Below are 121,896 nucleotides of genomic sequence, written 5' to 3' on the forward strand. Positions count from 1 at the left end.
ATAGTCAATAAAGCAGAAATAGATGTTTTTCTGGAACTCTCTTGCTTTTTCCATGATCCAGAGGATGTTGGCAATTTGATCTCTGGTTCCTCTGCCTTTTCCAAAACCAGCTTGAACATCAGGGAGTTCACGGCTCACGTATTGCTGAAGCCTGGCTTGGAGAATTTTGAGCATTACTTTACCAGCATGTGAGATGAGTGCAATTGTGCAGTAGTTTGAGCATTCTTTGGCATTGCCTTTCTTTGGGATTGGAATGAAAACTGACCTTTTCCAGTCCTGTGGCCACTGCTGAGTTTTCCAAATTTGCTTGCATATTGAGTGCAGCACTTTCACAGCATCATCTTTCAGGATTTGAAAGAGCTCAACTGGAATTCCATCACCTCCACTAGCTTTGTTCGTAGAGATGCTTTCTAAGGCCCACTTGACTTCATATTCCAAGATGTCTGGCTCTAGATGAGTGATCACACCATCGTGATTATCCGGGTCGTGAAGATCTTTTTTGTACAGTTCTTCCGTGTATTCTTGCCACCTCTTCTTAATATCTTCTGCTTCTGTTAGGTCCATACCATTTCTGTCCTTTATCGAGCCCATCTTTGCATGAAATGTTCCCTTGGTATCTCTAATTTTCTTAAAGAGATCTCTAGTCTTTCCCATTCTGTTGTTTTCCTCTATTTCTTTGCATTGATCGTTGAAGAAGGCTTTCTTATCTCTTCTTGCTATTCTTTGGAACTCTGCATTCAGATGCTTATATCTTTCCTTTTCTCCTTTGCTTTTCACTTCTCTTCTTTTCACAGCTATTTGTAAGGCCTCCCCAGACAGCCATTTTGCTTTTTTGCATTTCTTTTCCATGGGTTGGTCTTGACCCCTGTCTCCTGTACAATGTCACGAACCTCATTCCATAGTTCATCAGGCACTCTATCTATCAGATCTAGGCCCTTAAATCTATTTCTCACTTCCACTGTATAATCATAAGGGATTTGATTTAGGTCATACCTGAATGGTCTAGCGGTTTTCCCTACTTTCTTCAATTTAAGACTGAATTTGGTAATAAGGAGTTCATGATGTGAGTCACAGTCAGCTCCTGGTCTTGTTTTTGTTGACTGTATACAGCTTCTCCATCTTCGGCTGCAAAGAATATAATCAATCTGATTTCGGTGTTGACCATCTGGTGATGTCCATGTGTAGAGTCTTCTCTTATGTTGTTGGAAGAGGGTGTTTGCTATGACCAGTGCATTTTCTTGGCAAAACTCTATTAGTCTTTGCCCTGCTTCATTCCGCATTCCAAGGCCAAATTTGCCTGTTACTCCAGGTGTTTCTTGACTTCCTGCTTTTGCATTCCAGTCCCCTATAATGAAAAGGGCATCTTTTTTGGGTGTTCTAAAAGGTCTAAAAGGTCTAAAGTAAAAATAAAAATTAAAAAGAAAGAAAAAACATCAATTCTTCGGCGCTCAGCTTTCTTCACAGTCCAACTGTCACATCCATACATGACCACTGGAAAAACCATAGCCTTGACTAGACGGACCTTTGTTGGCAAAGCAATGTCTCTGCTTTTCAATATGCTATCTAGGTTGGTCATAACTTTTCTTCCAAGGAGTAAGCGTCTTTTTATTTCATGGCTGCGGTCACCATCTGCAGTGATTTTGGAGCCCCCAAAAATAAAGTCTGACACTGTTTCCACTGTTTACCCATCTATTTGCCATGAAGTGGTGGGACCAGGTACCATGATCTTAATTTTCTGAATGTTGAGCTTTAAGCCAACTTTTTCCCTCTCCTCTTTCACTTTCATCAAGAGGCTTTTTAGTTCCTCTTCACTTTCTGCCATAAGGGTGGTGTCATCTGCATATCTGAGGTTATTGATATTTCTCTTGGCAATCTTGATTCCAGCTTGTGCTTCTTCCAGCCCAGCGTTTCTCATGATGTGCTCTGCATATAAGTTAAATAAGCAGGGTGACAATATACAGCCTTGCCGTACTCCTTTTCCTATTTAGAACCAGTCTGTTTTTCCATGTCCAGTTTTAACTGCTGCGTCTTGACCTGCATACAGATTTCTCAGGAGGCAGGTCAGTAAATGTTTTTCTAGAACTCTCTTGCTTTTTCAATGATCCAGCGGATGTTGGCAATTTGATTTCTGGTTCCTCTGCCTTTTCTAAAACCAGCTTGAACATCTGGAAGTTCACACTTCATGTACTGTTGAAGCCTGGCTTGGAGAATTTTGAGCATTACTTTGCTAGCATGTGAGATGAGTGCAATTATGCGGTAGTTTGAGCATTCTTTGGCATTGCCTTTCTTAGGGATTGGAATGAAAACTGACCTTTTCCAGTCCTGTGGCCACTGCTGAGTTTTCCAAATTTGCTTGCATATTGAGTGCAGCACTTTCACAGCATCATCTTTTAGGATTTGAAACAGCTCAACTGGAATTCCATCACCTCCACTAGCTTTGTTCATAGTGATACTTCCTAAGGCCCACTTGACTTCGCATTCCAGGATGTCTGGCTCTAGGTGAGTGATCACACCATTGTGATTATCTGGGTCATGAAGATCTTTTTTTATAGTTCTGTGTATTCTTGCTACCTCTTCTTAATATCTTCTGCTTCTGTTAGGTCCATACCATTTCTGTCCTTATTTTATGCCCATCTTTGCATGAAGTGTTCCCTTGGTATCTCTAATTTTCTGGAAGAGATTTTTAGTCTTTCTCATTCTATTGTTTTCCTCTATTTCTTTGCATTGATCGCTGAGGATTCTTATCTCTCCTTGCTATTCTTTGGAACTCTGCATTCAATTGGAATGCAAACGGAACATAGAAGAGCTCCGCATACTTGTTCAAGGAAAGAAAGGAGGGAGGAAACTCACTAAAAATAATTTACATGTAACAATTTGCATATTTATACAATATTTTACATACTAAAACTACATACTAATATTTACATATGCTAGAAACGACATTAGCCATGAATTCCACTACCTGAAACTCCACTTAGAAGCTTTGTGGGACTCCTGGTGGTCCAATGGTTAAGTATCTGCCTGCCAATTCAGGGGACACAAGTTCAATCCCTGCTCCCAGAAGATCCCACATGCTTCGAGGCAACTAAGCCCGAGAGCCTCAGCTACTGAAGCCCACGCGCCTGGAGCCTGTCCTCTGCAAGAAAAGAAGCCCCCACAATGAGAAGCCCTAGAACCGCAACTATGAGATAGCCCCTGCTCACCACAACTAGAGAAAACCCACGCACAGCAACAAAGACCCAGCGCAGCCAAAAATAAATAAATAAACGAACAAACCTTTTTTTTTTTTTCAAATCTTAAAAAAAAAAAAAAAAGAAGCTGTGTGACCCTGAGGTTCAATGTTCTGTAATCAAGGAGAGGGATATTGTGAAAACAAACAAGAAATCAGTGCGTAGGTGGATGGTACAAAACAGAGCTGAAAGATGATGGCTGAAGCAGAGACTTTTGTTTCATATCTTAAAGGGGAGAACCACTGGGAGACTCAGCAATAATGCAGAATCTCAGCAATAATACAAAGCCCTCCCTTTTCTCAGAGAGCCTTGATTCACTCTCCCACTGGTTTTGCAGCCCAGCTCAGAGCATGCTGCCACCTGCTGGGGATACAGAGGAAGCGAACACCAAGGCATCCCTCAACATAAGGCCGCCCGGAGGAGAAACCTGGAGAAAGGGAAGCATGGGCTGCTGTCTCTTGGGTTGCACAGAGTTGGACACGACTGAAGCGACTTAGCAGCAGCAGCAGCAGGCATACAATTTCTTCTTAGATATGACTCTTATCCTTCAAGACAGGCAGGGCCCTTACCACTGGCCAGCAATCTATCAGAAAAAATAAGATACCTCTCGTTTAGTTTTTCTTTTTAAAAGTAGGATAAGATATTATTCAGCCTTAAGTGAAAGTGAAAGTCGCTCAGTCGTGTTTGACACTTTGCAACTCCAAAGACTGTAAAGTCCACGGAATTCTCCAGGCCAGAATACTGGAGTGGGTAGCCATCCCTTTCTCCAGGGGATTTTCCCGATCCAGGAATTGAACCAAGGTCACCTGCATTGCAGGCAGATTCTTTACCAACTGAAATATCAGGGAAGCCCTTAAGGAGGAAGAAAATTCCTACACATGCTACAGCATGGATGGATCTTGAGGACATTATACTACCTGGAATAAGCCATCACAAAAAAGACAAATATTGTATGATTCAAGTTACACGAGGTAACTATAGTCATCAAATTCATAGAGTCAGAAAGTGTTGATAGAATGGTGGTTGCCAGAAGCTGGTGGGGAGGGGAAATGGAGAGTTGTTTAGTGGGTATAAAGGACTTCCCTGGTGTCCAGTGATTGAGGTATCACACCGCCATGGCTGGGGGCATGGTTTGAAGCCCTGGTCGGGGAATTAAGATCCTGCATGTCTCGTGGCCCCCACAAAACAGGAGGGATGTGGAGTTTCAGTTCTCCAAGATGAAGAGCTCTGAAGACAGGTTGTACAACAATGTGAATATACACTGTTGAACAATACACTGTATACTATTGACCTATACACTTAGAAATGGCTAAAATGGTAACTTTCATGTTCTGTATATTTCACCACAATAAAAAAACCAGTGAGTGATAGGGATAATAAGCGCATGGTAGGTGCTTGGCTTTATGCACTAGAATCACAATAAATATTTGTTGAATGAAGATGGGAAGATGCTGATAGATGGTCTCAGACTGCAGGGTGAACATGAGGACTGACATCTCTCCCTTCCCAGGACAGCCTTCCAAGGGACTGCAGTTGGCCGTGGTGACCTTCTCCTTTGGGGTGATTTATCAATCAGTTATCCTTCCTCTTCTCATCCCTTCTGATACCAGTGTGGTTCCAAGTTCATCCTGAGCTGAAATGTTCTCCCTGAGGACTGTATCTCCTCGGTCGGGCCTTCGGTGGCAGCCACGTCTCCGTCGATGTCAAGGCTGCAAGTTCTCAGATCATAGACTTTCAAACATCAAGCGACTGCCTGGTGGTCCAGTGGGTAAGAATCCGAGCTCCCACTGCAGGGGGCCTGGGTCTGACCCCTGGTCAGGGAGCCAGATGCCACATGCCTCGACTAAGAGGCCACATGCTGCAATTAAAGATCCTACACACCACAACAAAGACCGAAGACATCCCGCATGCCACAGCTGAGACCTGGCCTAGGCCAAAGAAATGTTTTTAACGTTGTTGTTCAGTCACTAAGTCATGTCTGGCTCCTGGCAACCCCCTGGACTGCAGCATGCCAGGCTCTTCCGTACTCCACTATCTCCCAGAGTTTGCTCAAATTCATGTCCGTTGAGTAGGTGATGCTATCTAACCGTCTCATCCTCTGCCGCCCCCTTCTCCTGCTGCCTTCAATCTTTCCCAGCATCAGGGTCTTTTCCAATGAGTCAGTTCCTCACATCAGGAGGCCAAAGTATTGGAGCTCCAGCTTTAGCATCAGTCCCTTCCAATCAATATTCAGAACTGATTTCCTTTAGGATTGACTAGTTTGATCCCCTTACAGTCCAAGGGACTCAAGAGTCATCTCCAGCACAATTTAAAAGTATCTATTCTTTGGTGCTCAGCTTTCTTAATGGTCCAGCTCTCACATCTGTACATGACTTTTGGGAAAACCATAGCTTTGATCATATGGACATTTGTTGGCAAAGTGATGTCTCTGTTTTTCACTATGCTGTCTGGGTTGGCCATAGCTTTTCTTCCAAGGAACAAGTGTCCTTTAATTTCATGGCTGCAGCCTCCCTCTGCAGTGATTTTGGAGCCCAAGAAAATAAAGTCTGTCACTGCTTCCACTTTTTCCCCTGCTGTTTGGTATAAAGTGATGGGACTGGAAGCCATGGTCTTAGTTTCGTTGTTGTTTCAGTACCTACTTTTAACACAGAAAAAAACTCCAAGGGCTCTGAGCAGCCTCATGAGATTTGAGTTTTATCTCCTATCTAATAAAGATACATAAATGCAAAAAACATTTCAAATAATGACATCAAAAGCTCCAGAGCCAGTAAGCAGTGAGACAACATCCCCCACACCTACTCTGCTCCCACGCCCTGCATAGCAGCAGGCAGAGTGCTAGACAGGTTCCTTCCCCAGCACTTGTGACGAGGGCTGTGCTCTGTGAGAGGAAACGTTCTCCTTGTGTGTCACACCAAGACCCATCGGTCCTAATTATTGCCAGGCTAACAGAGCAGGTTGTCTGTTTATAATAGGACTCTCGGTCCAGAGGCAGGTATCAGATCCTCCAAGGCAAGCAAGGCAGAGAGTGTGAGCCCCAAATGGATGGAGCTGGCTCTGCAACTGCCGGACAGCTCCTGGAGCCCCCGTGGTCCAGCCCTGGCCTTTGGGCAGCCCTGATTCACTGCAACTTCCCTGCCTGATCATCAAGTATCACCCAGAGATAAAACCATAGGACACACAGAATGCTGGACTGCACCGAAATGTGGGTGGCAGTTGTAGGTAGAATTCACCACAAGGGGAGGGAGTTTATTACGACCTCCTACCTCCAGGATTTGGGGGCTAGGAGTACTTCCTGAACTTCGCCTGAACTTCTTTCACCCAGCAGGATGGAGAGGGAAGCTCCTTTCTGGGTCAGAGCAGTTGGTAGTGATGAGTGGAAGCCCAGGTCTAGGGAAGGGAAGGGGAGATGAGATAGGCAGAGAGTCAGGACAGCCAAACCTGCAGTGTTATACCACACCCATCCACACCCAGATGGACGTTTGAAGAACCAATTTCTCCTAGTTGCTTTGGATGTCTGGGAGTGGACCTGTTTCCAAGTGGCAAGAACAAAAGGATACCACTCTATCCTCTCCCAAAGCCTTGCAAAGGACACGCTTCACCTCTGTTCCACCTCTGTTCTGTAGGGTGGGAGAATTCAGCATCTTTCCCCCCAAAGTTAAAGCCATAGGATTTCTGAGCTTGGAGAGCCTTTGCTGCATCCCAGGGGTCTGAGAAGCTTTGTCCTGGCTTAATGCAGAAGCGCAAGGGTCTCCAGGGACTGCTGAGAGCTCCTTTGTTCAGTGGTATTAAATTTTTGTTTTAATTGGAGTACAGTTGCTTTACAATGTTGTGTTAGCTTCTGCTGTACAGCAAAGTGAGTCAGCTATGAAATGAAGTGTTAGTTTCTCAGTCGTGTCTGATTGTTTGTGACCCCCATGGACTGTAGCCCACCAGGCTCGTCTGTCCAGGGGATTTTCCAGGCAATTCCCTTCTCCAAGGGAACTATATGTATACATCAATTCAGTTCAGTTCAGTCACTCAGTCGTGTCAGACTCTTTGTGACCCCATGAATAGGAGCACGCCAGGCCTCCCTGTTCATCACCATCTCCCAGAGTTCACTCAGACTCACGTCCATCGAGTCCGTGATGCCATCCAGCCATCTCATCCTCGGTTGTCCCCTTCTCCTCCTGCCCCCAATCCCTCCCAGCATCAGAGTCTTTTCCAATGAGTCAACTCTTCTCATGAGGTGGCCGAAGTACTGGAGCTTCAGCTTTAGCATTATTCCTTCCAAAGAAATCCCAGAGTTGATCTCCTTCAGAATGGACTGGTTGGATCTCCTTGCAGTCCCAGGGACTCTCAGGAGTCTTCTCCAACACCACAGTTCAAAAGCATCAATTCTTCAGGTGCTCAGCCTTCTTCACAGTCCAACTCTCACATCCATACATGACCACAGGAAAAACCATAGCCTTGACTAGACGGACCTTAGTCAGCAAAGTAATGTCTCTGCTTTTCAATATACTATCTAGATTGGTCATAACTTTTCTTCCAAGGAGTAAGCGTCTTTTAATTTCATGGCTGCAGTCACCATCTGCAGTGATTTTGGAGCCCCCAAAAATAAAGTCTGACACTGTTTCCACTGTTTTCCCATCTATTTCCCATTAAATGATGGGACCGGATGCCATGATCTTTGTTTTCTGAATGTTGAGTTTTAAGCCAACTTTTTCGCTCTCCTCTTTCACTTTCATCAAGAGGCTTTTTAGCTCCTCTTCACTTTCTGCCATAAGGGTGGTGTCATCTGCATATCTGAGGTTATTGGTATTTCTCCCGGCTATCTTGATTCCAACTTGTGTTTCATCCAGCCCAGCGTTTCTCATGATGCACTCTGCATAGAAGTGAAATAAGCAGGGTGACAATATACAGCCTTGACGTACTCCTTTTTCTATTTGGAACCAGTCTGTTGTTCCATGTCCAGTTCTAACTGTTGCTTCCTGACCTGCATACAGATTTCTCAAGAGGCAGGTTAGGTGGTCTGGTATTCCCATCTCTTTCAGAATTTTCCACAGTTGATTGTGATCCACACAGTCAAAGGCTTTGGCATAGTCAATAAAGCAGAAATAGATGTTTTTCTGGAACTCTCTTGCTTTTTCCATAATCCAGCGGACATTGGCAATTTGATCTCTGGTTCCTCTGCCTTTTCTAAAACCAGCTTGAACATCAGGGAGTTCATGGTTCACGTATTGCTGAAGCCTGGCTTGGAGAATTTTGAGCATTACTTTACTAGCATGTGAGATGAGTGCAATTGTGCGGTAGTTTGAGCATTCTTTGGCATTGCCTTTCTTTGGGATTGGAATGAAAACTGACCTTTTCCAGTCCTGTGGCCACTGCTGAGTTTTCCAAATTTGCTGGCACATTTTCTTAACTACCTTCCAATTAGACCAAATCTGACACACCCTGGGCCTGAGCAAGTTTCTGTTTCACCATCACAATTCACTGTGGGCTCACTTGGATGCTACCTGAGCACCCACAGGCTGCCCAGATCATGCTGGGTTGGGCAAGATAGGATGTATGGGCCCAAGAATGACATCCATTCAGAGACAGTGGTATCTGTTCATTCTTACCACTTGGAAACAGGCCCACTCCCAGACATCTAAAGCCAACTAGGAGAAATTGGTTCTTCAAATGTCCACCTGGGTGTGCATGGGTGTGGTATAACACTGCAGGTTTGGCTGTCCTGACTCTCTGCCTATCTCATCTCCCCTTCCCTTCCCTAGACCTGGGCTTCCACTCATCACTACCAACTGCTCTGACCCAGAAAGGAGCTTCCCTCTCCATCCTGCTGGGTGAAAGAAGTTCAGACGAAGTTCAGGAAGCACTCCAAGCCCCCAAATCCTGGGCGTAGGAGGTCTTAATAAACTCCCTCCCCTTGTGGTGAATTCTACCTACAACTGCCACCCACATTTCGGTGCAGTCCAGCATTCTATGTGTCCTATGGTTTTATCTCCGGGTGACACTTGATGATCAGGCAGGGAAGTTGCAGTGAATCAGGGCTGCCCAAAGGCCAGGGCTGGACCACGGGGGCTCCAGGAGCTGTCAGTGATTCAGGCAGGGGGTACTTCCCAGAGGCTGGGTCAGAGCCCAGGTGTTTTAGAGATCTCTTGCCTCACCTATTAACATCTTCCTAGGGAAAAGCACTAAAGTCTAGGATGACCATGGCGTTACTGTCCAAACTGGAACACGTGTAACAGCAAAAGTGAAAGTGAAAGTCGCTCAGTCGTGTCCGACTGTTTGTGACCCCTTAGACTATACAGTCCATGGAATTCTCCAGGCCAGAATATTGGAGTGGGTAGCCTTTCCCTTCTCCAGGGGATCTTCCCAACCCAGGGATCGAACTCAGGTCTCCCACATTGCAGGCGGATTCTTTACCAGCTAAGCCACAAAGGAAGTCCAAGAATACTAGAGTAGGTAGCCTATGCCTTCTCCAGCAAATCTTCCCAACCCAGGAACTGAACTGGGGTCTCCTGCACTGCAGGCGGATTCTTTACTAACTGAGCTGTCAGGGAAGCCCACAACATTTGCTGTTCAAATGTTTGCTGGGGGTCATTAATAAATACGCTGGGAAACAGCACATAAAGGGCTATGATGGGGCTTCCCTGGTAGCTCGGTGGGGGGAGTCTGCTTGCCAGCGCAGGAGACATGGGTTTGATCCCTGATTTGCGAGGATCCCACATAGCACGGAACAGGCCCATGTGCGACTTCTGTTGGGTCTGTGATCTAGAGCCCAAGAATCACAACTATTGAGCCCACATGCTGTGATAACTGAAGCCCATGCACCCTAGAACCCACGCTCCACAACAAGAGAAGCCACTGAAATGAGAAATCTGTGCACCGCAGCTAGGAACCCTTGCTCTCAGCAACTAGAGAAAGTGCTCGCAGCAATGAAGACCCAGCACAGCCAAAACTACACAAATAAGTAAAATTACATTTCAAAAAGGGGTATGATGATAGCTCATCCATCCCTAGTGAGGGAATAAATCAAATAGGAGGAGAATCCAGTTATCACCATTTCTCATCCTCCCTTACATGGTGCAAAACAAAACCATAAACCTCTCCTCACCAGAGCAGGTAAAAGGGTCTGTTTCCAGTAGGGACACCAACATGAGCTAATTATCAAACTAGGTACCCTTCACCTGCCTGAGGCTGTTCCCACAGGAGCAGTCATCTCTGTCCCTTCTGTCCCTGCTCAAGTCAGAAGAAAACCTGGTCGACAGCCTGGATGGGAGTGGGGTTTTGGATACATGTATATGTATGGCTGAGTCCTTCGCTGTCCACCTGAAACTACCACCACATTGCTTATCAGCTATGGGCTGTGCTTAGTCACTCAGTTGTGCCCGACTCTCTGAGACCTCACAGACTGCAGCCCGCCAAGTTCTTCTGTCCATGGGGATTCTCCAGGCAAGATTACTGGAGTGGGTTGCCATGCCCTCCTCCAGGGGAATCTTCCTAACCCAGGGATCGAACCCAGGTCTCCCACCTTGCAGGTAGATTCTTTATCTTCTGAGCCATCAGGGAAGCCCATGAATACTGGAGTGGGTAACTACCAGGGAAGCCTGTTAATCAGCTATGCCCCGATACAAAATGTTTTTGGTGTTACAAAAAATAAAAATTAAGAAAAAAAGAAAAGAAAATCCGGCTGACAATCCTTGTTACATAGCGACGACCAGAACCTCATGAAGGGAACAAAGATTTTTGTTATTTATTAAGAAGCCACTCCCTGGAGGTGCAACCTTCCTCCTAAGTAGGACTGCTGCTGCTACTGCTAAGTTGCTTCAGTCATGCCCTTCTCTGTGCGACCCCATAGACGGCAGCCCACCAGGCTCTGACGTCCCTGGGATTCTCCAGGCAAGAACACTGGAGTGGGTTGCCATTTCTTCCTCCAATGCATGAAAGTGAAAAGTGAAAGTGAAGTCGCTCAGTTGTGTGCGACTTGTACCGACCCCATGGACTGCAGCCCACCAGGCTCCTCCGTCCATGGGATTTTCCAGGCAAGAGTACTGGAGTGGGGTGCCATGTCGGACACGTGCGTTTAAATGACCACAAGCAGGGGGTTCCGTAATTCCACATTCAGCCTGCAGGGGGCAACATCTCTTTAGCAATTACCACAATGCGAGTGACACTGCAGGAAACGCTTTTAATCGACCAACGAAACAGGGCTTCGTTTTTGTAAAAAAAATCAGATCAATATATTTCCAGTAATTTTTACCCCTACATATTTTCACATAGAGATGTTACTCTCTTTCTATTTACAGTGCTAGGTACAGAGTAAGTTTTTAACAAATAAATACGTGTGGATTGATCAGTTGTTTGAAGATAATCCAAACTTGCCTGAGGCATGGAAAGTACAGAGTGAGCTAGGAGGAAAAAAATTAGAGGTTGGTGAATATGCATGAAAAATCACTTTCCTCTCTGGTTAATAGTTTGCCCAGGCGGGGAAGTGCATTTGAAAAATCTCTCTCCAAGAGCAAACCATTATTAACTTGATTCTTTAAAAACAAAGAATAAAATAGTCATCTCGGTTGATAAACCATCCTCATTTCAAAGTCCATCTCGCATACATGATAGATCAATGGGTTCCAGGTTTATGCAGGTTCCTACATGTTTAAAGCTTTTACATGGAGACTCATGCCTTTCAGATGCATTGACTCTGAAACTCTTGCACCCCTGCTTCCACCTAGGCTTGGAAGAGACTGGTTGAAGCCCGCCTACCACGGAGAAGGGACCGTTAAGGTTTGTTTCTCCGGCAGCCCTGACAGCAGAGCAGGGCAGCACTCCTGGCCTTGACTGGGCTAGCAGTAGACACGCCCGTGTTTTGAGTCAGTAACGTTCCTTTCCCCACAGAGCAGGCCGCAGGCCCCTGCCCTGCAGCCATTTGTCCGCCTCTCCGACTCGGCTCCGTTTTCTGAGCAGCGGCGGATCAGCACCTTCAATGCCACCAGCATCCCTGAACAGCCTGACCCATGGGGACTCCTTTTGGGGAGAGGCTAACAGACTCAGGCAGTTTGGGACAGAAGGCCCTGCCAGAGAGGATGCCAGGCAGACGGTCTGTCCATGAATGAGGGACACGCAGTCCTCAGTGCCCCCTGGAGGGCAGTGTCTCCCACAAAAGCTGCAGACGGATGTTCCAGCTTCACCCCCGATGACACTGGGCCAACCAACAGCTGCAAGCCTTCTTACAGGCCCAAGCCCCCATCTTCCAGGGCTTGCGGTGGCAGTTGCATGGGGTAAAGCTTCTGCAGGGAGAAGGAGGCAAGGCGATCCGAGCGGGGGCAGCTGAGAGGGAGAGCTCCGGGACCCCGCTGACCAGCTGGGCCTCGGCGGCTGGCCGAGGGAGCCGCCTGCCCGCCTGACCGGGAGTGGATGTTGCAGGATCCTGGCCACCTGCCTCCGCTCCCTGACTTGCTACCTGTCCTCTGGGGTAGACTTCAGCACGGCTGTTGCTGCAGCTCCGGCCCAGGGCCCTCAAGACACATATGCGAGGGATTTGGGGGTCGGAGGGAGTCAAGACTTCCTCGAGGGTGCTGAGGCTGCAGGTGGGGGAGCTCACCTGAGGAGGGAGTGAGTGAGCAGCCTCACAGCCAGGGCCCCCAGGTAAGGGGCCCGTGGAGACTGGCGGGCTACCAGCCCAGAAGGGCGCCGGGCCTCTTTCTTCTCTCCCCCACAGTGTGGTCGACAGAAGGGGCCTTGACAGAGGGTGTCAAAAGCCAAAGGAGGGCTGGGAAACCCTGGGAAAGCCAGGGTCAAGGAGGGTGGCAGAGTCAGAGAAGGGTAGAGGGCGCTTTACCGGGGGCCATGGGCCCTGCCCACCCCACTCCCCTAGTCAGAAAAGTCTCTCCACACCATCAGCCCCTCCTTCACTTTACCAGGTGGCACCCAGCTTGAGCCTGCACAGGCCTGGCCTGGACACAAGGGTAGGATCTGGGGTGGGGGGACGGGGTGGCACCCCTGTCCTCTGAGGGTGAGGCTGGCTCCCCCAGGTGGAGCTCTGGCAGAGAGGAAGTGGGGGGAGTTAAGCCTCCCCCTCCCACCCCTCTGCCCCCAGTGAGGAAGGCCTTGGGGGGCCAGGGGAGGGGTGCCCATCACTTTCCACCCCGGGGAAGCGCGGAGGGCGCTCCAGGCTGCGTGGCCATGATGTGGTAGATGGACTCTCGGAAGCGCTGGTCCCTGCTGAGCCGCTTGGCCACCTCCTTCAGCTCCTCCATGTTGTCGGCTTCCAGCTGGGAGGTCATGAAGGACTGGGACGGCTTCACTGGGGAGATGGTGGCCCCAGGGGCCTGGCCGTGAACAGCCTTCCTGCCACTGGGACACAGCCCTGTCCCCAACCCCCAGCCCCGCCCCACCCCACCCCCCTGCTCCCCATCCTCCCCATGCTGGTCCATGGGCTCCCGTGACCCTGGGGGAAGCCCAAGGCTGGGGCCACAAGGGCTCAGGCCACACTGGCTGACTTCAGGGCTGGGTCAGCCTCCCCACCCTGCCTTCTTCTTGCCCATTGTCACTGACAGCCCATGAGCATCCCGTCCACTGGTGCCCAGGGGTTGCCACACCCACCGTCGTTCCAGGAGGTGCTGGACCGGCGCCGGTGGAAGCGGCAGCTCTTGATGCGGCGAGTGGCCGCCTTGTGGATGTACACCGAGTTCTTCATGATGACCGGCATCTTGGCCTCCAGTTCCGCATTCCGGATACACTCTTCAAAGAACCCTGCAGCCACATTTCCACTGCAACCTCCCCTCCCGGCCGCCCTCCCCTTCCCAGGATCCTGGTGGGCTCCAGAGGGAAATACCCCAACCCCATCCTTTGGAAGATCAGAGTCACCTGCTGAAGGGGGAAGAAACACAGGCTTTGCTACCCCCGCCCCAGATCCAAGAGCCAAAGGCAGCCACGCCGAGAGCATGCCTGAAGGCAGGGCATCTGGAGCAGAAACTCCATCCACACTGGCCTGGACGGCCGTGCAGAGCTCTGGGGCTGGGCTGGTACCGAGGGCAGGGCTTACTCTTCAGGTGGCTCACGTCAGCCCGCATCCTCTCCTCCTTCTCCTTGTTCCGCACCTTGGAGTTGAGCCCTTGCTCCAGGCTTCGCAAGGCCCCTTCTGCCTCCCGCAGACGCCTCTCCAGGTCCATGCGGACCTTCACCTCAGCCTAAGGGCAGAGGCGAGGAGAGGGAAGTGGGTCCTGGTGTGTGTGTGGGGGGGGCAGCTGCCAGTCCCCTGGGAACCTTCTCTGATCACCCCTGGCTCAAGTGGGCTTTCTTGCCTCCGGACTTGGATGGCAGCTATCGCGTTCTGCTTGGTGTCTTATGCCCTCCACCCGATGGCCTGGACTCAGCCCCTGCACTGGGCAGGTGTCTGTAACGATGCCACACAACGCAGGCAGGCTTCGTCTCAGGGCGGCTGCACTGCCCACGCCTAGCTGGTCAGATTGGCAGGCATAATTCAGGAAGTTGCCTGAAGAGGGCAGGGACGTGAGGCGGGCCCCCCCACCCCGAGCACCAAACACTCCCAGTGACCCAGCACCTTGAGCTCGCGCTCAGCCTGCTGCTTCTCCACCGTCAGCTCCTGCAGTGAGTTTTGCAGCGCCTGGGACTGGCTGGAGTAGAACTCCCGCTCCTCCTCCAGGGCCCTGGAGCGCTCCTCATTCTCCTTCATCCTGCCCACCCGGGGAGAGGCGCTCACTCAGGGCCCCACTTGCCAATGGGGCATCTGGTAAGAGGGTGGCTCCTGTGCAGGGAGCTGGCTAGAGAAACCCAGAGACCCTGCTTGGTGAGCCCCAGAGCTGGGCTGGGTCCTGTCCCCCCACCCCGATGGTAATGGGAGTGATGTGGTCAGTGCAAGGAGTCCTGGGTCCAGGTCTTGCTAGTTCTGTGAGCTCAGGAAGGTCCTCCAAGCCTCAGACTCCTCATCAGTCAAAAGCAGCTGGGAGGACCTGTCCAGCCTGTCTATTAGACGGCCCTAATGACTCACACCATTTCAAGTTAGCTTAGGATAGTGAAGGATTGCTTCCCACTTGCCTGGTGGGGAACCTGAGACCTAGGCAAAAGGAAGTGAGTGATCCATCAGATCAAGGCCAACCGGAACCCAAGGGCCCAGGTGTCCCGTTCAAGGAAAGCTGCCCGTGGGCCCAGGGCTTCAGGGCTCCCTCACCGCTTCTCCGCCAGGAGCTTCTCCTCCAAGAGCTGTTGCATCTTCTCCTCGATCTGCCTCAGGTTGCTATGGAGACCCCCGCTGGGAGGCGGCTGCTCGCTCTGATTGGCCAGCGTCTGCAGCTGGTTCTCATTCTCCTCCAGCATCTCCAGGGTTTTCTTCTTCTCTATGGAGAGCTCCTGGCATGAGGGAGGAAAGGAAGCGAAGCAGCCTAAGTCAGATTCTCTGCCTTCACCTGCCTTTCAGTTCTGGCCAGTGAGGCCCTCCTTACTTAATCCTCTGAGGGACACTTAAAATGTCTATTCATCCCTTGAGGTAAAAGGTCAACTAGGATCTCCCTCCTCCCACTGAGGCAAGGCTACTCCTCCATCGAGGGAGTCAGGGGAAAGCCCAGCATGGCTTCCAGGGGACGCAACACCTACTACAATGGGGACCCAAGGCCCAAGGGCGCCACAAGTTTCTGGGTGCTTGTTCCTCCAGGGACAAGTGAGGGAGTGTGTTGGGCTCATGTGAAAAACACCTAACAGGAACCAGCCCAAGAGCAGACTTAGACATTCTTCCCACTTATCAGACTGGGATCTTGTACTACTCAGAAATTCTGGAGTTGAAACTACCCATAAGAACCACCTCCTGTGATGTGGGACAGGGACAGATAAATGAAAGACGCCACTGACGAAGCCCCATCAGTCAAGGGAAAATAGAAGCCTTGCAGTCTACAAGTCTCGAATTTTGTAACCATCACGATCCCCCACAACATCCCAGGCTCACTCGAGGCACTGGACTTGGAGGGACCTTAAGACGCAATCTAGTGATGCCCACCTTTGGAAAACACAACCTCACCTGTTAGGTGCATTCAGAGATGCACTAAGTGCTGTGGGCCCAGAGCTCAGAGCAAATCCCTCCCCTAGAACAGTCAGGGAGGCTTGACTAAGGTGATACTCGGACTGAGTCTTAGAAGGATGAGAGCAACCTCCAGGCAGAGAAGAGGGTGGAGCTCAGTCTGGGCAGAAGGAACAGTGTGGGCAAGGATGGGGAGGATGAAAGACATGGCTTCCTGGGGGCACATGTGCTCAGTGGTCTGAAGCTGGGGTTGGGATATCATGGTGCTGGGAGGGGCAGCAGGGGAGAGGGGACAGGAGGGGAGCAGAGGCTGGGGCCGGAGCAGGCACTTGGCCGTGCTAAAGTGTTTGCACTCTATCCTTGGCACATGCCAACTCCTCCTCCCTCACAATTTCTGGGGAATCAAATGGATTTTCCCTCCTGCTCAATGTCACCCCGGAGCAGCTAAGTGAATGAGTCACAGGAAGGAAGCGGTGGGTCACCCTGCCCCCCTCCCTAATCAGTCCTCCATCTGGTGTAAAAATATAAGCCCTGAAGATGGTGGATTTCTTAAGGCCATAGTCACCATAAAGGCAAACTTGGATTTGCCCTTCTGGGTCCTGCTTTGGGCCTCATGTGTTGGCTGGAGTTCCCAATGGTCCACAGAGATGAGACCCTTTAGATCAGCGCCCCTTCAGGCTCTGTTTTCCTTGCAGATAACCCTCTAGAGAAACACTGTTGGAAAAAAACTGCATCGTGTGGCCCAACCAACCAGCCCGCCTCCTTCCAGGCAACCAGCCCGCCAGGGGCCCCTCACCTCCAGCGTCTTCTGTAAGGACTCTGTGAAGTGTCGCAGCTCCTTTTTCTCTTGCTCCACGCCCTTGAGGCATCTTGCAGTCAGCTCAAGCTCCCTGTGGGGACAGAAGGCAGGGTATGGCAGTGCCCACCCCTCCTAGCTCCGTTGCGGCTTCCACCACACCTCTCTGTATGGCTCAGAGGGCTCTCTGAAGGCCAGCTCCTCACATGGCTGGGTCCTGCCAGCAGCTGTAGGGGCCCTGGGCTGAATGAAGGGGATGCTGGCCAAGTGAGGCTGAAGTCACCTGCTCCAGATACACAGGAACCTGTCAGAGTAAATCCAAGGCCACTCCAAGGGCAGAGAGGACAGCTGGAGAAACAAAAGCCTCACTCCCTGTCTTCCCAGGACAACTCTTGCTAGAATCTACTCACCTTGACATGGGACATGGCTGAGGCCCTTCTCTGGGGTGACAAACTCCTTGCTGCTATTTTAATAAGCCTGGGTCCCCTTCCCCTTGCTTGAGATGTTTTTCCTTTCTGCCCAGTTTTCAAACTTCTACCACCCCTCAAGGCCCAGCTCAATCTAACCTGTTGAAGCCCACAGGGATCACACATATATCTTAATTCCTATAAAACAGGGAGTCTGTGCTACGCCTCTGAGCACCTGTTTGTACATTATGGGAAGTATTATTGATATTTCCTGGGTGTGAGTCTGGTTTTCCCAACCAGATCCTCAAGGGAGGAGACTTATCTTCCATTCCAGGATCTGGCAGAATTATGGAAGTATTACTTCCAGAATTAGCTGGCTATTAGCTGATGAGTTTCTCTGAGCTTCTTCTGCCCCAAAATACATGTCCAGTGACTTTCTTTTATAAGGGTGTTACAAGAAAAATATCCTTCTGGGTTATCACCGATAATCAGTAGTGGTTATGATGGTGACTACAACCAAAACCACCTACAGTACCCAGAGAAGTTATCTCCAAGTTCACGGGTCGACTGCATCAGAATGACCCGGAAAAGTTTTTAAAGTATAGAATTCTGGGTTCTACCTTCAGCAGATTCTATTAATCCTCTTGCGTGTGCTGTTTAGTTGCTCAGCTGTGTCTGACTCCTTGCGACCCCATGGACTTAGTCCACAAGGCTCCTCTGCCCTTGGGATCTTTTCAGGCAAGGATATTGGAGTGGGTTGCCATGTCCTCCTCCAGGGGATCTTCCCGACCCAGGGATCGAACCTGTGTCTCCTATGTCTCCTGCATTGCAGGCAGATTCTTTACCTGCCGAGCCATGGGGGAAGCTCTAATAATCCTCTTAGATGATTACAATGTGCAATTGGGTTTGCAAACCATACACAGACAAAAGAAAAAAGCCCAAGGGACAGGCATCATTAGCCAGAATGTGAAGAGACTGCGCAGAAAAGACAGGGAATGTTGGGGCGGGTCTTGGCCAGGGGTACCTCCAGACCAGCCTGTCCTGTCCGCCCTGGGGTAAGGGAGGTGTGACCCAGCAGGAAGGGCTCGCTGCTGGTGGGGATGTCTGGTTGCAACCTGCCCATGTCTCACACTCCCCCCGGGCAGAAGTGACCCCTTGGTGTGGGGTCTATGGCTTTTTTAGGCCCTCCAAGGCCTGGAGCTTTGGGAGGACGGGTCCAAACTAAGTCACTGGCCAGTGAGGATCTCCTGAGGGAGGCCTCACCAGCCTGGCGGGACACACAGGTCCTACACGTCCTAGCCTGGGCGCACCCTCCTCTCCCAACCCCCGCCCCACCAGGGCACCACAGCCACCTCTTGATCTGTTCCTGCTCCATCCTCAGCTCCTGCACCACCTCCTCAAATTGCTGCTTCTCGGCCTCCAGCACCTGGTTCAGGCGCTCAAGAGCCTGGAGAGATTCAGAGAGGAAGAAAAGAGTCAGCGACAGCAAAGTGGCCATGGGGTGAGGAACCCCCACTCTAACCCAGAGGACGCCCTGGGATTCAGCACAATCTGTACCAGACTTAGAATTAAGCCCTGAGGAGTCCTGATCCCACTCAGTGACACACAGTCTCAGTGAAACCAAGATCTGTGATGCGCTGGGCTCATTTACAACACCCTTGACAAAAGAATATATATACAGACATATAATTGAATCACTTTTGTTGTACGCCCAACACTAAAACAACATTGTAAATCAACTATGCTTCAATTAAAAAAACTTTAACAATAAACAAACAAAACGAAACAAAAACACACTTAGCATGCTGAGGGCAGGGTTTAGAAATTATCCCAACATTAGTTCTTATGACTGGAGTGCGTGCATCCTAGGTTGCTTCAGTCATGTCAGACTCTCTGCGACCCTATGTCAGACTGCTCTGTAACCTGCCAGGCTCCTCTGTTCCTGGGATTCTCCAGGCAAGAGTACTGGAGTGGGTTGCCATACCCTCCTCCAGGGAATCTTCCCCACCCAGGGATTGAACTGGTGTCTCTTAGCCTCCTGTATTGGCAGGTGGGTTCTTTACCACCAGCGCCATCTGGGAAGGCCTCTTATGACTGAATGTTTGGTAAAGAATCTGCTAATGCAGGAGATATAAGAGACATGGGTTCAATCCATGGGTTGGGAAGCTCCCCTGGAGAAGAAAATGGCAACCCATTCCAGTATTCTTGCCTGGAAAATCCCATGGACAGAGGAGCTTTGTGGGCTACAGTCCATGGGGTTGCAGAGTTGGACACACTGAGCATCTGAGCATTCTGCAACATACTGTGATAATTTTAGATGTGTGCTCTGCTGGGCAGCTCCAGTCACTCACACCCTAAGGTGTGTTGGCTGACCCCCAAGCCCTAGAGTGAAATGTGTGGGTGTACAATTCCATTCAAGATCTCTGGAGTGGCATTTGTTAGAAGTGACTAAGAAAAGCCATTCTCAACCCAAAGTCACAGAATAAAGACTTTTTCTCAAGGCATCCAGGAAACAATGAACTTTGGTGGCAGCTTCCCCTGGACTCACCCCCAAGGGAACAGGTGAGCCAGAAAGCCCAGGGCTAGCTGACCCAGGGAACCGGACCAGTTCCTTCAAGTCTGCTGGCAAGCACAAGTATTTTCTCAGCAAGCAGGTGCTCCCCCAGGGGACCTGTATTCCCAGGGTTCAGTAACAGGTAGTATTGGTGGGTACACATCAAGCCAAGGGTGGTTGGAAGCATTTTGTGACAATTGCTTCGTTCCTCCACATTTTATGCTGTGGGAGGATATTATTTCTAGATGCACATACTCTCTTATCTTCTAGTTCTGAATTACGCCCTCATTTTTCACCCAGACAGAGGTTTTGTTCTCAAGGATAATGCAAACCCCAACAGGCAGGTTGGTGGGAGTGGGGGCGCTGCCTATAGGGGGAAATTGCCCTTGGCTTTGAGGAGAATCAGAGAAGGAATAAAATCCAAGGAAAGGGAAGAGTCTGATTCCAAACCCTATGTCCTTCAACCCTCAGCTTCTTACCCAAAACGTTGCTATTTTTTCCCCTTCTAATTATTACTGGCATTTTGGGTGTGGCCCATAAGTGGTCATCCCTGGGGCTGTTCACAGGGCTCTGATGTCCTCGTGGAACACTGCATGGCCACAGTCCACCTGTGAAAGTTGGGGGGCCCCATGGGCCTGGCCGAGGCCAGTGGAACGTGAACAGAAGTGTGTCCCTCCAGGCAGACGCCTTTTACAGACAGGGCGTGACACGCTGTGTTCCCTTCCCTGCCACGTCAGCCAGTGCTGCCGCCAACAGTGGAGCTTCCAGGAGCCTGGGCTTCTCCAAGCGAGGAGGTGTGGAGCAGAGCCCCCCGCTGAGCCAAGCCGCTGAGTGAGAAATAGGCCTTTGCCGTTCAATACCACTATTTTGGGGTTGTGTGTGATGGCAGTAGACACAGCCACATGCAGACATAATATAAATTTATTTAAAATTTTATTCTTGTAGACCTCCCTCTTTTTAATCCAAGAAGAGTTCAGAGCTTCAAAAAGTTTGAAAGCCTCTATTTCCATACATTCTCAGTAGCTGGTATTGTGAATGACGATAAACTTTGATGTGGCCTCAGATTCGTATTTCCTCTCTCTCTCTGGTGGCCTCTACCTGCTGCGGCAGGGCTGTTACAGGCTGGACGCGTCCCTGGGCTTAGACCTGAGAAGTCACAAGGGCACTTGGCTCTGATGGGCACCTGGCTTTTGCTGCTTCAGAACAGATCAAATAGGACCTGACTGGAGGACACCCTCCCACGGTCTCAGCCTCTTGGCCTGGAGAGCCCCATTTTTCCAATACCCCAACTTGCAAATATTTCCCTTTACTTACTATTATTCTGTGATATCTTTTTACAATTGAAAATGAGAGAAAGTAAATTATTAAAACCCCATGGAAATGTCCATACACTGCTGGTGGGAGTGCCAATAGGTACATATTTTTAAAAAGCAGTTGGCCATATGCATCAGAAGGTCTAAAAGTTCTTGCCCTTTGAGTCAGTAATTCCACCTATAGGAATCTATCCTAGGGAAATAATTAGAAAAGTAGACCAAGATTTATATACAAAGATGTTCACTGTGGCGTAATTTATAATAGTGAAACCAGCCTAGATGTCCAAAGTAGAAGATTAATGAACATCACATATGATGAATCAGTGCTTGGTCATTAAAACTGATGCTTTCAAAAAATGTTGAATGATATGGAAAATTGCCAAAGGTATAGTGTTAATGAAGGTAAAATGAAAGATATCATGAAAAAGCCCATAAAACTGAGTATCTAACATGACCCTATTAGGTTTAAAATATATATAAGAATAATCTACAGGAATAAAGACAAAGGAAAAATGCTGAATTGACAGTAAATGTCTATGGAGTTGTAGGGTTAAAGGTAAAACTTGTTTTCTTCTTCACGTTTTCTACAAAGAGCATGATTTCTACCATTATGGGGGAAAGGTCTATATTAAAGAGCAAAAAGAAAGAGAATCTTCTTCCTGGATGCTCACTTCTTTCCCACCTTCCATTTCATCCAGATGATTCTTAAACGATGTCCAAGTGTAGCCCAAAAATGCTGACTGGAGTAATACACACAGTCTAGAAACCTGGAGCAGCTAGAAGCTCCTGTTCATGCAGCCCAAGATGGCACGAGTGAGGCCCCCCCTGCCACAGGCTGCAGTCAGCTGAGACCCACAGCAGCTGAAGTCTTCGTCCACCACATCATGCTCCTGTCAGTGACTGTTGGACTTATTTAAGTTGCCAAAGTATGAGGTTGGAAAGAAGTCGGTAGAAAGCAGTTTCATGGAAAGAAGAGCTTTCAAATAATGGAACAGTAATGCAAAGCTCACCTCTAAAGCTGCCCGTGGCAGAATCACAATCAACACCCATCAGGGAGGTCACCTGAGAGTCTCACCTGAAAGGGAGAGGTCCTTTCCAGCTCCAAGAGTCTGAGTTCTGACTGGGCGCACTCCACAGGCAAGCACCCTGCCTGAAGGGTCCTGGGCATTTCAGATTTCCCGTGTGCCTGCCCACGTGCAAGATTGAGCTCTTACAGTTCAATCAGAAGAGGGAAGGCAGGCCAGCTGCCCTCCCCCAGGGGATGAGAGTGATGGGACCATGCCCAACACAGCCAGGGACACCTGAGGGACCTGTGTCCAAGGAAGGGCATTGTCTTCCGCAGAAACGCAGAACATTGTTTTCTTTTGATTGTGTCTGCACCACGGGGCAGGCAGAACTTCACGGACCAGGGATTGAACCCACGCCCTTTGCAATGAAAGCACAGAACATTAACTACTGGACCACTGGGGCAGTCCTAGAGGCATTATCTTCTGATCTCAGGGCAGAAGAGCCCAGGACGGTGCCCTATGAACTCTCAGCTCATGCCCCTTGAGTTCCTGGCCCTTTCTACCATGCGGAGGATGTCAGAGCTGCACTATCACACAGCGCCAGTTGGCCCGGGCCTTACCGGTCCACAAAGTACCCCCTGCCCTCTGTTTCAGTGAGCCCCGCAGCAACCTGGGAGCCACCCAGGCACAGTCATCACTCTTACCGGAGCAACACAGAGGCAAACGTGCCCACGGTCACAGTCAGTGATAGATTGGTACCAGACCCTGCGTCTCCTTTTAAACCAAACTACCTCTTAAAGATCAGAGAATCTTCAACTTATCACTGCGCCAGGGTACCACATGCCTTCCTAAGTGGCCCAAGCAAGGCACTCCCAGAGCATCTCTGTGACCTGGATGCAGATGGGGAAGGAGAGGGGGGCAGGTGGATCCATAATACAGATGAACAAGGCAAAGAAAGGAAACCCTGGACAGCATGACTCAGTGAGCGATAGTCTCCATCTAGAGCACACAGCTGCCCCGGAAACGTGAACGTGAACACACTCCTCTCCCTCCTGCCAGCCCAGGGCAGCCTTCACCGGGGCACTACCTGGACTCAAGTGAGTCTCACTCACATTTTGTACCTAAACCCCAGGAAATTCACAGCTGGCGGGCCTCCCTCCTTCAGCGTGCTAGGGCTTTAAGCGAGGCCTGTGAGCAGTGGGTCTCTGCTGGCCTCATTTCCTGGCTAAAGACCTAGATAGAGTGTCTAAATTTTCCTCGGGCTGACTGCTGCCCCAGATTTAGCCTCTCTGATGGATAAGTCTGTCTCCCCCTGCCAGTGGCTGTATCTGTCACTCCATCCCATCCCCTGGCTTCCTAAATTACCTGCCTTTAAGTTGCTGACAATCTACCCCGTCTCACTTCTCAAAATGTACAGAACGGTCAAAAGAAAATGCCCACACTCTAATACAGGAGGGACCCATTTGAGAGCCTGATCCTGGGGGCCCACATGTGGCTGGGGGGAGAAGGCTCAATGCCGTCACCACGCCAATCCTCAAATCCGTGCGATCCTCACAAAAATCCTCAGCAGATTGCCTTCTCTGTTTGTTTGGTTGGTTGGGTTTTTGTAATTGACAAAATGACACTGAAGTCCAGCTGGAAGAAAAAATGGGTGAGAATATCTGATAACATTTTGGAAGAAGAAAAATGGGGGTACCATCCTACTGGTTAAAAATCAAGATGCAATGTAAAATTATAAGAATTAAAAATATTAAGTCATTCCACAGCATTACTGAGCGCCCATCCTAGGCCAGGTACTCTGAAAGGCCCCAGCAGTATTCAGGGTGCAACAGTGCCGTGGGGCTTCTTCTTTTTTTTCCCATGATATGCTTCTTGCCTGTCAGGTCTGTTCCCAAGCCCAGGGAGGGTGGTTGGGAAGGGTGAGAGGTTTGTGAGAATCAAGGCAGAGAAGCAGGCACTGAGCCCAGCCCTGAACTTGCCTGGGAGAGATAAGCAACAGGAACCAGGCAAAGAGAAATGGACTAAATCAGGCCCTCCCTCTGTGGGTGTGCCGGGGCATGCCACTCTGCGGCTTGGAGCTCAGGCAGTTCAGTTGTAGGATGGACTCACAGGTAACGATCGAAATACTAACAAACACATATGTTCATTAAGCATGTACTCTGTGCTAAGCACTTTACATATCACATCTCACTTAATCCTCAAAACATACCTGATAAGGTGGGTTCTATTATTATCCCCATTTTTCACATAGGGCTATTAATGTTCAGAGAGGCGGGGTAACTTGCCCAAGGTCACACAGTCAGAAGCAGTGAAGGTCCAATCCAGACACAGACAGCCTGGCTTCAAGTCAGCACTGATAACCACTACCCTACCCTGCCCTTCATGACTCCTCAGAACAGGCAAGGCCCAGGGCTTCATGGAGATCCCAAATAGCGTGGACTTCAGCAGCCCTGGCCTTCATACGAGGCAAGGGTCTCCTTCACGCCACAGACTGCCTCCGGCCAATGCTTGGCCTCCTTAAAACTTGTCTGTTAACATTTAGAGGATGAAGGAACCTCTGATATCTTCTAATCCAGTCACCTTTATCGGGCCAGGAGTCCCTCTGGATGAAAAAGGCCACCTCATCCTCCTGTGAATATCAGTAGTGACAAGAAGCTCGTTGCCTCCTGACACAGCTGATAAAATTTCTGAATGGCCCTTTATTATTTTCCTCCCCGGGGATTGGTAACGAGAAACACACTTCTTGCCAAAAAGCGACAGCAAGTCCCAAGCACTGTCATCCCAGTGGCTTCCCTGCTCTGCCTGTCTGATTTCCCAGCAGGTTGTCTGGGAACTCGTCTCCCCTACACCCTTCCCTAATGCTAGGAACATGGGTCAGTGCACAGCGGCTGTGAAAAGGCCCACAGAGCGGGAGGCGGTGGGGACTGGCCCCAATGTGCCCCTACCTCTCTCTGCTCCCTCTGAAGGCAGAGTTCTTCGGTCTCTTCCATCAGTTTGTCTGCCAAAGTAAGCATACACACTCTCACGAGATGCTCACTGCAGATCCAGTCCTGAGGGGTCACTGCCTCAGGGGTCACGCCTCCATTGCCCCCAGCTCCTTCCAAGGATGAGGTTGGTACTGTTGGCCCCAGGGCCAGCCGGGGGAGCCACTGAGGGGCCAGGAGGGGCCAGCTCCTGGGGCTGCAAACTCTGTGCTGGCCTGATCTGCTGCCCTCCTCTCCTGGCAATGACCTCGCATTGTACGTTCACAAAACAATGACAGCTCATTTTGGAAGCTCAAGTGGGTCTCTGCACCCCGGCGTGCGTGCTGTTAACCTTTGCACTGATGTCTGGCTAGTGAGGCAAGGCAGGTCCTGGGGGCAGAGGGTGTCTAGAGCAGGCAAAGGGGAGTCAATGCTCTGGTCCCCACATGTAAGGAGGCAGTAAGGGAGAGGGTCCCAGGCAAAGGACCAACCTCCCAGACTTACTGTCTTCTTTCTCAAACAGAGCATGCCTACCAGCTAACCTTGTTGGAAAAGACCCTGATGCTGGGAAGAATTGAGGGTAGGAAGAGAAGGGGGCAACAGAGGATGAGATGGTTGCATGGCATCACCTACTCAATGGACGTGAGTTTGAGCAAACTCTGGGAGACAGTCAAGTACAGGGAAGACTGGCGTGCTGCAGTCCATGGCATGCTGCTGTCCATGAGGCCTCAAAGTGTCAGACCCAACTTAACAGCTGAACAACAACAGCCACTAGCCAATCAGGGGCACATGGGCCTAGAGCCTTAAAGAGGGTTGAGGGTGAGAACTGGGGTCTGGGGGCAACATCCTCTCCATTTGTGGGGCCCTTGCTGCACACCTGACATAAGTGTTTCTAGGCATTTCTATCGCCTCTAAAAGTTGGGGGCTAGTTTTCTCTCCAGTTTAAGGGTGAGGAAACTGAGGCTTAAGATGAGCTGCCTAAAGATCCACACAGCTGATGGATAAATGACAAAGCTGCGTCCAGAGCTCAGGATCCTAACCACTAGGCTCTCCTGCCTCCTGTCATGCCGACCCAGAGGACTCGTATTATGCCATACAGCCCCCCGGGCTCCGGCGGGGGGGTGTCTCCAGCTCCTCGGAGCCTGCTAAACCCCTACCCAAGACATGCTCCCTCAGTCCTGCACCAAATCTTGGGCTGCAGCCCCTGGCCCTGAAATGCTATCACCAGAGAGCCTGTTTGCAGCCCATCCCTCAGCCAACCTAAATACTCCTGCTTCTCCTTGGCCAACTGCAGCCCCTGGGCCTCCAGGCTTTTGATCATGGCTTCTCCCAGCTGGGCATTCTTCCAAGTCCTGGGGAGGAAGGGCAGATGGAACAGGAGAGAAGAGGAAGACACACACAACTGTTAAAACAGAAGGCCGGAGGAGAAAGAGAAAGTGCATAGCGCACCCTCATCATCCTTTCTACCCAGAATCCCAGCCGCACCCACCCTGGTCCCTGGGACTCTGGGCATGCCACCAGCATCGATCCACTGCAGTCCCCGGAGGCTGGCCCAGGCTGCAAAGTGGGCCACCGGAGGCTGGGCCAATAGCACTTTGGGAGCAGGAAAGAGATTGCTTCCTGGGCTGCTTTCTAGACCACTGAACGCCCACCACTGCCACAAGGCCTGGCCCAGGGCACCACTCAGAATTATCTGTGGAACTGAAAGCACAGCCCACCACGAATAGGCAGAGGCCGAGACGGGGTCTGTGTGCAAATGGGCTGTGCCGGGCTGGAGGTTTCTGCACCTGGGCTGTCATCTGCAAACCACTGGTCTGTGCTACGATTAACTTAGGGCTTGGGGAGATGGGATGGGTGTCAGGAGGCTGCCAACTTCTCCTAGTGACACTGGATTTGCTCCCGAGAGTGGGAGACAAATGGTGTCCACATCTGCCCCCTGTAACTCTAAACAAGCAAAGCTCACTCTGCTCGAATCTCACTTAGAAGACTCCCCAAAGATGCTCTAAATCTGGTCTGTCTCCACTCCCCACACAAACCAGCTCCCCGCAGCCCTGTGCTCCCCACCCTGCCCTCTCCCAGGGTGTCTCTGTGCCCACCAGGATCCCAATCGAGAGGCAGGGAGGTCAGGGTTGGCTCAGCCCACACTCTTTCCCCTTCCAGACCCTCAGACTGCCCCCCTCCCTGCCCAGGTGCACTTACACCTTCCCAGACTCCTGCAGCATCTCCAGCCACTGGGTCTGCTCAAACTCCGACTCAGCGGCCAGCAAGATGGTCCCCTGCCAGGAAGAGAAGACACAGGTGTGTCTGAAAGGAGCCACCCCAGGCGCCACCACTCGGCCTCTGCAGGCCTGCTCTGCATTCTCACCCATGTCCCCGAGTTACTGACACTCTTCCCAGGCCAACCCACTGGAGGGGATGCCCCTGGGGAGCCTGGGGTCCCAGGGAATCTGCTCTGTCCCTGCGGAGCCCAGACCAAGCAGAGAGCCTTACTCACGTGGAAATCCTGGTGGGAGATTTTCATGGCATAGGGCATGCTGGGCTCTTCCTTGGCCTCCACCAGGCAGCCGCCCAGAGGGATGACACCCTGAGAAAGAACCAGGACAATGGCCCCCACCCCCCACCCAGCCCAGGTCACCGAAGGCCTCTGGGAGCCTTCAGCCAATATCCAGGTGTTGCTAAAGGCTTGAGGCTAGAAGCCAGACCAGAACTCTCCCAGAGGGACACAGCCTGGGAGGGGGCCAGGGTGGTTTGTGCAACCCCCACAAAGACTTGCTATGGGACCAGGGCAAGACAATGGAGAGCACCCTCCCCTCAGAGGATACCGTCCCCTGTTGCTCCTGCTGGGCCCTCCCGCACTGTGCCCTGGGGAGAGGCCCCTCACCTTGGGATGGATATTGAAGTATTTATTGCTTTCAAAGCTCTTTTTTTCGCTCTCAGAGTAGTAAAGAAGGAAGCTCTCTTTGATGATGAAAAACCTATAGTGGGTGGTGGGGAGGAGGGGCAAACAGGAGAGAAGGGGTGAGGTTTCTCGGGACAACAAGAGCACCCTTGGGGCATCTGTGCTTACGTGGGGAGCCCATGAGGACACTACGCAGACTCATCCTTGCCAACTCACGTGCCACATCCAGGCAACGTCCTCAGCTGGCCAGCCCCCCTCCAACAGGCAGCCCACCCTCATACCAGTGGACAAGTGGAAGTGGGAGGCCCACAGGCAGCCTCCACAGCTGGCTCCTTCAGCCGCCGAGCCGCCACCTTTGGCACAGGGGGGTATCTGTGGTCCTTCCCCTCAGGTACCTTCAGCCCTGTGAGTCTACCCCAGGAGGGGCAGAAGAAGGGCTGGAGGACACACAGTTCCAAAGTGGGTCTTTTGACAAGTGATCTTGAAGACTGGCAATCAAATGGCACGTGGGTACCAGGCTGGAGAGGCCAGGCCTGCAGCCTACATGTGACACCTGCATTGTCTTTGGTCTTAGATGTTCCAAGCCCTCCTTTCTGGGCCCTGGGGCTAACTTAGGGCTTCCCTGGTGACACAGACAGTAAGGAATCCACCTCCAATGCAGGAGATGTGGGTTCAATTCCTGGGTCGGGAAAATCTCCTGGGGAATGAAATGGCAACCCACTCCAGTATTCTCGCCTGGAGAATCCCATGGACAGAGGAGCCTGGCGGGCTACAGTCCATGGAGTCGCAAAGAGTCGGACACGACTGAGTGACTAACACTTTCACTTTGGGATCTCTAGGCCCTTGGTGCTTTCTGACTTTGATGCCCACAGGCCGAGCTCTTGCATCCACCCAGGGGACTCTCACAGGACTGATAACTAGATAAGACACCAGAAGATCCAGTTGGACCTGAGAGCCCAGAGTGGTAGCTCCATCCTCCTGGTGCAGCTGCTAATGCGACTGTTGGAGTCACGGGACTAGGGGGAGCTGGAAACACCGCTCAGATGGGCTCATGAGGGCCGACAACACAACTCTCCCCTGCTCCGAATCCAGTGACACCATACCGGTAGCTGATATCAGTCAGAGTGGGAATATTTACACCATGGAAATCATCAAATGCTACAAAACATCAAAGGCTCCACCCCACCCCACCCCCAAGAAAGCAGGTGGTTAAACATTCACCGGCACACCCTGGGTTGGACACACCCTCTTGGGAGGGACTCAAAAAGTGGCTGGTGAATCTCTGAAGGTGCCACCAGCCATGGGACACTCCCGAGGCCACAGCTACAGTGGGAAGGTCACTGTGATTGCCGACAACTGCTGTCTCACCTCCCCCAGGAAAGGAGCTCAGCTCTGTCCTTTGCTGTGCACCCCGCCCCAACCATGTTCTTTATTTGCATGGACCCTCTCAGCCCAGCCAGACACTGAGGACAGCTGTGGACCTCAGAGGTGACTTCCTGCTAAAGCTGATTCACCCCGCTGCCACCCCCCGCCCTCCAGTGGAGGAAGAACACACGAATACCACCATCTGCAGAACAGCGGACACGTTCTGGGCCCCCAGCACCTGACCCCTGCCCACCTTCTCAGCCTTCCTGCCACTTCTGCCCTTCAGCTCCTTGGCCCCATGAACACTAAGCTCACTGCCTCCCGGCTCACTCTGTCTTACATGATCCTACAAAAGAGACCGCACAGTTTTCCCAGGAATGCCCACCCTCTTTCTCTTCATCTGGTCACCGTTGGTGACCAGACCAGCTCCTGTACATGCTGACCGGCCTTGCACTTGGCACTTAGCACCACTGCCACACCCTGGCTGCTCACTCTTGTCTGGAGGGCCTGTCATGGTCCTTCAGCCCTGTGGGACAAGAGAGATGTCCCCTGACAGTTTCAAAGGAAATTCATAGAGTAGATAAGAACACAGACCTGTCATTTCTCAGCCTGGGGTGGGGGGAGGGGGAGGGGCTAGACCAAGTAAGCTTGCCTCTCTGAGCCTCAGTTTATTCACCTGTAGAATGGGAGTGATAACATGGACCTCATCCGGTTATTGTGAGGATCGTTTGAGACTGTGCTCATCACTCTGCCAATTTGAAGAAGAGCCAGGACTAGACTGTGGCACATTTCCACAGTCCTGTCACCCACAGGAAAATGGGAGACAGGGCACACAGGACCGCCTCTACCCTTCTCCTCCCCTTTCAGTGGTTACCAAATACTGCTATGGAATGAACTGTATTCCCCCAGATTTATAAACTGAAGCCCTAACCTCCAATGTGACTGTACCTGGAGATGGGGTCTTATATTTCTTTTAAGATTTTTCTTCCATGTGGACCATTTTTGAAGTTTCTATAGAATTTGTTACAATACTGCTTCTGTTTTATGTTTTGGTTTTTTGGTCCCAAGGCCTGTGGGATCCTAGCTCTCCAATCCCAACCAGGGATCAAACCTGCAGCCCCTGCACTGGCAGATGGACTCTTAGCTCAGGACTACCAAGGCAGTCCCTGGAAATAGGGTCTTTAGATAGTACTTAAGGTTACATGAGGTCCAGAAGTGGGTCCACAATCCAATCCTATTAAGATGAAGCATTTGCTCTCCCACTTGGCCCCTTGAGAACATAGTGAGAAGGCGGCCGTCGATAGTGAGAAGGCGGCCGTCGGCAGACCAGGAAGAGAGTCCTCCCCAGAAAGAACCTGCTTACATCAGCACCTGATCTCAGACTTTCAGCCTCCTAGGAAAATAAATTTCTGTTGTTGAGCAGAAGGGTTTAACAGTGTAACAGATTGTTTACTCAAGCTATGGTATTTGCCTGAGCTGACCAAGATAAATACTTTCTTGCCTTTGTGACACTTCTAGAGACCCCTCCTCACTCAGAGCAAAGCCCTGTGCCAGGGATTCGGTGAGGGTGGCAGACAGATGGTCACTGGACACATGGGCAGGGACAGAATGGGTCTCTGGAGGCAAACAATCCCTATCCCTCAAGCCACAGCCTCCAGCCGGCTCCCAGCCTTGCAGAGTCTTCCCTTCAAAGCTCCCCTACAAAATGAGGCCGCGAGTATCTGTCTCTTGGGGCTGCTATGAAGAAATGTTCATTGATTTAACAAATAATCGCTGCACTCCCACCAAGCAATGTTCTGAGTGTCGGGGACTGAGATGTGGACAAGAGAGACACAGATCCCTGTTCCCATAGAGCTTATACTTGAGTGTGTGTAGTGGGGAGGCAGACAGTAAATAAGAGAAAGTACCAGATGTTGATAAATGCTGTAGAGGAAAATAAAGCAGGGGGATCAATGGGGTGAGGGGTGGCTGGGGGAGGTTCTGATACTAAACAAAGTGGTCAAGGAGAGCCTGAAGGCATCATCTGTGGAAAGGTAAGTGTTCCAGGCAGAGGAGCCATAGGTGCAAAGGCCCTGGAATGGGAGGAACTGGTTCTGGAAGGAACTGCAGTGTGGCTGCAGCAAAGGGAACCAGGTAGAAAGCAGATTGTGTAAGGCCCTGTTGGCTACTATAATAGCATTAATGATAAAGTTAATGTTTATTTAGCACTTACCCCAAGCAATACATTATTGCAAATAGTTACACTCACTATTATCCGATAAGGGCTTCCCTGGTGGCTCAGATGGTAAGGAATCTGCCAGAAATGCGGGAGACTTGGGTTCAGTCCTTGGGTGGAGAAGATCCCCTGGAGAAGGAAATGGCAACCCACTCCAGCATTCTTGCCTGGAGAGTTCTGTGGACAGAGGAGCCTGGCAGGCTACAGTCCACAGGGTTGCAAAGAGTTGTTGATGACTGAGCAACTAACACTTTCATTATCCTGTGAGGCAGGTGTCTGCATTTTCTATGGGCAGAAATGAAGCAGAAAGGTGACATGACCTGCTGAAAGTCAGACTGCTAGTTGATAGAGGCAGATTTTTCCTCTGAGTAGGAGGGACAGGCACTGGAGGGTTCTGAGGGGAGTGACCCAATCCGATTCGTGCAGCAGAAGGCTCAGGCCGGCCGCCGGGCTGAGGACAGACCATTGCTGGAGGGCTAGGGGGTCAGGCATGCAATCCCTTTGGGGCTGGGGCCACAGGAGGGACAGGAAAGGACCCAGCGGATGAAGGCATGAAAAGTCCTCCACACTCGTCTGCCACGTAGGATGTCACGGCCCTCCTCTCTGTGCGCTGAGAGGCAGGGGAAGACGGATGTCCAGGGCATGCTTTATTCCAGACTTTGGCAGAGCTAGGGGCTCCCATGGCTACAGGGGTCATGAAGGGTCACGTGCCACGCATGCCAAGCCTGGTCTGGCTGCAGCTGCTCTGTTTGCTTTGGGTGGGGATGGGAATCAAGGGAAGGAAACTGGCATGGACCTGGAGGAGGAGGGTGACTCCCTGGCTGGCAAGGAGGAGGATCACCCAACAAAGGGTACATCTGGCAAGCTCACTTCAAGGACCCAAAGGGATGGCTTTGCTTGGAACCCTGTCTCAGTGCCTGCCCACTGCTCCAGCCGATGACTCTCAGCTTCTCTGCAGCAGGTGGGGGCCCAAGGTTAGAGTGTCCCTGCACAGAAGGATGCTTCCTCTTCCTGCCCCTTCCTCCAACATCCCCTTACTCCCGGGGTTCCATTCTGACCACAAGCCAGGGGCTGCCTCCTTCTGAGTCCTGCAGAGTTGGGCTCACTGAATAAGGGCTGGAGATAGTCAGTGGTTGCTTAGCTGTTCTCATGTGCTGCTTTCCATGCAAAGTGTGAAAGAAAAAGTGAAAGTGTTAGTTGCTCAGTCGTGTCCGACTCTTTGCGACCCCGTAGACTGTAGCCCACCAGGCTCCACTGTCCATGGAATTCTCCAGGCAAGAATACTGGAGTGTGTTATCATTACCTTCTCCAGGGGATATTCCTGGCCCAGATATCAAACCTGTTCTCTGGCATTGCGGGCAGATTCTTTACTGTCTGAGCCACCAGGGAAGCCCTAGGTATCAGTATTTGATCCATGTAATAATCCTGGAAGGTAGGGCTTTTTGTTCCCATTTTACAGATCAGGAAAGTAAGGCTAAGAGATGAAGCTACACATGCAAGGTCAAATAGCCAGGGTAGAGGTGGAGTTGGGACTGGAAACACAGACAACAGCCTCCATTCCTACTTCCATACCACACTGCCTCAGAAGCTGCTTTGGCCTTTGGGCCATCACCTGGGCAGGAAACAGATGGGCCAAAGGCAGTAGGTGTCAAGGCTGGGGTAGACAAGCGTCAGAACTCGGCCGCTAACCAGCAGTGTGACCAGGGCAAGTCCTCTGATCTCTCTAGGGCTCTGGTCCCCCAGGGGAACTTGAAAACACTAACAGTACCTATATCTCTTAGGGTTGTTGGGATAATGAAAAGAGTTGTTCACATAAAGTCTTTGAACATTGTGTGACACATGGTAAATATTCCTTAAACATTTACTTTTATTACTACTAATAATATTTATTATTATTAGGTTCACTGTCTGCCGCTGCCTCCCCTGACCTCCTTTCCCATTTGTGCTCAAAAAACTCCTACTGGCAAGAGCTCTTGGCTTCAGCCCAGCTGGCCAACTCGCTGTCCTCCAAATACACAGCCCTTTCCTGCACCTGCCCCTCCCTCCTGTCCAAAGCCCACCCTTCTACCCAGGCCAACTTCAGTCCTGGGCAAAGCTTCGTCTCCAGTCCGAGCCCCTGGGGTCTCCCTGTCTAGCCCTAAGCTTCAGTGAAGCCCAGAGTGTGTGCATGAGTAAAGGGTCTGTGTCTGCCCTGGCTGCCTCTTATCTCTGGTCTTAAAGAATTTCACCTCTAGATGAAGGAAAATTTACCAGGTACCAACACGCTCACTTTTCTAAGTGTTTTATTGACATTACCTGATTTGATCTCTCACGACAACTCTGAGAGTTGGGGCTGTATTTCCATTTCACTGGTGAGGGAACTGAGGCACAGAGAGATTCAGCAGCTAGTAAGGGGCAGACTGGGAACTCAGTTCGCCAGCTTGTTACCAGACCAGGTTCGTCTGCCCGACGTGCAGCAAGCCAAATGCTGAGACGCTGAGGTTTGCAGCAGAGAAGGAGCGTGTGTGTGGCAGCCAGTAGCTCATGTTATGTATATACTAACACCATGTTGGAAGTTAAAACCTACTGAGAAAAAATTATGCAACTTGGCTCCAACAAGTGTCACCCCAAGAACCTGGATTCTTAGGAGATATCTTCTCGTGGATCCCATCAGGAAATGGGTTTATATCTGAGGGATTACTTAAACTGTCTTTTTTTTTTTTTCTTTTTTTTAGATTTTCTTTCTTTATATGGAACCATTTTTAAAGTCTTTTATTTGCTACAATATTGCTTCTGTTTTTTTCATGTTTTGGTATTTTGGCCCCAAGGTTTGTGGGACCTAACTCCCCACCCGGGGTTTGAACCTGCACCCCCTACAGTGGCAGGCAAAGTCCTACACACTGGACGACTAGGGAAGTCCCCTAAACTGTCATTCTTTTGTGAGCTGGCTAGGATTTATATTCCTTCTTGTTAAAACTCTGTACTTGCTCTATGCCACGTATCCTTAAGCCCCAAACTCTAATTCATATGATGATTATTCAACATAAAGACTAAGCACCTGCCTTCAAAAGAGAAAAAAAAACCCAGATCCAAAACATGGTCCCATATTTGCAATCAAATGCAAAACAATTCCATTCCTCTAATTCTCCGTAGGCCTTCCACCCTTATCAGCAGAAGGTAGTCCTCTTCTGTCAAAGCCGAGGAACTGAATCAAGAGATAGGGGAGGACTGAAAGCATGCCCCATGGGCTGAAAAATCCATAACAGAAACTGGTGACTAACGCAAATTCTTGAGCTTGTCTTAACAGACCGGCAGATAAGGGAACAGCTTGTTTAAAAGCCCTCTGCTTGTAACACAACAAACTGGCTGAAACCAGGAGGACCCAACACATCTGATCAGAGTCTGCATAGAACAGACCTGCTCGCCCCACAGGTGATGTTTTGACGTCACAGCCCCAGGTTCCCTCCATTTCGGACTTCCCTGGAATTTGCACACGCCTTCCATAAAGAAGCATGTAACTCAGATGCGCCTGTGCAGAACACAGGCTCCTTCATCTCCTTCCTCCAGTCACCTCCCCCCATGCCTCAGACTCCCTTCTTGTTTAGACCATAAATACCCCAAGCTGCTTGCCTCTGGGGAGGCAGATTTGACCTTTTCTCTGCTCCAAAGCTGGGTGGCTCAGCATCTGGCTTGCTGTGTGTCAGGCAAGCCAAGTTGGCTGGGTGACACGCTGACAAAGTTCAGGTTCTCAGCCGCTCTGCTCTCTGATGCCCAGCCCCTCTCACCACTACTCTTGGCTCTCCTTACTGTTTCAGACCTGGCATCGTGATTTGTCTTCTTAGAGCTTCTCTCTGCAAGGTGACTGCAAGCCCCTGGCCAGCTCAGGTCAGACAGCATGAGCGAACCTCCTGGTACAGCCTGGGCTTGATGATTTCCTGTCCTCAGGGAGCTTATAGGCAAACACTGATTGTACAAATCAATAATTTAAAACCCAGCCAATGCTTACACAGCTCCTCCTTTGTGGCAGGCACTGTTTTAATAACATCAGAATGATTGTTAACCATTCACTCCTCACATGAGCCAGATGAAATGAGCGGAGAACAGAGGTTAAGTAGCATGCCCCAGGTTACACAGCTGGCAAGTGGGGAGCTGGGAACATTGTAAAGCACCAGGGTACCCTGCCGCTTTGTAAATTTGTATGAGAAACAGGAAGAGAACAGATGGGTGAGGAATGAATGGTTTGGGTGTCCAGCCCGGAATGTTCTCCGAGAGGGGGTGATAACTGCGCGGGGTTTGGAAGGATGAATAGGAGTGTCTAGGAAACTGAGGGGACGAGGGAAGTGGAGAAGCATCTCAGACAGAAGGCACAGCAGATGCAACAAACATTGTGTTTCAAGGCTATCAGAACACGCCTGGTATCGCTGGCAGCTAAGTGCCCAAGGGGTGAGCAGTGGTGTGGGGGAAGGGAGTGAGAGGTGAGTTCAAGTCAAAGACAGCAGTGGGGACCAGACACGGCTGGGGCTTGTGTTCCCTGTGAGAAGGTGGGGCCCCTTGTGGCAGATGACAGGAGCTGCCAGCGGGCTTCAGACAGGGCCCTTGTGGGGTCACCTTGCAGTTTTAGACGTGGAGAAGGTGACTCGGAGGGCTCCAGAGTTGGGCAGAGGGGCAGATTAGAGTTCTTGGTTGTTGCTGATAAAAGTCAGCAGAGCTTGCTGAACAGACAAAGGAGGGAGAGCAGAATCTGGGATGACACGAGGGCCAGGACACTAACTGCAGTGCCAGGCGGGCAAGGTGCCATCTGAGCTGAACCCGGGAGCCCAGGAAGGTTTTCCTCAGCTTTGCTTCCACCTTTACTCCCCTCCTCAGTGCCCTGAAGGCAACAAGGGCTCAAGCAGAGCTTGACGGTCAACATGGGCCTCACAGTAGATCCAGCTGGAAGCAAGCAAAAAAGGCTACTTAGACCCACAAGTACCTTCTAAACTGAATGGGTCCTGGCAAAGCAAGGCCCATCTACACTGCTCCTGAAGGTTTGGAAGTGCAAAGCCAAGTGTGAGTGTAGGAGCTGGGAAGGGCGTTGCATCACAGAGTGAGAGAAACTTGGAGTGGAGGGGAATCCTGGAGAGCAGAAGGGAGGTGGGGTGAGGGGAGAGGGCAGAGGAGAGAGGATGCAGGGAAGATCCAAGAGCCTGGGCCCTACAGAGTCAAGAGACAGCAGAGAACAATCCCAGCTCTGGTGGTAGTGAGATGCAGTATCTGGAAGGCTCAGGAAACCAGGGAACTGACCCAACTAGGTGCTTGTACCTCTGGGATTTAAATACCTCTCCACCCTGCTCTTTGACAAACCTTCTCTTCATGCTGAAGCAGGAAATGGCAACCCACTCCAGTATACTTGTCTAGAGAATCCCATGGACAGAGGAGCCTGGTGGGCTACAATCCATGGGGTCGCAAAGAGTTGAACATTTACTTTCCCTTCACACAGTCTACAAGGCCCCAGAAAGCTTGTGTGGAGGCTGGTGCATCAGTGTGGCGGTGGGGATGTGCGGCGAGACTGAGGAAGGAGCCAGGGTCCATATCTGCTAATGCAACAAGGAGCATCTACACTGGGCAGCCCGTTCATCCACAGATAAGGAAACAAGAACTTGGAGCCCCTGGGGATCAGCAGAAACCCTGGCCTGTGGAAGTGTGAAAGGCCATGGGTTACCCGCTCCAGGAAGGCAGGACACCCAGCCTGCCGGCCTCTTCTTCCTGGGGACACCAACATCCAGAACAGGAGCAGCACCCAGGCTTCCTCAGCCCTGAGCTCCTCGGGCACTGAGAAATGGGGTGTGGGGTGTGGAGTCAAGTAAATCCTAGAGCCAGGGAAGGACGGCTTATCAGAAGTGTCCCTTTCAGAAGTGGCAGAAATGACACAGCTCCCAGGGCATATCCCTTTTTGTTCTTTCTGGGCAGCCTGGCACACTCAGGGAATGCCTACCCTGGCCTCCGCTACTTGTCTGGCTCTAGGTCTGGGATGTCAGGACAGCAGAAATCCCGCCTGTGAAGTACATGGGTGATGACAAGTGAGGGTTTATGCAAAGATCACCAAGTACAAGGGGCTTCAAACAATGTTAGCAGAGGGGATATATGTATACCTATAGCTGACTCACACTGTTGTACAGCAGAAACTAACACAACATCATAAGCAATTGTGTGAATGCTCACTCAATCATGTCTGACTTTGTGACCCCATGGACTGTAGCCCACCAGGCTCCTCTGTCCATGGGATTTTTCAGGCAAGAATACTGGAGTGGGTTGTCATTTCCTCCTCCCAAGGATCTTCTCAACCCAGGGATCAAACCACATCTCTTGCGTCTCCTGCTTTGGCAGGTAGGTTCTTTACCACTGGAGCCACCTGGGAATTATATTCCAATTTTAAAAAATAAAGAACATCTTAGCAGAATTCTTTGAACAGCATAGGAAAGACAAGTTTACTATGCCAAGCAGGCAATAATGCAGAGGCACTGGGTGAAGTAGGAGGGGACCTTGGAACCCACCTTCTGCCCCCCACCTCCCTGTGGTAGAGTTAAGGCACCTTTACAATCACCAGGGAACAGAGTTTAAACGCCACAATTTGATCCATTTCCATTTGACGGATGAGACACTGCCAGCCAGTGAGATGTGAGGCAGCTATGCCTTGGCCTGGGTTACACAGCTGGTCACCCGCAGAGCTGGGACTGGAACTCAGGGCACCTGCCTCTGAGCCTGGGTTCACTTGCCACCAGGGCCACAACCGCTCTCGAAAGAAACTGCTTTATATTTCCAAGTCTTGGACGTAAGGCAGTTGAATTGCCTGAAAGTGTTCCACTTGAGTTCTGGCCCCTGTTTTTAAGCAGCCCATCAATACCCTCTAATGACAGCTCCTGGGGGTGGGGAGGGAGAAGTATGTCTTATTTGCATAAGCAACTCATTTAACTTCAGGCCAGGCAGATCGTCACGTGACCCCAGTGAAGCCTGACAGAATGGGTGCCATTTCATCTTACAGCTACACTATGATCTGGAGAGTGTACCCAGATCATACTTATGCTAAGGACTCAAAACAACCTTGATGCCACCATCTTAGACAGATCTGGGGAGAACCCTGAGCTGCCACCTAGCCACTGCCCACCACCAAACACTGTCATTCTGAAAGAAGTTGGGAGAGCACAAGTTGATTATAAAAAAAATAGAGAGGCCTGAAGACTGGGATAGAACAGGCAGAAATGCTGTAGCCGTGCTGGGGGGACACCTCCCAGTCAGCTGTGAGAAATGCTATGTGCGCCAGGAAGCGAGACCAAGTTTCAGTGTCACTGGAGTGAAGCTGAGCCTGAGTGGAGGTGACGGGCAAGCTCTCCCCCCGCAGCCCTTTGGGACAGTGTCACAGTGTTGCCTTTAGGAAGCGGTGCTCAGAGCCAAGGCTGAAACTCCCGGACCCAAATCTCTGTGGGAATAAAGTCTCCTCAAGTCTTTTTGGCGGGATGAACACCAGCTGCACAGAGCATCTTTCCACATCTTCGCAGGTTGTGGCCTGAGATTTGGGAAATGAGGCCCCCTTGTCTCCAGGGTTCCCCTGGCACTTAGCAGACACCGTGAGTCTCAGCTCCCTGAGGCAGGGCCCACCGATGCTCCACAAGAGTGAGCTGATACTCAGGGCCCACCAGTCACCTTATACCTGGGGAGGAGGAGGGACATGAGTGTAGACGTCCCAGATGCAGGAAGGAATCAGCTGGGCCCTCCTTATCAGAGGCTCCAGCCTTGGGAGATGTGGAGAGGGATTAGGGACTGGATTGGACTGAAAGGAGATCAAACCAGTCAATCCTAAAGGAAATCAACCCTGAACATTCATTGGAAGGACTGATGCTGAAGCTGATGCTCCAATATTTTGGCCACATGATGGGAAGAGCCGACTCATTGGAAAAGACCCCGATGCTTGGAAAGACTGAGGGCAACAGGAGAAGTGGGCAACAGAGGATGAGATGGTGGGATGGCATCATCCACTCAGTGGACACAGGTTTGAGCAAACTCTGGGAGACAGTGAAGGACAGGGAAGCCTGGCATGCTGTAGTCCATGGGGTAGCAGAATCGAACGTGACTTCGCGACTGAACAACAACTGGAATGCTGGGAAAAGAATGAAGCCCTGGGAGAGAGCGGGCCTGTCTGCTGGACCAGTGCTACTGCGCGGCTGACAATGGCCCAGGCAGAGAGGCTTCACTCCTGTCCTACTTGTCTCTGAGCACCTGCGTCTCCACTGCTCACAGGTGAGGGGGAGGAGTCACCCTCTAGACACCTCTCCCAGATCCTCTGATCCAACTGCTAAAAAAACGTTGTGGATTCCTTTCTCTTTTTGTTGTTCAAGGGGGAAAAAAGCAGGCCCTTCAGCTCAAGGGCATCTTCCCACCCCGGGATGGGAAGGGCTGCTCAGGCACTAGGAGCTGGCGGCACAGGCCCTGAGACAAGGCCTGAGCGGAAGAGGTTTTACAGAACCCAGCCGGCCGCAGCCGCTCCCATCCTGCCCATGAGTTATTTATGCGGCTCAGGAGCCTTTCCAGGCCCCCTCCTCTTAGCTGCTTCCCCCCTCAACCACGGCATCGATCGCTCTAATGGCAGGGCTCTGCGGCGGCAGGCCTGAGTGCCCCCTCCCCAGGCCTTCCTGTGGCTGCTAATTAGCTGGAGTCCAAAGAGGCCACAGATAGGTAACTGGGGCCCAAGGGGCCCTTCTGGGAAGTGAAGGGCCTAAGCTTAGCATCAGGCCTCCCCCCGCCCCATTCCAGACCCTCTCTGGCTGGCTGTTGCTGATCCAAGGCTAAATCACATGTGTGTGTGTGTTTATCTGTGAGCATGGACAGAGGCCTAGAGAGGTCAGGGGAATGTTAGCTCTTTCCTGAGTCCCAGGGAAGGAGGAATCTTTGCACAGTGGCAACTCCAGAATTCCCATGAAAGAACAAGAGTATGAAAATCTCCTTGGAAGAGGGCTGGAGGACTTGACTTTGCAGAGCGTGTACACTGTTCTGACTTGGGCTGGATGATTTTTTGAGTGGCTGTGGGAGCTACTGGTGGAGATTCTTGGGGCAGGGGTGCTACAGCTCTCCAAGGCCCTGGGCTCCATCACTGTGCTTTTAGCTGGGGAACTTCCACAATGCCTCCCAGCCCTGGAATCAACTGCAGATGCAGGGGCCAAGTCCCCACACCTGTGGGTGAGGGGCACTAGGGGACAGACCTGGGGGTTGCAGATCCCCTGCACTTACTAGGAATGCCAACAGGTGAAAATGCATGGAAAGGGATGTCTTGGAGGACAAGGCCCAAAGGTAATACCAAGGACAGCAGCTAGACCCAACAGAGGAGTGTTGTCTGCCTGGAGCAACTGAGGTAGAAGAGGGTGGTGGGGTGCATTCTGCTAATGGTTCTTGAATTTATAAGCAGCCTCCCCACACCCACTTGATGCCCTTGGTAGAGACAAGCCTGCTCCTGGTGCTTGAGAGCTGCCGCTCAGCCCTGGAAACCCCTCACAGCATGGCTTCTCTGCTGCCCCAGGCCTCCACTCAGGGGATCAGAGATAAGCTTAACTTTGGAGGAACTCAAGGAGCCGCCATCCCGTTAAACCCCAAAGAGAAGTCTAGCAGAAGCCAGGTGTGTAAAATGTGAAACAGCACCACAGCTCCATTTGTTCTGCAGACATATTAAATAATTCATCAAAGCAGAACGTCAAAACCACTATTACCATGTCCCTCTGGACTGTGTTCCTGCGCACATAGGAAGCCCCCCTGCTCAGGGGCAGACGCACAGGGTGGGATGGAAGGGGCATCTAGACCCCCTCCTAGTTTCCTGGCAGGGTCATGCCTCCAGGCAGGAGCCATCACACAGCAAACCTCAGAGCTGAGATTGTCCTGAAGGTGAGAACTTTCCAGAAGATGGCCCATTGCTCCTGAAACCAGCATTGGGAGATCCCTGCAAGTTCAGGGCTGTGAACTCCCCCTTCCTCCAATACCTTCCAGGCTGAGTTATGAGTGGCTACCGGCCTCTGGGGAGTGGCCTTGGAGCTGGGACCTGGAAGCTGATGCTGAAGACCCAGGCTGCTTTGACCTTCCCCGCCATGCCTTCCACAGGATCAGTCCTTCTGACAGGACCCATCCATCCTCAGTCCTGCCCCATCTCCCTTCCCCCAGCCCCCAAGAGTCCCTCCTTTCTGTTCCAGCTTCTCTGCCTGAAGCACTGGAGTCTCCCTTCTGTAGGCCCAGTTTAAAGACACACATGAGTGCATGTTCATGCTAAGTCGCTTCAGTCGTTTCCAACTCTGAGACCCCAAGGACTGTAGCCTACCAGGCTCCTCTATCCATGGGATTTCCCAGCCAAGAAAACTAGAGTGGGTTGCCATGCCCTCCTCCGGGAGATCTTCCCAACCCAGGGATCAAACTCTGTCTCTTACATCTCCTGGATTGGCAGGCAGGTTCTTTACAACTAAAGAAGCCCCAGCTTCCACCTGGGAAGCCCCAGTTCCCAGTAAGACTCCTCGGGGTGAGCACAGACTCTCCCAGGCCCTTCCTCTCTCCCCTAGCCAGTGCCTTTCGGAAGCTCCCTCCCTGCATGTACCCGGTTGTTGGAGTAGGTGGAAGTGAGCGGTGGACGGTAGGACACCCATGCCTCACCTCTAAGCCCACTTCTAGAAGCCTGGGGCAGAAGGATGTGAATATGATGGAATTGGGGGCGGGGGTCCCAGGGAGGCTGGCTGAAGACGGGGACGGGGGGTGGGGGGGGGGTTCTTTCTCCAAGGCAGAGTACGCCCCTATCTGACCCAGCTGGGCTCCAACCACCGCCAAGATCTCTTCCGCCCGCGCCCACTCTCCCCACCCCGATTTAGATCCATTCCACAGAGAACTCAGCGGCCCCACCCTAAGTCGACCAGCCTCGGGCAGGGGTGACCCGGTCCGAGGTTGGGATCTACATCTTCCAGGAGAAGCCAGCGAAGAGCGAAACGGGGCGAGGCCAAGGTCACAAGGAAGGCAGGCGCAGGACGGCAGTGAGGGGTTCGGTAGGGGGTCCTTAGGCCCTGATTCCCTCCCCAGGTGGTCCTCACTTGGCGCGGGAGGGGCACTCACCGCCGGGACCACTTGGCCGACGGCCTTCCGAAGGACCGCTTCCACAGCACACCGTAGAGCTGCACCTTGGTGCTGATGTCTAGCGCGTCCGAGTCAGCCTGCTCCAGAGACGGCGAGGGCGACACCGAGTTGGACTTGGACGTGAACATCCTGCCTCGGCGGGGCTGCCCGCGGCCGGGCCCACCCGCTCCCCGGGGCCGGCAGGGACGCGGGGCTCTGGGCGAGGGCGGGCTCGGCGCGAGGCTGCGGGGAGGCGACGTCGGCGGGCGCCGTCTGGGCGCGTCCCAGCCGGCGGAGTCGCGGAGCGGCGCGGCCCGGGAGCTGCGGCATTCAAGTGCGCGGGTCCCGGAGCGCGGCGGCTAGGGGCGAGGGGGCGCGCAGCCTGCGGCTCGGGCTCCGGGCTGCGGCGGGCCCGGCGGGGAGGGAGGCTCAGCCTCCAGTAACAGCATCACCCCCCTCTCCCTGCGACAGCCCCAATTCTGGTGGCCCCGATTGGCTGGGAGGGGCAGGTGAGCTGGCTGGAGGCCGGCCGCGAGCGCCAATCAGTGCGGGCGCCGGCGGGAGGGCCGGGCTCCGTGCGTCCGGAAGGTCCCGGCGGGTAGCCTGGCCCCGGGACGCAGCCCCAGCTCGCCATCCCCGCCCCGCGGGCCCATTTCTCCCCGGGCTCCTTCTCGCATGGGGCGCCTACATCGAAACCGGGGACACGTCTGCTTTGTGACGGGCTTGGAGTCACTCCTCCAGATCCTTAAACTCGTTTTGGATGCGAGAGAGCAGACGATTGGGCTTGGAGTCCCACCTCAGTCCTTACGAGGTTCGGGGAAGCGGCAGTGAACCTTAGTTTTCCCTCCTTTAGGGCGGAGACCCCTTACCTCCTCGGGCAGGGCAGGGAGCAGGTGAGACTTCGGCCGGTGCCCGAGCACCCGCCGGGAGAGGAGACTCCATCGCGGCTGGTAGCCCCTCCCCGCCCGACTCAGGTGGGTCTCACTTTGCACCACCGCTGCCCCCATCCGGATCAGATTTCCCTTCCCAGAACTTGGCTGCCGGCGTCGGAATTTGGCACTCAGTGCCTGTCCCGAACGGTCCGTGCCGCTGGTGTCCGTGATTTATCTGCGCGCCTGGCCCGTGCTCCCTGGGGCCTGGCGCTCCATCCACTTCCGCTCCTCTCGGCGGCTCTAGTTGATCGTCTCACTTTTAGGCGAGGGCGGACGCCTGTCCAAACCCTGGGGACCGCCTGCGGAGAGATTCTGTTAGCACCGCCGCCTGTGGGCACCACTCCCAACGCAGGGAAGCGAATCTGCGCGGTGAGACGCAGCCAACAGAACCAGGCTGCAGTCTCCCTACCCCTGGCCGGGGCGCCGCAGCCATTTCTGGGCAGGCAGGTTTCTTCTGAGCGCTTGGGAAAACCCTCCTTTCTCAGGGTTTCTAGATGCCTCTCTTGTAAGATAAATAAGTCCGATTGGAACAGAGGTTTGCAAATAGGTAGTTGTTCAGTCACTAAGTCGTGTGTCAGACTCTGAGACCCCATGGACTGCCATAGGCCAGGCTTCCCTGTCCATCAGCATCTCCTGGAGTTTGCTCAAACTCAGTCCATCCAGTTGGAGATGCCACCCAACCATCTCATCCTCTGTCTTCCCCTTCTCCTCTTGCCCTCAGCCTTTCCCAGCATCAGGGTCTTTTCCAGTGAGTCGGCTCTTCGAATCGGGTGGCCAAAGTATTGGAGCTTCATCTTCAGCATCAGTCTTTCCAGGATTTTCAGGATTGATTTCCTTTGATTTTCAGGATTGATTTCCTTTAGGATTGACTGGTTTGATCTCCTTGGTGTCCAAGAGACTCTCAAGAGTCTTCTCCAGCACTGCAAATAGGTAGCCTGACTGTCAAATCACTTTATAGATAAACTTTATTAATTTGCCAAAGTAAAAAGTAAAAAATTGAGGTATTAATTAAAGTATGACAAAACGTACCGATCTGAAGTATTTGTTTGATGAGGTTTATTTGATGAATGTAAACGGAGAGTCAGTGACTGAGCTGAACTGAACTGATACACAGAGTCACCACTACCCAAAGCAAGATGCAGTGCATTTCCATTACCCCAGAAGTTTCCCTCATGCTCATGCTTATTCAACGTCCCCTCCTCACTCCCTCCCAGGCAAGCCACTTTCTGACTCATCAACCTTTACAAGCCTTTGTAAAAGTTTATACTGTAATGCCTAAAATGGCATTCTCTACAGAGCAACTATCCCGTTGTCTTTCAACCTGCCTGCTTCTCTCACTGTTAACCTGCTTGACTTCTCCCTGTAGGCATTTGAATTTATGATCTTCACTCAGTGCTCCTCCAAGGCCTTCCCAGGTCTGCATAGTATGAGTCTAGTTAAGAAAAGTGAAAGTGAAGTCGCTCAGTCATGTCTGACTCTTTGCGACCCCATGGACTATAGCTTACCAGGTTCCTCCATCCATGGGATTTTCCAGTCAAGAGTACTGGAGTGGGTTGCCATTTCCTTCTCCAGGCGATCTTCCCAACCCAGGGATTGAACCCGGGTTTCCTGCATTGTGGGCGGACACTTTACCATCTGAGCCACCTAGTTAAGAAGGAGCTTAACAAAGGCCTTCTCCAGCCTGGCACCTTTCCCCTAACCAAGTCCTGGGGTCCTAAGCCCAGGCAACATCCCCTTGTTTCTCCCTGTCCAAAGGGGCAAATTTGAATTCCTCTCTTGGCTCATGTTGCTCTGCAGAACATCTTAGGCTCAGCTATAACACAGGGTCCAGGGCTCGAGTCATTCAGAAGGAAAGAGACAGGACTAGGAAGATGATGAGAGCCCTCAGAGGGGATACAAAGTAGACATTTCACGCATTGGGGGGTTAATTGGGGCACATGCTTTAATGCTTGGAAAATTTCCTACTTTAGGAGTTCTGTTTTTTCCAGATGGGAGCCTGAAAACTTGTGTTGGAAGCTTGTGGTGTGGAGTTCACTGGTCAGGGGATCAGGGCGGGACTCTGAGTGGCAGGTGACAAACATGAGGAGATAGCATGCACAGCCATCAGTTTTCCAAGAGCGAATACCAGAGGCATCTGTCTGGCTTTGGGCGATAGCTGGGGCTGCAGGGTTGTGTTCCCAGCTACAGCTCCTAGCAGCATTTGACTGGCTGCAGGAGCAGTCACAGGCGGGTGGGCTCCTGGGAGCATCCACATGGCAGCATCAACAGCCTGCCCATCCGGCTGCTTCTGCAGTTGTGGGAGAAAGGCAGGATGCCTGGAATCATCTTTGAGGAAGTCCTTCCCAAGAAGAAGGGCTGGGTGAGCCCAGATGTCTCCTGGGAAAGCACCGTCTTGTTCCATTTCTTCAGTGGAAGAAATTGAGCACAGGTTTCTTCAGTGGCAAAGAGAAAGCAATCTTTGCCTCTTCTCTCTGCATACAGGACATCTGTATAGACTTTAGCCAGAGGTCTATTGACATAGACCCCTGCTCTATAGCCAGAGATGTCTATAGACATCTGTATAGACATCCTAATAGACCTTAGCTAATGATAGTCAGGGAGAGGTGGAAAGACTGCCACGAGGCAAGCAGCGAGAGTGTGATGGTCCACTAGGTACTAAATGGCTCCTGCTTCCCTCAACTAACCGGTCCAGATTAAGACAAGCCAGGCTTGTTAGAAGCCGTTTCTACTTCCATCGTGTTCTCTGCTCCAGCTGGTGGGAGTGCAGGATGTCTGGCAGATAGTTTAGCAGAAGACACACCAAGCAGGGTGCCAGTCCACTGCCCCAGCCCGAGTTTGGGCCAGGGCTGTCCAATCTTATCATAAAGTAAGTCAGGGTGGAAACTCAGGGTCCTGGTGCACTGCAGACTCAAACACATAGCTGATGTTCTGAATATATGATTTACGTCATATTTATTTCATTTCATGTTGGAAACATCCCCAATGAGGTGTCTTACTTTTAGTTTTCCAGATGAGAAAAATGAAGTTCAAAACAGTTGTCTACCTAAGATCACCAAGCAATTCATTTCCTGGAACATGGTAGGCACTCAAATATGTGCCAAATAAAGGAAAGTGGCAGGATTTGGTTTGAATCCTAAGTCCATACTTCTCACACTGCAGCACACTGCTGCGTAAGGTGCCATCTGGAGAAATCTGGACCTTTCTTTCAGTCTTTCCCCTTTTTTCCCAGTAGCTTCTCTCAGTTGCCAACTGATTTAAAGTTCCAGGCTCCTACAGTACTGAAGATAAAACTCCACTTGCACTATGAAATTCCAGCCTTTCAGCTGTGTTCAGGATTAGATTCCTAATAATGAACACACATTTTCTTTTTCCTATTGTTTTTATTTTTTGCCAGCTTTCCTGAGATATGATTTACAAATGAAAATTGTATACCTTTAATACGTGTGTTCTAAGTCGCTTCAGTTGTGTCTGACTCTTTGCAACCCTATGGACTACAGCACACCAGGTTTCCCTGTTCTTCACTACCTCCCAGAGTTTGCTCAAACTTATGTCCATTGAGTCAGTGATGACATCCAACCTTCTCATCTTCTGTTGTCCCCTTTTCGCCCTACCCTCAGTCTTTCCCAGCATCAGGGTTTTTTCCAATGAGTTGGCTCTTCACATTAGGTGACCAAATTATTGGAGCTTCAGCTTTAGCATCAGTCATTCCAATGAATATTCAGGCTTGATCTCCCTTAGGATGGACTGGTTGGATCTCCTTGCAGTCCAAGGGACTCTCAAGAGTCTTCTCCGGCACCACAATTTGAAAGCGTCATTTCTTTGGAGCTCAGCCTTCTTCTTTATGGTCCAGCTCTCACATCCATACATGACTACTGGAAAAACTATAGCTTTGACTAGACAGGTCTTTGTCGGCAAAGTAATATCTCTGGTTTTTAATACACTATCTAGGTTTGTCATAGCTTTTCTTTCAAGGGGCAAGTGTCTTTTAATTTCATGGCTGCAGTCACCATTTACAGTAATTTTGGAGCCCAAGAAAATAAAGTCTGTCACTGTTTCCATTGTTTCCCCATCTATTTGCATTAAGTGATGGGACCAGATGCCATGATCTTAGTTTTTTCATGTTGTTTTAAGTCAGTTTTTTCACTCTCCTCTTTCACCTTCATCAAAAGGCTCTTTAGTTCCTCTTTGCTTTCTGACATTAGGGTGGTGTCATTTGCATATCTGAGGTTATTGATATTTCTCCTGGCAATCTTGATTCCACCTGTGCTTCATCCAGCCCAGCATTTTGCATGATATACTCTGCGCACGAGTGGAGCTACCCCGTGCCCAAGGGCAGGGGTGGTGGCCGAGGGGAGCTACCCCCACTTCCAAGGTAAGGAGCAGTGGCTGCGCTTTGCTGGAGAAGCTGTGAAGAGAGACCCCACGTCCAAGGTAAGAGAAACCCAAGTAAGACGGTAGGCACTGAGAGGGGATCAGAGGGCAGACAGAGTGAAACTACAATCACAGACAACTAGCCAGTCTGATCACATGGACCACAGCCCTGTCTAACTCAATGAAACTAAGCCATGCCATGTGGGGCCACCCAAGATGGCTGGGTCACAGTGGAGAGGTCTGACAGAATGCGGTCCACTGGAGAAGGGAATGGCAAACCACTTCAGTATTCTTGCCTTGAGAATCCCATGAACAGTATGAAAAGGCAAAAAGATAGGATACTGAAAGATGAACTCCCCAGGTCGGTAGGTGCCCAATATTCTACTGCAGATCAGTGGAGAAATAACTACAGAAAGAATGAAGGGATGGAGCCAGAGCAAAAACAATACCCAGTTGTGGATGTGACTGGTGATGGAAGCAGGGTTTAATGCTGTAAAAAGCAATATTGCTTAGGAACCTGGAATGTTAGGTCCATGAATCAAGGCAAACTGCAAGTGGTCAAACAGGAGATGACAAGAGTGAACGTCAACATTCTAAGAATCAGTGAACTAAGATGGACTGGAATGGGTGAATTTAACTCAGATGACAATTATACCTACTACTGTGGGCAGGAATCCCTTAAAAGAAATGGAGTAGCCATCATAGTCAACAAAAGAGTCCGAAATGCAGTACTTGGATGCAATCTCAAAAATGACAGAATGATCTCTGTTCATTTCCAAGGCAAACCATTCAATATCACGGTAATCTAAGTCTATGCCCCAACCAGTAACACTGAAGAAGCTGAAGTTGAACAATTCTATGAAGACCTACAAGACCTTCTAGAACTAACATCCAAAAAAGATGTCCTTTTCATTATAGGGGACTGGAACGCAAAAGTAGGAAGTCAAGAAACACCTGGAGTAACAGGCAATTTTGGCCTTGGAGTACAGAATGAAGCATGGCAAAGGCTGATAGGGTTCTGCCAAGAGAATGAACTGGTCATAGCAAACACCCTCTTCCAACAACACAAGAGACAACTCTATACATGGACATCACCAGAAGGTTGACACCGAAATCATACTAATTATATTCTTTGCAGCCAAAGATGGAGAAGCTCTATACAGTCAGCAACAACAAGACTGGGAGCTGACTGTGGCTCAGATCATAAACTCCTTATAACCAAATTCAGACTGAAATTGAAGAAAGTGGAGAAAACCACTAGACCATTCAGGTATGACCTAAATCAAATCCCTTATGACTATAGTGGAAGTGAGAAATAGATTTAAGAGACTAGATCTGATAGATAGAGTGCCTGATGAACTATGGATGGAGGCTCGTAACACTGTACAGGAGACAGGAATCAAGACCATCCCCAAGAAAAAGAAATGCAAAAAAGCAAAATGGCTGTCTGAGGAGGCCTTACAAATAGCTGAGAAAAGAAGGGAAGCAAAAAGCAAAGGAGAAAAGGAAAGATATACCCATTTGAATGCAGAATTCCAAAGAATAGCAAGGAGAGATAAGAAAGCCTTCCTCAGTGATCAATGCAAAGAAATAAAGGAAAACAATAGAATGGGAAAGACTAAAGATCTCTTCAAGAAAATTAGAGATACCAAGGGAACATTTCATGCAAAGATGCGCTTGATAAAGGACAGAAATAGTATGGACCTAACAGAAGCAGAAGATATTAAGAAGAGGTGGCAAGAATACACGGAAGAACTGTACAAAAAAGATCTTCACGACCCAGATAATCATGATGATGTGATCATTCACCTAGAGCCAGATATCGTGGAATGTGAAGTCAAGTGGGCCTTAAAAAGCATCACTATGAACAAAGCTAGTGGAGGTGATGGAATTCCAGTTAAGCTCTTTCAAATCCTGAAAGATGATGCTGTGAAAGTGCTGCACTCAATATGCCAGCAAATTTGGAAAACTCAGCAGTGGCCACAGGACTGGAAAAGGTCAGTTTTCATTCCAATCCCAAAGAAAGGCAATGCCAAAGAATGCTCAAACTACTGCACAATTGCACTCATCTCACATGCTGGTAAAGTAATGCTCAAAATTCTCCAAGCCAGGCTTCAGCAATACGTGAACCGTGAACTTCCTGATGTTCAAGCTGGTTTTAGAAAAGGCAGAGGAACCAGATATCAAATTGCCAATGTCCTCTGGATCATCAAAAAAGTAAGAGAGTTCCAGAAAAACATCCATTTCTGCTTTATTGATTATGCCAAAGCCTTTGACTGTGTGGATCACAATAGAGTGTGGAAAATTCTGAAAGAGATGGGAATACCAGACCACCTAACCTGCCTCTTGAGAAATCTGTATGCAGGTCAGGAAGCAACAGTTAGAACTGGACATGGAACAACAGATTGGTTCCAAATAGGAAAAGGGGTACGTCAAGGCTATATATTGTCAACCTGCTTATTTAACTTATATGCAGAGTACGTCATGAGAAACGCTGGGCTGGATGAAACACAAGCTGGAATCAAGATTGCCGGGAGAAATATCAATAACCTTAGATATGCAAATGACACCACCCTTATGGCAAAAAGTGAAGAAGCTAAAGAGCCTCTTGATGAAAGAGGAGAGTGAAAAAGTTGGTAAAGCTCAACATTCAGAAAACAAAGATCATGGCATACGGTCCCATCACTTCATGGGAAATAGATGGGGAAACAGTGGAAACAGTGTCAGACTTTATTTTTCTGGGCTCCAAAATCACTGCATATGGTGATTGCAGCCATGAAATTAAAAGACGCTTACTCCTTGGAAGAAAAGTTATGACCAACCTATACAGCATATTAAAAACCAGAGAGATTACTTTGCCAACAAAGGTCCGTCTAGTCAAGGCTATGGTTTTTCCAGTGGTCATGTATGGATGTGAGAGTTGGACTGCGAAGAAGGCTGAGCACCAAAGAATTGATGCTTTTGAACTGTGGTGTTGGAGAAGACTCTTGAGCATCCCTTGGACTGCAAGGAGTTCCAACCAGTCCATTCTAAAGGAGATCAGTCCTGGGTATTCATTGGAGGGACTGATGCTGAAGCTGAAACTCCAATACTTTGGCCACCTGATGTGAAGAGCTGACTCATTGGAAAAGACCCTGATGCTGGGAAAGATTGAGGGCAGAAGGAGAAGGGTACAACAGAGGATGAGATGGTTAGATCTCATCGGCATCACCGACTCGATGGACATGGGTTTGGGTGGAGTCCGGGAGTTGGTGATGGACAGAGAGGCCTGGCATGCTGCGGTTCATGGGGTCCCAAAGAGTTGGACACGGCTGAGTGACTGAACTGAACTGACTCTGCATATAAGTTAAATAAGCAGGGTGACGATATACAGCCTTGACGTACTCCTTTCCCAATTTGGAACCAGTCTATTCTTCCATGTCTGGTTCTAACTGTTGCTTCCTGACCTGCATACAGGTTTCTCAGGAGGCAGGTTAGGTGCTCTGGTATTCCCACCTCTTCAAGAATTTTCCATAGTTTGTTGCGCGCTACACAGTCAAAGGCTTTAGCGTAAAGAAGCAGAAATAGATGTTTTCAACTCCACAGATAAATGAAACATACAGCATTTCTCTTTCTGTGTCTGGTTTATTTCACTTAGTATAATGTCGTCCAGGTTGACCCACATTTGTTGCAATGACAGATTTTCTGGTGAAATAATATTCCAATGTGTGTGTGTGTGCATATGAAATGTTCTTTTTCCATTCAATCATCAGCGGACCCTTTCAGTTGTTTCCACGGTTGGCTATTGTGGATAATGCTGCAAAGAACATGAGAATGCAGATAGCCCTTTAACACACTGATTTCATTCTCTTTGGATATAGATATCAGACGTGGGGTTTCTGGATCATATGGTAGTTCTATTTTTAATTGTTTGAGGAACCCTCATAGTGTTTCCATAGTAGCTGTAGCAATTTACATTTCCACCAACAGTGCACAAGGGTTCCCTTTTCTCCACAACCTCACCAATATTTATCTCTTGTCTTAATGAGAATAGCTATCCTCATAGGTGTGACATGCTATCTCATTGTGGTTTTGATTTGCATTTCCCTGCTGATTAGTAATGCTGAACACCTTTTCATGTACCTGTTGGCCATTTGTATTTGTTCCTTGGAAATATGTCTACTCAGGTCCCTTGCCCATTTTTTCATCAGGTTGCTCCTTTGCTCTTAAGTTGATTGAGTTCCTTACATATTTTGGATGGTAACCTCTTATCAGATAAATGGTTGGTGAATATTTTCTCCCATTCCATAGATTATTTTCATTTTGTGGATTCCTTTACTGAAAATGAACAGACATTTTCATGATGTTGCTTTTACCTATCGTCTGCAGGTTCACGTGGTAGTCACCATTCTTCCATGAAGCAGGTATTAGCATGCCTGTTGTATATGCCCAGCCCACAGTAGTTAAATATGTGAGTGCCAACAGGGATCCGGCTCTCTGATCTTATGCTTCAGCCAGAGTGAGTCGGACACAGAGGCTTTCTTAACCCACTGTGGCCAGAGATGGGCAGGAAGACCTTCTCAGGCAGGAAACAGTGACGAGGGTCTCCCTGGACTGTCACAGCCTGATTGGGCCTCCAAAGCTCCCAGCAACCTGGGCAAAAGTGGCTCTTCCCATAGTGCCATCTCCGCAGCCCCTAGCCCTCCCTGGCCCTGGCCCCACCCTCAGGCAGGCGGCCAGTCTGGTGCTGAGCGAAGGACCCAGGGACACTCCTCCTCAGGTTCCCTGAGCTCTCCTGACTCCCGTGTCAGTCTGATGCCTGGGCCCAGCACAAGTGTCCTCAGAGGGCCAGGAACCAGAAGAAACAGGAAGATCTGGGCTCCAGGCCAGGCCCTGCTGTAGTACTGAATCTCTTCCATAGACGTCTTTTCCTCCTCCAGTCCTAATTCCATCATTCAGGCTCCTGTCCTGGTTTCCACAGGGTATGGCACTAATTCAGCTAAAATTGCACTCTCCTCTTGGTTGCAGTGAACGTTTGCCCATCCTTCCATCCTAGCACCTGTCTGTCTGCCTTGTTGGGAGTTTTTCTTTTCCCTTCCAGACTGTGAGCTCCTGGAAGCAGGGTCCAGGGCATGCAGTAGGTGCTCAGCAAATGCTTGCTGAACAGATTCTTCTTTACCTGGCCCCTGTTCTGGTGCTTCAGATTCTTGTTTCAATTTGCCAACTGAAAGGAGACTGACTTCTCAGGCCCTCCGCTGTCCCTCATCTATAAAACAGAATCTGTGGGGAGGCGTGAAAGCAATCTTTAGATGGATGGCAGACTTGTCAATGGCTTTTGGCGTTAGGAAGGGTTAATTCCAGGTTCTGCCATTAGGTGTGTGAACCAAGGACAAGCCCTGGACTTCTCTGGGCTTCTCAACTTGCACTGTGTAGTCAGTCATCTTCCACTTGGACTATGTAGTAGCCTTTTCAAATGACTCCCCACCTACAGCAGGGTCCCCCAAGGAATCCTGGCTTGCCACCATCACTCATGGGATCTTCTCAAGACTCAAAGGTTCATGTGAGCTTTGTGTTTAAAATCCTTGACTGGATCTCCATTCCTTCAGCCCCAGTTCCCCATTTCTGACCTTTGACTTAACATGCTCCTCAGTCTGGTCCTGACTTATTATCAAGGCTTAACCCCGTCACCTTATCACACCTTCTCTGCTTTGGTTACACTGATTCTAATATTTCAAGGAGCTACCACGCTCTTTCATATCTTTTTACTTGCCTGGAATTCTCTTAGTCTGGAATACTTTTTGTATCTTCCGCAAATTCTACTTCAAGATTCAGCTCAAATGACTCTTCTTTTGTGAAGTTGTATCTGATGGCATCCCTTCTGGGGATGAAAGCACTTCTTTTTATAGAATTGTATTCCATTTTGACTAATTTCTCATGACCAGCATAGGCCTCAGACTCTTATCCTAGTGGCAGGGCTTGACTGCCCGCAGGGGAACCCAAGAGGGAGGGGCTGGAGGGGCAGAGGAGACAAGAAGTGGAGGGTGGAGGCTTTCGGGAGACGGTGGTAGCAGAGGAAGATGGTGAGACATTTCCTGATCCCGGAAAACCAAGTGTAAGATCAACGCCTGCAGCTGAAAGACGAAGGGGGTGGGGAGAGCACATGTGGGTACAGACCCACTGCCCCGTCCCCAGGCAAGCCCCCATTCTAGATGTCTTGAGACAGGAAGTCCCTTGCATTATAGTTCAGTTCTCATTAGCAAGGTCACCCTCTGGTCAAGTAGGCTTCTGCCATCTCTACCCAACAACTGCTCACACCTGAGGTTGTCAGTGTGACGTATTTTGGGGGTGGCCAAGGACCTCCTAACCTGCCAGCCTTGTCACAGCACTGACGCAGGTTCTCAGCATCCAAAGGCATCACTGAGGACAGCACAACTGCTCAGAAAAACACCAGAGGTAAAAAGGACTTCCCCTGTGTGTGATGTGTGGGTTTAAATGTACACATTTAGCTTCTAAGAGCAAAGACAATACTTCACTAGGGGATGAGAGATGGACTCAGTCTGGCCAATAAGCCCACAGCCATTCACTGTCACAGTCTCACACGCTCTCCCATAAAGTCCGAGGGAGAGCTAGGGTGCTGCTTTCTCCTCTGGAACAGGGTTAACAATCCATGGGACCAGGCGCTTAGAGGCTTGGGTACCAGTGGTGGCTCCGTCCTTACTCCGTGAAAAGATCTTGGGAAAGTTACTTTGCAAAGCTTGTGGCTTTATATATAGAAAGGAGCCCTTCCAATTCAGCATCACGTTATCCTTGGACTATTTCTTTTAGATCCAGTAACATATTCTTTTCTGGTTTCTCAAAGTAAGAACAAGGGTGAAGGCAGAGAGAGAAGAGGAGAATGTAAGGCGGGTTCTATGAATTCTCACATTTCCACCACTACCGCACCCTCAGCCCCAGGGAAGACCCAATTCACACGGGGCTGGAGGCATGGAGGAAAGAGGTGGAGGGTAGAGGCTTTGGGGAGAAGGTGGTAGCAGAGGAAGATGGTGGGTGGGGCACTTCCAGGCCAGGTCTCTTAGGTAAATGAGAGTTGGGGAGGGAGAGCTGGGGGGTGGAAGAAAGATTGGGCACCCCTCCCAGGTGGGTCAGGTCCTCTGAATAAAACTGACACCCATGTTCAGAGGTTTAATGAGGGGAGTGCTTGGGCCCCAGCCAGGAATGGGGGAGGCAAGGAGTCACCAAACCCCACCTTGAGGTGCCAGGGGAGCCACTAGAACACAGAGATGGGGACACTGCGGACCCCCACCTGCTCAAGGCATCATGTGACAGGGGCTCAGAGCGAGGGCAGCCAGGACTGCACCTGGGAGGGGCCCTGGCGGCAGCGGAGGCAGGAATTACAAGGACCTTGGCTGGGCTCGGTTATCTGTAGGATTTTCAATCTGGAAGCTTTGGAGCCACGTAGGGAGCCAGCACACCAGCTCTCGCCTCCCCCCTCCTCCCTCCAGCCGTGGCACCTCTGAGGCAGGGTCCCTCTTCCTGTGCCCCAGAGCGTGGGTCTTCCCTATCCCACCTTTTCGAGGTCGTCCTGCCCAGCCTTTTGGCTCAGGGCAGCCGTCATCTCCCTCTGACGCTCTCCCCGAAGCCCACCCGGGGTTTCTTGCCCCCACGTGTTCTCTATGCCTTCCTGGCTCCCAATAATAATAATTGGCTTCATTGCCAGTTGTTTTATTTGAACCCCGCACTGAACAACAAGCTCATTAAGGACTGGAACAGACCCTTATTCCCTTCTGTACAGCTCTGGGAATTGCCTGGTCTGTAGGAAGGGCTGTTAACCCTGCTGGGTGAAGAGTGGGTTGGTGGAGAGGCAGGGCTCCACTTCTGGTTCCACCCTAGGGACAGTATGGTATCTGTACCCTCCCGCACTTGACAGCCCCTGAAGGCATCTGGTGATGGCTGTCAAACTCCGCCCTCAAGAGCATTCCAATGCCTTCCACCCTGTCTCCAGGGCCCCGGCTTCCCATCCCTTCCCTGTGCTCTCTCCTCTGACAGCTCCAGAATTTGTCAGGATCCCTTTATAAGTAAGGCAACCAGACTGGGACAAATGGTTTCACTCATCCAAAATTTATAGAAACTGGGCGGTAGCTATCACTGCAATAGCAATCAGTAGCTAAGCCAGAAATGGGATCCAGGTTTTCCCATCCCTAAATTAGTCACACAGCACCTTACTAATGTTAGCACTGGATTCATAACCTGAACTGGGTCAGTTTCGCACCTGTCTGCTCAGTCTCCTGCCCTGACAGCCCTCACCTCAGTGTGAGACAAAGGCAGAGCAATAGCAAGGCCGGCAGCAGGTCCCACCGGGAGTCAGGGCAGCAGCTAGTGGAGGAAAGGAGGGGAGAGCACAGACAAGGAAGGCAGTGGCCCCTCAGAACAGGCTGATTCATTTAACAACATATTTTTTTTTTGAGAACCTAGCCTCCTGGAGCTTATATTTTAGCAGAGAAGAGGGACAAAGTAAAGGGGACATATATTACAAAGCAGATTAAAAGGTGATCAACTTCTTACCCCCGTGGTTCTTATCACTGATGAGCAGATTACAACTTTAAATACAGTGGTCACATCCATGGAATTCTCCAGATCAGAATACTGGAGTGGGTAATCTTTCCCTTCTCCAGTGCATTTTCCCAACCCAGAAATTGAATCGGGGACTCCTGCATTGCAGGTGGATTCTTTACCAACTGAGCTATCAGGGAAGCCCTGGCCTAACTAAAGAAGACGCTAGAACAAGATCTGGAGGAGGGGCATTGACACGGGGCAAACGGGGACACAAAGCTGGTTTATTTCCTACATCCAACAAACTAGACTGCATGACACCGCTTTAGCTTGTTAAGAATTAGAAATTAAACAGGATAATGACTGTTGGCTATTTTGACTAAACCTGTGTATATATAATCTGTATTCATATACAGGTACATAGATACATATATTTTGATCTCAGGGTGATAGGATAAAAGGGCTTTTGAAGCTGGCTTTTGAAGATTTCACAACCCACTGCTTAAGGCAAAGGAGGGATGACTTCGTGAGAGATGGCAGGAATCATGAGCACTACGTCCTTATGGCCTATTTTCTTATTCATGAGGAGAGGTTTTCTGGAAACATGTTAACACTCTGGGTACAACCTTTGTAACTAGTTGTAGCATATGTGATACACATAGAAAGTCAGCACACAGTGGATTAGTAATAATGAAATCTAATGAATAAGCAGACAAGTGATACATTCAAATGACATATGGCTATATATGGCTCTTATCAGCATATGTTAAAACCTGAGCTTCAGTACTACAGAGGGAGAAAATATTTATCAAATTTATAATTTTCCCTTCCATTTAAATCTGTTTCCAGGGTCCCCTGTTCATAGTGTCTACATACTCAGATTAGTAACTGTGCCCTTTGAAATGCATCCATGTGATGGGGATCTACTGGCCTGCATCTCTTTTCTGGGCTTAGATAGGTACCTTCATAAATAATATTTGGTGACAGCAAAGGCAAAGGAAAAAAAATTGTCGATAAATCTCTGGGGCAGATGGTATACTGAGTCCTTTATCTCCCTTCCGCCTTTCTTTCTCTCCTTCCCTAAAGGAGGTTCATACAGATACATCTTTCCACTGCCCCTCAAACCATTTCATTACCTTTTCTGATGTTCGAATGTGGGTCCAGTCTGGTCATCCAACGGAAAAACTGTTGAGAGGATCAATAATGAACCACTCACATATGGTATGCACTAATAAAAATTTAATATCATAAAACAAATCAGAAAACAGCAAAAACATTTTTTTTTAACCATTCACAATTAAAGTGGAAAGAGACAAAAATTATAAGGCAGCCATCCGTGGAATGATTTCATGTTTACAAAGGATCCAGAAAAAGGGGACATTGAAAATCACTGTTTAGGCTACCAAACCAGGGGAACTGCAGTGTTATCCCATGGGATTTCCCACTTAGTAGAAGACGCTATGAGAAAACAGATCAAAGTCAACCTCCTTGTGTTAGGCTGAGCATATCTAGAAAATTCCTAATGGTTGTCTAGCCCTTTTATGCAAGTCTTTACATTTCCCTCAGGTCTTCTCAGGTGAATCTAGATGTCTCAGGCACAAAGGGGCTACATGACTGGTTTTAATTTCATAGCATCTCAAACAGTGCTCTTTGAAAGGTAATGTGGACCATTCTCTGTTGAGCAAACGATTCTGTAACACAAGGAGGGTACCCCTGTGGAACACTATTAGAGGGTTCTCGCCTTGCCCTACAGCAGTTCTGGATGAATCTGGTCATTCTCAGCCTCCCACGGGGCTCAGGGGCCCCAAAGGCAGGAGCATGCTTTGGGGGCTTGTGCTACTGACACACACACAGTTCCCCTGTTCAGTACCTGGCTACCATGTATCTGAGGGGCTGGCATGTCCTCCTAGTTCTAATCCTTGAAAAAGAGGGAAAACCAGGCAGTGACACGTAAAAGCAGTAAAAAACACCATTACATTTTCTTTTTTCTACAAAGAACTCACCACTCAAAACAGCCACCTCTCCCATTTTTCTAATGATTCAAAATATAGGAACACACTTGGCTGTTTTGAACAAGGAAATAAAAAGGTGAAGAGGGAAAGGGAGAACACAGAGCCTCTGTGGTGGTGTTTCGACACTCTGCACTCCAGGGCAGAATTCGCCTGAAGAACTGAAATCTGGCAATAGCTCGCACAGGAAAGCCATCAGACCTGGAAGATGGCTGCTTTGGGGCTATGGCAACTGACAAAAGCAATTCACTGGTGAACAAATGAAGGGAATGGATGAGTATAATTTTCACCTTAATTTGCCATTTAAGAGTCCTCGACATCTGAAGAAAGTCTATCTGTATCGAGGAAAGGGAGTCAAATTGTAATTAAGATTAACTTTGGTTATGAGGAAGGAAGGACAATGCTTTTCATCATCAATTGCATCTCTTCGGTAGCCAATATTTCCATCTGTAATCACAGCAGCGACTGAAGTATTGCCAAGGTTTCCAAACGTGTGAGAGCATTAAGGCATCCACATCTAAGGAGGCAGTTTTAAACAAGAGGAAAATGGAGCTGAAATGTGCCAGTAAGTGACCATCAGTGTGGCCTCTCCTGGGACACTGCCCACATCAGTTAGGTTCTCTCCACCCCCCCCTCACCCAAGAAGGAGGCCCTGCCACGCCGCTCAGTACCCTGCTGCCTAGAGATGCGTTTGAGCCCTGTAAGATTAGTATGGCTATTTCTGCCTGCTGACCAGGAGGGAAATGAGTGGTTCCTGGGGTAGCAGTTTTAAAATCTTGGACAGCCCATAGCTCTTGAGAGCTGATAGGCCTTGAAAGGTTTGCTTATTAATGTGGAGTCCAGAGGGGAAGGCCAATTTGGAGGTTAGATGGTTCTGCCCTTGCCAGAGTTCAAGGCCCTACCCGTCAAGATATTCTAGCCCAACTTTTAAGTGTCATGGCAAGGCACTGCAGAAAGAGGCTTTGGCCAGCAGAACAAATTTCTGATCATTGCACAACAATATGATAGAAAAGTGCCACTATTCAAACCAGACCAGACACTAAAATGAGCTATTTATTTAATGAAGTACATTTCCAGGGAGAATCAAGGCAACCATGTCATTTTGAAGGACTAGGTGAAACCCCATGACTCTCTGAAGTCCCAGCTGTTAGCAGCAAAGTCACCTAGACTTTCCTGCTGCACCTTCTGTTGGTTTTTATGCTGTTCACAAGGGTTCCCAGCCACTATCCAAAACCAGATCCTGTTTATGCTACTTTGGTCTAGCCAGCAGAGGGCTCACAAGTTCTCTTTCCACAGCTGCTGACCCAGCGACAAATCTAGGAAGGAAATACAGAAATCCTGGGCATGCTGGTTTATGCATTATATAAAATGTTTCACAAACTCCTAAATCCAATGCCCTGACAAAAATAGTCTTGGTTCCCACTTTATGAAATGTGTTTTGAAATGGTACAGAAAATCAAAATAAATTAACAATATAATATTATACACTTATTTGATAACATAAGGTTTACAGGGATTTTTGGCAAATATGGACAAATTATCCTAGTCTGCTTACTATTTTTAATATCTCAATTGTTTAAATTACCAGAGTATCAGTGATTGTATCATCTCACATACGAGGAAGTTGACATTTTAAGGGCTTAACAAAGCTGCAGTTGACACAAAGGTAACTTCACTGAAAAGAACAGAGGACAGAGACAATATTATCTTTATCATCACAGTTCCAAGAGGCTGTCCTGATGAGAACTTAACTCACACAAATATTGGCATCACCACCAGCAGTAAGCAGCAAATTGTAGGGAGGAAGGGCTGGAGGGAAAAGTTAGGAATAAAATACGGAAAAGATGAAGAGACAAAAGACATGATTTTAATAAGCTTTAAATCAACAGGCAAACACCTCCCATTTGTGATACATCTTGACTTTCTTCCCTGCTACAGGTGCTTACGTGATACTGACCTGGCAGTCCCAAAAGGGCACTGAGTATGTTGCCACAGGGACTGCTGGTCTACCAAGATAAATATTTAAGAGACAAAAAAAGGACAAGTAGGTTTTGGTGATCTTTCTTCTAAAAAGGTTACTACAAAGATGTCAGTAACTGTCCAAATTCACTTAAAATTTAACACCCCTTAATTTCCAAAGATACTTTGGGATCTGACTGTTCTTAGAACAGTCAGAAGGGAAGCCTAGGTTGGTCTGAACTTATTAGAACTTGGCTCCTCTACTACAAACAGGAGGACTTGAAAAAAAAAAATGTTTTATAAAACACGTCACCTCTTTAAAAGCTAGTCCACCTCTGCTCCCCCATCTGATGGAAGGCAGGCTCTCTGGGGAGAGGCACGTGCTGAAGGGGGTGTTTCAGTCTCCCCAGATGTCCCCGCTTCTCCAGATCTCTCAAGTGTAAAGTCAGTTTTCAATGTATCTTGCCATCATTTTCTTGACTCTAGCCCCAGATGAACTACTTATCTTTAGCATCTAACACAGTGGGCATCATGACCTTCATTCAAGGCAAGTGGCATAGATGCTAAAGCACCAGTCTTACACGGTGAGAACCATGTTAAAAAATCAATGGATAAAGTGGCAGAGCCTCTAAACTAAGAGATTTAGCTTAATTACAGAATACTGTACTTTCATAATTATTTCATTATGAGTAGGAAGTTCTCCACTTTTCCTTAAAACTAAATTCCATCTTCCCTGAGAATAGGGTTAAGGGAAACATCGAAACTCAAAATGCCAAGGGCCCTTGAAAAGACAACACAACGGAATGTCTATATCCTTCGCGGTGTGTTGTTTCTACTTGAAAAGCTTTCCGTTACTCCAGGTTTTCATCTCACCTCCCTCTGGACTCTTTAGGAATACAGGTGGAGATGGGCGAGGCGAGACGAGAGACTGAGGAAGTGAGCGTGTCGCGTGCCGGCTGTCCTCACTGAATGGCGGACGGCCACGGACCGAGGCTGGACCCTCACCAGTTAATGCTGATGCCCTATTGACAGAACGAGCGGGATGAGGCAACCCAGAACCAGGGCTGCCACCTCCAGGCGGCTGAGGCCTCTCCCTCCAGTGGGGTCGGGTTTGTGGCTGTGCCCCATTCCGCCCACCTCAGGGAGGACATGTACTGTGGCAACGTAAAGAAAGGTCCCGGCAGAGAAAAGCATGGCCACCCCAGTGGCATTGACCTCTGAAAGGGCTTCTTTACTGCTCTGTGAAGTAAGAGAGAGAGAGAAGAAAATTAAGTCAAGTAACGTGCAGAGTCAGGAAGAAAAATAATAAAGAAAGCACCCAATATTCATAACTGGTGTGATCTGGGAAGTGGGGAACCTTGATATCAGAACAATTTTGTTATTTATGGAAAGCCTCCAAAAAAGGGTTTAGGACTACTGGCCATGTGTGCATGCGTGCCAGTCACTTCAGTCGTGTCTGACTCTTTGCGACGCTGTGGACTGTAGCCTGCCAGGTTCCTCTGTCCATGGGTTTCCTCAGACAAGAATACTGGAATGGGTTGCCATGCCCTCCTCCAGAGGAATCTTCCCAACCGAAGGACTGAACCTGCATCTCCTGAATTGCAGGTGGATTCTTTACCCACTGAGCCACTTGGGATGACTTTTACAAACAAACTTCAAGATTATTAAGATGGAATCAACAGCATTAATGCAGATATCAAATTAGATATTCATTTGTTCTACCAATATGAACAAACCTCCCATATGCACCAGGCTCTAGGCCAGGGCCTGAGATACAGTGATAACGGAGATGCAGTACCTGCCCTCACAGAGCCTAGAAATATCTCAAAAGCTAATCTTTACACAATTTCCATCTTTTTTCTAAATTAAAAATGTGGCCCTACAGACTAAGACAAATAACTGAAAATTTAAGAATGTGCCATAAATGTAACCTGTAACTCCGTGCCTCCAAAATTATCACATTTTTTTGTCAAAAGTTCTAGAAACTTACATTGATCAGTGAAGTGATAAACAGGATAATATTTAAAAGGGAACTATGTATTATTACTCACTGACTAAAAGAAGATAAAGCTCTTCAGGTGAACAATGAGGTGTTAGCGATCCAGATCAGCCTTGACTGACAGGAACTTAACCACTCTTTAACCATTTCATTTCTCATGTTCCTTTCAGTGCAAGCTTTTCTATATCAATACGAACTGAATAACACTCAGAAGAATCAGTGATCTTCAGAGAGTGTGGGGGAAAGCCCTAAGTTGGTTTGGTTCTAAGATTTTCCTCTGTCGCCTGCCAACTGATATTTAAGTAAAACGGGAAGGGTTGTTGTTAAGAACTGCAGCCCTGTGGACAGAATAAGGCGGCGCAGGAAGGTCTAACTGGAGCAACAGAGCAGAATGCCTGGGGTCTGATGTGGCGAATGACACACGCCACTTCAGGACTGGAGGCACGACCAGTGTGATGACAAAGACCTGGGTACTTAATATGCAGTGATAGGAGAGCCGGGAGTGGAAGAACCTGAGTCTTAGCTGAATACAGAGATCTCTGCTCATTCCCTACTGCTCTTAAAGCTGCTACAAACTCGTTACCCACACTTCCTATGCTCACTGAAACATTAAATCCATACTGTTGTGACTTATTATGTACCAGTTAAATATAACTAGCATGTCTGATGAGCTTTAAATTGGATTATTTTAAAGATCATGTATTTGTGCAAATATTTTTGGAACTGATGGGAAAGAAGTTTTTTTAATTAAATGGATAAGAAAATGTTCTAAATTTATGAAGAGGATTGACTTGGAATTAAGATGTACACTTTGTACACTACAGGCTTTTAAGTTGAATTTTCTTTTTAGCTGAAGGCAGTAATTTAACTGAAAACTTCAACATAAGAGACCATACGTTTTGGTGGATCACAAGGAGTTAGGTACTTGTCCAGATAAGCTTGAGTCAGACTTACCTTACTCAGTCCTAAGTATGTCACCATGGACATAACTGGTGCTGCCAATGCAAAGACGAGTAAGTGCTTTCTGATTCGATTCCGCTCGAGGCCCGCATGCATTAAGAAGGAAACTAACCCAAAAGCAGCTGGTGCCTGGAAAAGAAAAACTATCCCTTATTAGTCTAGAAATTTGGATTGCTTCTACATGATGAAGTACCTGTCGTTTGACTAAATTATTATCATACAAGGAAACCAAGTATAACAAACACTAAGTCTGAGCTTTGCCTTTTAGGAATTAATGTTCTAAGCTAGAAAATGTCCCATTTGTGTGTGTGTGAGTCTATGTGAAATAGTTAAGTACAAGAAAGGAAAAATATTTATGAACAAAAATTACCATGAAATACAGAAATCTGTAGAGGACTTAACAGTTTGTGTATACATCATAAAAAATAAAATCCCTTCAACTTACAAGTTTAATAAAATGGTAGCAAAACATCCAGTTTTAAACAGATTTATTAAATTCTCTAAGGTGAACAGCAGTTAAGAAAGTAACTACAAAAACCTTTGCATTCCAGAAAAACACAAAGACCAAAGAGAAGTTTTAAATACAGGTTCAGCCCACAACGAATCTACACCAAAGTTCTGCTTACCTTATGTAGCATTATTGCCACAAACACAATTAACTGGACACTAGTTTGTGAAGTAGAAGCTGCTGCTCCCAAAGCAACACCGTCAGCTATATTTGGAAAAAATGAAACATAAAACACTATAAATAACAACTATAATAGTGTGGTGGGTGTGTGGGCTTCAGAGTTGGATAGAACTGGACCAGGCTCTGAGGTTACTTAAGCTTTCTGAACCTTAGCTTTCTCATTTCTAAAATGGGTTCAATAAAGTACATATTTCTAAGGTTTTCATGAGGTAACATGTGAGGAGCTTAGCACAGGTGCTATCTGATATTTAATATGCCAGTTATTGTTGCTACTGTTGAAAAAGTATGACATTCAAAAATCTACTGACTAATCAGTTAAACTGCAATAATAGAAAAAGCAAGAAATTTCAAAGGAGGCATCTCTGCATCTTGCAGGTGGAAAAGCAGCGATACCACGACAGCATAGATGATTTATACGTAATGAGTGAACACTGGCTGAATGGATGAATTTTTTGTTAGAAAAGCATGCATTAAGTCCAAATAACAGGGTGTCACCTTTCACGTGCTTTTGTCACTTATAGACCCCTACAACTGGGACTGGTTGTGGTTATGATTCAAAGGTGCTCCCAGTCAGCACTGCTGAGACTTCTGACGCCCTACAGCCCACCCCTGCCTCAACTGGCATTCTGGGTAGATAACAAGCAGCAAGGCTATTCAGTACAGAAGTGTTCCAGATGAGGTCCTAGGGAAAAGGTCAGCAAACTTCTCTTAAAGGGCCAGATAGGAAAGAGATTAGCCTTTGTGAGCCATTTGGTTTCTTGCAACTACTCAGCTCTACCACTGTTGTGTGAAAGTAGCCACAGATTATACGTAAACAGGTGGCCATGGCTGTATTCCAATACAGCTTCACTCATGGACACGGAGATTTGAACATCATGTAATTTTCATGTGCCATGAATAATTTTTTCATCTGATTAGAAACATAAAAACCATTCTTAGCTTACAACCCCCTGACACTGAGTACACTGGGGTTCATGCTTCTGTCGGAGGACTTCCTTAAACAGCCCCTTCTCCAGAAGGTTCCTGTGGATGGTACCTGTGTGACAGAAAAGAAAGGGGTCCCACTGCAATCTGAACCTACCTGCAGCATGGACGACCAGACCCAGCGTGGTGGTGATTTTGGAATTGCTGGGCCTTGCTGTTTCTGGATCTGAAGTAAAAAATAGGCAAGTCAGCCATGGAGCAACGGGAACAGAAACTAGTAGAACATTCACCTGGAGGTGGAAGAATTCTTTGAAAGCTGTTTTAAGAAGACTATTATTACTTTCCTTACTATTGTCTTTTTCCTTTTGCTTCAAACACTTAGAAATTTCTCCTGTCCTGAAGAGACGGGCAGATGAGAACTCTTCATTTGACCCAGCCTTCCCTGGATGGGCAAGATGTCACCCTAGCTGCCTCACACCCCTTGCCACTCCACCTCTCCAAGGAGCCTGCTTTGCAGCCTCTGGCCACTGCTCTCTAGACCAGCCTCATTGCCATTGCCTCCGCCTGCCCACTCCTCAGCCTCCTGCAACTTTATCTTTATTCCAACATCAAAACGTCTGTTACATTTGCCTATGTCCATTTACTGCCACCATCCTAACCTAAATTTCCATCCACCCAAACAACCCCTTCTCCAACCCCTAAACTAACAGTAGATCTGGATGTCTCCTCTTACTCCCATTTCTCCCGAACCAAATTCATCTTACACGTCCTTGTCAGAATCATCTTCCTAACTCATCACTCTTTTGATGGGTCAGCTAACACATTAAGAATCTGCTACTTTTCAAATTCAATCCAAACTGCTCTATTAAGTAGGTTCTTGAGCTCTACATCAACTGATACATCGTATTTCTCACTGTCCAGTCCAGTTAAACCAGTTTCTTTAACACCCTGTCCAACATTTGCCATATTTGCCTTATCATCTATACTTAGGCTCTCTTGTTCTCTCTCCACACTACACACATACATTTCCTTTCCTGGAATATACCATTTAAGAGTATACTACACTTTATACTACTTCTTAACTATCCTTAGATCCTTCAGTGTGTATTTCTGATGGGAAAGGATATTTTCTTACATAATCACAGTAAAGTTATCAAATTCAGTAAATACCATTGAGATTTTCTTCTACTCTCTTGCATATTTTACTTTTGTCAATTGCCCAAGAATAACTTTCAGAGCATATTTCCTTTTCCAGGAAGAATCCAGTCTAAGACTGCATGTTACACTTAGCTGTGACTATCTCTTTAGTCTCCTTTAATCTGAAACATTTTCTCCGCCTTTGACTTCTGTGACGTTGGTATATCTGAAGAATACATTCTCCTCCCTGCACCTTTCTTGTTCTTTAACAGAGTGGTCCTTACTTTTGGATCTGTCTGATGTGTCCTTAGAAAAGCATTCTTGGATGGAATACTACATAGGTGCCGCTTCTATCCGATCATATGTGCCGATCATATCCAGACGCACAGGATGTACACCTGCTGCTCGCTGGTGGTGTCAATTCTGGACTACATCTTGGACACTGTAAACGTTATCTTGTGGATACCATGGATTCTATTACATTCCTCCAAAGAATGTTGATTTCTTTTTTGCTTTGCTTTAAAGTAACTTGATTTGGCTCAAACTGCAAATTCTGTCTCTGGGCAGCTGCCTAAGTCTCAGTTTAGTTCTTTCATCTTTAGTGGACGTGCTTGGAGTCTGCCTAAGAAAGCATGGTTCAGGGCTTAGCCAGAGACTTGGCTAGTTTATACACAGAATTTAGGGCTGACTTTCTCTGTCTGTCTCCTTTCTAAGATTCTCCTCTCACTTTGCAGTGACTGTAGTTACCTTGAACTCTGTCCTCTTTAGGCCAGAAAGACTCTTCTATCAGTTGGCTACCCCATAGGCACTGACTGCTAAAAGCAGAAACAGGAACTAAACGCTGTAAAAATCAGTTCCCAGTGTAGACTCCCTTCCAGAATTTGCCTCCTTTAGGTGACTCTCTAGTGTCTTCAGACAGTGGGTTTTCAAAACTCTGTCTAAAATTTATAGTTACCTGCAGGGAGGCTGATCTAAAAGGAACTTTCTGTACACACTGAAGCAGAATACCAGTCACATTAATCTTTATCATCTGATCAAGGTATTGTCTGATTTCTTCATTTAGTTACTTTTTTCCCCCTTTGCAACTAATAAGCAAATCAAAACATATCCCCTAGATCTAACATTCATTGATGATTCTGGCCTGAGCCAATTTTTACTAGAAAGGTTGCAAAAATGTCCAAGTCCAACTGCTTTCATGTTTCCCAGTATTTAGCGTTCTGCTGGAAGCAAATGCCCCCTCCCCTCTTTCATCTTTCTCTCCTGTGGATGTGCGCACTAACTGCCCCCCACCTTTTTTTTTTTAATGGTTTATGCTTTATTGCTGTTCTTCACCATCTCAGTGGACAAACTGTCCGAGATCCGGCCAATGGAAGCCCCTTCAAGCTGGTTCCTATCCTGTGACGATCCCATCTTTTTTATTCATATATATTTTGAGCACTAGATATTTCAAGCTCACTTTATACTTACCCTGCCTCATCCTAAAATCAGTCCTTTCTTTGAAGAGCCCTGATATGCTCATTGCCAGTGGGGTGTCTGTACTTCTAGGACCTCTCTACACACACAGCTATGACATACACCCACATATATGTAAACACACATGTATATATGTACACATACACACACAAGTTTCCAAAATCATGATTCCAATAGCTCCAGTTCCAATCTACCCCTGCAGGGGTTCTTTCTTGCTTTCCCTCATTCCCTGTTTGCATATCCCTTCTTCCTCAGTGAGGACTCTGGTTTCACCAACAGCAGCACATCTACTCATTTCCTTAACCCTGTAACATATCTGAAATAGTTTCAGAACACTTTTTCCCACACCATTAGAAAAGACAAAGCTTACTACAAAGAGTTCAGTATTGTTTATACTTCCTGCCCAACTCTACCCACTACTAAAGGTATAGCGCCAAATAACTACATTCATGAGCTACTTGAATTTCTTTCTTTTAAATCCCTTTCAGTGATTGTGTTATTCATTTGATGTATAGTTCATCTGTTTCAGTTAGCTCCCCGACCCTTGTTGACTTCATTTTATATTTTGAATATGGAAAACATTAACATATTTCCAAAAGTTAAACTGTATTGAAAAGGCATGCCCAGGGAAGTGTCATGCCCTCTCTTAAAACCCTTCTACCCTATCCCACAACTGCCCTCACTCCTACAAGTAATCAACTTTGGTTTCTAGTTGATCCTTATGTTTCTTTTTTGTAAAGATAAGCAAATATATAGATGTTTCCTTGTTTCTCCTTCTTTCTTACACAAATATATGACAGATGGTAGTTTATTTTTTTTCCCCCTCACTTAACAATATCTCCTGGAAATTTCTCCCTCTTGGTTGACAGAGATTGGATTCCTTATTTTATTTCATTGCTACAGAGAACACAGTTACGTAGACACGCAGCACTTCACTCCGTCAGTCTGCGTGATGGACACTGAAGCGGTTTTACAATGGCAAACAAGGCTGCATCGACTATTGTGCTTATGCGTCTTCACACTGGAGCTGAATCATCAGAACATTCTCCTAGCAGTGGGATTTCTGGCTTGAAGGGTAAACTCCCCTCCGCAGGGACTGTACCACTACGAACATCCACAGCAACAGATGAGAGTGCCTATATCATCACAGCTTTGCCAACAGAATATATGTTGTCAAGGTTTTGAATTTGTGACTATCTGACAGGTGAGCAATGGCATCTCAGTGGAACTTCGATTTGCATTCTTCTTATTTTAAATGCAGGGGACATCTTTCATGTATTTAAAAACTATTTTTACATCTTTTCATAAATTATTTGTTCATGTCTTTTGCCAGCTTTTCCACACAGGGAGAATGCAGGGGGTGTTTGTGACCTTAAATTGAAAAAAAAATTCATTTTTATTTTTACTAACCTTTAACTGAAACTTAGCATTTCCTTTTGTCATAAATATAGACAATAATCCACAAGTAATATTAGCACTACCTTTACCAACAGAAATCAGATAATTTTATATTATTTTACAGTCATCCTAAGATACTTTCTTATTATCACTTTCACTCATCACTACTTTAAATTAAGGGCTTATAGAAGTACTGCTTACAGAATGCAGATGACACGACCCTTATGGCAGAAAGTGAAGAGGAACTAAAAAGTCTCTTGATGAAAGTCAAAGAGGAGAGTGAAAAAGCTGGCTTAAAACTCAATACTCAAAAAACTAAGATCATGGCATCTGGTCCCATCACTTCACGGCAAATAGATGGGGAAACAGTGGAAACCATGACAGACTTTATTTTTTGGGCTCCAAAATCACTGCAGATGGTGACTGCAGCCGTGAAATTAAAAGATGCTTGCTCCTTAGAAGAAAAGGTGTATCATGGCTCAGAATCCTTCTATGGCAAACCTAAATAGCATATTAAAAAGCAGAGACGTTACTTTGCCAACAAAGGTCTGTCTAGTCAAAGCTATAATTTTTCCCATAGTAATGTATGGATGTGAGAGTTGGACTATAGAGAAGGCTGAGCGTGGAAGAATTAATGCTTTTGAACTGTGGTGTTGGAGAAGACTCTTGAGAGTCCCTTGGACTGCAAGGAGCTCAAACCAGTCAATTTTAAAAGAGATCAGTCCTGAATATTCATTGGAAGGACTGGTGCTGAAGCTGAAGCTCCAATACTTTGGCCACCTGATGCGAAGAACTGACTCACTGGAAAAGTCCCAGAAGCTGGGAAAGATCGAAGGCAGGAGCAGGAGATGACAGAGAATAAGATGTTTGGATGGCATCACTTATCAGTGGACATAGTTTGAGCAAGCTCCAGGAGTTGGGGATGGACAGGGAAGCCTGGTGTGCTGCAGTCCATGGGGTCACAAAAGAGTTGGACACGGACTGCGAAGTACTGCCACACTGCTTGATTCAGTCTTCCTGTCTGTAAATGCTCACGCGATGGAGCTGGGTAACTGAGGCAACTCCGTACCTAACAGTCATTTAGCCATCAAACAGCAGAAGTCATGGGATCTCTCTCACTGAGGACCAAGATATTTATGTTTTCTAGTAGTTTGTAAAATTCTGTCAATATATTTGAAAAGAAATATTTATAAATTCTCATGTCTATTATAACCCTTTCAAATTTATTTGTATCACAATGGTATCAAAGGTGTATCATGGCTCAGAATCCTTTTTTATTTAATATAAACCATATATCAAAGATGTTGATTTAACCAAAGATGAATTCATTGATCTCAAGACAAAAAAGTTACTATGACTGGAATTGATTTTAAAAGTCTTAGAGAATTCTAGTTGTCCTTGAAAGAAGTTTATCTTTCCCTGGAAAGCAAGCTACAAATGTGTTTAAGTGTATCTGTAGCTTTTCTACACTAATAACCATCAAAACAAAAACCCAAATCAACTTGACAACAATGTTCAACTTGACAATCTGTTGCCTCTTAAAGCTCATCTCAGAATTTAATGTTCTTAGTCAAGCTACTCAACAATAGCTGTTATACTAATGTCCTAAACAATTTAACTCTAACTTGCTTATAATTTAAAGATATTATACCATTATTTAATACATTGATAAAGAGACATCCTATATCACAACCTTGTTTTTAATGTTTTAGTAACTATATTTCAATAAAATTTATTTTCTCTGTAGTCCTATGTACTATGCTTTATGTATTTAAAAACTATTTATCCCAATGAATGGTCCATAGGCTTTAGACTGCTTAAAGGCTCCATGGCACAAAAAGGGTTAAGAACTTCTGCCCTAGACCTCCACCAAATGAAACAGCTTTAAGATAACCAGGGTAGTAACCCAACAAACACTCTCTTGTGCCACATGTCACAACCCACTAGCTTCCTCAAATGAATAACATATTCACCAGAACCTAAGACAAGAGTTTTAATACTAAATATGGCCACTGATACATACTGAATCATTCAATCATTTGTGATCACCTAAAATGCAAAGTTTTTGCACTGCTCAGAAAACCTTGGGGCCACTTACCGTCAGTAGAATGCACATGGGAGCTGCCAATCTGGTCCACCAACAACATGAAGACAAAGCCCAGTACGAGGGACACACCGATGTAGGCATGCAGCTGCGTGTGGTCATGGCTGTGCTCATGTTCATGGGCAACTGGTACTACTGCTGCTTTGTCTGATGCAATCACGTTCTGTGTTTGACTCGCTTGGTGGTGCTTCCCTAGAGCAGAATGAACCATAAAGAGATAACATGTTTACTCCCTTAAAGCATCTTATGTAGAGGCTTCCGTTCTTTTGTACTTTGAGCTCTACAGATTTTTCTGCAAAGACATTCACTTCCTGTATTGAAATCTAGCAAGTCATAAACTCCCTCAAAGTTCATGATGAAAAAATTCCCAAAGCTCTTCTGCTTTTGGCAGGCAGAGTTTTTAACTGCCTATTATTTTCAAAACCTAGGAAGTGGAAGCAAATCACCAGGCAAGAAAGCAGTCATTTTCCCAAGGGATATCATCTTCCAATCCCCCCTTCTGTCTAGAGATTCACACCAGTCTCACCAGAAACCACAGAAAGATTTATTCTGATGAAAACAGGCAAATGAAGAATAATAATAATGAAAATAATTCATCTAGTTTTATACTTAGGTTGATACAAAAATTGCAAATAAAGAGCAAACTGAGTATAAAACGCTTTAGCTTTAAAACACATCAGGGGACAATCACCAATTAGAAACCAAAAGGGCAGGGCAGTTTAAAGGAGACATTTCCTTCAGTCTAAATTCAGTTCTAGAAATACAATTGTTGGGGTACTCTGAATTACAGGAAATGACACCTGGCTAGGCAATATTAATACTACTAGTTTATACTCAAATATCTGACACTCAAAGCATGAATACTTCAAGAATTCTTATCTTTGCTGGTTTTATAAATACAGGCCAAAATACTAAACATATTCACCATTTATAATTAGATTTAGCATTTAACCTTTGACTAAAGAAATCACAGAAGCCTGCTGTAATAATTTAGACCCTGCCTTAATTATTGAGAAGCACAAACCATCTTAAGATAACAAAAATACATTTTTCTAATTCTTTAAAGATTTTTTGTTTACATAGCTTTTTCCTTTTAACTTTTTAAAAATGTAAAATATACATTACATAAAATTTACTTATCATTTTAAACATTTTTAATCATATGATTCTGTGGCTTTAAGTACACACATTGTTCTACAACCATTATCCAGGTCCAGAACTTTTTCATCTTCCCAAAGTAATTTTTTAGCCTTAAGACTTTTTTCCAAATAGTGATTTCATTGTTTGCGTTATTTTTTCATTTATTTGCTTTTAAATGTCTCAATCTTTTTTTTTTTTAAACACACTTCATTGAGGTATAACTCACAAATGTAAAAACTCTAGTTAAACTACGACCAAGTTCAAGTTTTGGAACAGTACTCAAAAATACCAGAACAGTTCTCCTGTGCTCCCTTGGAGTCAATATGTTAGTCCTGGTCCCAAGCAAGTGCTGAATGTGCTTCTTGTCCTCTGAGTTTTCCCTGTTCTAGGATTTCCTATAAATGGAGTCATGCAATATGTATTCTTTTGCATAAGGATTCTTTAGATTAGCAGAATATTTTGAGATTTATCTAAGCTTTGCATGCATCTGTCGCTTGGTCCTCGTTTTTGCTGAATAATGTCCCATTGTATGGACATATCACAACTTATTTACCCGTTCAGCTACTGATGGACATTTAGGTAATTTCCAACACTGGTCCATTATAAAGTCGCTACGAGCATTCAGGTACAAGTCTTTCTCTTTTTAAAAAAATTATTTGTATTATTTTTAGGCTGCGCTGGGTCTTCACTGCTGCAAGTGGGCTTTCTCTAGCAGCAGCAAGCAGGGGTTACTCTCTGGTTGTGGTGCAGGGGCTTCTCTTGTTGTGCCTCGAGGTACCTGGGCTTCAGTAGTTATGGTGCATGGGCTCCAGGGCATGGGCTCGGTAGCTATGGCATACAGGCTTAGTTGCCCTGTGGCATGTGGCATCTTCCCAGACCAGGGATCAAACCCATGTCCCTTGCATTGGCAGGTAGATGCTTAACCAATGGACCACCAGAGAAGTCCAGGTAGAAATCTTCTGTGGATGCAAGTTTTCTTTTCCCTTGAGTAAATACCTAGGATCAGAACTTTTGGGTATATGTATATTTATAAAAGAAAATGGGCTTCCCAGGTGGTGCTAGTGGTAAGGAGCCTGCCTGCCAATGCAGGAGACATAAAAGACACGGGTTTGATCCCTGAGTCGGGAAGATCCCCTGGAGGAGGAAATGGCAGCCCATTCCAGTATTCTTTCCTGAAAATTCCACGGACAAAGGAACCTGGCGGGCTACAGTCCATAGAGTTACAAAGAGTTGGACACGACTGAAGTGACTAAACATAACAAAACATAAAACTCTCAAACTGTTTTCCAAAGTGGTTGTACCAGTTTACATATCCAATAGCAATGTCTGAAAGTACTAGTTGCTCCATACCACTGTCAACATTTGATACTATGAGGTTTAAAATTTTTAACCATTTTTACATAGGTGATCATGTCATCTGCAAATAGATAGTCTTAATTCTTGCCAATCTTTATGCCTTATCTTTTTGTTTCTGGCCTTATTGCAAACTAGCATCTGGCTAGGACTCCAAGTACAATGTTAAGTACCAGTGGTTGAGAGGAGACAGCCTTGTTTTGTTCCCAGTGTTATGCATTTTATCTGATGTTGTTGTTGTATGACTCTTTGCAACTTTACAATGGTTACAACGCAAAAAAATTTCCTTCTCTTTGTCCCTCCCTTATGCTCCTCTTAAATGCCAAGTCACAAGCCCAACTTACTAAATTTATCCCAGATCCACTGAGTTGCTACATTCAGTTTGGAAGCACTGATGGAGGTAAAGAGAGACTTTCAGATGAAGAAATAGATGATTTTGGAATAAGAGGAATTTCCTGGAAATTAGAAGCCTACACTGCAGTGATCAATTAAAGAGAACCAAACTCTAGACAGGTCTAGGAGGAAAAGGTGGGCATACAGAGTATGCCCATGCTGTTCTTCACACAAGCATAATTATTGTTAGCAAAAAGGATTTTAAGCCAGAGAACTGACTGAAAGCTCAGAGATGAAAAATCATTAAGTTTATGAGAGAAGCAGTCTAAGAATTTTGATTGGTAGTGTTGGACAATTAAACTGTGGCCTCATGGTAACATAAGGGTGTTTGGTTTGTGAAAAATCAATGAACTATACACTGTCAAATAATTAGCATGGCCTTGAGAATGAAAAATAAATGAAGTAAAACACTTGACTTTCTCTAAAGACAAGGCAATTTTTGGTATGCTTCCATTTTAATATACAAAACCAATTCTTCATATTTATAAATGTAAAGAAACTACACATGTGAAGTCAGTCATAGAATTTTGGTACCTACAATTTTCAATACTACTTAGAAAGATGCTATTGGAAAGGGTTTGAATGATTACCTTTTTAAAAGCTCCCCACTAAATATTTAACAAAATGAGCTCTCATCTCTGCCTTTGTTTAGTCTGCAGTTCATGAATCCATGGGCCTTCCATGCTGCTTCTCCTGGGAAACAGCCTGTCTCTCAAGACTCAGCGTGTAAGCTCCTTCCTCCTTGGCATTTTCCGTGTCCTCTTCTCCTCATGCATATCCAGCAGACTGGTGCGTGTCAACCATAAGTTTTGTATCACTATACTACAATTCAGACAGCAGCAAGCTACAGGACAAGGGTTCATGCCTAGCTTTGTAAATAAAATTTGCACTGGAATGCAGCCATGCTCATTTGTTCACAGACTGTCTATCGCTGCTTTCATGCTATGACAGCAGAGCTGAGTAACTGCAACAGAAACCATATGGCCCACAAAGCCTGAAATATTTACTATTTGGCCCTTTTAGAAAAAGTTTGCCAGCCCTTGCTGTCACTGACTGTTAATTTATTCATTTTCCATCGGCTGTGAATTCTTGAAGGCAGAAGCTATATTGTAGATCTATGAACTCTAACAATCAATATAAGGCCATAAATTGAGTATATACTCAACAAATAGATTTTGAAGGCAAAAAAAAAAAAAATGGCCTCACACTCCTGTAATTTTTTAAGTTGACATTTCATTTCGAAAGTTAGGCAATTAATTCCTTCCAATGCAAAAAGATTTTTTAAAATCTAAATAAAACACAATCTTTTAGTCTTATATTTTAGAATGGCTTCCCTGGTGGCTCAGATGGTAAAGAATCTGCCTGCAATGCAGGAGACACAGGTTTGATCCCTGGGTTGCCTCTGAAGAAAGAAATGGCTACCCACTCCAGTATTCTTGCCTAGAAAATTCCATGGACAGAGAAGCCTGGTGGGCAACATACAGTCCATGGGGTCGCAAAGAATTGGACGTGATTGAAAAACTTCCACTTTCAAGATAATTATGTACATGATTCTTTATAAATCCAGACTTAATAGGTAACAGATGTATATGTTAAATTAGGTGAAAGGTTATGCTAACGTGAGCTGAGGTACAAAGGTGGGTTAACACCTCATTAAAGGGTGGAAAATTCTGAAAGAGATGGGAATACCAGACCACCTGACCTGCCTCTTGAGAAATCTGTATGCAGGTCAGGAAGCAACAGTTAGAACTGGACATGGAACAACAGACTGTTTCCAGATTGGGAAAGGAGTACGTCAAGGCTGTATACTGTCACCCTGCTTATTTAACTTATATGTAGAGTACATCATGGGAAACACTGGGCTGGAAGAAGGACAAGCTGGAATCAAGATTCCCGGGAGAAACATCAATAACCTCAGATATGCAGATGACACTACCCTTATGGCAGAAAATGAAGAGGAGCTAAAAAGCCTCTTGATGAAAGTGAAAGAGGAGAGCGAAAAAGTTGGCTTAAAGCTCAACATTCAGAAAACTAAGATCATGGCATCCTGTCCCATCATTTCATGGGAAATAGATGGAGAAACAGTGTCAGGCTTTATTTTTTTGGGCTCCAAAATCACTGCAGATGGTGACTGCAGCCATGAAATTAAAAAGACGCTTACTCCTTAGAAGGAAAGTTATGACCAACCTAGATAGCATATTCAAAAGCAGAGACATTACTTTGCCAACAAAGGTCCGTCTAGTCAAGGCTATGGTTTTTCCAGTAGTCATGTATGGATGTGAGAGTTGGACTGTGAAGAAAGCTGAGCGCCGAAGAACTGATGCTTTTGAACTGTGGTGTTGGAGAAGACTCTTGAGAGTCCCTTGGACTGCAAGGAGATCCAACCAGTCCATTCTGAAGGAGATCAACCCTGGGATTTCTTTGGAAGGAATGATGCTAAAGCTGAAACTCCAGTACTTTGGCCACCTCATGCAAAGAGTTGACTCATTGGAAAAGACTCTGATGCTGGGAGGGATTGGGGGCAGGAGGAGAAGGGGACAACAGAGGATGAGATGGCTGGATGGCATCACCGACTTGATGGATGCGAGTCTGAGTGAACTCCGGGAGTTGGTGATGGACAGGGAGGCCTGGCGTGCTGCAATTTGTGGGGTCGCAAAGAGTCGGACACGACTGAGCGACTGAACTGAACTGAACAGAGAGGGTGTTAGTCATACTATTATTTGTGAACAGTTGTATAATAATTTTCAAAGGCAATTACTTTGGGGGTATCCATAGCTCTGAAATTAAATGTCAAGCCTAATCACAACTTTCAAAGGATGACCAACATTATTTCCCTTCACTGTTGTTTAGGCGCTAAGTCATGTGTGACTCTTTGCAACCCTTGGACTGCAACATGCCAGGCTTTCCTGTCCTCACTATCTCCTGGAGTTTGTTAAAGTTCATGTGCATTGAGTCAGTGATGCCATCTAACTACCTCATCTTCTGCCGCCCTCTTCTTTTGCCTTCAGTCTTTCCCATCCTCAGGGTCTCTTCTAATAAGTCAGTTCTTCGCATCAGGTGGCCAAAGTACTGGAGCTTCAGCTTTAGTTATCAATCTTTCCAATGAATATTCAGGGTTGATTTCCTTTAGGCCTGACTGGTTTGATCTCCTTGCAGTCCAAGGGACTCTCAAGAGTCTTCTCCAGTACCACAATTCAAAAGCATCAATTCTTCGGCACTCAGCATTTTTTATGGTCCAACTTTCACATCCCTTAATAATAAGGTACAGAATTTTTCAATTTAGGTGAGTATAAGAACCTATATCTTATCCTAACAATGCTTTCTTTATCTAAATCATTTTGGAACTCTTGGCATAGCCTTCGGAGTCAAGTTTATGAGTCACAATAAAACTACTTTCTAATATACCAGCTTCTGATCTAAAATAATACTGAATAAATGGGTCAGCTATGTTATTAAACAGATTCGCGTTGAATAAACTATATTTCTGCAAACCTTAACTGCTTTTAAGGAAAACTCTGCTGCCACTGATGATTTTCATCTCGTACTCTGGAGGTAAATTAAAGAGAGAGTTCTAACATTTTTTGAGCATTCACTAATATAAGTATATAATTTCCTGATATTAGCACTTTAAAAGAATTAACATTTAATTTTATGTATAAATAAAACTGTGGTAAATAAATGTCAGGAACATTATTTTATATATATATATGGCAAATAAATGTCAGGAACATTATTTTATATATATATATATAAAATATTTATATAAAACTTGAAGTAAGTGTGCTGTTGATTGAAGGTTTCCATACAAGATTTGAATACTTATAATTAAGTGGAATTTAATTTTATATATAAAAACATAAAATATTTACTGGATTATATACAATAAATGGTAGGCATTATTGGTTTTATTTGCAAGCATTAGCCAAAACAAAACAAAAAAACTTTTTAAAGTGAGTGATAATCCCATGACTTGTTAGCACATTAACAGTTTAGTAATGAGATATGGATATTCAGTATTAACACATCCACCCTTCCTCTTATACTGAAGGACATGAAACTCAACCCAGCAAAACCTGAGATCTCAAAAACCAGCTATTTACTATTTACACTAGCCAAGATATGGAAACAACATAAATGGCCACTGACAGATGACTGGATAAACAAGATGTGGTATATACATATAACGGAACACTACTCAGCCATACAAGAGAGTGAAATAATGCCATTTGCAGCAAGATGGATGGACCTGGAGACTATATACTAAGAGAAGGAAAAGGCAGCCCACTCCAGTGTTCTTGCCTGGAGAATCCCAGGGACGGGGGAGCCTGGTGGGCTGCCGTCTATGGTGTTGCACAGGGTCAGACACGACTGAAGCAACTTAGCGGCAGAGACTATACTAAGTGAGGTGAATCAGAAAGAGAAAGACAAATGCCACATGACATCACTTCCATGTGGAATTTAAAATATGACACAAGTGAACTTATCTATGAAACAGAAACAGACTCACACACATAGAGAAGACTTCTCACTGCCAAGGGGCAGAGGGGTTGGGGAGGGATGGATTGGGAGTTTGGGATGATTAGATGCAAACTATGATAGAATGGAGAAACAAGGGCCTACTGCATAGCACACGGAACTATATAGTCGATATCCTGTGATAAACCCTAATGGAAAAGAATATGAAAAATAATATACATATGTATAACTGAGTCACTTTGCTATACAGTAGACATGAACACCCATTGTGAATCAACTATCCGAAAATAAAGTTCAAAATTTTAACACCCAGATATTTAATTAAAATTTGTGTACATATGTTACTCATTCTTGAAAGAACTTTCAGGTTCTTACTGTTGAGTCTATTTCACACAGGGCACTGGTTGGTAATGAATACATGTTCCATGTCACATTTCCCACTGCAAAGTATATAAACCCAGTATTATCATTGGATATTGCTCATCAGTCATATATTTTCTCATGCCACTAACAGTGTTCAGCAAATCATTATGGGCTTAATTCTCTCCCTAAATACTCATACAGGAACTCTTCCAATAAGCTCCACCAGTATGGTATATAGCCTTCTTATGTTATGGACACATATGTTAAATTATTGATAAATATAATAGAATCAATTTACCCTTTGAAGACATTCACTAGAACTCCTTCAGATTAATATTTACAAAGGACAAAGCATTCTAAGAATCAAACCTTCAGGTAATCTGTTTCTTTGTGGGGAAGGGTGACCCCCAGCTTTGATGTTTATATTTTTGGCCTTTATTGATTGTTTTAAATTTCTTACCTTCTACTTATATCTTATAACCTTTACAGATTTTTATTATACACCTTTTTTTTTTTCCTGGGCAAAGACAGACAGTTCTTTACACTTGATGTGTTTTCAGTAATAGTCAAAGTGTTAGTCGCTCAGTGGCATCTGGCTCTTTGCGAGCCCATAGAATTGTAGCCTGCCAGGCTCTTCTGTCCATGGAATTCTTCAGGCAAGAATACTGGAGAGGGTAGCCATTTCCTTCTCCAGGGGTTCTTCCGACCCAGGGACTGAATCTGGGTCTCCCACACTGCAGGCAGATTCTCTATGGTCTCAGCCACCAGGGAAGCCCAATAGGGTAGAGCAGCTCTTACTTACTATCTGTTTATCATGTAAAAGAGAAAACTGACTATAGTCAAACTAATGTTTTAAAGGGATGTTAATGAATCTTTTTTTTTAAATTAAAATACTACTATTTCTGAAAGGAAAAAAAATCTCATTATAGGGTAGGAAACTTACATTTCTTTAGCAGATAAACAATGTTTTGGTGATATGAAATTCCTTACAATGTTCACCACATAGCAGAGTGTCATTAAAAGTATAGACTTCAGACAGAGTGAGACAGCCTGTGTTCAAATCCTGGTCCTGAAACCTACTGCTTGAGTTGCCTGGGCAAATTATTTAACCTCTCAGGGGCTCAAAAGTCTCATCCATAAAGCAATATCCACCTTAGAGGGTTGTTGTGAATGATTAGGCGATATAGTCACACACCTGGTATTGTGGTTAAGTGCTCACTAAATGTTCAGGAGGGATTGGGGGCAGGAGGAGAAGGCGACGACTGAGCGACTGAACTGAAACTGACTGAAATGTTCAGGAACATAGTTGTACATTAAATGGAATTAATTGAGGAGATGTACATGAACATGTGAAACATCTGGAGTGAATATCTGGTCAGATACAGTACTGAACAATACAACAATTTCAGAGTCCTGAAAGTAAATAATATATATATAAATAATATAATTATATTATACAATTATATTATAGTATATTATATATTATATATAAATATATTCTATAAATTATATTATATAATTAATATATAATATATAAGAGCCTTAAAGAGCTCCATTTTTATTAATGGATGATAGGATAAATGTTAATATAATAGCAGATTTAACCCTCTACTTTAAAAGAATTTTGGTGGTTTCAAACATTAGCTCCATAGTAAACAAGTACTGCAGTACTCAATAAACTATGTTCCCAAAACTTCTGTTTCTACAGAAAGACTGTTTCCTCACATGAACACAGATAATCATCTAAGTCCAGTGATTTTAGAGCTATAATTGTAGAAGAGTATGTGAGAAGTTCCTTTTCACATTAATTTGTACTTAATACTGCTTATTAAAGTGCCAGAGTACTTAGTTAACATGGTATACTGAGCTCTGAAAAAATACCTGCTAGTAATTATCATAATTATAAGGTCCACAGAAGAACTAAACCATAGGCTGTAGTTACATGTACACAAATTCCTTTCTCAAAGTTTGCAGAAAAGTTGGTTTGAACTACAATAACTGAACAGCAGAAAGGACTTCCCTGGTGGTCCAGTGGCTGAGACTCTACACTCCCAATGCAGGGGGCCCAGGTTTGATGGAACAAGATCCCACACGCTGCAACAAAGATGGGAGATCCCTCATGCTACACCTAAGACTCAACATAGTCAAATCAATCAAAACACACAGACATACACATAGAGACACCACTACCCATCTATTTGGGTGATTAAAATAAAAAACTAAAACAAAAGAGACAACAAAAATGTTTGGAAGGGAGTCAACTGGAACTCTCACACATTACGGGGTGTGGGTATTAGTCACTCAGTCGTGTCCGACTCTGTGACCCCATGGACTGTAGCCCACCAGGCTCCTTTGTCCAGGGACTTCTCCAGGCAAGAATATTGGAGCAGGTATAAACCACTGATACACCAAACAACAGGATGACTTCTCAACTGCATTAAGCCAACTAAAAGAAGCCAGATCCAAAGACTACAAGGCTGCATATATATGACATTGAGAAAAGACAAAACGATAGACACAGAGGAGATCAGAGGTTGCTCAAGATTGGGAGCGGAGGAAAAGTTTGAGTACAAAAGGAGATGAGGGCGATGGAACTGTTCTGTATTTTGACTTAATGCATTTGACAAAACGTAGTCATTCATGCCAAAAAGAGTGAATGCTGCTGTTGTTCAGTTGCTCAGTCGTGTCCAGCTGTTTGCAACCCCATAGACTGCAGCACACCAGGCTTCCCTGTCCTTTACTACCTCTCGGAGTTTGCTCAAACTCACGTCCATTGAGTCGGTGATGCCATCCAACTATCGCATCCTCTGTTGCCACCTTCTCCTTCTGCCTTCAATCTTTCCCAGCATCGGGGTCTTTTCCAGTGGGTCAGTTCCTCACATCAGGTGGCCAAAATATTGGAGCTTTAGTTTCAGCATCAGTCCTTCCAACGAATATTCAAGGTTGATTTCCTTTATTGACTTGTTTGATCTCCTTGCTGTCCAAGGGACTCCCAAGAGTCTTCTCCAGCACCACAGTTTGAAAGCATCAATTTTTTGGCTCTCAGCTTTCTTTATGGTCCAACTCTCACAACCATAGATGACTACTGGAAAAACCATAGCTCTGACTATGTGGACCTTTGTCGGTTAAGTGATGTCTCTCCTTTTTAATATGCTGTCTAGGTTGGTCATAGCTTTCCTCCCAAGAAGCGTCTTCTAATTTCATGGCTACAGTCACCATCTGCAGTGATTTTGGAGCCCAAGAAGATAAAGTCTGTCACTGTTTCCAATTTTTCCCTATCTATTTGCTGCGAAGTGATGGGATCAAATGCCATAATCTTTGTCTTTTGAATGTTGAGTTTTAAGCCAGTTTTTTCACTCTCCTCTTTCACCTGCATCAAGAAGCTCTTTTGTTCCTCTTCGATTTCTACCATTAGGGTACTGTCATCTGCATATCTGAGGTTATTGATATTTCCCCTGGGAATCTTGATTCCAGCTTGTGCTTCTTCCAGCCCAGCGTTTCTCATGATGTACTCTGTATAAAAGTTAAATAAGCAGGGTGACAATAGACAGTTTTGACGTACTCCTTTCCCAATTTGGAACCAGTCTGTTGTTCCATGTCTGGTTCTAACTGTTACTTCTTGACCTGCATACAGATTTCTCAGGAGGCAGGTAAGGTAGTCTGGTATTCCCATCTCTTTAAGAATTCTCCACAGTTTGTTATGATCCACACAGTCAAAGGCTTTAGTGTAGTCAATGAAGCAGATGTTTTTCTGGAACTCCCTTGCTTTTTCTATGGTCCAACAGGTGGCAATTTGATCTTTGGTTCCTCTGCCTTTTATAAATCTAACTTGTACATCTGGAAGTTCTCAATTCAAGTACTTCTGAAGCCTAGCTTGAAGGATTTTGAGCATAACCCTGCGAGCACATGAAATGAACACAATTTTGATGTAGTTTGAACATTCTTTGGCATTGCCTTTCTTTGGGACTGGGATAAAAACTGACCTTTTCCAATCCACTCCAGCAATTTGGAAACTGCTGAGGTTTTCAAATTTGCCGACGTACCGAGTGCTGCACTTTAACGGCATCATCTTTTAGGACTTGAAATAGCTCAGCTGGAATTCCATCACCTCCACTAGCTTTGTGTGTAGTAATGCTTCCTGAGGCCCACTTGACTTCACACTCCAGGATGTCCGGCTCTAGTTGAGTGATCACACCATTGTGGTTATCTAGATTATTAAGACCTTTTTAGTAAAGTTCTTCTGTGTGTTCTTGACACTTCTTCTTAATATCTTCTGCTTCTGTTAGGTCCATACCGTTTCTGTCCTTTATTGTGCCCATCTTTGCCTGACATGTTTCCTTGGTATCTCTAATTTTCTTGAATAGATGTCTAGTCTTTTCCATTATACTGTTTTCTTTATACTGTTTTCTTCTATGTCTTTACATTGTTCACTTATGAAGGCTTTCTTATCTTTCCATGCTGTTCTTTGGAATTCTGCATTCAGGTGGGTTTATCTTTCCTTTTCTCCTTTGCCTTTTGCTTCTCTTCTTTTCTCAGCTATTTGTAAGGCCTCCTCAGATAACCATTTTTCCTTTCTTTTTCTTGAGGATGGTTTTGATCACAGCCTACTGTACAATGTCACGAACCTCTGTCCATAGTTCTTCAGGCACTCTAACAGATCTAATCCCTTGAATCTATTTGTCACTTCCATTGTATAATTGTAAGGGATTTGATTTAGGTCATACCTGAATGGCCTAGTGGTTTTCCCTACATTCTTCAATTTAAGTCTGAACTTTGCAGTAAGAAGCTAACGATCTGAGCCATAGTCAGCTCCAGGCCTTGTTTTTGCTGACTATATAGAGCTTCTCCATCTTTGGCTGCAAAGTATATAATCAATCTGATTTCGATTTTGACCATCTGGTGATGTCCATGTGTAGAGTTGTCTCCTGTGTTGTTGGAAGAGGGTGTTTTGCTATGACCAGTGCATTCTCTTGGCAAAACTCGGTTAACCTTTGCCCTGCTTCATTTTGTACTCCAAGGCCAAACTTGTCTATTACTTCAGGTATCTCTTGACTTCCTACTTTTGTATTCCAGTCCCCTATGATGAAAAGGACATCTTTTTAGTGTTAGTTCTAGAAAGTTTTGTAGGTCTTCATAGAACTGGTCAGCTTCAGCTTCTTCATCATTAGTGGTTGGGACATAGATTTGGATTACTGTGATACTGAATGGTTTGCCTTGGAAATGAACCGAGATCATTCTATCATTTTTGAGATTACACTCAATTACTGCATCAAATTGCCAACATCCACTGGATCATGGAAAAAGCAAGAGAGTTCCAGAAAAACATCTATTTCTGCTTTATTGACTATGCCAAAGCCTTTGACTGTGTGGATCACAATCAACTGTGGAAAATTCTCAAAGAGATGGGAATATCAGACCACCTGACCTGCCTCTTGAGAAAAACCTGTATGCAAGTCAAGAGGCAACAGTTAGAACCGGACATAGAACAACAGACTGGTTCCAGATAGGAAAAGGAGTCCGTCAAGGCTGTATACTGTCACCCTGCTTATTTAACTTATATGCAGAGTACATCATGAGAAACTCTGGGCTGGAAGAAGCACAAGCTGGAATCAAGATTGCTGGGAGAAACATCAATAACCTCAGATATGCAGATGACACCACCCTTATGCAGAAAGTGAAGAGGAACTAAAGAGCCTCTTGATGAAAGTGAAAGAGGAGAGTGAAAAAGTTGGCCTAAAGCTCAACATTCAGAAAACGAAGATCATGGCATCTGGTCCCATCACTTCACGGCAAATAGATGGGGAAACAGTGGAAACAGACTTTACTTTTTGGGGCTCCAAAACCACTGCAGATGGCACTCCTTGGAAGGAAAGTTATGAGCAACCTAGATAGCATATTAACCAGAGACATTACTTTGCCAACAAAGATCTGTCTAGTCAAGGCTATGGTTTTTCCAGTGGTCATGTATGGATGTGAGAGCTGGACTGTGAAGAAAGCTGACTGCCAAAGAATTGATGCTTTGTTGGAAAGATTGGACTGAAGATCCAACCAGTCCATCCTAAAGGAGACCAGTCCTGCAGGTTCATTGGAAGGACTGATGCTGAGGCTGAAATTCCAATACTTTGGCCACCTCATGTGAAGAGTTAACTCATTGGAAAAGACCCTGATGCTGGGAGGGATTGGGGCAGGAGGAGAAGGGGACAACAGAGGATGAGACGGCTGGATGGCACCATCGACTCGATGGACATGAGTTTGGGTGAACTCTGGGAGTTGGTGATGGACAGGGAGGCCTGGCGTGCTGCAGTTCATGGGGTCACAAAGAGTCAGACACGACTGAGCGACTAAACTCAACTGAACTGCATTTCGGACTCTTTTTGTTGACTATGAGGCCTATTCCATTTCTTCTAAGGGCTTCTTGCCTACAGTAGTAGATATAATGGTCATCTGAATTAAATTTGCCCATTCCTGTCCATTTAATTCACTGATTACTAAATGTCGATGTTCACTCTTGCCACCTTCTGTTTAATCACTTCTAATTTACCTTGATTCATGGACCTAATATTTCAGGTTCTTATGCAGTATTGTTCTTTACAGCATTGGACTTGACTTTCACCACCAGCCACATCCACAACTGGGCATCGTTTCTGCTTTGGCTCAGCCTCTTTATTCCTCCTGGAGCTATTTCTCCACTCGTCTCCTATAGCATATTGGGCACCTACTAACCTGAGGGCTTCATCTTTCACTGTCATATCTTTTTGCCTTTTGAATATAAAATATGTAAGTGAAAATAGTTGTAAAATATTTCTTTTCTTTTTTTTTTATGAAGGCCAACCAGCATGTGGGATCTTCGTTCCCTGACCAGGGATCAAACTCACAACTTCTGCAGTAAAAGCACAGAATCTTAGCCACTGGACCACTAGGGAAGTCCCTTAAAAGATTTTTTAATGATTGGCTTGGGGCAGGAGAATAATCTGTGATGAAAAGGTTAAAGAGATCAGAATGCTTATTTTTTAAAAAATAGGTTTATAAAGCACATGTATCTATTTTCAAATGAATCCACAGTTATTTTGGGCCAAAACAAGGAAAACTGAAAATAAAGGAAAGCAACCCAACATACAGTAGCTACATTTAACTTTAAAACTATACCTGAAATATGGTATATACATTATTATCTCATAAAACTATCAGCAAAAGAAACAATAAAAACCTAAAGCTGAAGCACTTTCCCCCCCTACTCTAGTGTTTCCCAAACTTGTCTAATAAGAATCATTTGACAACTTGTTAAAATTAGATATACCCAAATATCTTCCCTGGAGATTTTGATTAAATAATCTAGGTTGGGGATCAGAAAACTGTACTTTTAAAATGCACCCCTCCCTCAAGAAACTTTTATTATCAGACAAGTTTAGCAAACAACTACCACCCATAATTCTTAGCACAAAGCCAAGCAAAACAAATGTTAAGTATCTTTTAATCATAGTCTGAATGTTTTCTAGCACACCAGCATAGTAATTTCCACAGTGGAATGAGCACACCCAGGAAAATTCAAGATGATCCACTAAAACATGAAAGGAAATACTGATCTATATACTGTTACTTTAAATCTCATTTTCCAAAATTTTCTATTTAAGGAGTGTTTTTTATAATGTAGAGTATATCAGTGCAATAGCACATGTGTTATCTTTTTTTCTCAATAGAATATATGATCAAAAAAGAGTGGAAACCACTGCTCTAAGGCTCCTAATTTGTTATTTTTTCCTCCTAAGGCTGACCAATCCTCAGCCTCCGTCCTATTTTGCACTAACCCCCATGATCCCCACTTTACCACTATGACCATATTCATACCCAAGGCATATGAGCATCATACCTCTGAATATAGGACACAGTTTTTTTCCTGTACTAACATCTGAAAAAACATTTATTATGTTGTGACTAGTAAGAAATTTTGGAGAAGGCAATGGCACCCCACTCTAGTACTCTTGCTTGGAAAATCCCATGGATGGAGGAGCCTGGTAGGCTGCAGTCCATGGGGTTGCAAAGAGTCGGACATGACTGAGCGACTTCACTTTCACTTTTCACTTTCATGCATTGGAGAAGAAAATGGCAACCCACTCCAGTGTTCTTGCCTGGAGAATCCCAGGGACGGGGGAGCCTGGTGGGCTGCTGTCTATCGGGTCGCACAGGGTCAGACACGACTGAAGTGATTTAGCAGCAGCAGCAACAGTATGAAATCTGGAAGGCGTTGACTTCTTTATTCTATTCTTAAAGTCTAGCAGACTCTTGGCATCTGAAGAGTCAGCTCACCAATATAACATTTGTGGTTCCAGTCAAGTGGGACATTTCCTGACAGGTGGGAATCTGATTTTGCTGAATCACGAATTTGAATCAAGTATGCCTCCCAGCTGACATAAAGGACCAAATCATTTAGCAGGTGAATAAACGAAGCTGACCGCCCAGCATTTACTCTTCTGTAGCTGTACTGTTCTCTGCTTGTTATTAGGGTCAGGAGAGGTCTCTTTAATTTCTTCAGTTCAGTTCAGTTCAGTCTCTCAGTTGTGTCCTACTCTTTGCGACCCCATGAATCGCAGCACGCCAGGCTTCCCTGTTCATCACCAACTCCCGGAGTTCACTCAGACTCATGTCCATCGAGTCAGTGATGCCATCCAGCCATCTTATCGTCTGTCGTCCCCTTCTCCTCCTGCCCCCAATCCTTCCCAGCATCAAAGTCTTTTCCAATGAGTCAACTCTTTGCATGAGGTGGCCAAAGTACTGGAGTTTCAGCTTTAGCATCATTCCTTCCAAAGAAATCCCAGGGTTGATCTCCTTCAGAATGGACTGGTTGGATCTCCTTGCAGTCCAAGGGACTCTCAAGAGTCTTCTCCAACACCACAGTTCAAAAGCATCAATTCTTCGGTGCTCAGCCTTCTTCACAGTCCAACTCTCACATCCATACATGACCACAGGAAAAACCATAGCCTTGAGTAGACAGACCTTAGTTGGCAAAGTAATGTCTCTGCTTTTGAATATGCTATCTAGGTTGGTCATAACTTTCCTTCCAAGGAGTAAGCGTCTTTTAATTTCATGGCTGCAGTCACCATCTGCAGTGATTTTCGAGCCCTAAAAAATAAAGTCTGACACTGTTTCTTAGTTATCCTTTACTACAGAAGTCCTCATTATCTACAAGGTTCATTATAAAGAGTCCTTGAGGCGCTTCCCTGGTGGCTCAGTGGTAACAAATCCGCCGATCAATGCAGGAAACATGGGTTCCCTCCCTGGTCTAGGAAGATCCCACATGCCCTGGAGCAACTAAGCCTGTGTATCACAACTACTGAGTCTGTGCTCCAGAGGCTGGCAGTTGCAGCTACCGAGCCCATGTGCTGTAGCTACTGAAGCTTGTATGCCTTAGACTCCATGCTCTGCAATGAGAAGCCCCCGCAGCAAGAAGCCTATGCACAGCAAGTAGAAAAAGTCAATACAGCACTGAAGACCCGGCACAGCCATAAATAAACGCACAAAATTTAAAAACAAAATGGTTAAAAAACTTTTTTAAAGGAGTCCTTGAATCCAAATGTGTTTATCTATCTATCTATCTATATTTTTTTAAATTAAAGAACACTAAAAATACAATCATTGTCATGTAGGAACTTGGAAGTTTTGCATAGGCATTAAAAAGAACGATTGTCATTCTTAGAAATGTGTTATTGCAAATAAATCTCCGTGGACTGAGGCATTCAATTCACAAACTGCTACTGACGTGTTTATTGTCAAAGACATCAAAAGATATGCTTTGGCATATATTCTATGGCAAACGTGTGAACTGTTTTCAGAAAAAAATATCACCAAGCTTCTCTTTTGAGCCCTCCACATCAATAACATAGCTCAAAGAAGGCCCATCTCTCTCTCACCCTCAAGAATATCTTCATAAAGTGCGTGCACTCCTTCAGGCACGATGACCACCAGTGCAGTTCCACAGAGGAGGCCGGCACCCAAAACAGTCACCAGCTTTAGTCGCTCCTGGAAAGAAAACATAAGCTGTTGAAAAGATTGATGACTAAACAGGGGAAAAGTTTCGGTAGTATCTGCAATGAAGACGGTGAGCTGCTTATTTGTGAGGCCAAACTCTACTATCATGGCCAGTGCATATGAAAAAGGGTCAGCTTCATCAAAGTGTGCTCGGTCCCTTCAGTCGTGTCTGGCTCTTTGCATCCCCATGGACTGTGGCCCACCAGACGCCTCTGTCCACGGGATTCTCCAGGCAAGAATACTGGAGTGGGCTGCCATGCCCTCCTCCAGGGGGTCTTCTGACCCAGGGATCACACTCTTGCCTCCTGTTTCGCCTGGGTTGCAGGTGGATTCTTCATCTGCTGAGCCATCGGGGAAGCCCAAGCTTCATGAATAATAATGCCAATTAGAACAAGGAGATATCATTTTTAAGCTTACCAGATTGGCAGTGATGTGGGAAAACTTGTCTACTACCCACAATAGGGAGAAGTTAGCATACTCATCTTAAACTGGAGGAACTGGGAGCTGCTACAACTTATCTGGACCCCAATTTGGTAATTTAGATTTAAAGCCTCAAAAATGTGAATTCTCTGATCCAACAATTTCATGTCTAGAAATTTTCCTAAGAAAGAAAGAACTATGAAAAGATGGCTACAATACATATTAAGAATGCAAACCTGAAAATAATCTAAATGTCAAAGAAAGGAGATTAGCTAATAAACTTAAATACTTCACCAGAGCACCAAGTGAAAAGTGAAAATGTTAGTAGCTCAGCAATTAAAAATTATGACAGAGGTCTACTCATGGATACAGAAGATAATGACACGACTTCCCTGGTGGTCCAGTGGCTAAGAATCCACTTGCCAATGCAGAGGACATGGGTTTCATCACTGATCCGGTAAGATCCCATATGCCATGGGGCACCTTAGCCCGTGTGGCACAACTACAGAGCCCACACTCTACAGCCTGCGGGCTGCAACTATTGCAACGTGCATGCTTGAGGTGAGGTGAGGTGAAGTCACTCAGTCGTGTCCGACTCTTTGCGACCCTGTGGACTGTAGCCCACCAGGCTCCTCCGTCCATGGGATTCTCAAGGCAAGAATACTGGAGTGGGTTGCCATTTCCTTCTCCAGGGGATCTTCCCGACCCAGGGATCGAACCCAGGTCTCCCACATTGGAGGCAGACGCTTTAGTGGCCAACGCAATGAGAAGCCCGTGTACCACAACAAACAGCAGCCCCCACTCACTACAAGAAAAAGCCTGTGCAGCAACAAAGATCCAGCAGAACCAAAAACAAATAAAGTTAATTAATTTTTTAAAAAGGCATGATATATTGCTACGAGGAAAAAACTGCTGGCAAACAATACGTATTGATAATCTTATAGTTCTTTTGAAGAAGTATAGACATAAGCAGAACAAGTGTAAAACATTAACAATTTTGTCTTTATAGTTTATAAACATAAAATGTAATATATAATTTATAAAACATTCATTTATCTGCAATGAACATGTAGTACTCATACAATGAAAAAACATTTAGTTTAATACTAAAATGTCCTCTAGTTTAAAAAAAAATGCTCGATTAAGATTGACATACTAGAGCTGTAGAGATTTGATGTATACCACTTTTTATGTATTTGGAAGTACACATCTACGAAACCATCATTAGAATCAATGCCATAAATGATCTATGGCTTTAATCCACTAATACCAGTTTTTACTTTTTACTCAGATTTCCTTAGGAGACTGTATCTGGACATAAAGGATATAAAGGATTATGTTTCAAAATTTCCTGAAGCAGCAATGTACCCTTCTTAGAGTCTCGGCAGTATGAAAAATAATCTTTAAAACTACAAGAGGGCATTTATGTTGCTTATGAAAAACTTTTAATAATTTTAACAGCATATCATGTACTCGCCTTTTCTATTCTGTTTTAGTTTCTTTTATGAGGTTAGCAAAAATAACAATGGCTGTATTAGTTCTGAAATACTACTGAAGCTGCAACTGTGAAGCTGTGGGAGTATACACACATAAGTACTGCCTCTAAGGGAGGTTCTTAGCTGAAAAGCTAGTAGAAATATTACCTGCTCCTTGTTTGGGAAGAAAGAAAGGACCCATATCTATTGTGTCTCTATTGAAAATGGGGGAACTATAGCTACAATGTCAGCACCAGCTAATACTTGCCCTATAGCAAGAGGGGAATCCCCTAAGCATCTAGGCCAGGTCAGCCCTTCACACATTCTGGATGGCTATTAATGACTTACAAACTGAGAGAGTTCTGAACGCATCCAATGGTTGCGTTCTAATGGTATACAGCTATAATACTTGTATAAAAATGCTCCAATGGTTGGGGCATTGGCTTGGGAGGCAGAACTAACTCCATGTTCAAATTAGTTAACAAGTCAGCACCTCAACTTTTCTTCTTTAAAATAATATTTCTACACATCCTATGAAGATACAGGAGGCAACAGGAGAATGTGGTTGAAGCATTTTGGGAAAAGGACATCAAACAGCTGGTGTTCCTATTTTAATGTTTAATATTGAGCTATTCTAAGAGTTTGTCTTTTCCAAGTTACTAAACTCACCAAAGCACTGCTAATCACAGCATTCATTTGAGACCAACTGTCAGAGTATGGAGAACACAAGACGGAAACACAGCTCTGACATGGCAAATAATTAGTCTTTTCATCATTCTCTCTCAACAATTCATAAAAGTCACCTTTGCTTAAAACAATCATGAATGTCAAGTTTTACTGCAAAGAAAGGACAAAAATAAGGGTAAAACTGCACCGGACTATCATTTCATTTGAGAGCCTTAGTTTCAGAACTCCACAATTCAAACTAATGAATAAATTACTAGGAAAGAAGACTGTCCTTTCAGCGTTTGACTATGCTCTACTCTGGGAAATGGAAATGAAAGATGCCTCAGCTTTGCAAATTAAGGGAAGATGAGAAGAGAGGAAAGGGATGTACCTAAAAGAGAAAGAGCTAATTGCCTTCAAGAATTACTTGGGTGGTAGCTCACATCATATACACGAAAATTAATTCCTGATGGATTATACACCTAAATATAAAACCTAAAACTCAACGGCTGTTAGAAAAAAATATAGAAAATCTTGGCAATCTTGGAGTTGGCAAAGATTTCTCACAAGGACACAAAAAACAATTTTAAGAGAAAAAAATTCAACATCAGAATTTTAAATGTTTGCTGATCCATTAAGAAATGAATAGGCAAGCTACATACTGGAAGAAAGTACATATACCTGTATTGGAAATACATATATTTGTGGTGGGTGTTATGGTAACAATATGCACTCAGGCCCCTTCAGGTTGGAGACACCTGTTCCCCCAAGTGCTGGCAATGTTGCCTACTGATGGCTTTCAGCTAAGTCCCTTTGAGATACTGCCCTTGGGCCAAAGGGAACTAACTAACAAAGTCATATTCCTTCCCCTCGAGCAGTCCATATCCAGTGACTAGCCCAACTTGCTGCTATGCAGATACAGGTACAAAGCCTCAAGTCAGAATATCTCAGAAGGGCCATAAAGCTTCAGTGCCTTCTGTGGAGTGATCTGAGGCCTCCACTGCAACCAAATTACAGCTCAACTTCTTCACCTGCTTAATCCTGCTCATTCTTTCACAGGTGTTATTCCCTGGTGGCTCACGTGGCGGCCTGCAATGCAGGAGACCCAGGTTTGATCCCTGGGTCAGGAAGATCCTCTGGAGAAGGGAATGACTACCCACTCTAGTATTCTTGCCTGGAGAATTCCATGAACAGAGGAGTCTGATGGGCTACAGTCCATGGAGGTACAAAGAATCAGATATGACTGAGCAACTAACACTTGGTTATTCCCAAGACCACCACCCAATAAACTTCCTGTAAACCTTTCTGCAAATCTTCTTAGAGTCTGTATTCTGGGGAACCCAACCTAAGCCACTGACGAAGCACTTGCATTTGAAATATAAAGAATGATTACAACTCAGTAAGAGACAAAATTAAAGTTAAAAATTAAACATAGGTAAAACACTGAACAGATACTTCACAAAAGATATATGAATGGCCAGTAAGCCCATGAAAAGATAAAAGATGTTCAACATCATTAGTCATCATTAAAATGCAAACTTATACTATAATGAGATACTTCTTCACACCCACTAGAATGGCTAAGATTAAAGAGACCAACAACACTAAATGATGGCAAGGATACAGACCAACTGGAACTCCCACATGCTGTTGGGCAGAGCACAGAATGACACACTCACTTCAGAAAACGGGTAGTCTCTTATAGAGTTAAGCCAGCAATTCCACTTCTGGGTATTTACCAGGATGAATGAAAGCATATGTCTCCCCCAAAACTTGTATAAAAACGCTCATAGACACTTTACCAATATTAGCCATAAGAATACCACAGTTTATCCATTCTGCTATTGCTGGACATCTGATTCAGATTATGGCTAATGAGATCTGTGTTTGTTATTGTTTAGATTTCGCAAAGTCGTGTCTGACGCTTTTGTGACCCCATGGATTGTAGCCCACCAGGCTTCTCTGTCCATGGGATTTCCCAAGCAAGAATACTGGAGTGGGTTGCCATTTCCTTCTCTAGGGAATCTCCCTGACTTGGGGACCAAACTCAGGTCAGCCAATGCGTGTAGATTCTTTACCACTGAGCCATCAGGGAAGCCCAAGACCTGTATTACAATATCATTTAAAAGAGTCAGAAAAAAAAGAATTTGAGAATTTGGAAACAGAGATTTCTGAGGTAAACTTGAGTAAATCATCTCACTTTGTACTATTTCCTCAAAGGAAACGCAGTGTGAGCTAAAATTACTGTATTATGTTTTCAGTCTACTTTGAAATTAGAGTACATACATTTATTTACCAAATGAAGTTAAACCTCCTATGCTTAACTAAGTTATTTAACTAAGTTAGACAAACCTATGTTTGTTCTTGGAACTCCTTACACCAAAACTTTAAGTTCTGTGAAGGCAGAAACTTTTGTTTATAATTTACTGCTGAATACTTAGTTTATAGACTAGCATCTTGAAAAGTTATGACCAACCTAGAGAGTATATTCAAAAGCAGAGACATTACTTTGCCAACAAAGGTCCGTCTACTCAAGGCTATGGTTTTTCCTGTGGTCATGTATGGATGTGAGAGTTGGACTGTGAAGAAGGCTGAGCGCCGAAGAATTGATGCTTTTGAACTGTGGTGTTGGAGAAGACTCTTGAGAGTCCCTTGGACTGCAAGGAGATCCAACCAGTCCATTCTGAAGGAGATCAACCCTGGGATTTCTTCGGAAGGAATGATGCTAAAGCTGAAGCTCCAGTACTTTGGCCACCTCATGCGAAGAGCTGACTCATTGGAAAAGACTCTGATGCTGGGAGAGACTGGGGGCAGGAGAAAAAGGGGACAACCCAGGATGAGATGGCTGGATGGCATCATGGACTCGATGGACGTGAGTCTGAGTGAACTCCGGGAGTTGGTGATGGACAGGGAGGCCTGGCGTGCTGCGATTCATGGGGTCACAAAGAGTCGGACACGACTGAGCAACTGAACTGAACTGAACTGATCTGATCTTGACACATAATAGAGTCTTCCCTAAACATATACAAAGAGAATGAATTAAATACCCCGATTCATACAAGGCACTGGGGACTTGGTACCTGCCATTCAACTGGCCCTTAATATCAACAAATATATAAATGCTCTGGAACCTCTTTAGAACACTTGTGTTGGGAAATAGGCCTAACATGTCCCTTAAAAGTGTAACCATATCTAGAATTTTCAGTGGTTATTTGATTTCAGAATTTATCCTTTGGTTCAAGGGGTATTAAAGTACATAAAATAAGGACATAATAGGATTCCACCACAGTAAATGTGAGGCAACCCAGTCATTTGTCTCATTAATGCAAATACCTTAAATGACATCTTTTTTTTCCAAGGAGTTCAAAACCTGTTTCAATCTTCAGCACTGTTTCCATCACTATTTAGTCACTGCTTCAATCTCCAGCAAAGTGATATGAAGATTATTTATTGTACATAACTGATCAGCTTGATAAACGTACAGTAACTTTCTCACAGCCACCTAATTATAGAGGGACCACTTCTGAAGGAAACAAAATATCCAACAGTCAAAAAAATAAGCATAACTGCCATGGGTTATAGTTTCAATTTTTCTTTAAAAATTTTTTTAAACTACCTAAATCATTTTAGACTCAATTTATTTCAAGCACTTGAGATGTGGCTCCATGTTATTTGTACAGCTGTATTCTTTCACACAACTTCACAACTTGTTATTTAATCTCAGAACAGCATACATGTCAAAGTCAAAATGCTGACAAGTTATCTCCTTTGCTTATGGAAAATCACTGAAAAGCTATATTTAAATGAAGAAGTACAAATTTCACATGTGGTTCAAGATGAAGAGTTCCCAAAGCAATAATATCTGTTGAACAAGTGAAATATTTACTCAAGAGAGGCATGAACTGTGCAATGCCATTTGTCTGGTGTTATCTCATTTTACAACTTCACGTCTGTAGCTGACTAAGCCAAAGGACTGACCGGAAGTATTAATTAAAACAGCAGTTTGTACTCAGTGCCATTGAGCTATCAGCGTAGCGCAACTCTGAATTCAATTTAGTTTTCTTGGCAGATACAAAGGTAGTTAAATGGTTTTTCTTTCCTTGCCCACAAAAACAGTCAATAAATTGCTTGGTTCAACTAAATACATGCCAATAATTTTAAAAGCTTTTAATGCTGAAGATTGTTTATTTCAATCTCCCTTATACATGCTCAAGTTGTACTGAAAAACATCAACTGCACATTCCTAAAAAATGAAAGATGCATCTCTTATTATAAGACTGACCCCTTCAAAGCTGTAAGCACTGAAGGGATGAAATATCACGGGGCACAAAGTAACTCTTGTTGACGCAATAAAGGCTTTCTCCATATTCTTACAAATAAACCTGCTTCGAGGAGACACTTCCTGATGTCAGTTTACCTGCTACATGATCTGCTGCTAAGTGACAGTAATAGAACAACGATCAAGAAAACTCAAATATGAACTTGACTCTTCAAGTCCTGACAACTGAGACAAGATGTCTAAAAGCTTCCTGCCTCTAAGCCGTGGCTCTGTGACACTAAGCAAATTCAATATCCTTCTCTGGAAGACAGCATTGCCACTACTACTACTATCATGTAGGCATATGTTAGCACACTTAATACAGAGTAGCTGTCACTAGCACTCACCTCCAACCTCGCTGGGAGCATGCCGTAAATGCTTCTAAGCCCCTCCTCCGTAAGAATCACAATACAAAACCCAGATACTTGGATGGAAGTTCCAGTGAACAATGCTGCGGTGTTACCATTATGCCAGTGGCATACAGGTTTCCCTTTCCTAAATTTATTTGCATAGAGGTAATAACAAGCAATACTCCATTGATGCTACTTCTTCAATCTCGGAAAACAAGACCAAGTTGCTTTTCTTTTTGTATGAGTCCTTTCTAAAAATAAAACGAAATCTCATAAGACTGCTCAATGTGACGACAAAAACAAAAACACACTGATGCATGTGAAAGACCTGGGAAAACACTGAGAACGAATATTATTAATACACAAGAAGTTTGATTGAACTGAGAAAAAAATAATTTTTCTCTATCAAATTCAGTTCAGTTCAGTCGCTCAGTCATGTCCAACTCTTTGTGACTCCATGAATTGCAGCACGCCAGGCCTCCCTGTCCATCACCAACTCCCGGAGTTCACTCAGACTCACGTCCATCGAGTCAGTGATGCCATCCAGCCATCTCATCCTCTGCCGTCCCCTTCTCCTCCTGCCCCCAATCCCTCCCAGCATGAGTCTTTTCCAATGAGTCAACTCTTTGCATGAGGTGGCCAAAGTACTGAAGTTTCAGCTTTAGCATCATTCCTTCCAAAGAACACCCAGGACCGATCTCCTTTAGAATGGACTGGTTGGATCTCCTTGCAGTCCAAGGGACTCTCAAGAGTCTTCTCCAACACCACAGTTCAAAAGCATTGATTCTTCGGTGCTCAGCCTTCTTCACAGTGCAACTCTAACATCCATACATGACTACTGGAAAAACCATAGCCTTGACTAGACGGACCTTTGTTGGCAATGTCTCTGCTTTTGAATATGCTATCTAGGTTGGTCATAACTTTCCTTCCAAGGAGTGTCTTTTAATTTCATGGCTGCAATCACCATTTGCAGTGATTCTGAATCAAATTAGCAAAGTTTTAAAAATTAAAAATGATGGTACTCAGTGTTTGTGAGAATACAGTGTCATTTGCATTTGTTGGAAAAAATACATTAAGAAAACCTGGTAATATAGACTGAGACTCTTCTTGAGGATATTTATGCTGTTTAATCCTGTCATTCTACCCCTGAGGAAACAATCTGAAGTGTGGTCTTAGCATTATGCACAAAAATATCCATTCAACACTATTATCATTTAAAAAAACCCAACAGTATCATGGCAAAAACTTGAAAACAAATGCATAATAAGAATTTCTGTATATAAAATAACTTAACGTAATGAAGACATGAAAAAGTGCCTATAGGGAATTCTCTGGCTGTGTAATGGTTAGGATTACATTCTTTAACTGCCCAGGGGCTCCGGTTCAAACTCTGGTTTTCACAAGCCACAAGGTGTGGCCAAATGAGGCCAAAAGTGCCTAGAACAGGTTTTTAATGAAAATAATACCAGGTAAAAGAAGGGGGAATGCAAATATATATATATATGTATATACACACACACACGCACATACACACTACATAATCAACCATATTAAAAGTGCAAACAAACATGCAAAAAAAATGAATGCAAAGAAGCAATGTTACTAGTTACTAACTAGTTACTAACCAATGTTACTAGTGATTCTCCAGTGGGATAATATTTTCCTTTCACACGTTATCATGTTTTACAAATTTTCCACAAAGAGCCTCAATTATACAGCTAGGGTTAAAAATTTATTTAGAGGGTATAAAAATAGTGGCTTTGAACTTAATAAAGCTTGAGGCTCTTCCCTTTCAAGGTCACTGTTAAAATCATAGCAGAACTTAACACATAAGTTGATACTGCAGCTATTGTTATTATACTGTGGGATTAGAGAGCACAGTGCCCTTAATATGCAGATAGAGACGTTTTCCCCTTTTCAAAGTGGTTCTAAACAACGGTGCTTTGAAGTTTTGTAGCAATTTGAAATTTTTTCAGTCTCCCACTTGATGTCATGCTGAGACTTGTTTCCTCTACTTGCTGTCCCTCCCCTTCTATTGCTAGTTTGCTCTTTACTTCACACAGAGCTTACAAATCAGCAGTCCCGCCCATAAGTTTGAGACTGGCAGCTCATAAACATAGGTGTTTTTGACCCACACAGCAATGTAATAGTATCTGAATTAGCAACCAAAGTATAAAATTTAGAAGATTCAATATTTTCCACTTCTGAAAAGCAGGAAGATTTGGCAATGCCAGGGCTGGTGTCATTAAATGACACCTGCTCTTCTGTGCCACGGCTGACCACAGTTCTCATGACTCCCTGAGACCCCTAGGCACTGACCCTGGAGGTCAGCTGCCATATATTGTGACCATTTTATCTCACTCCAGGGCTGATTTACTGTTCAGTCTCAGTAGTTATATGATTTTATGACCCATTGTGTGTCTGCAACTCTATGGACTGTAGCCCATCAGGCTCCTCTGTCCATGGGACTTCCTAGGCAAGAATACTGGAGTGGGTTGTCATTTCCTCCCCCAGGGGATCTTCCTGACCCATGCATCAAACTTCCGTCTCCTGCATAGGCAGGCTGATTCTCTACCACAGAGTCACCTGGAAAGTCCCTATGACCCATTACCTTAGCTGTATTAGGGTTCAATTAAGAAATGAAAAACATAAAGTAATTTGAACCATAAAAGTTTAACAAAAAGAGGAATAAAAAGTTAAATACTGAGAAAAATACTATACAGCAGGGAGACCAGTGGAAAAGCCCTGGCCTCTCCAAAAAAAACATTCATGGTGACCTGGAAAGACAACCCCGAAGCAAGACCTTTCGGATTCCAAATTGCAGAGAAGTTTCACGATTTGGGGTAGGGAAGGGAGGAGTTTACCCATTATTAGAAGTCTATTCCAAAAGAAAGGTTTTAAAATTATAATTTAGAAGACTTCCCTGGTGGCTCAGACAGTAAAGCGTCTGCCTACAATGCGGGAGACCTGGGTTCAATCCCCGGGTAGAACAAAGTTATAAAAATGAAAATCTTTAGAAAGTTTTCACAATCAATACTGAGAATAATCCTCAATGTTTTCTAAAGTTCTTATGTTCTAGATACATTGTTAAGCCCTGTGCTTATGTTATTTCCTTACATCCTCACAACAATCCTACAAGGCCATTTAACAGAAGAGAATTGGATGTTAAACAGTTTGCGCAACACTGATTTTGAACTACACAGTCTCAGTTCATTTTGAAATAAGAGGCTGCCGTCTATGGAGTCACACAGAGTCGGACAAGACTGAAGTGACTTAGCAGCAACTTAGCAGCAGCAGCATTACTAATTACCTTAAAAACTTTATTGAGATAGGAGTAACACTACTTTCATCTGGATATCTATGGATCTATACTAGTTTAACACATGAAAAAATGTGGCATTATAACCCAAAATGGTCTGCAACAAGTATAGGCTGTAGTAAAAAAATCCGCCTGCCAATGCAGGAGGCAGCCTGAAATGTAGGACCTGCGGGTTCAATGCTTGGGTCAGAAAGATCCTCTGGGGAAGGAAATGGCAACCACTTCAGCATTCTTGCCTGGGAAACCCCACAGGCAGAGAAGCCTAGTGGGCTACAGTCCACGGGGTCACAAAGGGTCAGACATGGCTAAGCCACTAAAACCACCACCACCAAGTACAACATGAGAGAAGTCGTTGAAACATTTTATAGCAATATGATCATTACAACTATAGGAGTAGTTATACGTCTGTTAAATCTCACGATACTACACCTGGGCTTGTATTTTGTATGCCTTTTTTTCCATTTTATTTTCACAAGTATACTGCTCTGCAAAGGAATGGAAGTTAAAGATAAAACTGGTCAAGCAACAGAGTTTGAGGAGTGCTGCCCTAGAGCTCTGGGCAAATGCTTTGCTTTCTGTTACCAGCTCTGTTACAAAGAGGAGACATGCTCAGGTAAATGATAATCCTCAGATCATTGATCTAAAATCTCACTCTAGCCATCTGAACTTCACTCATCAGAGCACCTGATGAGCTGCGGTTATCCTAGATAATGTTTCACAGGTGGCTCAGCAGTAAATAATGTGCCTGCAATGCAGCGGGTGCAGGTTTGATCCCTGGTTCAGGAAGGTCCCCTGGAGAAGGTAACCCACTCCTGTCCATGGGGTCAAAAAGAGTCAGACACGACTTAGCGACTAAACAACAACAAATAGTTAAGTTACAGGAGCTCAACCTACTTATATAGCATTTTCACTTAGAGCCAAAGAAAACCGCTCAACATCTGAATCTTAAAAACACAATGTAGTTGCTAAACTAGTGTGTCCAATTCCTTTATCCAACAAAACCTCATTTGTATAAAGCATGTTTCAGCTGCTTTTACAAGTTTCATTTTTCTCCTGCTCATATGCTGGAGAAGAAAATAACTTGATTCAGTTCAGTCCAGTCGCTCAATCGTGTCCAACTCTTTGCAACCCCATGAATCGCAGCACGCCAGGCCTCCCTGTTCATCACCATCACCTGGAGTTCACTCAGACTCACGTCCATTGAGTCCGTGAGGCCATCCAGCTAGCTCATCCTCGGTATTCCCTTCTCCTCCTCCCCCAATCCCTCCCAGCATCAGAGTTTTTTCCAATGAGTCAACTCTTCGCATGAGGTGGCCAAAGTACTGGAGTTTCAGCTTTAGCATCATTCCTTCCAAAGAAATCCCAGGGCTGATCTCCTTCAGAATGGACTGGTTGGATCTCCTTGCAGTCCAAGGGACTCTCAAGAGTCTTCTCCAACACCACAGTTTAAAACCATCAATTCTTCGGTGCTCAGCTTTCTTCACAGTCCAACTCTCACATCCATACATGAACACAGGAAAAACCATAGCCTTGACTAGACGGACTTTAGTCGGCAAAGTAATGTCTCTGCTTTTGAATATGCTATCTAGGTTGGTCATAACTTTTCTTCCAAGGAGTAAGCGTCTTTTAATTTCACGGCTGCAGTCACCATCTGCAGTGATTCTGGAGCCCAGAAAAATAAAGTCTGACACCATTTCCACTGTTTCCCCATCTATTTCCCATGAAGTGATGGGATCAGATGCCATGATCTTCGTTTTCTGAATGTTGAGCTTTAGGCCAACTTTTTCGCTCTCCTCTTTCACTTTCATCAAGAGGCTTTTTAGCTCCTCTTCACTTTCTGCCATAAGGGTGGTGTCATCTGCATATCTGAGGTTATTGATATTTCTCCTGGCAATCTTGATTCCAGCTTGTGTTTCTTCCAGTCCAGCATTTCTCATGATGTACTCTGCATAGAAGTGAAATAAGCAGGGTTGACAATATACAGCCTTGACATACTCCTTTTCCTATTTGGAACCAGTCTGTTGTTCCATGTCCAGTTCTAACTGCTGCTTCCTGACCTGCATACAGATTTCTCAAGAGGCAGGTTAGGTGGTCTGGTATTCCCATCTCTTTGAGAGTTTTCCACACTTTATTGTGATCCACACAGTCAAAGGCTTTGGCATAGTCAATAAAGCAGAAATAGATGTTTTTCTGGAACTCTCTTGCTTTTTCCATGATTCAGGGGATGTTGGCAATTTGATCTCTGGTTCCTCTGCCTTTTCTAAAAACAGCTTGAATGTCAGGGAGTTCACGGTTCATGTATTGCTGAAGCCTGGCTTGGAGAATTTTGAGCATTACTTTACTAGCATGTGAGATGAGTGCAATTGTGTGGTAGTTTGAACATTCTTTGCAATGGCCTTTCTTTGGGATTGGAATGAAAACTGACCTTTTCCAGTCCTGTGGCCACTGCTGAGTCTTCCAAATTTGCTGGCATATTGAGTGCAGCACTTTCACAGCATCATCTTTCAGGATTTGAAAGAGCTCAACTGGAATTCCATCACCTCCACTAGCTTTGTTTGTAGTGATGCTTTCTAAGGCCCACTTGACTTCACATTCCAAGATGTCTGGTTCTAGATTAGTGATCACATCATCATGACTATCTGGGTCGTGAAGATCTTTTTTGTACAGTTCTTCTGTGTATTCTTGCCACCTCTTCTTAATATCTTCTGCTTCTGTTAGGTCCATACCATTTCTGTGCTTTATCAAGCCCATCTTTGCATGAAATGTTCCCTTGGTATCTCTAATTTTCTTGAAGAGATCTCTAGTCTTTCCCATTCTGTTGTTTTCCTCTATTTCTTTGTATTGATTGCTGAAGAAGGCTTTCTTATCTCTTCTTGCTATTCTTTGGAACTCTGCATTTAGATGCCTATATCTTTCCTTTTCTCCTTTGCTTTTCGCCTCTCTTCTCTTCACAGCCATTTGTAAGGCTTCCCCAGACAGCCATTTTGCTTTTTTGCATTTCTTTTCCATGGAGATGGTCTTGATCCCTGTCTCCTGCACAATGTCACACCTCTGTCCATAGTTCATCAGGCACTCTATCTATCAGATCTAGGCCCTTAAATCTATTTCTCACTTCCACTGTATAATCATAAGGGATTTGATTTAGGTCATACCTGAATGGTCTAGTGGTTTTCCCTACTTTCTTCAGTTTAAGTCTGAATTTTGGTAATAAGGAGTTCATGATCTGAGCCACAGTCAGCTCCTGGTCTTGTTTTTGTTGACTGTATAGAGCTTCTCCATCTTTGGCGGCAAAGAATATAATCAATCTGATTTCAGTGTTGACCATCTGGTGATGTCCATGTGTAGAGTCTTCTCTTGTGTTGTTGGAAGAGGGTGTTTGCTATGACCAGTGCATTTTCTTGGCAAAATTCGATTAGTCTTTGCCCTGCTTCATTCCGCATTCCAAGGCCAAATTTGCCTGTTACTCCAGGTGTTTCTTGACTTCCTACTATTGCATTCCAGTCCCTATAATGAAAAGGACATCTTTTTGGGGTGTTAGTTCTAAAAGGTCTTGTAGGTCTTCATAAAACCGTTCAACTTCAGCTTCTTCAGCGTTGCTGGTTGGGGCATAGACTTGGATAACTGTGATATTGAATGGTTTTCCTTGGAGACGAACAGAGATCATTCTGTCATTTTTGAGATTGCATCCAAGTACTGCATTTCGGACTCTTTTTTTGACCATGATGGCTACTCCGTTTCTTCTAGGGATTCCTGCCCGCAGTAGTAGATATAATGGTTATCCGAGTTAAATTCACCCATTCCAGTCCATTTTAGTTTGCTGATTGCTAGAATGTTGACGTTCATCCTTGCCATCTCTTGTTTGACCACTTCCAATTTGCCTTGATTCATGGACCTGACATTCCAGGTTCCTATGCAATATTGCTCTTTACAGCATCGGATCTTGCTTCTATCACCAGTCACATCCACAACTGGGTATTGTTTTTGCTTTGGCTCCATCCCTTCGTTCTTTCTGTAGTTATTTCTCCTCTGACCTCCAGTAGCATATTGGGCACCTAATGACCTGGGGAGTTCCTCTTTTGGTATCCTATCATATTGCCTTTTCATATTGTTCATGGGGTTCTCAAGGCAAGAATACTGAAGTGGCTTGCCATTCCCTTCTCCAGTGGACCATGTTCTGTCAGACCTCTCCACCATGACCCGCCTGTCTTGGGTTGCCCCACAGGCATGGCTTGGTTTCATTGAGTTAGACAAGGCTGTGGTCCTAGTGTGGTTAGATTGACTAGTTTTCTGTGAGTATGGTTTCAGTGTGTCTGCCCTCTGATGCCCTCTTGCAACACCTACCATCTTACTTGGGTTTCTCTTACCTTGGACATGTGGGTATCTCTTCACGGCTGCTTATCAGTCCCATATAAATGCATCTGAGAATCAGAGATTTTGTTCCTTTATTTTAGAAATCAGTTAGGCATACATGTGTGCTGAGACACTTCAGTAGTGTCCAACTCTTTGTGACCCTATGGACTGTGGCCTGCCAGGCTCCTCTGTCTGTGAATTCTCCAGGCAAGATTACTGGAGTGGTTGCCATGCCCTCCTCCAGGGGATCTTCCCAACCCAGGGACCAAACCTGAGTCTCTTTATGTCTTCTGCACTGGCAGGTGGGTTCTTTACCATTAGCGCCATCTGTGAAGCCCCATTTAGGCATAAGGAAGTTACAAAACCATGAGTCAAGAAAGTTGGTCTGGGGACAAGGCATGTTGGAGAAAGTGACTAAGAAATCACTGCCACACATACCTCGTGATGGTCAGATATGGCGGACCGATACCACTGCTACAGTAATTTCAGACCACTTGACTTTATCTCATTTCTAAATACTAACCCTGCCATCATTAATGGCTTTATTGATCTTTTGTTCCTGCTCTGAGAAATTCTGAAGAAAAAAGTGCTGAAAGACAAAGTAGTAGTTAGATTAAGAATATGAATAAAAACTATATCTTCTCATATAAATGAAAGTTAACTACAAGATAAATTAGATTTATTGGTCCTTTTATTTATAATAACTCCAGTCCCAAAGAAAAGCTACACTTCCTTAAAAAGAAAAATTGTTTAGTCAATGTAGGAATTTGGGGAGCTATTCGCTAAGAATAGAAACTCTGTTTCTTGGTCTCCATGAATGAAGTTCATTTTTTACAGATTTATTATCTACTAGTTTCATGATACATTGATTTATAATAACAGTATAATATCTGGGAAAAAATGCTAATTCCTAGGAGACAAAAATCACCAGCTGAATTCTAAAAGGTCTTTGACTAAGTTATATATAACTTTAATTTTTTTATCCTAACAGCTTAAAATGCATTGGTCCTGGTGTAATAATGAACAGATATGAATGGTGATTATAGCATTTCAAGAACTATAGCTGGAAAAAGACCACCTGACCATCAATTTAGAAAGCCATAAATGACATACCATACTAATTATCTTTATTAATGGCCTAGTTAATTATACCACTCATAGACACATTTCCTTCAGTGAGAAAAGAGGATAGCATATACCTGCATATTGCAACGGAGAAGGCAATGGCAACCCACTCCAGTACTCTTGCCTGGAAAATCCCATGGACGGAGGAGCCTGGTAGGCTGCAGTCCATGGGGTCGCTAGGAGTCAGACACGACTGAGCGACTTCACTTTGACTTTTCACTTTCATGCATTGGAGAAGGAAATGGCAACCCACTCCAGTGTTCTTGCCTGGGGAATCCCAGGGACGGGGGAGCCTGGTGGGCTGCCGTCTATGGGGTCGAACAGAGTCGGACACGATTGAAGCGACTTAGCAGCAGCAGCAGCAACATATTGCAAAAATCATTGAAGACAGTTTGAGAAAATACTGAAACTGGAAAAAGTCTAGGAATTTTATAGAAATAAAAAGTTTTATCAGTCTTTTATTTGAATTAATTATAATTCTTCATAAATGTTATCTCTACTGAGGCTTTAAATATACAAACCAATTTAAACTTCACAAATGTCAGCCCTAATAATGTCAACTCAATTCTAATGTAATTAGAAGACTCAGTCCCTGGTGACTCAGTGTTAAAGAATCCTCCTGCAGTACTGGAAACCCAGGTTCAATCCCAGGATCAGGAAGACCCCCTGGAGAAGGAAATGGCAACCCACTCCAATATTCTTGCCTGGAGAATTCCATGGACAGGGGAGCCTGGTGGGCTACAGTCCATGGGGTTGCCAAGAGCCAGACACGACTGAGCAACTGAAACTCTTACTTATTTTTCATGATTTAGTCAGAGGAGAGACAGCACACTCACAAAGTAGTGGGCAGGCAGGTAGCTCAAATGAGTGAAGTAGGCTTCACAGCCAAGAAGGACCATGACAATCTACCACTACTCAGCTCTAGCCAACTGTTACTTTGAGGAATAAAGACAAAAAAACAGTAACAATAAAATCGACACTCTGCTAATCTAAAGTAAATCCAGGGACTTTTCTGGTGGCCTTGTGGTTGAAGCTTCATGCTTCCAATGCAGGGGACCCGGGTTCGATCCCTGGTCAGGGAACTAGATCCCACATAACACAACTGAAAAAAAAAAAAAAAATCCCACACACTGCAGCTAAAGACCCTGCAAGCCACAACTAAGACCTGGTGCAGCCAAATAAACAAACATGTCTGCAGGCTAGATTTGGTACATGGACTACTGGGTGGCTAAGAACTGTTCTGAGCCAGAATAATCTACACCAGCCCTGATTCTAACACATTTCATAAACTTGTCCAAGTTACATAATTTAAGTCTCAGTCTCCTCATCTGTACCTGTTTTTTTTTTTTTAATGAAATTAGGTAATGTATATGCTCAAAAAATTGTAGCTCAAAGTTATCATTAGATGCTAAAAAAACCAAAAACAAAAAGGAAATAGATAAAGAGCAGTAGCAATTTAAGTCCCCCTTCTATCTGACCGTGGGGTTTATTTCTCAAACTCCTAACACCTAGTCCCAACTTTTTTCTCACCCACAGGCTATTTTCTTTACCACCAATGCCTTCTCCTCCCTCAGGTTAACTCAAGGCCTACCTCACAGCTCGTCTATACCCTTCCTTTACTTCAGACCATTCTCCACTTCCCTTTTCTTTGCAAGCACTTTCAGGACTGACATTGAAACTATCTTACTGTTGGACATCAAGGTATAATTAAGAAATCCTGAGTGCAGTAGTTTTTCTCCCCTAATCTTTGAGCACTGTGCAAGCTGTGAACTCCTTACCACAGCCCAAAGAATCCATCTGCACTTTCATTGAACAATGCTTTCATCTATATTTCTTCCCTGTTAATGTTCACTCAAGTGATAATAAAGAACCAAAGAAATTAAAACAAAATGTCAAACCATACTAACAAAAAAATTCACTTCTAAGCAAATAAATTTGAAAACAACTTCAAAAACCTATCCAATGTTCTTCTTTAAAAGGAAGTTTGAGTTAAGAACAATTTAGTTTCCTTACTTCATTCTAATTACAGGTATCCCCCCCCCCAAACAAAACAAAACAAAACCACCTTTTCCCAAAAAGCTATGCCTGATTTTCTCAAAAAGAAATTATATTGACTTCAGCTCATATGAACAAACAATATTCTTCATGTATATTTTGACAACAATCCAGAACCTTGATTCTTTGAAACTTCTTGGTATCAAAATAACATTACGGTGTCTTTCCCGGAAAATGTAGAGTCGCAAATTTTGGTATGCAATTTCAGGAAGTTCAGAGTATCCAAGGATCTTCAGTGGATCCACCACTCCCCGCCCCTACCCTTCTCCGTTAAGAATTCGTGCTAAATAAGAGGTTTGTTTCTATTATTAAATGTTTTGCATCTTCTGCAAAAAGTCATCCTTAAGAAAACCTTTAGCTCTGCTATTAAATGGGGAAGCAGCTTCCCTTTCAATTGTCACTACTTCCTAGCTGCCATCCTGACAGCTGATAGAAAATAGAAAATTGAGCGCTTACCTCCGAGAAATTAACAGCCAAAGGAATGATTCCAGCCACGTAACAGCCCACCAACATAGCCAGAGACAGCAGGCTAATGGAGATGAAATCATCCATTCTGCCTTCTTTATTCATCCAATACCACTAGTCTATAATTTTTCGGGAGCTCAGGTCCTTAAACACGTGTGACTGTTCCAAGGGAACAGGTGGACTTTCCAGTTCTTCCGTCCTCCCCACCGGCAGATGCGTTCACGAGGCACTTCTCTCTTGAACCTATCTGTAAAGAGCCCCCTTTTCGCTGATACTAGAGACAACTTTCAGCAATCTTAGGTCCCAGCCCGCAAGTTTTCATATACCAGTCACTGGATTCCCATGGGTTAACAGAGATGAGAAGTCAATGGGAAACTATACGAAGGAGCTATTGGTTCAATCGTCGGAATACGGGCAGCACAATGGGCCTATTTCCTCCACAAGCAATGTGCCCGATGGCAGCAAGAAAAGGACGAAAACCCCAGTGAACTAGTTCGTTCTCCCTGCTCCCTTATCTCCCTGGGGCACCCCGCAGGTGATCGCCCCCCCAGCTCCGGGACCAGCCCACCAACCACGGCAAACTCTCCTCCGAGTCTAGAGTGAGGAAAGGCGTCCTGCAGGCCGGTAATGGCGGGTCGTGGGGTTCAGCAGTGAAGCTGATACAAAGCTGTCTCTACCCTATACCCAGTGCTGCCCGTGTTACTCCACTCCGAGGGGCCTTGACCCGGAGCCACCGATACTACAGCTGCCATGGCCGCCAAGTGGCACCTCTTCATTACATCCACTTCCGGATTGCCTTACAGCCCCCTCCTTTAGAAGGGTACTTCCGGGGTTACAACCGACCTATGCCCCAGGGTTCTTATACAGCCGCCATTTTTGAGTGGGGCCACTGAAAGATGGCTTGTGTCACTGTCTATACCGGTGATCACTTTAGCCGCGCATCTAATAACGCGAGTACCGAAAATCGTGTCTAGAAAAAAGAGCTTTTTTTTCAAGTTCCGATACGTTCCCTGTGTGCTTCCTTTCCCTTATCCAAGATGGCTGAAACAGGGTCACTCTCTGCTCTAGCTGCCGGAAATCTGTGAGCCTCTATGGTCCGAAAGGTTCTTTCGCGGTGCGCCTCTGACGACTTCCGGCGGCTCCTCTCGCGGGGATTGGCTGTTAGCGGCGTTGCGGGTAAGCTCGTGTGCGGTGGCGGCGGCGGAGTCGGCATCGGCTGCAGCGGGAGACTTTGGCGCGATGGTGAGAGAGGCCTAACCGGCTCCCCGAACCCCTAACCCCCGCCGGGGCGACCCCCGCCCATATATCTCCCCACCCCATCCAGCGCGAGCGTGCTGCTGCTCGGCCCTCCAGCTTGTGGGTCGACTCTTCTCCTTCCCGCCGCGGAGACACTGGGCCTGGCGCTAGGCCCTGGGTCCCGGGTCCGCCCCGCGGTTGCGCGCCCGCCTGCTGGCTCGGGCGAGGCGTGCGTTGCGGAGGTTGCTTTTTCTTCCGTTTGCTGCTTGGTAGAGGCAGGCGTGGGGGTGCTGCTCTTTCCCTTCAAACGCCCCAGCCTACTATAGGAACAATGGCCGAAGGATGTTTGACAATTCCGTCCCGAAGCTGACAGAGTGAATGTACTGCATCCCCCGTGTGGACCGGGAGGGAACATCTTTGCTTTGTAGCGTGCTTTCCCGACCACATTCCCTTTTGTTTTTCTGGGCTCTGCCTTTTTTGAAAAAATACATTTTCCCTCTTTTCTAAGACCTTTAGGGGCCGATTTGGTGTCCCCCCCCCCCCAGCCATCCATCTTGTGCTTATCTAAATAGTCTTCTTGGGTCTGGAAGCTGAAAAGATAGATTCACCTCAGGGTCCACTTTCCTTAGAATCTGAGTGGAATGGGTGAAGGGTTGTTTTTTGGGCTTGTGTGTCTGTTTCGTAATCTGCAAAAAAGGAGATGCTCACGAGGATTCCAAGTCTTCGTGATTGCTTCCACACTTTAATTTTCGTTTTCTGGTTGCTGCAGATTAACAGATCATGCAGCTGCTGTTAACAAGGAATTTTTTCAGGTCGTAGTTTTCTGGATTGAGATAGGTTAGTGTTTGACCCAACATAGTCTCCCAAGGAGGACTGGGAATTAGGAGATTGGATTTCCAGTTCCTGTCTTAACTAGCAGTGTGACCTTGAGCAAGTCATTTCACTTCGGAGTTTCCTTCTTTCTCTGCCTTTATTTGGTATTATTTTTAAATGCTTAGATTAAAATCTGGGGATATGACAGCAGTTATTATGAACACCCCATTATCATTGAGCAATTATCAGTGATAATTTTTTATCATTTCGTGTAGAATTGAAAATTGGAATTTGTATTTAAAGTGAATACTGGTTCAAACGTCTTAAATATTGGTTCAATTTCTTTTATTCTTCCTTTTCTTTTTGGTAGTTTGAGAGATGCATTGTATTGTAGTATTTCTGTAACAGTAGAATGACTATTCTTAGGGTTCATGTTTGTGAGACTTTAAAAACAGATTAACAGATTAACTCTTCATTAGAGTGAATCATAACTGCTTGGCAAACAGAATAGGATATCATTAAGGTAATTCTGCATAACTTTTTTTTTAGGTTTCACGGTGTTATTTTTCTATTGTGGCAAATATCAGTAGATACATATATATATTCCTGTATGGACTTATATTTTTATTGCTTATTTATTTATTACTGCTCATTCCCCTAAGAAAGCGTAACCTAAGGAACGCCAGACCAAATCTGTTCAGAAGAAGGAAAGATCTGATAATTTTGTTGACAGTTTTGTAAATTTAGCCATTCCTTGTTCCTAATTTTTAAGCCTTGTCTTTGGGCAGTAAGTATTAAGAATAGTAAACTTAGTTCAGTTTCACTTTAAGGGTAAATATAAAAAGCAGCATACTGTATAGCCATTTTCATATCTTTACTCTCAAGTGAATTGGTCCTTATTTCTTATTAGAATAAGAAGAAAATTAATGTAGTAGCAACTGGTCTGGCTAGTATGTGGGACAGGTCCTTTTGCAGGAATGTCAGTATAGTTTCTATAAAGTTACTTTCTTCTCAACATATGAGCCATTGGAACTATTGGTGGTTTTTAAATAACCAGTAATCTAACATTCTGTGTTCTCTGACTTTTGATCACTGTTTAAGAAAGGCCTCAGCTGTGTCCAGGTCTTTATAGGTGAGCATTACTTTCCATCTCTTGTCATCAAGGTCTATCTCAGATCCTCGCAGACTTTTAATCAGAATGACTGCTTCTTGGTGGAGAGAGAGGAGTATGAGAAATCCCTTTGTCACATTGTGTTCAAAGTTCTATTTGGGCGGGGGCAGTGCTTATTCAGAAACTCTACAAAGCTATTCCAGTTGCGGTTTGTTGGTCATTAAAAAGTCTGATCATTTCAGAACGTTTGGTTCCTGTCCTTAAGAGGTTTGTTTGTTTTTTATTAAAAACTAGTACAGCCGAAGAGAAGAATTTGTTGTTCAGTCACTCAGTCATGTCCAACTCTTTGCGACACCAGGCTTCCCTGCCCTTCACCATCTCCTGAAGATTATAAATAGTTTGATTTAGCATTGGGTTTACAGTGAGGTTACATCATATTTGAATTTAGTGAACCTTACACACTTGGCAAAAAAAAATAGAAGGGGTTACACTTCCAACAGACCAATGTTCTGGAGATATTTTTAGTTGCCACACATTGGGAGGAGGGCGTGGGAGTTTTTTTACTGGGAATAGGCTAGGAATACCGCCGTCCTTCAATGCACAGGACAGCCTCTGCAACAAGGAATCTTCCAGCCCCTGATGCAATAGTGCCAGAGTTGAGAAACCCTGAAATAGACCCATGAACAAAAGCTTGCCTCCCCAGTGAGGGCGAGATGGAAGACGAAAGGATCTGCTGCTCCTTAGGCATCTTCACATTTCCTATGTCATCATCCTCTAGCTATTCTGTGACTCTAGTGCTTAAAAATACAATATTTTAGTATAACACAGCCTCTTATGGTGAGTCACCTACTGGGTGAATAATCTAATGGATTTTCTAGGGTAACATTAACTGTATATACTAATTTTAGATTGCCAGTTTATCTTACACCTTTAATGTTTGAGTCTAATCTCTGGATAAGATGTGATTTCACTGTAATGCTAAAGTTAGAAAAAACCAGATTAATAAAGTGCTTGTAATCATTATAGTGTTTTCCTTTTTTTCTCTTTTCATCAACCCATATCTGTTTTCATTAGGAATCTAATGGGATTAGAGTGACCAATGGATATAGAACACCTAAGCAGGTTTATAATCTGGCTGGGAAGAAAGGTGCAAAAGAGAAAAAACAGTACAAGGTAGTTTATGCTGAGAATTTAACAGGCAGTGAGTTTGAGAGAGCAGTTGTTAAGGACTGGGAGACTAAGACCTTACAGAAAAGCTGTGACTCAAGCTTCTGCCGCTGCGCTTGGGCAGAGGCATTGATATTGCAGAAAGAGCACTCTGATTAATAGTGTTTTAATAACCAATGAAAATTGTGTGGTAATGGGGATTTTATCCCATACTATGAATTTCTCAAATACTGAGTTAGAAACTTATATTGATACCACTTTTCCCTGTGCAGTCTCACACCATCTTGCTGGTACAGCCTACCAAGAGGCCAGAAGGCAGAACTTACGCTGACTATGAATCTGTGAATGAGTGTATGGAAGGTAAGTTTAAACACTAATCAAGGGGTAGAAATCATTGATTTTGTTTTGGGGGTGGTGAGGGGTTGGGGGCTGGACGTGGGATGGGCTATAGAGGCTCCTGGCCCCCACGCTAGCTGCATCCACACCAGCTGGTCCACGCTTGCTCGCAGGGTGAGAGTGATAAGTGCTGAGACTCTCAGGTGTCTTGAGTTTGTTTACCCTGACATTCACTATTATGTTTATTTTTTAGAATCAAGCTCATATATATATCGTGACTTTCCCAGGCCTCTGCTTGTTTTGTAAATATTCTTTATTTGTTATTTGTTACTGTGCTGTGTAAATATTTTATAGGTATCCCTTATATAGTCTAGTTAAACTCAATAGAGTTATTAAAACAGGCTTGAGAAACTTAATAGTGCCTACACAACCTAATAGTCTAATTACTAAACAAACATTAAAAGCTGAGATGTCCATCAGAATGTTAAGAAATAAAAAATTAGCTCAGTGAATAAAGGCAAATGGAACCAAATCAGTATAATTTATTATATGTTTGATAAGCTGGCACCACCCTGAAGGGAGGTATTAACCCTCAATAAACCATTAGACGAGAGTAACTAGATTGGATCATCACAAATCAGATTCATCCTGTGTCCTTTCATTACATCACTAAATCATTACATCCACTAAACCACTTGTGTACACCCTGCACTCTTGCTAGCAAATTGCACATTCTTCACCTGTTCCTGTAAAGATTTTATAGGAATATAAAATTTGCTGCTGGTATGTCCCTGGAACTGTTGATTATCTGAAGCTAATTGGATTAGGCTTAGAAATCTCTTCTAAAACCAATGATGGGTAGACCTCCAGGGGACAAAAAGCTACTCATAATCAGAAATGGCTCCTCCGATTCTATTCTCATCTTTAAAGACGAGCAGTGCTTGTGTTCTTTCCTTTTCTCAAGTCCCTTCCTCTGCTGATGGCCTTACTTGCCATTAAGGTAGACTTCGTGCACACACTCTAGATTGTTGCTTTATCTGTATTATCATGTTTGGCCTTTGATTCTGCAATACTCTTTACTAACCTTTGCTGATTTTAGGGAAGGAGTGAACTCCGGGAGTTGGTGATGGACAGGGAGGCCTGGCGTGCTGCGATTCATGGGGTCGCAAAGAGTCGGACACGACTGAGCGACTGAACTGAACTTAAAAATTTAATACACTTAATTTCTAGAGCAGTTTTAGGCTTAAAGGAAAATCGAACAGGAAGTACAGAGGGTTCCCATGTACTTCTCCCTATCCCCAGTTTCCCCTATTAATGACACCTTCCCTGGTAGTCCAGTGGTTCAGACTGCTTCCAATGCAGAGGGCTCAGGTTCCCCTCGTCAGGGAACTAAGGTCCTGTATGCCACACACACACCCCTCCCCGCCCCCCCAAAAAAAGAATATGAGGTATGGTGCATTTGTTACAGTTGATGAAGCAGAATGCAGTCCATAGTTTCTTTGGGGATTCATTTTTTGAGCTGTGCAGTGCTGTGGATGTTGCCAAATGTGTAATGTCATGTATTCACCATTACAGTATCTTACTGTAATGTTGAGAATATTCTCACTGCCCTAAAAATCCTCCGTGTCCCCCTAGTCATCCCTCTTCACCTCACTCCCTGCCCCCTGGCAACCACTGGTCTCTTTGCTACCTCCATTGTTTTGCTTTTTCCAGAATGTCATAGATTAGAATCATTTACGTAGCTCTTTTCAGATCAGCTTCTTTCATTTAGCAATGTGTTTAAGCTTCTTCCATGCCTTTTTGTGGCTTTCTAGCTCTTTTTTTCTTTTTAAATTAGAAATGGTGGTTTATTTTCCATTTTAAAAGTTAAAATGGAAATACTGGAATCAGTTCTCACATGGTGGTTGCCAAATAGTAATTTTCTTACTTTCTCATTTTTCTTTGTTATAGTAGTTAATATTTGTCTGGGATACAGAGCTTTCCCTCCCCCCATCCCTTTTTTAAAATTAATAGACTTAGTTTTTTAGAGTGGTTGTGGGTTTACAGGAAAACTGATTAGAAAGTACGGTTCTGCCATAGCCCCTGCGTTGCCGCTCCCAGTTTTCCCAATTAGTTACATCCTGTGTTAGTGTGGTGCATTTGTTAGAATTGTAGAATCAGTGCTGACACATTATTAACTAAAGTCTAGTTTGCATTAATGTTCACTCTTTGCTTTGAGCATTGTGTGGATTTTGACATGTGCAACGACATGTGTCTAACATTTAGTACCCTGAAAATCCCCTGTGCTCCACCTGCTTCCCCATCTCTCCCCTAAACAGCAACCACTGATCTTTTTAATGTCTTTATAGTTTCATCTTTTCAGAATATTGTATGGTTGAAATTATAGTATGCAGCCTTTTCAGATCAGCTCTTTCACTTCAGTCGCTCTGTCGTGTTTGACTCTCTGTGACCCCATGGACTGCAGCATACCAGGCCTCCCTGTCCATCACCAACTCCCGGAGCCTACTCAAACTCATGTCCATCGCGTTGGTGATGCCATCCAACCATCTCATCCTCTGTTGTATGCTTTTAAGATGTCGCCATGTCTTTCATGGCCTGGTAGCTCATTTCATTTTGTTGTTGAATAATACTCCATTGTATGGGTATAACACGGTTTGGTTATCTATCACCTGTTGAAGGATATCTTGGTTGCTTACGGGTTTTGTCAGTGAATAAGCTGCTCTGCACATTCCTGTGTAGGTTTTTGTGTGGACCTAAGCTTTCAACTCCTTTCAGTAAGTACTGAGGAGTGTGATTGTCAGATCATATGGTAAGACTGTATTTAGCTTTGTAAGAAACAGACACGCTGTCTTCACATGTGGCTGTATCACTTTGCATTCCCTGCAGTAATGAGTGAGAGTTCCTGTGGTGGCACTTGATGTCGTCAGTGTTTTGGATTTTTTGCCGTCCTAATAGCTGTATAATGATGCCTCATTTCAGTTTGCAATTTCCTCATGTCATGATGTTGAGCATCTTTTCATAATGCATATTTTCCTTGTGTATATTTCTCTGTTGAGGTGTCTGTTCACATCTTTTGCCTGTTTTTTAATTGAGTTGTTTGTTTTCCCATTGTTGAGTGTTAGGGATTGTTTGTATATTTTTGATAATAGTTTCATCTCAGTGGTCCCCAGCCATTTTGGTACCAGGAACCAGTTTTGTGGAAGACAGTTTTTCCATGGACTGTGGGGGATTGGCGGGGGTTGGGGGGGGTGGTTGTGTGTGTGGTTTTGAGATGATTTGAGGGCATTGCATTTATTGTGCACTTTATTTCTATTATTATTGTTAAATCAGCTCCATCTCAAATCATCAGGCATTTGATCCCAGAGGTTGGGGACCCCTGTTTTATCAGATACGTGTTTTGCAAAGATTTTCTTCTAGTCTGTGGCTTGTTTTCACTTTCATTGACAGTGTCCTCTGAAGTACAAAAGGCTTAAATTTTGATGAAGTCCAGCCTATCTAAGAAGCTTATCCAAAGTCACAAAGATTTGTGCCTACATTTTCTTCCAAGAGTTTTATAATTTTGACTTAGATTTAAGTCTCTGGGCCATTGTGAGTGACTATTTATACATGGCATGAGAGCGGTCCAGGTTTCTTCTTTTGCGTATGAATGCACAGTTGTCCTAGCACCCTTTGTTGATAAAATACTCTTTCTCTATTGATTTTGGCTTGGTATCCTTTTGGGAAAGCAGTTGACCATAAATGTGAGGGTTTATTTGTGGACTCCTGTTTCTACTCCATTAGTCTGTATGCCTGTCTTCATGAATAAGCAGTACCACACTGTCTTGATTACAGTTTTGTAGTTTTGTGATGAGTTCTGGAATGAGGAAATGTGTGTCTTTCTTCCAACTTTGTTCTTTTCCAAGATTGTTGTGGCTGTCCTGGACCCCTGTATTTCTGTGTTAAGTTTAGGGTCAGCTTGTCAGTTTCTGCAGAAGTACCTCAGGTTTTGACATGGATTGTTGAATCTAGATCATTTGGGGGAGTATTTAATACTAAGTCGCCCAGTCCATGAACCTGAGATAGCATTCTGTTTGTTTAAATCTTTACTGTCAGTGACATTTTACAGTTTTCAGAGTGTCTTATGTCTTTTATTGAATTTATTTGCAAGAATTCTGTTCTGATGTTGTTCATTTCATTTTCAGTGTTTTTATTGTTGGGGTATAGAAATATAATTGATTTTTGTATAATGATTTTACATCATGCAGTCTTACCACCCTGATTTATTAGTTGTAATAGTTTGTGTTTTGTAGTTTCCTTAAGGTATTCTGTATACATTTCTAGAGATAGGTACACTTCTTCCATTCCAGCGTGAATGCCAGTTATTTCTTTTCCTTGCCAAATCACCCTTACTAGAGCCTCCAGTGTGATGTTGAACATGACTCAAGTGACAAGAGCCGGTGTTCTAGTCTGACTGGGAAAGCATTGTCTTTTGCCACTAAGTATGATGGTAGCTGTGGGTTAGTGCCACAATTAGTTAATTTTCCTGGTTTTTATTTCCTTTCCATTCACCCTTTCTATTCAGGAACTCCTAAGTGATATTTCTGATCACAGTGTAGTGAACCAAGCTTTATTAAGATAGCTTTTGATAACTCTGTGGTTGGCTGTTACTTTTTATTAGGAAATCTATGAAATCAGTTTGGAGGTACACAAAGACCTATATGTACAGGGTAGGACAAAGTATTGTGATATAAGCATGTAGCACTACTCATATCTAAAGTTGATACAATTGTAAGATCTTGGTTTTCCCCTCTCTTAGGTGTTTGTAAAATGTATGAAGAACATCTGAAGAGAATGAATCCCAACAGCCCCTCTATCACATATGATATCAGTCAGTTGTTTGATTTTATTGATGACCTGGCAGACCTCAGCTGCCTTGTGTAAGTATTAGCCACCATATCTCTTAAATTGTGTTTTTATCTTGTTTGTTTGAGGTGATTTATGCTATTAGGAGCGCACTCTGCATGACACAGATCTTTGTGTTTTGCCTGTGATGTAGTAATTAGTATTTCTGCTACACGTGGCTCATACATTGTCAACATAAAGCTGAAGGCACAAGAAAACCTTATGAATTTTGCTAATTGATGCAGTTAGTGTGCCTCCGCCTTGAACCGAGAACTTTGTTCCTTAAACTAAATAATCTTTTACGTATTTTTTCCCCAATTATAGTCTTTATCCTAAAGCAATTAGCTTTAAATTAAAACTTAGATTATTCTGTTTTCATGATTTTTTAAAATATATGTAGGACTGAAATAGAATTTAATTTTAGTTCCTCCTAATATTGATCATGTGTATTTTGGTATGTTAGAATGAGTTTGTTTTTTTGACACTTACCTTTTCTATTCTCTGAGTTTTGTCAAATTAAATTTTTTTCCTAACATTATGCTTATTATAATTTATATCAGTAATTACCTGTCACCACTGTTACCAAGGAGCACGTGAATCTATAACACTTCATCTTCTCAGCATTGTTGGAGAGGCCGAGTGTTAAGTACAGCAGATTTTACAGAGGAAAATGGAAGTACCTTATAATGAGAGCTTCAGTCACCAGGCATATTTATTATGTGTCAGATACTATGCTACAAGAAAAACATATTTTTCAGTGGTGAAAATCATGTAGGTCCTACTCTGAGGCACTTCCTGTTTCAGCACTGGAACCAAGCCTGGGCTTGCTGTCTCACAAAAGATCCGGGTGAAAATAAGCATTTCCTTGGAATTTTTGAGTGCAGTTTTCTTCACCTCGTTATTGTGTTTCAGTTATAGTCATTTTACTTTGCTCACTCAGAGTATTTCAGTGATCCAGTTCTGGTCTTTAATAAAATGTGTTTATAATGTGTGATAATTTTGTTATGATTATTTTGATATAAAAACTCAAAAACGTATTGAGGCCAGTAGAGCTGTATATATATCATACTGTGTTGGTTTGCAATGTTTATAGTTGATCTGTTTATTGCCTGGCACACAGAGAGAGACACATATGTGTTCATGTAACATTTACTGAGGGCCAGTTATGTACCATGTGTGTTCCAAGGCACTGAGGATTGCGCAGTGAATAAATCTGTCTAAAATGAAGCCTTTGACGCTGCAGAAGAATAAGTGGAGGCTGAGGAGAGTAGAGGGAGATGAATTTGGTGGACCAACCCATTCAGAAGTATTGATACTTCATATTGTTGGTAGATCAAATGAATGAGGACTGAGAATTGAAATTTGGTATAGCCCTGTGGAAGTCTTTGATGATTTCCAGAGCAGTTTTGGTAGAGTGAACTGTAAGTGTGAAAGTATTAGTCGTTCAGTAGTGTCCAACTCTTTGCAACCCCATGAGCTGTAGCCCATCAGGCTACGTAGAATTCTCCAGGCAAGAGTACTGGAGTGGGTTGCCATTCCCTTCTCCGGAGGATCTTTCTGACCCAGGGATTGAACCCAGGTCTCTGTCATTACAGGCAGATTCTTTGCTGTCTGAGCCACCTAGGAAGCCCTAGAGGGACAGTAGTAAAATCTTTATATAGTCCAGTGAGTTAGTAAGAAGAGAGGGATTGTAGGCTGCCAACACAGACAGCTTTTTTGTAGAATTTGGCTCAAAAGGAGAGGAGGGAAATGGGGTTATAGCTAGAGAAAAAAACACTTTTTTCCCCCTTTAATTTTGTTTTTAAGGTGAGAAAAATAATGGTATGTTGGCAGGCTAATGCGATGTAGTAGAGGGAGAAATTGATGGCTTTAGATAGGATCTTAGACAATCCATTAATAGTAAAGTAGGGAAGGCAGGCGGATGTGGTAGAAGCTTGGGGAGGTTTTCTGATTGCTTTAGTTACTTCAGGAAAATAGAAAGGAGGACACCATTTGGAATTAAGGGTGAGGGGGGAAGTGTTGGAGGTTGTGAAAAGAGGTGAGAAATCTAGGAGGGTGAAGAGATCAGGGAATGTGATTTAAGAGGTACTTGATAGTGACTAAAATTAAAATAGTCATGTAGTAATTGTATTTTCCTGTCACTCTTAATCTGAAGAGTTACAGTGAGTTTACTTTTTAGATTATTTCTCACTGTAACAAAAGGACGTTAGTAAAAAGCCAAAATGCTCCGTAAAAGTAGAGAGCTTGTGCGTTTTACTAAACCCCATCCTGACCTTACCATTCAGGGGAAGACTTCAATAATGGTGTAAAGCATTCTTTCTTTGGAGTTTGTTTCTCTTCAAAGATTGGATTGTAGCTCAGTGAGGACCTGGAGGAGTGGGTGAGAGGGAGGGGATAAACTGTACCCACCCCACCCAACCCCCAACCCCTGCCCTGCCAAAAAAAAAATGGATCATAGGTTTCTAGCTCAGTTGTTCACAGACAATAAGAACTCTGGTCAGGAGAGTTTAAGCTTTTACTCCTTGCCTGAAGTCACTTAGCTAATAAGTTACAGGCTGTTTTGAGCCTTGGTTTCCTCCTGTATTAAAAAGGGATAATAATTGTATCTACTCACAGAGTTGTAAATAGGATGGAGTTTATTCAGATGAGTGCCCAGAGCAACACCTAGCAGTTGGCAACTTCTTTATAGGCTTCTCTGGTGGCTCAGGTGGTAAAGAATCCGCCTGCAGTGCTGGAGATTCAGGTTTGATCCCCTAAAGAAGGAAATGGCTGCCCACTCTAGTGCACAGAGGAGCTTGGTGGGCTACAGTCCATGGGGTTGCAAAGAGTCAGACACGACTGAGTGATTAACACTCCTGCTTCTAACAGTTAGAGGTATTTACTGTCATTTGTAGTTATATGTATATAATTTTTTTTGCTGAGAACCTAAAAGATAGTGGTCATGGCCTTGTAACACTGATGTACTTTGTGTTTCTGCTGTCTCTGCTTGCTTATTATCTTTTTTTACACTATAGCTTTAGGTTTTTTTACTCTAAAAACTGAATTTATTGCTTAACCAGCAATTTAGCTGGTTGTAGTTGTTCAATTGTAGGTCAGTGGAATATTTCTATCTGTTGTCCTCTAAACATACTTTGAGTGAGTTGTCTATTAAGTGATACATTGTACTCCAAAAACCCTGGAATCCTGTTAACTTTCATTGCTGATGTCACTCCTTATACTCCAGACTCTACTCAGCCTCTAGCATTGTTCCAGAGAAGGCAATGGCACCCCACTCCAGTACTCCTGCCTGGGAAATCCCATGGGCGGAGGAGCCTGGTAGGCTGCAGTCCATGGGGTCGCTAGGAGTCAGACATGACTGAGCGACTTCACTTTCACTTTTCACTTTCATGCATTGGAGAAGGAAATGGCAGCCCACTCCAGTGTTCTTGCCTGGAGAATCCCAGGGACGGGGGAGCCTGGTGGGCTACCGTCTATGGGGTCGCACAGAGTTGGACACAACTGAAGTGACTTAGCAGCATTGTTCATTAAAAAGCAAATCCTGAAATACTGGATGTATGTAAAATTTTCCTTCTGTTAATGCTTTCCAGGGAAGAAATCTTTGTGTCAGCAACATATTTTTAAAGGTCTTTTTTTTTTTTTTAAGTTAATTCAAAGTAAATGTAGTAAATCTAAAGTTTTTGTTAGTTTTTTAATCCCTGAAGGCACCTTAAGAATAGTTAACTATGTAGGAGAAAGAACACATGGTTTCTGGGCATACTTTGTCAAGAAGTAGATGTGTAACACACTGAGCATTTAACTTAAGATCTCTAGACCTCAGTTTCTTTTTCTGCTGTGAGATTGTACCAGATGATCTAAACTTCATATTGCATAAAATCAACAGTTAGGTAATCAGCTGTTTTACGTTTTCATTGTATTCATGTATGAGCATGTGCACATCTGTGCCATTCTAGAACAGTTAACAATTTCCAGTTTTAAAAACGTGACGGTATTTGACCATTGTAACTTTGCTTATTATTCTTCTGTTCCTCAGTTACCGAGCTGATACCCAGACATACCAGCCTTATAACAAAGATTGGATTAAAGAGAAGATCTACGTGCTCCTTCGTCGACAGGCCCAACAGGCTGGGAAATAGTTGAGTTTGGAAGCATTAGGGGAACGGGGGTGGGCTTGGAACACAGGTGTGTGCAGTGTGCTGTAGTGGAAGTTTTGTATTATAGTTATCCTGTTTCCATTTTGGTATACCCTAGCCAGAATTGAATGTATTAGATAAAATGTGATGATCTTGTTCAATCTGAAAACCCCTTTGCCCCTCCCCTTTTTTTTTACTTAAACATTTTTATGATGATTTAGATGAAAGTTGGTTTTTGTCAGTTAATGTTGGTTCCAGTCCCTCAAACTGTTCATACCTGCTTTATAACATCCACTGTACTAATCCTCCTTCAAATTGGGGTGGGGAGTGGAGGCACAGTTTAGTTACGTCCTCAAGATAAAGTCTTGGTGAAAAACAAATAAATGTTCTTTAGTTATATTTTTCCCCCTGAGTGATTTTTTTTCCCCCTTTTCTTGTGTCTCTGATCTGAATTGGGTATTCTTGTAAAGCATTATCAGTTTCTAAACCAATAGCCTGCTACACGATGAAGTTGAAGAAAGCTGAATATGTTTTCCTGTGGCTATAGGAAGCTAGAGTTTTTACCTCATTTTCCCTAGTTTTTCCCTCTTGTAAGTGAATCT

The 121,896-nt window shown here is 45.1% G+C and overlaps 3 protein-coding genes across 3 annotated transcripts; 1 reads left to right on the plus strand and 2 right to left on the minus strand.

Annotated features, from left to right (window-relative positions):
* Positions 11,378 to 43,273, minus strand: PLEKHD1 (pleckstrin homology and coiled-coil domain containing D1). The gene is made up of 13 exons (XM_018054039.1): positions 42,847 to 43,273; positions 28,161 to 28,254; positions 27,774 to 27,863; positions 27,479 to 27,555; positions 26,540 to 26,631; positions 25,262 to 25,314; positions 18,795 to 18,889; positions 17,036 to 17,129; positions 15,400 to 15,578; positions 14,773 to 14,905; positions 14,254 to 14,398; positions 13,812 to 13,961; positions 11,378 to 13,512 (listed from the first exon to the last, which is right to left on the minus strand). The coding sequence occupies exons 1-13, from the start codon at positions 42,993 to 42,995 to the stop codon at positions 13,343 to 13,345; spliced, it is 1,521 nt and encodes a 506-aa protein (XP_017909528.1). The 5' UTR covers positions 42,996 to 43,273; the 3' UTR covers positions 11,378 to 13,342.
* On the minus strand, positions 57,901 to 108,398 carry SLC39A9 (solute carrier family 39 member 9). Its single transcript, XM_005686014.3, has 7 exons — positions 107,612 to 108,398; positions 88,960 to 89,068; positions 71,324 to 71,521; positions 65,375 to 65,443; positions 64,232 to 64,317; positions 63,600 to 63,734; positions 57,901 to 61,885 (listed from the first exon to the last, which is right to left on the minus strand). Exons 1-7 carry the CDS (start codon positions 107,723 to 107,725, stop codon positions 61,655 to 61,657), a joined length of 942 nt encoding a protein of 313 aa, XP_005686071.2. The 5' UTR covers positions 107,726 to 108,398; the 3' UTR covers positions 57,901 to 61,654.
* ERH (enhancer of rudimentary homolog (Drosophila)) lies at positions 108,475 to 121,693 on the plus strand. Its single transcript, XM_018054040.1, has 4 exons — positions 108,475 to 108,862; positions 112,220 to 112,307; positions 117,079 to 117,199; positions 121,195 to 121,693. Exons 1-4 carry the CDS (start codon positions 108,860 to 108,862, stop codon positions 121,295 to 121,297), a joined length of 315 nt encoding a protein of 104 aa, XP_017909529.1. The 5' UTR covers positions 108,475 to 108,859; the 3' UTR covers positions 121,298 to 121,693.

The sequence above is a fragment of the Capra hircus genome, chromosome 10 (genome assembly GCF_001704415.2).
Source record: "Capra hircus breed San Clemente chromosome 10, ASM170441v1, whole genome shotgun sequence".
In the NCBI taxonomy this organism is placed as follows: domain Eukaryota; kingdom Metazoa; phylum Chordata; class Mammalia; order Artiodactyla; family Bovidae; genus Capra; species Capra hircus.

Excerpts from the sequence above, each read along its gene's own strand:
- ERH (XM_018054040.1), top strand. Across the intron at positions 112,308-117,078 it reads TGTGAATGAGTGTATGGAAG|GTGTTTGTAAAATGTATGAA; the intron begins GTAAGTTTAAAC and ends CCCCTCTCTTAG. Across the intron at positions 117,200-121,194 it reads GCAGACCTCAGCTGCCTTGT|TTACCGAGCTGATACCCAGA; the intron begins GTAAGTATTAGC and ends TCTGTTCCTCAG.
- SLC39A9 (XM_005686014.3), bottom strand. The coding sequence starts at position 107,725 with ATGAATAAAGAAGGCAGAATGGATGATTTCATCTCCATTAGCCTGCTG. Across the intron at positions 89,069-107,611 it reads TGGCTGTTAATTTCTCGGAG|GAGCGACTAAAGCTGGTGAC; the intron begins GTAAGCGCTCAA and ends TTTTCTTTCCAG. Across the intron at positions 71,522-88,959 it reads TTATGAAGATATTCTTGAGG|GGAAGCACCACCAAGCGAGT; the intron begins GTGAGAGAGAGA and ends ATTCTGCTCTAG.
- PLEKHD1 (XM_018054039.1), bottom strand. The coding sequence starts at position 42,995 with ATGTTCACGTCCAAGTCCAACTCGGTGTCGCCCTCGCCGTCTCTGGAG. Across the intron at positions 28,255-42,846 it reads TCGGCCAAGTGGTCCCGGCG|GTTTTTCATCATCAAAGAGA; the intron begins GTGAGTGCCCCT and ends CACCCACTATAG. Across the intron at positions 26,632-27,478 it reads CTGCAGGAGTCTGGGAAGGT|GACTTGGAAGAATGCCCAGC; the intron begins GTAAGTGCACCT and ends CTTCCTCCCCAG.